This window comes from Musca vetustissima, unplaced genomic scaffold, assembly GCF_032173495.1.
Source record: "Musca vetustissima isolate MV318-11 ecotype Yass unplaced genomic scaffold, APGP_CSIRO_Mvet_v1 utg18455, whole genome shotgun sequence".
NCBI lineage: Eukaryota > Metazoa > Arthropoda > Insecta > Diptera > Muscidae > Musca > Musca vetustissima.
In genome coordinates, this window is record NW_026880200.1 from 1 (window position 1) to 139,596 (window position 139,596).

At 33.8% G+C, this 139,596-nt stretch overlaps 4 protein-coding genes across 4 annotated transcripts; 2 read left to right on the forward strand and 2 right to left on the reverse strand.

The window, feature by feature from the left end:
* Positions 1–10,711: 10,711 nt before the first annotated feature.
* Positions 10,712–11,002, forward strand: LOC133325646 (cytochrome c oxidase subunit NDUFA4-like). Its single transcript, XM_061534368.1, has one exon. It carries the CDS (start codon positions 10,747–10,749, stop codon positions 10,999–11,001), a length of 255 nt encoding a protein of 84 aa, XP_061390352.1. The 5' UTR covers positions 10,712–10,746; the 3' UTR covers position 11,002.
* Positions 11,003–13,497: 2,495 nt separating this feature from the next.
* Positions 13,498–14,749, forward strand: LOC133325644 (histone H3-like centromeric protein cid). The gene is made up of 3 exons (XM_061534366.1): positions 13,498–13,897; positions 13,960–14,175; positions 14,271–14,749. The coding sequence occupies exons 1-3, from the start codon at positions 13,498–13,500 to the stop codon at positions 14,735–14,737; spliced, it is 1,083 nt and encodes a 360-aa protein (XP_061390350.1). The 3' UTR covers positions 14,738–14,749.
* Positions 14,750–16,718: 1,969 nt separating this feature from the next.
* LOC133325648 (cholinephosphotransferase 1) lies at positions 16,719–37,823 on the reverse strand. The gene is made up of 8 exons (XM_061534369.1): positions 37,616–37,823; positions 26,076–26,316; positions 25,762–25,920; positions 22,384–22,515; positions 20,697–20,828; positions 17,437–17,595; positions 17,041–17,205; positions 16,719–16,973 (listed from the first exon to the last, which is right to left on the reverse strand). The coding sequence occupies exons 1-8, from the start codon at positions 37,738–37,740 to the stop codon at positions 16,719–16,721; spliced, it is 1,368 nt and encodes a 455-aa protein (XP_061390353.1). The 5' UTR covers positions 37,741–37,823.
* Positions 37,824–44,544: 6,721 nt separating this feature from the next.
* On the reverse strand, positions 44,545–68,557 carry LOC133325645 (growth factor receptor-bound protein 2). Its single transcript, XM_061534367.1, has 5 exons — positions 68,439–68,557; positions 47,370–47,467; positions 47,164–47,283; positions 46,928–47,093; positions 44,545–44,771 (listed from the first exon to the last, which is right to left on the reverse strand). The coding sequence occupies exons 1-5, from the start codon at positions 68,514–68,516 to the stop codon at positions 44,595–44,597; spliced, it is 639 nt and encodes a 212-aa protein (XP_061390351.1). The 5' UTR covers positions 68,517–68,557; the 3' UTR covers positions 44,545–44,594.
* Positions 68,558–139,596: the final 71,039 nt, after the last annotated feature.

Here is a 139,596-nt window from a genome sequence, read left to right on the forward strand (position 1 = left end):
AAAATTTTCCTCAGCTATTGAGAATTTTTTTCTTATAGGAAAAAGGTCATCCTCACCTTCTGAGCATCTTCTTCAGGCACTAAGGATTTTTTCTTATAAGAAAAAGTCTTCCACAAACAACTGATGAATCTATGTTCCAATAGAAAAAAGTCATCGCCAGCTACTGAGGAATATTTTCCATTAGTAGGAGGTCTTATACAGTATTTTTTCCGATAGGAAAAAGTCATCCCCAGTTACTGAGGATGAGGATTTTTCCTATAGGAAATAATCACCCTCTTCTACTGAAGATTTTTTCAATAGGAAAAAGTCATTATTTGTAGGTGAGAAATTTGTCCAATAGGAATCATCCGCAGTGACTGAAGAATTTTTTCTTACAAGAAATAGCCTTCTTTAATACTATAGGAAAAAGCTACTCAGAATTTTTTCTTATAGGAAAAAGTTTTCCTCAAACATTGAGAATTTGTTTTCCTGTATAAATAAGTCTTACAGTAATAAGTATTTTTCCAATAAGAAGAATTTTTTATATTGAAAAAATCTTGACTTTCAAATAAGGTTTTTTTTTTCAATTAGAATTTATTTTATTAATTGTGAATTTTTTATGGAAAAGTTTGTTCGAATCATCTGATGAAATTTTCCAATACGAAAAAGTCTTCCACAGTGTCTCAGGATATTTTTTTTTAACAATAGGTAAAATCTTCTCTGTAACTAAGAACATTTTTCATAAAGGATAATCATTTTCTTCTCTTGTTTCGAATAGGAAAAGACTAATTTTGCAACTGAAGAATTTTTTCCAATAGGAAAATATGTCCACTGGAAATTTTTTCCAATAGGAAAGAGTCAGCAATGACAGTTTTTTTAAGTAGGAAAAAATCTTCCACAATAACTAGAGATTTTTTTCTAATTGGAAAAAATGATCCACAATGACCCAGAGTTGTTTTTCTGTTACAGAGGATTTTTAATATAGGAATTTTTATTTTTTCCTATTTTCCAAAGAAACAATTCAAAATTCCAATTTGTAAAAATCCAAAAAAATCACTGCAAAATTTGTATCCGCCCTATGTTCGACTTCCTCATCATCATTATGACTTCCACACAATTTCGATCATCAATTATTTTATGGATTTATTACAAATTCTATTATCGATTTTATTATTATACTGCAATTTGCTGACTGCTAGGTAGGTAGTTAGTTGGTAGTCATCGAACATTCTAAATAATAGTTCAAATAGCAGTAGCAAAACAGAAAAATAAATTCTTTTACTCGAAAAAAACCTACACAACAGTATCAAACTTTAGTATAAATATTGGCCCAATGAGGCAATCGGCAATACTTCAAAGGAAACCAATTCTCGTATTGTGTGTGTGGCTACATTATATATAAAGAGCTAATATTTATTATTATGTGAACTTTTTTTATACTCTACACTACACACTAGGCCATGGCATGGCATTCCACCGGTGTATTTGTGATAAGCATATTTAATAATTGATAAAGAGAACCAAGAGTAGCCGAACAACCGAGCAACCCACAATCCAACCAAATACCGAACCAATTGTTGCAACAACATTTTATGGGGCAAAAATCTCCAACAAAAATAAATAAAAATACCAAAAAAAAAAAAACGAATTAATATTGAAATTTAAAATTAATTAATGGATTTGGCAAATTTAAATGAGATCAAGAAGTAAGACTGGTTAAAAGTATATCCACAGAGGAAACCCTCAATGCTAAATTATTATCCACGGAAAATGTGGCAATATAGGAAAAAATCCCCATTATATGAGAAAGACTTTTTCTTATAGGAAAAAATACCCCCCGTCACTAAGAAATAATTTTTCCTATATGAAAATTCCTCAGTACTTGAGACAATTTTCTATCGGAAAAAATCTTTAGCAACTGAGGATGTTTTTTTTTCTTATTGGAAAAATGCTCAGTCTGAGGAAAACTTTTTCCTATACGAAAAAAAATCCTCAGCTGACCCTTTCTTATTGGAAACAATTCTTAGTAACTGAAGGATCTTAAAATTTTCAGTAGATAAGAATGCCGATTTCCTATAGGAACAATTTCCTCAGTGACTAAAGACGACGCTTTCCCACAAGAAAAATTCTAAGTAGCTGAAGAGGACTTCTTTATTAGCTGGCCCTTTCTTATTGGAAACAATTCTTAAAATTTTCAGTAGCTAAGAATGATTTTTTTTCTATAGGAACAAATTCCTCAGTGACTAAAGAAGACGCTTTCCGGCAGGAAAAATTCTAATTATTTTTCCTATAGTAATGTTTTTCTCTTATTGGAAAAAAATTACCTAAAAATTAATTTTTCCTATAGAAAAATTCCACAGTAGCTGAGCATGAATTTTCCCTATAGGAAAAAATTCTCGTTGTCTGAGGATATTCAGAACTTTCACATGTAGAAAAAATTGAAGATGACTTATTCCTATAAAATAAGAATCATCAGTAGCTGAAGTAGAATGTTTCTTATAAGAAAAATTCCTCAGTGTCTGAGAATGACCTTTTCCTATTTGGAAAAATATTTTTAACATAAGGGAAAATTCCTCAGCAGCTGAGAATGACTTTATCAAATTGGAAAATATTCCTCAGTAGCTGAAGATAACTTTTTCAAAGTGGGAAAAAAATTCCTCAGCAGCTGAGGATGACTTTATCCTATAAGAAATCAACCCTTAGTGGCTGAGCAAGATTTTTCCTAAAGGAAAAAAAGCTACTATGTAGCTGATTACCCTTATCTTTTCTGATAAGAAAAAGATACTGTATCAGAGGAAATGTTTTTTCTGGGTATGACATTTTCTTATAGGAAAAAATTCTTCAGTTACTGAGGAATACTTTTTCTTATAGGAAACAATTCTCAGTGAATTTTTTCCGATCGGAAAAATTTACTCAGCTACTGAAGTAGACTTTTTCTTATTGGAAAACAGGTCGCAGTGGCAGAAGTTCCGCAACTACTGAAGAATGCATTTAACTATTGGAAATATCGTTTTTCATATTGGAAAAATTTACTCAAAAACAGAAGAAGACTTTATCCTATAAGAAATAATGCTTTACAGCAGCTGAGTATGACATTTTCTTATAGGAAAAAAAAAACTCAGCTGTCATCCGCAGTTGTTGAGGAAAAATTAGTTTCATATAGCAAAAAAATACTCATTCAATTAGTATGACTTTTTTTTATCGGAAAAAAAATCTTGAGTTACTGAGGAAAACTTTTTCCTATAGGAAACAATTCTCTTTCCGATCGGAAAAATTTACTCAGCTGCTGAAGTAGACTTTTTCTTATTGGGAAAAAAACATGCATTCCCTAATCTGCAATTCCTAGTGGAAAAATTATTTTCTTATAGCAAAAAATTCCTCTATCAATAAGTGTGACTTTTTCTTATTGAAAAAAATCCTTCAGTTACTGAGGAATACTTTTTCCTATAGCAAATAATTCTCAGTGAAAGAGAAAGACTTTTTTCCGACCGCAAAATTGGAAAAAATCTTATTGGAAAAAAATCCCCAGTAACAGAAGATTATTTTTTTCTATTGCAAAAAGTTCCGCAACTACTGAAGAAGAGTTTTTTCCTATTGGAAAAAATCCTCAATAACTGATGCTGAGTTTTTCCTATTGGAAAAAATATTCTGTCACTACGGAAGACTTTTTTTAGTTTTGAAAAATTTCTCAGAAGCTGAGGATGATTTTTTTTTTAAAGAAAAAAAGTTATTCAAGAAAAAATTCCTCCGCCACCGGGTACGAAGTTTTTAAAGATGAAAACATCTCTCAATAGCTGAGAATGATATTTTTTGCGGTTAGGACCACGAAAATCCCCGACCTGTATACTGAAAAAATTTTGTATAACACTAAGAACCTGGAATGCAAAAATGCAGCAAGTCAGCTTGAAAGATTCGGCTAGGGTCTTGAAAATACTTAAAATGTTGTGGGACATTTCCAAGGACCTGAAATCTCAAAATAGAGGCAATTCGAAAATCTTATCGAATCCTTAAAAATCCCGAACTGCCTAGAAAATAATCTGAATGAAATCTATTAGTCACTTCGATTGGAAAATTCAGCTAGGACTTGGTAAAAAATTGTACGTTAGCGGTTTATGGAGAATATGTCAAAATATGGATCCATATTGAAAAATTTCTCCAAGAATTGTTTCACCCTCCAAAAAACGGAAATGGTCAATTACAACCAATTCGATTGGAAAATACTTTTCAAATCTTCACAATAGAACTGGAAATTGTCTACAAATACACTCTTCAACCTGCAATATTCGAATTTCACCAGTACCTCATTTATCACCAGAAGCCATGGATAAGAATTTTCGACTACAAGCAACCTGCTTAATCGAAAGTACATTAATATACCCTCTATTGCTATCGGTTGTGTTGGTTACCAGGACAATGTGACATCTTGGGTAATGAAAGAGCGGAGGAACTAGCTAGACGAGGATCTCAATCCACCGATCCAGAAACTGATAACTCAATCAAACCACCCATATGTCTTTTTTATCGGAACTTTGAGGCATTCTTTGACAAAAGAGCCTGTGAACTTTGGCACAACGAACCTAGGTGCAACGTGTCAAGATCCATTTGGCCGACTCTGTCTATCAAAAGAACGCACTCAATGTTGAACGTGAGCAAAGCTGAAATTAGAGTGATGACGAGAATCATCACTGGTCACTGCAACATCAGAGCTTTTACTGGTAAATGGGATCTTGAGGCAATTGTTTACTGTAGACTCTGTGTTGACGAGGAGGAGACGGAGACAATTGAGCACCTCCTGTGTCATTGCCCAGCCCTGGCTTACAGGCGGCACACACTAGTGGGTGCTCATTTTCTACCGAGTCTCAGCTTCTTCTCAATAACCGAACCTGCTCTAATCTACAGCATAATTAGAAACATAAAGTGGTTAGGAACATACAACCTTGACACGTAACACATCTTCTGTCTGACTCCAAGAGCCATCGACCTTCATTCCTCCTTCATTATTTATGTAAGATTCTCAATTCTCCTTTAATTCCCTAATCTTCTCTCCCCTACAGAACTGTCTTTGTCTCTTCACCGTATCTCTTCGGACCTAACCGGTCTCAGAGTGCTGCAGCCACATAAGTGACTGCACATCCCCAAACCTAACCTACCCTCTATTTGATGGTGCATGGGAAAAAAAGCCAAGTACATCTCAATTTCCACCACAAATCTTTTCCAAACTAACTCAGTCTGCTTAGTTCCACGATCTCTAATATACACTGTGTCTTATGTTTCAGGGTATAAAAGGTTCCCCATGGCCCAGTAAATCTCAATTTCCACTACGAAAAATATTCCGAAGTTCAAATTTCCTCCACTCCAAAATTTCATTTCAAATTCTTCTATTGCAATTTGCATTACATTAATGCTTATTGTTCCTTCATCGCTAATTTTTCGAGAAGTACTAGAAAAATTCTCCATGTAGCCTAGTCAACATATTCTTTGCGACACACACACCCACACACTTAATTACACTTCCTGTCTAATAAGAAGGCCTTCTTCTAAGCATTTTAATTTTCATAGAAAATTTTCGCATTTTCTCCAATGAAAAAAAAAACTCACATCCACACTACCTACCCGCCCGAAGTACTGACTGTGTGTCTTAACAAATTGTTGACCTTACACATGAAGTCATAATAATGAGCAAATACACTCGGTGTTCACAGCATTCCAACACACCAACCATCCTCCATTCGTTCATTCCGTCGTTTGCCAATGTGGCCCGGGTAGTGGCTAAGTGGCACAAAACTGTCTGGAATAATATATTTCATCATCGTCATCATCATATCTATTACAACAACACACTCACACAAACAGCGAATATTCCATTTCATTGTCTTTTCATATGGAAAAACTAGACCTCATTTATGTGTGTTGTGGCCACAAAGTGAGCGGGGCGAAAGGAACAAAAATTGTCTGGCATCTAGATGAAAGCATTCCACAGATGACACAATTCTTTCAGTTTTTTTTCTTTTTTTTTTTTTGTGGGTCCTTTAGTAACACAGCAACACCACCATCCAATGATGAACACCTCTTCCCCTTGCTGCCGGTCTGTCTGTCTGCCGCTTCTTTGTTGCCACTTTTTGTAACAAACTCAAAGCAAGCATTTTGGAGTAAGTGCGTCTGGTGATGCTGCCACTTGTACAATCATCATCATAATAATAATAATAATAGTATGACAAGCAACAACGACGTAACATTCATTCCATGTGACCCAAATTTACTGTCTGGCTGAGTTAGTAAAGCATGGCCAGACACATACATGCATAAATATCGCACCCACAACCCATAGCAAAACAAAAAAGGAACGGGCTAGTGGTACCCACAAACAGAAAGTACCCAGCCAGCCATCCCTTATGCACTTACTCCACTCCCAGCCGCCGGCCCGCCACAGTAGTGGCTGACTGGCTTTGTGCATTCCGAGGTACTTTTTTTGCATTTCATTTCAAATAAAAACCCGCCGCAGACATCCGCAGACGGGTCTACTTTGCAGAGAAATCACACACAGAAGAAGAAGAAGCAAAAAAAATATACACTACTAAATCCTCTTTGGACCTGTTAAACACGACCCACCAACCAACATTGGTGTCGGGCGGAAAAAATCGATGCCAAAGGATGAGAAGGCGGCACAACATTAACGTAATAGTCATCGTGGTAGTTATGGGCCCAGAGAGTTACGGCACAGCTGACTGAGTGACTGACTGGCTGGTTGGCATGTTGGATGGACGGCTGTTTAGACTATTTAGTGGATGATTATTTTCTGAGGGGGTTGCTTGGGATAGATGAACGACTGGCTGGCTGGTCGGCTGACTGGCTGGCTGATTGTTTGTTTGCTAGGTTGGGAGGAGGAGGAGGAAAAGTCCGCCAGCCAACATGTGACTGTGACATGAACTCTGAAGAAGAATATTACAACAGTAATAACAACAACCAGGCAGAACCAGGCAGTCAGCCAGCCACCTAGGACGTCTCATGGCTAAGACAAATCAGGACAAATTGAAACCCCCAATAATAAGCATTAAAGCTGCAGGGCAGCATAAAAGGGGGAATACAAGGGGAGAACCCAAATAACAATAATCGGGGATTCCATTTAAATTCATGATAATCCCATAAGAACAAAACTTATTCCCAATTTAAAACCAACAACAACAACAAAAAATCCCTAAGCGGATTTGGAACAACATTTTCACGACAAGTGATTTCTCAGAATACAAAAACAGCAAAAAACAAAAATTTCTTACAAAAAAAAAAGAAAAAACAAAAAAGGAAAATATCAATAACACACAAGAATGGAAAGAAGAGAAAAATAAGACCGACGAAAATACAAACTAAAAGGGACAGACAAAATAAAAACAAATGTCAAGATAAAAATAAACAAAAAGTAATGCAACAACAACAGCAACAACAGGAAAATAACGACTGAGAATGCATGGCAGCCAGACAGAGATAGACAAAATCAAAACAAAACACAGAGAGCAGACACCAGACAAGAACACATTGCACCGACATAACATACAATAAGAAAATTAAAAAAACAACAACAATACCTTTTTTTCTAATAAATATTCATTAAATTCCACGCGCACACACTCACACAAAATTTAACTCCTTAAAATTTTTTAATTTTTATTAAAAACACACAATTTTTTTATTATTTTTCACAATTAAAAAATCAACAATTCATGCACAGGCATAACAAGAAATCTCTTAACACTCGTCGTTGTTGTTTTTCACGTTCACGCTCTCTCTATCTAGTCTTCTCATTTCAAATGTGACTGACTTTTGTTGATTTTGTTTTGTCCAGACATTCTTGGTTATTTGTCTTCTTCAATGGCTGAATATTATAATGGCTGTTGCGGCATTTCTGTTTTGTTAGTTTGCACTTTACTTAATTGCTTTAATAATTTTTAAATTTATTTATACTTTAAATTGCTTTTAATTTATTTTATTTATATTTGAGCAAATTCCGTATTGCTTTATTTTGTTTTGAACAAAACACTCTCTCAACACAAAACAAACCGCGTTTTGATTTTATAGCTCATTCTCTTTTAGAAGAACTTCATACACAAAATTAAGTTTGACAATTTTGTTTACTCTGTGTTATCCACCGTATTGTTATTTAATTAATCACGTTTAATGTATTATTTATTTCTCGCTTTATACGTAAATAAATCTATGAAAAAACACAAGCATTCGATCGATCCTAAAGCAAAGTATTTCTATTCGCGCAACCGTCCGTCACAGAATCTCCAACCGTTCGAAATCGTGTGTTGTCTATTTACGAATGAGCCACTCACTCTCTGTGTGTGAGAAATGCTTCTTGTTGTTATACAATGGCATTCACGGGGGGAGTGATAGCCGTAAGAATGATTAAACGGGGAAATCGATAATAAAGCATTATCGATATGATAAGTAGGAATGAATTGTTAACATTTTTGAGTGATTTGAAGTGCAGAAATTGGTATTATTTGAAAATAAATAAGTTTTAACGTCATCCAGAGTATTATTTTAAAGTTAACCTCAAAAAAAAAAAACAAAGAAAAAAATTAATACAATAATAAATGTATGCAAAATAAAGACAGAATATCGTCACAACAGCTGGAAAATTCTTTAAATTTTATAGAGTAAATAAAATGACACAAATGGTTTGTTCCCGAAATGTAAGAATTTTCCAATTTTTACTACGATAACTAATGTTCATTTATGATATAAAAAGCCGTAAAAACAAACCAAAAATTAAAAAAAAATAGATTTTTAAATAGTACATTACATTACGCCCCGCAGTAAGGCGGTATAAAAACCTGAATGAAGAGCTATATAAAAATGATATTCCTAGTAACGAAGTAATTTAAATCAGAACTTTATAACATTAATATTAAGCCCTGTATTCATCAAAAACAACTTCAGGTCAAGGTCGACATAAAGCGAATTCAGCAGAAGATCATGTAGATCTTCCAGGTACAATGAAAGCAATTTTCTCTCTCCTACATTGATCCAAATACTGATCAGTGATCAATATAAGTCCCTTGCTTTACAAAATATCCGATCACAACCGATTCATTTCATTTGGTATATTACCGGACATTAAAAATAAAGGTCGGAATATATCTTAAATCATGGACCTACACTGTTAATTATCTGCCAATACGATATTTTATTACTTTCACATACCGAAAACGGACGTTTATTTGGGCGCCATTCAAAACTATATTAAACATTTGCGCCAACAAGTCTAGATCGAAAAAATACCCTAAAAAATACCTAAAATACCCTACCTAGTACCAATCAATAGGCAAACATACGGACATGATTAAATTGACATAGATGTACGATTTCTAAGTGTGGGAATCGGAATAAGAAAGTGTATATCTGATGATATGATCCTCATTAGCTCTAAGGAAGATTTTTTTTATAAGAAACAATATCCCAAAAAATTCGTAAGAAGACCTTTCCTATAAAAAACTTTAGTCGTTGTGAAATTTTTTTTAAAGGAACGAAGATTTATTTGACGTATATGCAAAGGAATTGACAATTGAAAACAACTGGGTTAACGAAATCCGGTTAAATGTAAACGTACTATTAGTTCCTGATGAAGAAATTTTCTTATAAGAAAAAATGCCTCAGTTACTAAGGAAACCATTTTTCTTTAATAAAAAATTTTCCAACTGAAACATGTCTTCAGAATCTGAAAGGCTTTTTCCAATAACAAAAAATTCCCAAGGAGAATTTTAAAAGATTTTTTCGCAATTTTCTAAACCCTCAGAGGAAGACTTTTACCCCTATAGGAAAAAGTTCCTCAGTCGGAGAAGAAGAATTTTTTTTTCAAATAGAATAGGCTGAAATCATTTAGTCTTATCATTCGATATTTTTGGATATTCCCGTGCTGTAAGAATCTACAAATTTATAATTTTCTTTATGATATCGAAAAAAATTACAAATATTAGTACTGCAAGGGAACAGACCACATAATTGGTCTAAAGGAAAAATGTTCCCGTACTACAAGAATCTACTATTTTTTACTCCGATAACACTTTTTTCCTTTATGATATCGAAGAAAATAGTAAAATTGAGTAGATTCTTGCAGTACGGGAACAGACCAATTGTTATCGTTGTAAAAAGTTTTACAATTGGTCTGTTCCCGTACTGCAAGAATCTACAAGTTTTTACTATTTTTTCGATATCATAAAGTAACAAATGGTCTGTTCCCGTAATGCAAGAATCTATTACTTTTTACCACGATAACGAATTTTTCTTTGTGATATCGAAGAAAATAGTAAAATCGAGTAGATTCTTGATGTACGGGAACATACCAAAAATGTTATTGTAGTAAAAAATAGTAGATTCTTGCAGTACGGGAACAGACCAATTATTGCAGGCAGAAAATTTTATTTGGTTGACTTTTTATTAATTTATACATTTTATTAATATTAAAAATTTTATTTTTACTATTATTTAATATTAATTAGTTACAAAATAGATAATAATCGTAATAGTAGTTTAAACGCTTTCTCCAGCCACTTTTGATTGTGTTTGTTACACGCCGCCGGCCACAACAATTCTCTGCCTGGAAAAACAAAACCATTATCGATAGTCACTATCGATTAACTCCACACAACATGCCAATCAGAAAAAAATACAACCCTGCACTGTCATTTTTGCTCATCTCCAATTTTTCCATAATTTTTAGTATTATTCTCGAGTCAACCAAGTCTGCTGTCGTCACAGAGCATAATCATGCAAGGTCTCAGTTTGAAATCGATCAAGAAAAATCCAGCCCTCATCCCACTTTATGTGTGTGTCGGTGCTGGTGCCTTGGCTTCTGCCTTGTACACTCTCCGTTTGGCCACCAGAAATCCCGATGTAACATGGAATCGTTCGGCCAATCCTGAACCATGGGAAGAATACAAAGAAAAGCAATACAAATTCTATTCGCCCATCAGAGATTACAGCAAAGTTAAGTCTCCAGCTCCCAACTATGATGAGGAATAGATTAAATGTTGGTTTATTTAATTAAATGTTTAAACAAAACAAAATGTTTGTGATTAATTAATGAAGAGTAATAAACGAATGTAAATTAATATTTACTAACGAAAAAAAGAAAAATCTATATTATGTTGTGTGTTTCATGTGAGTGTATTGGTTAGCTGTCACACGTCTCTGGCGAACAGCTAATGTTTATATAATCTTTCGATGATTCCAGACAAATACGTAATTGGAAAAAATGGAAAAAAGTTTGCAAATTTTTAGAAAATAATATCAATGTGGTAATATGTCCGATAGAAAGTGCTGTAAAGGCAACGGGATAACAAGTGGAATATTGGAACTAAAAAAGAAATTTGTTACATAACCCCAAAATTTTTTGTTTGTTGAAAATGTTTGTGTGTGTTTGTCGCCGTTAATTTTGGCAAGAAAAATTAGCAGATTAAAAAAAGCGACAAAATGTTTCCAAATTGTTGAATTTGCCAAAATTTTGAAGCCTATTTTGTTGACCTACCCCTGAATATATAAGGGGAGAAATCTCTTTCAGACCCAGGTGTTTTCGCATATATACATATATGTTCCAAATTATAGCAGCAATATAAAATTCACATGACGAACATATGAAATTTAATACTTTATAGGCAGAAAAAATCAGCAATAGTTCTTCCGGTATTAACCTGGGACGTAATGCCGGTTACAGCTTCCAATATTTCATGATACAGATCCAAAATTTTCATAAAACAACGAGCCGATTATGACAATCTCAGGCCAAGTAGTATTCGGACCAATGCGATAATGGTTAGAATCGCCAGTCGATTATTATTCGGAGTTCAAATTATAAGGGTTTTTAGAGAAGGAGATTTCCGAACAGGTCAAGTTTAGGTTGCGATAGTAGATCATTTTAAAATGGAATAGTATTCGAACCAATCCCAATGGTAGTTTCAATTTACGAGTCGGAGTAAGGACCTCAATGTATTATTATGTATTTGCAAAATAATCCTCGATGATTATTTTGCAATATTTACTACATGCAGTGCGAAGGGCATTGATTACAAATAAATATGTTCCCCTTTGGGAAATGTAGAAATATGGTCCTCCAAAGTTCCGTTGGGACCAATGAATTTTTTCAAACCTAAAAAAATATTCCAGAGAATTAGGCCTTCAAACATTTAAAATTGTAACAAACATCCCAATATTGGTATAATATTGCAGTTTATTGGGATAAATTCATTAAAATTCAAATTTATTATAGCTCAAGATTCAAAAATTAAACAAAATATGTAATTTTTATCAATTAATTCTATAAACATCAATTAATTTGAGGATTACCATACGTTGCGTTACGTAGCAACACTAATTAAAGTCAAATGGTCCTTTACCAACACTATATCAATAATTGATAACTAATGTTACTAGTTCTTGCGTTTCTTCGCTCTCGGCTTTAGATATAATGACAAAAATATATAACATAGAGAGTCCTTTTGATAACATAACAAATTTATGAAATAATTTCATAAACATCAATATATTTGCGCAATTGCCATGCGTTTACGTGAGTATTACCCTTCGTTACATTACGTAGCAGCACTAATTAAGGCAAATAGAGACAATTTGGCGTTTACCAAAACTACATCAAGAATTGATAACTGTGTTATCGAATGTGTATATCTTTTGCGGTTTTTCTCTCTCAGTCAAGGATTTTGTATTGCAAACCCAGTAGTATAAAAAATAATAAACTATTTTTGTGCTCTTATAATTGCGAATTATTAATAAATAATTATTATTTTGCGCTATTTCTGACAAATTAAGACTATAACTTTAATCGATTATTCTACCAAGTGATTAGAGAGTGAGAGAGCAGAAATCGATCTGTGTAACCCTAGTTTGTTTTTGGATGCTGTAGCACACAATGGAAGTTTCTCAGTGATTTCTTTGTTATTTTTTTAATTAATTTGGTTTATAAACAAGTCAAAAGTGTTTTCATATCGTAATTAAAAGTTATAATAAAAAATATTGTTTTATTTTTGATGTTGGGAGAAAAAGAAGATATAAACCTTCGATTATTCTAAACAGTTACAAGAGAGAGTGAGAGCAAAAGTCGATCAACATCACCCTTGTTTGTTTTTGCTTGCTTTGGCGCGCATTGTTGGTTATTTTGGGTTGCAGTGGATTTTTATTAAAATTTTTGATTAAATACTGGTTTCTATACGTTAAATACAATAATATTTATATTAAATATTAGTGTTTGTTGTAATTTTTGCAATATTTTTGTGTTCAAAAGTGTTTTTTATGATATATTTCCATTTTTGCCAAATTCGTTTTGTGGAGTAAATTTTTTAATTTTATGGGAAAAAGAAGCGATAAACCCCACCCTATTAACACCTAAAGTTAACCCTCCTGCATAAAAGGTTGTATTTTTTTGTTTAAAAACTAAACCAAAACCATTAAAATATATATTTTTAAATAATAGATTCTTCAGTGAACATATTCCTAAATCGTTAAACAATGCCCCGTGCTGGTCCACGATCAAAAGTTAAAGAAAGTGTCATTGTTCAGCGACGAGGCGGTAGTTTGGGTGAAAGTAGTACAACTGAGGATGATACACATGCCGATCAGACCACTTCCGATGGCAATGCTACACAAACTCCCCGTCGTAGTCCACGAGGACGACAAAATGCATCAATACCTGTTAAACCCAGTGAGGGTTTCCGTACACCCGAAAGTGATGTAAATGCTACAGATTATGGTCTAGAATTTACCACCAGTCATATACAAAATCCATCGCCAAGACGTTGTTCAACTCTGCGGACGGGTAGTTCGCAAGAGGAATCGGCTACAAGACCAAAAGCTGAGGTGGAGAATAAAGAGAATGCAGGAGATGGTGGTGGTGGCGGTGATGCAGATGGTAAGTTAGAGATTTAATAAATTTTACAATGTTTATCGTTTTATAACTATTTTTCTAAGTAGATGCAACTCCCAAAACAACGTTAACCTCCAAGGCAAAACCAAAATCAACCAAAGCTAAAGGAAAACCCTTGGCCGAAAATCGAAATGTTCAAAATGCCTCCAGTAGTAATGCATCTATCTCACAAAGGGACGAGGCTAGTAGACGGGATCAAGATGAGTCAAGAGATCATCAGGATGAAACGGAAAGTAGAAGAGAAGAAGCCAGTTTACAGAAAAGTAAGTAACTTAATCGATTACCTAAGAAAAATCTAACTATAGATCTATCTTTCCGTTCAATTCTAATTTATTTCCCAATCATTATTTTATTACAGAACCCACTAAAAAATCTGTCGCACGAAAACCAGCTGCTAAAGGCAAAAAAGAAAAACCACCACCAACCAAACAGAATGCTCCTCAATCCCCTACGTCCGCTGCCCAAGAAAAACAAGCACAAGCATCACCCCCAGCACCCCCTGTTCCCGTTAAGAAAAAACGTAAACAAAAAAATCCTATACAACGGGATATGATGTTCTTACGTGATGTGCAAAAATTACAAAATCGTACCGATTATTTAATACCACGTCTACCATTTGCCCGATTAATACGTGAAATTATGCTCGATTCATCTAGGTATGTCGAACGAATTACACCGCCGGCATTGGAAGCCTTACAGGCGGCATCGGAAATGTATGTAACCCAACGATTGCAGGATGCCTATATGTTGACACTGCATAGGGGTCGTGTGACACTGGATGTACGCGATATGGAATTGATTAATTTTTTGAAAATGCATATTTGAAAAAAAGGAAACTATACAAAATTCAAAATCAAGAATTCTTTGAAAAAGTTTAAATTTTACATATACTTGTAAAGAGTTTTTTTTTTCAATTTAATGTATAGAATTTTTTGGTTTTTTACCTTGTTTCCGCAATTTTGTTTTTAATATTCCTAACGAATTAATTTTTTCAAAGTTTCATTTTTACAAATATTCTTGTTTATGTTGATGTTAAAGATATATTTTAAAGTTATTTATTTTAAATGTGAAATAAAAAAATCGATAAACCCAATATTATTTAAAAATTATGTGAAGAAAAAATGGAGAATTATATATTTAAATATAATACCAATATAAATTATATAATGAAAGCATATAATGAAAAAATATCACAATTCAGTAGTACTTGAAGAAATATTCTATAAAAAAAAAAAAACAATTCAATAATAGTCCTCTTTTAGTACTTGAATTTTTTAAATCTGTTTCAAATTCAGTTATCCTCCTAATATTTGTTGTTTAATAAAAAATCAAATTCGAACATTGTTTCTTGTATTTTGTATTTATGTGTTTCATCATAGAAACTACAATATTTCACCAATCCAATAGTGAAACTTCCATTCAAATATCCCAATTCATCACCGAGTTATGGCCATTTGAAATTGACCATGTTTTCTGCATTTGTGTAACGCCTAAAAGTATGCTCACAATTTTTCCTCAACTAACATAGAAACACAATGCAAACAATCTGGCAACGCAGTTGCATTTTTCTGTTTTCGGGCAATTGCAATTTCTTCAGTTTTTCCATTTGCCATACCAGGCAAACAGAATCGCGTAGCAGCTATATTTTGACTCATGGTCAATTTCAAATTGCCATAACTCGGCAACGAATGGAGATATTTGAATGAAAGTTTCACTATTGGGTAGGGGGAGAAATGTAGTTTTTTTCCTTAAACTAAAAATGCTAGAATAACTGAATATAATAGCAGATTTTTAAATATTTCTTTCAAGTACTAATATAAGACTATTAAAAGATATCATGGAAACTTCGATACACAGTAGCTGCCAAGATAATGTACCGGAGAGCAGTTAACTACTGTAACCCATACGTCGGACGGGACAGCGACTCCATCAAATTTATCCGGAAGTTCTCCAGGAACTATCCAGATGATATTGAGAGGGACTTTTTCATGATGATATTGAGAGGGACTTGGGATCTATCCACAGGTGTGGATTTTTTACAAAATATTTTTTAAGGGTCTATCAACAAGGCGTGGATTTTTTTAAAAATTATATTTTAAGGGTCTAGAGAGCAACCTCTTCTAGTACCTCTCCACATTAAAAACCCTTCTCGATATATACCAATAAAAGATTATCAAATTGGGAATATAAATTCTTCTTCACTGGAATCAGAGGCCTTTAATCTTGAAGGAGGAGATTTTCTATTTATAAAATAAGAATAATTAAAACCCCATTTTTTAAACACCAATAAAACAAATTTTGTTTACAATGAATTGATTTTTATTTTGTTGTTGTTGTTTTGCTTTTCATTCTTATAATTTGTTTTTGTTTTTAATTTTTTTCCATTGTCTAAACTAAAAAATATTATTTCATCATTTCAATTTGTTTGTTGTTATATTTTATAAATTTTTTTTTATTTATTTGGTTGTTGTTTTTGTTTTTTTAAATATTCTGTTTTCATCTGTGAATTATTCCGTTTGTTGTTTTATTTATTTATAATAATAATATATTCTATTCCTTGACACACATATATCGTACATACAACAGAAAAAGAAAATGAAAAATTGGAAACTCAAAAAATCGAGAGAAATATAATAAGAAATTTCTAATAATAAATTCTATTTAAAATTAAAAAAAAAAATAGAAAACTTGAAAATATAAAAAATTAGCAATTTAATAATTATAAAAGAAACAATAAAGAATAGTGGTAGTAGCAGTAGTAATAGTAATAGTTATAGAAGGAACCATCTAACATAAATAATAATTCTCAGAGTCCATTTAGATCATCTTTGGCCTCCCACAGATGATTGGTGGTGCTGTTGTTGTTCGATTTCTTTTTGTGTTTGACCGGAGGATTAGTACCTTGATTGACAGTTTGTACGTTTTTGTTTTTACCCCCCGCCGCGGCTGATTGGCCTCCCTTGGACGATGATGATGATGAGGTTTGAGCTTTAACACCCTTGGGTGGATAGGGTATGGTGAATAGTTGGATATTCAAATGGGCACAGATTTCAAGGCAAACCTGAAAACAAAATATGGAACAATTAATATTTTTATTTCAAAAAAATTAAAAAGATTTTCATTCTCACCTGTGAACAATATCTCACAAGATCCTGTGTACCCCAAATCAGTGTAAACCATAGCAACCAAATTTCTGGCACCACACAATTGAAATATTGATTCAGGAACAATAAACCGGGTCCCAAGAGAGACCAATCCAAATATTCCATTTCAGCTTTGGTCATGTGGGCAATCTGAGGGCAAAAAATAAATCATAATTAAAATATTTTTCGAAATTAAAAAAATAAAAAACAACAAAAATTCATGTATATAAAAAAACTTCACGATATTTAAAAAAGGATTAAAAAAACTAAAATATCAAAGTAAGAATTAAAAAAATCCTTGAAATTTTTATTTTTGTTTTTTGCATTTTTATTATTTTTTTGAATATTTAATTTTTGAATTATTCCTGGTGTGTTACTTACCACCAATTTATTGGTCACTTTTGCCGCCACCATGCCAAATGCAATAATATAGAGCGCCGAATGTTCGGTGAAAATATTTTCTGGAGATTTTTGAGCAATTATAAATGCGGGTAGCACTACCAAGGTCAATGGTATGCTGGGTGACAAAACACTGGTGCCCTGCATTTTGTAATGGTATTTGAAGCGGTAGAATACCCGATGGTCGTTTTGGAGAAAATAAATTTAAAAAAGAAAATATTAGTAAAGGATGGGATAAAAAAATAGTAAAATATATTTGAGATTTGAATGAAAACAAAATGAGAAAAATTGGAAACTTGAATATTAATTATTCAATTTTTCAAATTTTGAAATATTTTTTGTTTCAAAATTTTAGTTAATAAAATTGGATATTTTTTTATTATTTTAAAATATATTTTTTTTAAATAACTTTTAACATTTTTTATATATTATAAATTATAAAATAAAAAAAATAAAAATTTAAAAAAGAAAATAAAAATTATTAAAAAATAATGTATTTAGAAAATTTAATGCTTTGACAAATTAAGAAATTTTTTTCAAACAATTTGTTATATTATTTTGTAAACCCATATTCAAATTTATATAAACTTGTAATCAAAATTATACATTTTTTACAATTCCAATACTTTGGTATTTGTTCCTTTCATTTTGTTTCCATCAATATAATAAAATATATACCCAAAAATAAAATATTTAATTTTTTATATAAATATTTTATTTTAAGGATATTTAGACGCAATAGGTACACAAGCAATTAAAAAAATACATCTTTTGGCTTTAAAATTATAGTTTATAATAGAGGTGAACATTTTGGTATGCAACAAGGGGGGATAGGTAGAAAGAAAGATTGGTAGATAGGAAGAAACACAAGATTTTTTATGGGACTATAATACAAAATAACGTACACAACAATGAGGTTATGGATTAGTTAAAATCAAGGGACACAACACAACCTAACCCAGAGTTTAGTAAAGAAGACATTATTACACAGAGACATTTTCTAGTGTTAGTAGTTAGTATTCTAATGGTATAGACAAGGGAACAATGTTCGGATGTTAGTATAACATGGTGATTATGTTTGATGTGAGACAACCTTAATTGTTTTTTCAGGACAAGTGAAGACTTTGAATGAATATGTTTTTAAATCAAAATATGCTATGTGATTATCTTAAATTAAAAAGAAACTCAAAAATAACACCAAGATTTCCAAATAAATAAAAAAAAAAAAAGATTTTGATCTAATTCAATATTTACACGAAATCATGATAGTTTCTATGAGTTTATTTGATTTGTGATAGCCAGACAGACAGCATTTTGAATTTCGAAACCCTGCCACCACATTTCTATAATCTATGGTTTTGAGGTTTTGTTTGTATTTAAAACCTTTGTGTGTGCAGTATTGTATTGCAATGTTGTTTTTGTTATAGTAATATGAGACAGAGATATTCTACTTGTTTAAATAAACTATGCTACAATACAACTACAATTAATAGCTAATTTATAAATAAATATATGAAAATATATACAAATAATGATATATACAAATACAATACTTTGCAATGTGAACGGTGTGAGCTGCAGTGTAGTAAACTATTTGAGGTGTAATTGTGCAAAAAAAAAGAACAAAAAAAAAATACAAATAAAATTAAAAATCCATATTAAAACACAAAGTGCAATTTTTTAATTTAAAAAATAAATCAAACATGTATAATTTCAAATTAACTGAGGAAATGGCTGTGATTCAAAAGAGAAAACATTAGAAGAGCAACAAAACAGTTCAAATGTGATGTTTATGGGTATTTGCTTTGATCTCTTTAATCGATAACAGTGCTATCTCCATCTTCTTATTGGAGTTGCTATGAAAGCGAGCGAGAGAGAGAGTGGGATTTACACAGAGACAAATTGTCACATTATTGCTTTGATTAATGAGCGCCCTATTGATATTGCTCTTTGATTTTGCAAAACAAGAAAAATAACATATAAGCAAAAGAAGAAGAGTAGAAATAAAATGAATTAAAATTCATTACAAAACACAAGATGTAATGCTTTATTTAAAAGAAAAATAACAAAACATTTTAAGTGTCTTGTAAATGACATCTCTTTATTCAATAACAGTGCTATCGCCATCTTCTTATTGTGGTGGATGTCAAAGGAGAGAAAGAGACAGAGTGGGATTCACACAGAGACAACTTGTCACATTATTGCTTTGATTAATGAGAACCCTATTAATTAATATAATATACACAGAAAAGGATTAAAAGAAATTAAAAACACATCAAAATACCCAAAAGAATAATAATCAAATGTTAATATATTAATAAGCACTGTAACAATACAGTTTAAATGACATGATGTCTTTAATCAATAACAGCGCTATCGCCGCCATCTTCTTATTGTGGTGGATGTCAAAAGGAGAGAGAGAGTGGGATCACACAGAGACAACTGCTTTGCTTTGATTAATGAGTTTTGAGCGCCCTATTATAATTGACACATTGTTTCCACAACAAAAAAAATAATATGCAAGGAATGAACGAATTAAAATTCATGTTAAAACATAAAGTGCAATGTTTTTATTAAAAAAATCAAATGTGTGTATAATGTACTGGGGAATGACTGTGAACAGGGGAATTAATAAGAACAGTTACAATACAGGTGAAGGTTGTGACATGATCTACTCTGTACGGATCTATGCATGTGTCCAACACAATCATAGCAGTTTGCATATGAATTGTTGGCTAACCCTGCTCAAAAGAGATTAATAAAAAACATTAACTGTTAGTTGATATGAATGAGACAGAGAGAGATTGAATAGAAAGGTAGAAGGAAGAGATATTGACAAATCATTCGTTTGATTGATGAGCGTCCTATGGCAATTGCTGTATTGTTTTAAATATGAAAAAACTATGATTGATTGCTATAAAATTAAAATTTAAATAAAATTTATTAACAAAACATAAAAAAGTGTTTGTGTAAGAAAATAAAAAAAAAAAACAATGTTTAAATATCTTTGGCAGTGAGTTGTTACAATGATTGTTGTAGGTGGGTGCTCTACATAAACAAAATGCACAACAAATGTTTCTCTAATTATTTTCAAACATACAATTCTAATTGAAAAAAAAAACAAATAAAATAAAAATTATTTAAATGCTTTACTTTATCAATGTAAAGATATGAAATGCAAAACAAAAATATTAAAATAATTTAGATTTTAATTTAAAAAAGAAAAGTAAACTCGTTCTTACAGCCACTGAAGATCCATTTTTGCCACATCCTTCAGTCATTATTACTTTGGCATAACGTAACGCTAACAAAAGATCAATGCCAAAGGCAAAATATAAAGGCAGTATGCGCAACTCACAGCCAATAAACGACAGCTATTATATCATAAATCATTAACATTTTCAGAAAAAGACGAAAAAATAAAACAAAGTGTTTTTTGTTGTGTGACGATTTGAGTTTTTTTTAAAGGATATGTGAGAGAGAAAGATAAGGAAAAAATATAAAAATAAGTTTTTTATATATTAAAATATGAATTATATGTGTATTATTAATAATAATACAAATAAATATATAAATAATAAATAACAATAATTGAAATTAAAATATAAATAAAATCAAAATAATTTCCAGAAGACTTAAAACCAAATTAAAAAAGGTTAACTGTTTTAGGTTTATTTCTTATAATGGTTACTAAATATTTTTTAATATTTAAAAAATCAGAGGGTTTATATTTGAAAAAGACAAAGCAGAAAATATAACAATATAATGGGGAGGATGGATATTGACATCTATGATGAAAAGTCCATGGCATGGTAAAAATGGCAATTAAAATATGAATGGGATTTCAATATAGACGGATTGTCGATTTATATTTTTAATGGGGTCTCCGAAGACTACTTCGAGGTGTTGCAAAGAGCATGACAACTTTTATATACCCTCCATCTTATGGCGAAGGATGTAAAAATAAATAATTGTAATAAAATCAAGCATTCAGCACTAATTGAAACAATTGTGGGTGCCTATATTTATGAAAACTGTTGCATACTTTCAGGCGTTATATTATTTATGTATATGCAATGGATTTTTTCAAAATTGTAATTTACTCTACTACTAAATTTTTTTTAAATATAAAACTATGATAAATAAATCTTTTAATATAATTAATAATTAAAACTTATATAAAACATTGTAATATTATACTTAATAATAACACAGGGTGTCTTAAAATAAAGGATTTTTTTGTTTAAAAAAATTCTTATAAATTATACATGAATTAAAAAAAGCTTCCCATTAATGTTACGCAGGATGTGATACCATATGACAGGGGCCATCTTAGTCCCAATGAATATCGAAATTAATAAAAAATAAGCCTTAATTATAAAAAAATAGATATATAAATCAACCCATTGGCAAATTGAAAAACATAATATGGAACCATGAATAACAAAACGATATGAGTAGGGAGCCAGCCATAAAACCAAAATAATGGTGCTTAAATGTTGGGAATCTTATTGATATATATTAAGAAAATACGGGGATTCTTGCCACAATTTTTTCAAACATGGGGCAGCAGTGTGAATGGCCATATCCGACTTATCATAAAAAACCTTTATGAACACCAAATGTTATTTTGAAACCACGTCATCATTAATAAGAAAAACAAAGGGAATAAACCAAATATGTTGCTGCAAAAATGTTAGAAAACATAAAAAATAAACCCAACCAGTAGTCGATTTACAGGAAATGGGAGGTTGGGAGGGTGGTGGTGGTCGCCCAGTGGAGGTTAGGTGGTTAAAATTTATTGTTTTTGTTGGTTATTGTTGTTAATATTATTTTTTTTTCGAAACACATTAACTGCTATTATGAAAATTTATTAAAAGCCAAAATTTGTTGTAGTGATAATGATGAAATAAGGTTATAAATGCTTACAGCAACTGACGAGCCATTTTTGCCACTGCCTCCTTCAAGGAACATTTTGCAAAAATTCACAAAATTAACGAAATAACAAATGGTAATACCACACAATATGATATAATTTTTATTGTAGCCAATAATGGGTAGCTATAAAAAAATCAAAAAAATAATGGGTACAATTTTTTGAAAGGGGAAGAAGGTAGAAATGATAGAAATTGAATTGTAAATAATAAACAAAATATTTTTAAATTTTTAGTATAATATAACGTTTAAAGCTAATAATTTAAATGAATATATATTATAATAGTTCCAGGGTTTTGTTGTATTAAAAATTAATGTTATTACATAAATATGTATGAATTTAGTATTCTAAAAACAAATATATGACATATATGTATGTATTTAGTATTATAAAAACACATAGACAATTTCCAGTATTTTAATAACAGAAATATAAAACGAGGTCATTTTTGACCTCAGATAAAATAAAATTAAGTATTAAATATTCCACACAATAACATATTTTGAATAATTTCCTAAAATAATGAGTCACAATAATATATATTTTGAATATTTAATATTTTTCTTGTAATACTGGAAATTTTTTTTTTTAATTAATTAATTAATGAAACAAAAGGTTAATAACACAGTTATTTTATATTTAGGGTAGGTAGGTTTATAAACTTTATATGAATTATAAAAAAAACAAAAAACTTTAGAGAGTAATAGATATTTTTTTCAAATCTTACATTTATAAAACAAAAAAAAACTGTTGAGAAAACATGTCCAAATTTTGAAAATATCGGATAAGAAATCGAAAAAAATACTAAAAAAATTGATTTTAATATAAAAAATTTATAAAAAAAAAAATTTTGTATAAATAAAATTTAAAAAAAATTATTTTTTTATAAAAAATATATGAAGACCATCCTAAAAAGTGGATAAATATCAACAATTTATGGTAGGAAGATTTGTTGCCTAAATGAGAATCCAAAATATCGAATTAGAGACAATTAGGTTGAAAAACGTGCCCAAAAAAATTTCAAAATATCGAAATTTGGGCGGTACCTTTATATGGGGACTATACGTAAACATGGGTCCATATTGATAATTTTTGGAGGGACGACTTGTCACCCAATGAGAAACCAAAATATCGAATTAGGACCAATTCGGTTGAAAAACGTGCTCAAATCCTCAAAATATCGAATATTAGGGGGTAACGTTGTATGGGGACAACACCCAAACGTGGATAAATATTTATAATTTTTGCTAGTCAGATTTGAAACCAAAATATAAAATTACAGCCAATTCGGTTGAAAAAAGGTGCCCAAATCCTCAATATATCGAAATTTAGGCGGTAGCGTTATATGGGGACTACACCCAAACGTGGATCAATATTTATATTTTTTGGTAGTTAGCTTTGACACCCAATGAGAATACAAAATATATAATAAGAGCAAATTTGGGTGAAAAACCTGCCCAATTTCTCAAAATATCGAAATTTGGACGGTACCGTCATATGGAGGCTAATCCTAAACATGATAATTTTTCGAAGGAAGATTTTATACCTAATGAGAATCCAAAATATTACAATTACAAAAAAGTATTTGAAATCCTTAAAATTCTGAAAATCTGGAGGTACTGTTATATGGGGGCTACCTTAAAAAATGGACCAATATTGTCAATTTTTGAAGGGAAGATTTTCTATACAAGGAGAACCCAAAATACCTAATTACAGCTTCTACGGTTGAAATTACGTGTCAGAAGGATACAAAATACCGAAAATTGGGTGGTACTAAGATATGGACGGTTACCCTATAAAAGGGCCAATATTGATTATTTTGGTAGGAAATTATTCTATTCAATAAGTGTTAAAAATACCAAATTAAAAGTTCGATCTTAAATATTGTAAGCCTGACTTGGATAAGGCTTGGATAGGGAATGACACAGAATGACTTGAAAAAATTAAGATTTTGAAATAAATATTTTCAATAACAAAAAATATCCGTTTAATATTTTCCGTAGGATTTTTTTTATTTGTTTAGTTAGACATTAGGAAAATTATACTTTTGTTCATTTGTAAAGAATTCTTCTCTAACAGTTTTTTGTCATTTTTTGTTGTTGTTTCTTTTCGGAAAATGTATGTAAATTTCAATGAACCATAAGCCCAAGTTTTAGTATATAAATTAATATAAATCACTACTACAATTACAACTATATTCAAACAAAAAACTATTATATTAAATATATGTATGGTATGTATGTACGTAGAGGGGTAGGGTAGTTGATAAACCATGTAGAAAGATTATTTAATATACAATATGAGAAGAAGAAGAACTTTCAAAAACTATAATCATTTAGTTTTTAATTGGTTGGGTTTTGCAGCAAAAGGACTTCATGTTAGATCTGTTTTTTTTTTGTTTCTTTCTCAAAACGAATTAAAAAAAGTAACTGCTACAATTTGGAAACCTTAATGAGGAGCCAAGCCAACCAAAAAACAACTGGCAATAAAATCAAAGGAATCTAAGGGAACAAAGGGAGGGAGGTGGAGAGGGGAGGTGGGAAGTAGAAGTAGGAATTCAATATCTTCTGTTTTGAAAGGAAGGAAAGGATTTATGTATGTACCATCAACAAAGCCAAACTAATAGAATAGGAGTTTTTTTTATATTAATGTAGTAATCGACAACTAAAAGGAAATTGAAGGAGTAAAAAAGGAAGTATTTGATTTTCTTTTTTCAAAGGGAAATGTTACAAAGAATTTTATTGAAAAAAATATAATGGGGAGAAAAACAAATCTAGCCAAAAGAGGATATAACCAAACATTGATGATAAGTTCAAAGCTCGGCAAAATTTTTTTGTATGTTTGGTGTTTGTTGTTTTTTATTTTATTTTTTGTTTGTTGTTGTATATAACTTACGGCAACTGTTGAGCCATTTTTGCCCACACCTCCGGCCAATATAACAGTGAATATATATCGCAGTGACCATAAACCACAAACTAATGTCATTAGGCATAAGGTGGACCATAATTCTAAATTACCGAATATCTAAAGGAGAATATATAATATATATGGGAGGGTAGTAGTAGTAATAGGAGATTTTATATATATGTTGTGTAGATATATTATAAGGGAATATTAATATAAATATAACATAAATAACAACCCATTATTTTTTGGATAGGTTTTAGCAACAATTTTTTTTCAAAAGGTACTTTTAAGGGTAAGTGTATACATTTTTTCCAAAATCAACCAAAAATCATTATAGGAAACACAAACAATAAAAAAAATATAGTTATCAATCTCCTGGAAATATTATTTCTTAAAAATAAAACAAAATTAACAACAAATTTTGAAAAATAAAAATAAAAAAATCAATTTCAATGCCAACTTACCTTGGTCATCCAGATTTCGGGGCCAAAGAAAAACGATATCATGTGTATACCGATAATGGTAAATTGAGCTTCAGTAACATCGATTTTGCCAAAACGCAATGTGCCCGACACATAGGTCTGCCAGTGGGCACAATAAAATAAACCTATAGCACAGAAACACTGTGACGGAACGAGAGAAAGAAAAAACCGCAACATTAGAGAGATCGTGACAAACAATTGTAAATTAAATTAACCTTAATGTCATTGAGTTGTTTTGTGCCTCAAACCCCTTACTCTGTTGAGAACAACTCAGTTGTTGTTGTTGCCACACATACCTGAAAGAATAACCAATTGGGATAGTGACCCAACTGACATGATATACATGCTGATAATGCCACAAATACTGTTGATATCGAATCACAGCCATGATCGAACAGCTCTCCCAATGGTGATGATGTATTTGTACGTCTTGCCTGTTTGCCATCGATGGAATCTAAACTTTGATAAATGAATAGGCCAACGGCACAGAGTAGACAGGTCCATCGTGGCGGTGGGGCTGTGCCTTCTGGTGCATAACTGGAAATGAAAAAAGAATAAAAAAAATAAAAATTAATTTGAAATTCGAAAAAAAGGAGATATAAAAATAATTTGTTTTTTAATAAGTTCATTTTTTTCCTAAAGAAATTTTTCTACCCAGATAATTTTTTTTATTCGCAAACTTTTTTCCTGAAAAAAATGGCACAGAGAATTATTATATCAAAAATTGTGGGTATTTCCTCCATATGACGGGGCTATACCTAAACATGGGCCGATATTGATAACTTTTGGAGGGAAGATTTGATACCCAATGAGAATCCAAAATATCGAATTAGAGCCAAATCGGTTGAAAAACCTGCCCAGATACTCAAAATATCGTTATATGGCGGCTATACCTAAAAATGGACCAATATTGATAATTTTTGGTAGGAAGAGTTGTCGCCCAATGAAAATCCAAAATATCGAATTAGAGCCAATTCGGTGGAAAAACGTGCTCAAATCCTCAAAATATCGAAATTTGGGCGGTGGCGTTATATGGGGACTATACAGTATAAACTTGATAATCCGGACCTCGACAATCCGGATTATTCGGTAATCCGGACTGCATTTCACAACCCATTGCGTATCCTATAATCCGGATTGATTGACCTATTTGACTCAAAAATCCGGATTGTAAAGATACGTTACTTTTTATTTTAATAAAAAATCGTTGCAAATTTAATTGAAAATGGTACCTATTATATTCAACGTTCATATTTATATCCTACACAACTATGTTGTCAGGGTATTATAGCTTTGTGCAGCCCCAAATGTTTGTAACGCCGCGAAATATTGGTCCTAGACATACCTTTAAGTATACCGATCGTCATATCTCGACTAGCTGAATCGATCTAGACATGTGTGTCCGTCCGTCCGTCTGTCCATTATAATTTGTAAACACGATACAGGCCACAGTTATGGACCAATCTTCACGAAATTTTGCATGTAGGATGGGTTCTGGCCAATGAAGACCCCTATTGTTTTTGGGAAAGATCTGTTAAGATTTAGGGGATGAAATGGACCAAAAACATTATTTTTGTCGGTTTTTCTGGTCGCTCCTGAGGCCGCAATTATGGCCCAAACATTGCGAATTTTTACATGGAGAAGGGGATCGGGCCAGAGAATAAGCATGCATGTTTTGATAAAGATCGGTCAATATTTAGCGGGTCAAATGGACCCTGACTTTTGTGTGAAAAATGACAAAATTTGTATTCTATGGCATATATATTTACTCCTGGAGGATGTAGACCTGAGGAGTTGATAGCATATTCAAGAGGAGTGGTTGGCCTTTAAATTGATACCAAATATAGTGATGTATCTACTCAGATGTGGGAGTTACAGTCAAATATTTACAGGTGCTTACGTATTCAAAAATTATTTAGTAACCCATTACCACATTAGAGGGGGAAATATCGCGCTGATGGCTTTGAAATTTTTCATGAAGTTCCAGTTATGGTCAAGAAAAACGCCTACAAGTTTCGGTGATGATCAGATTAAAATTTTGGGATGAAATGGACCGAAAACTTAATTTTTTGTGTGTTTTATAGTCGATTTTAATCCGAAAATCACAGCACAACCCACCGTGAAGGTAATCTGGACAAGTAATTAGAAGGACTGTACTGAATATTCGAAAAAAGTAAGGAAGAGGTGTTGTTGACCTCTAATCGGACAAGAGGGGTCAAATATCACGAAATATTACTCAGACTCGGAATAAACATCCTCAGAAAGTTGGAGTTCGTGGTAGTTGTGTAGGGTATCGTATGGTCGGCCCCGTCCGACTATACTGCTCCGCTCACTGGTTTTGAAATGAATAATTTTCATTTTTAATAAAAACATAAAAATAATTAAATTATCACCAAATTAATATAAATTTAAACCGATTAATAAAACTCGATAATCCGGAAATCTCGGTAATCCGGATTGGGGTCTGCAATCAATTATCCGGATTAGCGAGTTTTTACTGTACTTAAACATGGACCGATATTGATAATTTTTGGTAGGAAGAGTTGTCACCCAATGAGAATCCAAAATATCGAATTAGAGCCAAATTGGTTGAAAAAATGTGCCAAATCCTCAAAATATCGAAATTTGGGAGGTACCGTTATATGACGGCTATACCTAAACATGGACCGATATTGACACTTTTTGGTAGTAAGCTTTAATACGCAATGATCATCCAAAATATCGAATTAGAGCCAAATCGGTTGAAAAATGTGCCCAAATTTTCAAAATATCGAAATTTGGGCGATACTGTTATATGGGGGCTATACCTTAACATGGGCCGTTATTGACCATTTTTGCAGGGAAGATTTGATACCTAATGAGAAACCCAAAGATCCAATTAAAGCCAATTCGGTGGAAAAACATGCCCGAAAATTGCCAAAATACCAAAAATTGAGGGTACCTTTAATGAGGGCTATACATGTACCGATATTGATAATTTCTGGAGTGAAGGTTTGCCACCCAATGAAAAGCCAAAATATCGAATTAGAGCAAATTCGGTTGAAAAACGTGCCAAAATCCGTAAAATAGCGAAATTTGGGCGGTACAGTTATATGGGGGCTATACCTTAACATGGGCCGTTAATGATCATTTTTGCAGGGAAGATTTGATACCTAATGAGACACCAAAAAATCAAATTAGAGGCAATTCGGTTGAAAACCGTGCTCAAAATTTCCAAAATACCAAAAATTTAGGCTATACCTAAACATGGGCCAATATTGATAGTTTTCGGTTTGGAAGATTTTATACCTAATGAGAAAAAAAATAATAATACAAATATTTAAAAAAAAATCCACGCCTTGGTTAAACGTTGAAAAAATATTTTTAAAAAAATCCATGTCTTGGTTAAATTAAAAACCTATTTTATAATCGACAAAGACCCCCCGCAACAAACAAAAAAAAAAAGCGTCAACAAGTCTGAAAGCAAAGCCAAATATAGTAAAAAAAAATACATTTATTTAAACGAGAGAGAGTGAAAGAGCAATAATAAAACAATTCAATGAGAAAAAAATTCAAATCACCTTCAAAAAAAGTGATTCATTGCACTTGATTTTCAAACACAACTTGGTTCGCAAATCATTTCGTTTTATAATAAATATAACAACGAGACAAAGAGACTACACAGCAGCAGAAAATGTTTTTTTTATTTCAAAAACAAATATTATTTTGAATAGATTTTTTCTATTGCCGTTTAACTCATTTCTCATTTTTTGATTACTATTAAAATAAATCAGCTGCTGCTGCTATTATGGCGTGTCTCTTGTTAAATGGACAGACACTCTGCTATACATTTCAGTCACTTTGTCAGTCTATTAGCCAATAAGAGTTCATCATGTATGTGACCGAGTGACTGGACTAACTATTTGATTTGTTGCTTTCTTCTCATTCATAATTTATTTAATAGCTGAAAAAAAAAATAAATTGTTGCTCGCCCCACACCACCAGACCATTCCCATAGAAAGAAAATCGTCATTGACTTTTAGTTGCCCTCTTCGCTTTTTTTTGCACTAGCAACTATTTTGATTTGTACTTCTCCTCTTCGTCGTCATTGTTATTCCAATTAGAATTTTTTCTTGTTGTCTCATTAAATCTAAATTTCTTATTTAAAGCAAAACAGTAAATGAAGAAAAATCGATTCTTACTATTTAGTGGCAAAAACGAATTGGGCCAAAGGTGAAAAGAGTTGAATGTACATTATTAGCAAGTGGCATTTATTTTCAAATCATATGGGAATTATCAAAAGCGGGGCAATAAATTCTCACGAGACTGTAGACACAAAAATCTAGGGGGATAAAAAAATTTTAATTTGTTTTATTAGTCCATATTCAAATTTAGAACCGAACAATGAACCCTCATCATCTTTATGACGATAATGAAACGGAATACCTTTTCAATTGGCTTTTGTTTTTGCTTTCCAGCAGATGTCGAATTGATAATCGCGAATTGGCCGATAAGAACTTTGCTACCACCAAGGAATGGACCATAAAATAAAGAAAACATTGTTGAGTACGAACTTTTTGTACCCTCCGCCAAAGGATGACAAATTTAAAAAGTTTATTTTTTAAATCCACGGCCTCGACTACACCTTGAAAAAATCTTTTTAAAAACCCACGTTGAAAAAAATATTTTAAAACCAGTGAGCGGAGCAGTATAGTCGGACGGGGCCGACCCTACGATACCCTACACACGGATCTCTAACTTTCTGAGGATATTTATTCCTGGGTGATATTTTGTTATATTTGCACCCTTTGGCCGGATTAGAGGTCAACAGCACCTCTAGTTAGTATAGTATTTAGTGTAGCCCTTCTAATTACTTGTCCAGATCCCCTTCACCGTGAGTACTGTGGTAATGTTCGGCTTATAATTGTGGCCTATAGATCGACTCGAAAAAACACAAATTAAGTTTTTGGTCATCCTAAAATTATCTGATCATCACGGAAAATTGTAGGTGTTGTCCTTGAGCATAACTGGAACCTCATGGAAAATTTCGAAGCGATTGGTATCAATTTAAATTCAAGATGTTTGGGTCATAATTGCGGCCTCAAGTGCGACCAGAAAGTAAGACAAAAATAAGGTTTTTGGTCCATTTCATCCCCTAAATATTATCCGATCTTTACCAAAAACAATAGGGGTCTTCATTGGCCAGAACCCATCCTACATGCAAAATTTTCGTTTACAAATTATAATGGACAGACGGACGGACACACATGACTAGATCGACTCAGCTAGTCGAGATAAGACTATCGGTATACTTAAAGGTGGGCCTAGGACCAATATTTCGCGGTGTTACAAACTCTAGGTGCTGCATAAAGCTATACCCTGACAACATAGTTGTGTAGGGTATAAAAATTCCCTCTTTTTATAAAACTCATAAAATATTTTTAAAAATTCTACATTGCGTGGAGACATAAAAAAAAATGGATTCCAAGAGGTCTTATTTTAAATTACCCGGTATTTTGATAGCTGTATTTTTTCCCGATCTGAAACAAAAAAAATCGTTAGTCAGGATCCCCCCGTCAAAGTGCACATAAAATGCCGGTGGCGTTTGAATCTTACGTATGTAAAAATATTGCTCTTTTTTTTTGATAATAACAGAAAAAACCACTGTGGACTTTGAACATAATCTGGCGATTCCTCTTTTTTCTGCTAACATGAATTTCATTAAAGCTAGCTAGCGGAGCCGCAAACAATAATAACAAATTCCAAACAACATTGAAATGTGAGAATAGCAACAACAACAAAAAAACTCGGAATTGTTATCACAGTTATGTGCTAATGTATTAGAGGAGGAACAACAAAAAAATGTCTGGGCCATACAAAGCATTAAAACAAATTAGGAGAGATTTGCTTTGGACCTTCTATTAACCACAAGATGAATGAGCTGAGGGGGAATTCCAATATTTTTTGATATGCTAGAAAATTCTTTATCATAATTTACATATTATACACATGGCTTGTAAGTTACTTCATAAAAAACTAAATCAATATTTTTTTATAAAAATAAAGAAAAAATGAAAATCTTCAAGTACCTCAAATCACAATCTTATCTTTTTAGTTTTTACCAACCACGTATTTTTTTATAATCTTATACGCATGCTATATATATATATATGTATGCAGTAGGCCCCCAAAATACAGTAGTTGTCATGTCCATCATATATTTCATATCATGATCGGTATTATGGCGCATAATCCTTATCTACAAAGGGTTTTTTATGAACACATTTCTGTTCGTCTCTACGTAATTTAAATACGAAACGAAATGATGATAAGTATCTCCGAGTAATATAATGTTTAATGATAAGATTTGTATAAAATAACTTTAGTGGACTTCGAGAATATGATGTTTTTTTTTTCATTATATTGACGTATTTTTATGAATTGAAGATTAACAAAAACCGGCAACAATTTTGTATCTATAAATTACAATCATCTATGAAATATTTCCTATATGAAATATTATATGGGATCTGTTCCAGAACATACAAGAATAATAATTGAAATTGGTATTCAAATGAAAATTTTTTGTCAGTAACAATTGTTGTGGGCCAACCTTGCACAAATATTTTGATCGAATTTGCATTCTCCCAATGTGCCCTACATTATATTATTTAAAACAATATCTGTTTATTTACCATCAATTAAACAATTTTGAAACATTTGTATTTACTATTAAATGATATAAATAAATATTAAACGCTTGAACCGCATTGGAATTTGAACTATTTTCATATACTGACTGGCTTGCTTAGCAAGCAAATGTAAATGAGCAAATATCTCTGAAAATCTTAAAATTAACTTTCTCTAGCATGACGATGACCTCATTTTCTATCCCAACATTTTTTTAAATACGTTACGCATGGGTATTAACTATTTTAAGCCTCAAATTATAGTAATTATGTGGTTAAATCTATATATACACAAAAATGTTGCTTTGGTGCTTTTAATTTTAGTACAATTAGGTTTTAAGTAAAATTTAAGGTTTCTAAAATTGGGATTGAATTGCTGGGAAGGGGTGTAAAATTAATTAGGGGGTTGAAACTACCATTTAGTTATTATTGGAAATATCTGAGACGGAGTACTTTGTATTTTTAAAATATTGTCATATGGTCATCTTTTTGTTTTAAGAGTTCAAGTGGATGTAATCAATATTGAAGGGAGTATTTGTGGTTGCAGGTGTTGGGTTTTCAAAATTTCCTAAGGGGTGGTAGCGAACTTCAAATTTTCAAAAAGGGGGAAGTTGGGAGGAGTTTATAGCTTCTAAAATTGATATTCTAGAGGTTTATAATTTCAATTGACGCTGACCGCTGTACGCTACTCATTTTGGCAAGCAGTTTACGCTTGTTGACCCCCTGCCACCACGCAAGTACGAATTCGGAGTTTAGTCCCCCAAGTTCTTGCAAGAGTTAGGAGCTTTTAAACCTTTCTTAATGCGCTCCACAACAGTTCTTTTCCACTTTAGCTTTTGATCAAGGACTGTGCCAAGGTATTTTGCAACTAAGGAAGGGTTTATGATTGCTGCATCCAAATATGGCAGATTAAATTTTGCGATTTTACGTTTCTTAGCGAAGAGTTCCATTTCTGTATACGTGGAGTTTAGCCCAAGACAATTGTCCTGGGCCAAGTAAGACAGATTTGATAAGGCATACTGCATTATATCGGAGATAGTCGGCAGACATGTCCAACTGACTAACAGGACTACATCATCTGCATATGCTACAACCCTCATCTTAAGAGATGGTCGAATTTTATCACCAGAAGGCATAGTAGAGGAGACAGAAACGACCACATCATGTAGGCAGTATACACAGATTTGCCTTTAATGTAGGCATGTTGGGATTTCCTAATCATTTTCAAATTGATGTTATTCCAAATTTCGAAGTCTAGTAACCTTTCTAGTGTCTTGAGTAGAAAGGAAGAAAGCCTAATCCGTCTATAGTCCTTAGGTAGCATGTAACTCGGCATTCGGGATGAAAGTTGCAAACCATACTTATATGCCGTTCCGTTGTGGAATCTTTCGATATGTAAATGTTTGACATTTTCATTCGAGAAACCGTTTAAAATGTTACTGTTTGAAAGTTGATTTATTCACGTAGATTTATCGCAACTTGTCTACGCACAGAATATCTTTGAACACCTATTTCTAGGAAATCGTTTTGAAATTAAAAAACAGCAAGTATGTAAATTGTTTAAATCTGGGCTCGTTGGGCTGATAGTTTCAATTTCAATCAATGACTTTAAACATGACTTGTTCCTATGTGGAATTTCATTAGACCTTTGGAAACACTCTGTAAAATTTATAAACAATTATTAGATTTTTAGGGCTTAACTCTAGTTTAGTAAAAACGATCAGATTTTTCTGAAAAATTTTCCAGAGGTAGGTATTTTTACCCTAATTATGGGGATATCTTTTTTTCTTGGGGGACGTGCCCGGTTACCCGGTTATTTTACCCGGAAGTTCGGGTACGGGTACCCGGTTATATCCGGTTCTACGGATCCGGTTAATATAATATGGGTATCATTTTAAAGGTTATAAAAATACCTTTCCATTGAGTGGTAATATGATGGGGTTATCTCAAACCATTTTGGAGATATAGTAAAAAAACTGGGTTTTGGTCCCCGATTTTTTTGAAAAACTCCCTAAAAGTCGAACTTGGGCCCATTATAGTACCTCTCTAACCCAAAATCAAATGATAGACCACAATTTGCCCTTTCCAAAATGGTGCGATATGTGGCTGTATCTGTTGTGGATCAAAAGATATGGGCCTTAGAACCCTACAAAAACAAGAAAATTCTGTCGCGTAGCCGGTGTTGGTATCTGTCCATAGGAGAAAGTCTTAAATCCCCGGCCGAAGGCCGGCTACACAAAAAATATTCTATTTAGAAGGATTTTCTGCCGCGTTAGCCGGTGTTGGCATCTGTCCATAGGAGAAAGTCTTAAATCCCCGGCCGAAGGCCGGTCACCCAAAAAATATTCCATTTAACAAGAGATTCTGTCGCGTAGCCGGTGTTGGTAGCTGTCCATAGGAGAAAGTCTTAAATCCCCGGCCGAAGGCCGGCTACACAAAAAAATATTCTATTTAGAAGGATTTTCTGCGCGTTAGCCGGTGTTGGCATCTGTCCATAGGAGAAAGTCTTAAATCCCCGGCCGAAGGCCGGTCACCCAAAAAAGTATTCCATTTAACAAGAGATTCTGTCGCGTTAGCCGGTGTTGGTATCTGTCCATAGGAGAAAGTCTTAAATACCCGGCCGAAGGCCGGCTACACAAAAAAATATTCTATTTAGAAGGAGTTTCTGCCGCGTTAGCCGGTGTTGGCATCTGTCCATAGGAGAAAGTCTTAAATCCCCGGCCGAAGGCCGGTCAACCAAAAAACACCATGCTATTTAAAAGGAGATTCTGTCATGTAGAAAGATTTTCCTTGTTTTATAGGGTTCTAAGGCCCATATCTTTTGATCCACAACAGATACAGTCACATATCGCACCATTTTGGAAAGGGCAAATTGTGGTTTATCATTTGGGTCCTGTTTGGAGAGGGACTATAATGGACCCAAGTTCGACTTTTAGGGAGTTTTTCAAAAAAATCGGGGACCAAAACCCAGTTTTTTGACTATATCCCCAAAATGGTTTGAGATAACCCCATCATATTACCACTCAATGGAAAGGTATTTTTATAACCTTTAAAATGATACCCATATTATATTAACCGGATCCGTAGAACCGGATATAACCGGGTACCCGTACCCGAACTTCCGGGTCAAATAACCGGGTAACCGGGTACGTCCCCCAAGAAAAAAAGATATCCCCATAATTAGGGTAAAAATACCTACCTCTGGAAAAAATTTCAGAAAAATTTGATCGTTTTTACTAAACTAGAATTGTTCCATTTTTAGTAAGAATAATTATCAACACATACCCACAAACATTAACAAAAACCTAATCTCATGTCAAGTCCAAGCATTTTGGAATGCGTTTTTGTTAATTTAATTAAAAAAAATGTCACTATTCCTGCAAAGTTCCCCCTTATGTTGGAGTGTATAAATTACTTTCCATTTCCCTAAAATAAAAACGTTTTTATTTTATAATTTAATTTAAAAATATCCATACATAGAATTATTTCTTACCTACTTCCCCAATAAACATTACCTCAACGAAGTCTCAAGTCTTGTTTGACAGATTTTTTCCCCCTCTTTTTTCTATATAAATTGCTTAGTCATTCTCTCATCAATTTCCTTAATTTTTTTTTCACAATTATTCACAACTAGTGTAATAATTATAAATGATTCTCTAATATTGTCGATTTTTTTTTCATTTTACTTTTTGTTTGACATTATTTATTACGTATTAACCGGCCGGCGGCGCACATGTATATTTTGTTCATGATATGAATATCAAACAGCCGTCAGCCGTCTAATCTCTTTGCAATTGTCAAGTGAAACATGAAAGATCAGGAGCAGCAGCAGAGCAGCGAAGAGAAACGGACAGTCATTGTCGTTGTCTAGAATGGAAATAACTCAAGAACAGCTGATTAGCCAGAAAGCAGGCAAAGTCAAGTCAACGTCAGCAAAGAAGAGCGATACAACAACACAATCTTGCAGAGTAAAACAAGATAAGTGGGTCATTCATACATATTAGGAGAAGAAACTAGTATTTAACGGGTCTTTAATATGTGTGCTAAATGCCACAGCAACAACAACAAGAATAAAACGAATGCCTTACATTGTATGTTTCTTGTTACAAAAATGTTTTCCTCATCTAAATTTATAACAGGAAATAGACGTTATGACAAGTGTTTGCAAAGAGAGTAAGATAGAGAGAGGGAACGAGGCAAGATACGACAGGCGGCAGACATGCATGTAGACCGCAGAGATGTGAATTCATGTTGATATAAATAAAAAGATTACAAGCAGCCTATTCCACTCACACAAAATCTACTGCAATGACATTTAAAATAAAAAATGATGACGTTTTAGAATTCTTCCTCTTCCTGCCAAAAACCCATGGTATAATAATAAAAGGTAACAGCAAGTGTTGTTGTACAAAAAACGATACAACACCCACATGGAAATTTGTTGTTGTAAGTTCTACTAGTGTCAACTCATTTGACAGAAAAATGTAAACAAACAAAAAAATTATCATCAAATAATTTTTATTTTAAAAAAGGGAATATTTTCGAATCCTCAAAATAAAAATTGAAAAACATGAATGAAAATCTATCAAATTTATATTTCTATCGCTTCCACATCTTTCCTTTAATTGAGCCATTGCCATATATATGTGTAACACATATGACAATGCTGGGAAAAGCGAGTAATTCCTTCAAGAAAGATTTGCTTCCTCAAACTTTCCCAGCAGGCAGATTGAGTAAATTGAATACGGGACCACATTAATAAAGAACAATTTCAAATTGTATGCGTTCCCAATTTTCCTGTTGGGTGATTTTTAAAAACACAATTTGTCAAATTTATATTGACACTAGTATTACGTTGGAATCAAATCAGCTGGGATTTGCTGTTACCTTTTATAATTGTACCATGCCAAAAACCAAAGACAATAAATAAGAGGGGGTGAGTTTGGGCGGTGCGGTTTGTGGAGGAAAATCTAGCGCAATTGTGTTTAGTGTTCGTTTGCCAAATAAAAATGAAATGATTTTCAGGGTCAAGTAGCGACAGAGAGAGAAATTAAACACACTTGCAGCAAATCAATCGAACAAATGTATAATGTAAATTTCTTTGAACAATACTTATTTCTATTCATTATTTTTTTTCTTTAATTTCTTGTTCTTTTTCTCATACTTACGCGACCAATATCAAAGTTGTAATTATATTTACAGCCAAACCCACAATTGTAATTAGATTTGGTGCCAACCACAGTGGAGTTTTTGATACCAGCCAATTCCACCAGGGCTGTAGCCATGGATCCATTAAACTTGAATTCGTACATGAGTATTTATGTTCGGACAATTTCTTTAATTGTTGCGGTGATAGAATGCGATCTTTGTAGGCCATATTTTTGTTGTATTTGGTATGGGGGTGTTTTTATTAAAACTAAACTTTTTTTGTAAAAAAACAGCAATCGGAGGGAGTTTTCTTCTTCTACTATTTAATAAGAACCATTTAATTCCGTTTTCTTTGCTTTGCAGGGCACCACACGACCAGCAACTACAAAACAATGTGCTATTATTTGCACTTTTCCAATAAAAAAATAAGAAAAAATGCACTACTTTTCTTGCTATGGCAAGCACAAACCACACACATGCACGCACACACGTAGAGCAACGTATACACGCATTAACTTTCTGCACAACCCTCCCCTTTTCGTTTGACACACAACACACTCACTGAGCGACCGACCGCCAACGAATGTTCGTCTTTTTCTTAATTTCTTTTTGGTTTGCAATTTCACGTGCTTGACTTTTGTACTTTGCTTGCGATTTTTTCTTAATTATTTAAATTCTTATTCTTATGTTATTTTATTAAGCCATTTGTTAGATATTATTGGTGGTATATTTTTTGTATATTATTTTCTTTATTTTATACGAAATGATTGCGTGTATTTTCTTCTTATTTCCACACGTTTCCACTGCCGTGTATTAACGTTGTATCAAGTGTTTTTTTTTTTCCACCTCTTACTCAACCAACATCAAAGCAAGAACTGCCACTAACTTCGCTCGAATTCACACAAATGGCATGGAGAAAGAAGAAGAAGAAAACTAAACGATAAGGAAAAGGAACACAAAGTGGAAAATGGGGAAAACGTATTGTTGAGAATCAGGAGGCATGGAAAGAATTGACGATTAGGGATAGGGGAAAAATCCAATAATCGAGTACTCAAGTGAATCGATAACAAAGGCAAGAGAGAGAGAACAAATCGATTAACTGCTATTGCAGTTGGTTGGTTTAACGATAACAGCTGTTCATTTGTTTTACACTGTGTTTACATGAGGCAGAATAGTTGAATTGAAGAACTAACTATATAAATAATTAAGAATATTATTTAATATTTCAATAAAGGCCTAAAGACAATTTAATTGAATTATAAAATAGGGAATTCTTATATGATAAATTATATACTTACATTGTAAAAATTCAAATCAAAATTTCCCCCAAAAGTGCGTTTACATTTACGAAATCCACTTGATTTCAAATGTCAATTCCATAGCGTATACGTCAAATATAATCCACTGGATTTGTAAATATGATTAAGGTTAAGTATACGCTTTGGAATTGACATTTGAAATCGAGTGAATTTAGTAGTTTAAACGCGCTTTATAACATAGAATACTGAAATTAATTACAAAACTTCTTTTAAATTAATATTTTTTGTTATTCTTGTATACATAATTTTTATTTGTATTATTTTAATTTTATTATTACCACTAGACACTGTTTTTGGAATTTCGACGATGTGACATATTTTTATACCTTGTATATCATTTAAATTTATTTTATATTTACTTATGCATAACATAATAATTATGTTTTATTTTAGTTTTTTGTTAGTGTGGATCAATACTAAAAAGTGCTTTATTGTATCATATTATATTTATTAATCCGTTTATATATAAATTACGTTTTTTTTTAAATATTCTATATGTATATATAAAAAAAAATTATCCGTATTTTTTGTAGATGGCAACCTTTACTTTATTATACAGATAAATCTGTGTTATGTATATATTTTTTATTTTAATGTATATGTATATATGTGCACTGATGATAAAATGGCGTTGAGAAAAAAATATTGCAATGATACATTACCTTTTTTCTTGTGTGGTTTATATGGCTATTTTTTATGGGTGATGGGAAGACATTGGGTATGTTATTAAGGGAGGAGAGGGGTATCAAACTGAAGGATGTAGAATTAAAAAAAAAAATGTTTTATGAAATCAATCAGTCTCCATAGAATGCAATATGACTATGGAAAATTCATAAATTAAAAATGGAGAGATTTTTGGGGATAATTGTTCGTTTCCGTACTGCAAGAATCTATTGTAAATTCTGGAATATACATAAAAAGTGATCAAAAATGAAAAAAAAACGTTAATGCAATTTAATTTAATGTGAATATATTTTTGAGGTTATGATAAAAAAAATTAATTGAACTGTCATTTGCAACTGATAGTGTGTACTCCATTTTAATGAAAATGAATTTCATGGAAATATATTTTTGAGGTTATGTGCTTAAAACTTGTTGTTTAAAATAAATTCTTCTAAATGCTGACAATTTTCCTTTAAGTATTAGCTGTCTTCGTTACAAAGTAGTAGTTTTTATAAACAATCCCTATATTTAGTTCCTTGTTTTAAAATTTTTTTTTTAATTTAAATTAAAAAAATAATACTAATTAATTTGCAACAGAAAATAAACTTCAATCCAATAGCCAATAAAACAACACAATTCGATAATAATAACCAATTAAAAATAAGAATATATTTTAAAGTTTTTTTTTTATTTTTTAATTACTTTTAATTTATTTTTAATGTTTTTTAATATTATTTTTTTAAAATATTATATCGAAGGCATATAACGTATAATTTCTAAGCAAACTGTTTTTTGTTGTTTATAATTATTACAAAAAAAATAAGTTTAATTATTAAATTTTTTTGTTTATTAAATAGGACATATGTAATTTAATTTTTGTTTTATTAATTTATATTTTTTTTTATTAAAGCATTATAGAAAAAAAACTGAATAAATTTATTTCCAAAAAAATTGGCATATTATGTATATTATTATATATGTAGTATTATTATAAAATTGTTTATAATATAGGTATATTTGTATTAAAAAAAATAGGAGCGATTTTTTATTACAAAAAAAGGGGCGAGGAAGAAAAAATTGAAAAAAAAAAAATAATTTTAATATGCACACAAAAAATTACTAGGTTTTTTTCCTTAAAAAAAATAAAATAAATATAAATATTTCTTATACAAAAGTAAACCCAAAAAAAAAAGTAAATCTTAAGAGCAGTATTATAAAAATTTCTGTTTCAGAACTGAAAGAATTTACAAATTTTTCGATATCACAAAAAGGAAATATTGTTATCGTAGTAAAAACTTGTACATTCTTGCAGGTTCTGGAGTAGTCATTATAAAAGCGAAATAAAAAATAGAAAACCTTTGTTGTTTATTATCATAATTGTTTTGTTTTTCTACAATATTTTATGATTGGTTTTATTAATTATTCGGTACGGTTGGTTTTTTTGTTTTATTTGTTCATTTTTTGTAAAATGGATACGAAGAATATTTTTTATTATTACATGATTTTATATCCTTTATTCTGCATTTTTTACCTAATTTATTTTTTTTTTTCATATAGGAAATTATTTAAAAAGAAAATTATGAAAAATATTTTGTAGATTTTTTAAGGTAATAGAAATATTGTTTGGAATATTAAAAAATTTAAATATGAAAATTGGTGGGCAAAAATTCGAAAATTTGGCTCAAAGTGTTTGCAAAAAACCAATGTCCTTTCTTGAAATCCTTGAAATGTATAAAGAAAATTATGAGTGACTACGTATCCCGACCATTCCATATCATGATGCAATAATAAGGTGATGTATCAAAACAAAAACCTTTGTTTTTGTCTCGATCATCTGTCAACATTTTCTTTATAATATTTCTCATGGTTGGCAACATTGCTCTTAGAATTCAAATAGAAATTAACCACTTTGACAGTTAATGAGACTACTGCGCTAAATGGACTACCTATTTATTGTGCCATGGTATTTAATAAGAGCTTTAGAGGTCTATAAGTGGACTATTTGGTCGACCATTTGAACTGTCATTTGCAACTGATAGTGTGTACTCCACTTTAATGAAAATTAATTTAATGGAAATAAATTTTTGAGGTTATGTGTTTAAAACTGGTTTTCACTTGCTTTTTGCTTAATTGTTTAATCATATATGGTATGCTCACGTACTGCAGGAATCTACAATTTTTTACTATTTTTTTTCGATAACATATTATGTAAAAATTAGTAGGTTCTTGCAGAACGGAACCATGCCAAATATGATCGACGCAATGATGCAATAATAAGGTGGAGTATCAAAACAAAAACCTTTGTTTTTGTCTGGACCATCTGTCAAATTTTTCTTCATAATAATTTAACATGGTTGGCAACACTGTACATCGAATTCAAGCAGAAATTACCCACTTTGACAGTTAATCGAGACATCAGCTGCGCTAAATGGAATTCGTATTTATTGTGCCATAATCGACGTTAAAAAAAATAATAGAACTGTTATTTGATATTGACGGTGAAGACAAAAAGGTCGATTTCTATATGATGACCTTCTTCTGTAAGATCACCTTTTGGTCTTCTGAATGATTCAAGCTCTTTAAGTCTTCTAAAAGTCCATCATTTGATCTTCCAAAAGATGACCATTAGGTCGACCATTTTGTCTTATAGAAGTCGATGTTTTTGTCTTCTATAAGATTACCATTAGGTCTTCTATAAGAACACCTTTTGGTCTTCTGAATGATTCCTATTCTGTAAGTCTTCTATAATACCATTATTTGGTCTTCAATAATATGACCATTAGCTCGACCATTTCGTCTTATAAAAGTCGACATTTTTGTCTTCTATAAGATGACCATTGGTCTTCTGCATGATCACTTTATGGTCTTCTGAATGAATCCAGCTCTTTAAGTCTTCTATAAGTCCATAATTTTGTCTTCATTAAGATGGCAATTAGGTCCTCTGTAAGTGGACCATTTCCAGTATAATTCTCTTTTTGGCCTTTTATGAGAAAGCCTTTTTAATCTTCTCTTGGAAGACCTTTTTAGAATTCTATAAGATAATTTCGTCTTCAATAGGACGAGCATTAGAGGTCTATATAGCGGACTTTTTGGTCGACCATTTGTTCTTATAGAAGTCAACCTTTTTGTCTTCTATAAGATTACCATTTGGTGGTCTATAAGATCACCTTTTGGTCTTCTGAATGATTCCAAATCTATAAGTCCATCACTCGGTCTTCAATAAGATGGCAATTAGATCCTCTATAAGTAGACCATTTGGGCCTTCTATTATAATACTTTTCGGCCTTCTGGCAAGCCTTTTAATCTTCTTTTGGATGACTTATTTGGTATTCTAAAAGAATATCTTTTGGGCTTCCAAACGTAAACAAAGAATATCTTTCGGTGTTCTAAATAAATATTTTTATAGAAAATAATATATTTTTATAGAAGACCGAAAGGGCTTCTTTTCGAAGAGTTCTACCAATAGGGGGACTAAAGGGTCTTCTAATTTTATTTTTAGTTAAGAAGAAAAAATATAAAATTTTTTGCGTTTTATAATAATTAAAAGGAAACTTTTGTATTAAAATTTACAAATATTCCATAACAATATTTTCATTACATTCCAAAAAAAAGAAAAGTACTATACTTAAATACAAACAATATTTATATATATATATAGAAAATATAAAAAAATACAAATAAAAAATATTTAATAAAAGAAAAGTACACGATTTAAATACAAACAATATTTATATATAGAACCTATAAGAATATATAAAAAAAAAATTCAATTTACAAAAACAAAAGAATAAAAAAAAAATTAATCCTGAAAATAGAAGGCCGTCCTAACACATGGCAAAGAAAAATCTTTGGGATTTCCATTTGCCAATGTGAAAGAGGACGTATTCCTAATTAAAGAAAAAGAAAACAAAAATTTATTTTCTAAATAATTATTTATCATCATTTTATTTAACATAAAATACTTTTTGTTTTATTTAATTTAAATTTTATTTGTTTATTTTATTATTTATAGTTTTATGCAGTAGCTTGTTGTTGTTTTCATGGTATTTTTTTGTTTTGTTTTTCTAAAAAATATGGCAATTTGTTGTTGTTGTTGTGTATTAAACAGCATATTTCACATAGTTTAATTTGTTTAATAATTTTTAATTTTTTAATTTATTAAAAAATAAAAATGGAAGCAAACAAATAATAAATTTCTTAAAAAAAGAAACAATGGTTTTTCAATTTTTTTTTCATACATAATGTTTGTTGTATTTTATTATAACTATTAATTTTTTATTTTTTTGAAAAAATCTTGATCTCTTAGCAAATGATTTTAAATCGTTATAAAATAATGTATATAATAGGGTTTTTGTTTTTTATTTTTTATATTATATATTTATAGTTTAAGATTTGTTTTTAATAATTATTATAAATTATTATGGTTGTTTTTTGTTGTATATTTTTTCGTTTTAGGTAAAAAAATTATTTTTTTTACTAAAAAATATTGTGTGTTTTTCTTCATTATTACATGGTTTTTGTTTTTCCCTTTAAAAGTAAAAAAATCGGTTATCGGTTTCTAAAAAACAAATGCATTGATTACGGATTTATTTTCCACTTTTAGGTTGGTTGTTTTTCTTCTTGTTGTTGTGTATTGTATCTTTTGTTTATTTATATATTTATAAAAAACATAAAAAAACCATATGGTATGTGTTGTGTGTAAAAAAATGTGGCGTTTATTTAAATAAATTGCGTTTGTTTTTCTTGTTGTTGTGGCTGTTGTGTTTCAATATGACGGTGTTTACAATGTTGTTGTTGTGGGGTTGGTTTGTTGTGTGCAAAGTTTGGACGAGATGGGTTTGGTTTTTTTTTTGTTTTGACTTTTTAAAAAAGTTCCCATTTTCTTCTTTATTCGATAATTTTCTTTTAATTTTTTTGTTATAATTTAATAGGATATTTTGTTGGGATATTTGTTGTTGTTTGTGTGGGGATGTTGTTGCGGTTGTTGTTGTTGGTGATTGTTATATTTAAGCAATAATTATGAGTGATGATATGGCGTTACATAGGTAGCTGGGAAAATGCCCTTACGATTGCCAATCTCACCATTCCACCAATTCTCATCGGAACGATCTGTTACGGTGATGACATCACCACGTCTGAATTCCAATTCCCCAGATTCTTGTGGCACAAAATCGTACAGGGCTTGTACAAGCATCTGGAATAAAAATAGGGAAAACAATTAATTGAGGAGATCAAAAATTAAAAAAAAAAAAACGGAATCTTTTGAGGCCATGGGGAAACTTTTTATCTTTTGGACGACCAAATGGAAGATCAAAAGGTCTTTTTGAAGAAGACCAAATTGTCATTTTATAGCGGACCAACAAGAAGACAAAAATATTTTCTTATAGAAGATTAAAAGGTCTTCTTGAAGAGGACCAAAAATATATTTCTATGGATGGCCGAAATGTCTTCTTGAAGAACATCAAATTGTCATCTTATAGAGGACCAAATAAGAAGACCAAATGAAGATCAAAAAGTCTTATTAAAGAGGACCAAGAGGTCTTATTTTAGAAGACCGAAAGGACTTTTATAGAGAACCAAAAATATTTTTTTTATAGAAGACCAAAAGGTCTTCCATTGGAAAACAAAAGGGTTTTCTTTGGAAAAACAAAAGGGTCTTCTTTGGGAAAACCAAAAGGTCTTCATTTGGAAGACCAAAGTGTCATCTAATAGAGTACCAAAAAGAAGACCAAAAGATTTTCTTATAGAAGACCAAAAGGTCTTCTTTTAGATGACCAAAAATTCTTCTTATAGAAGACCAAAAGGTCTTCTTGAAGAAAATCACATTGTCTTCATGAAGAAGACTAATTTGTCATCTTATAGATAACTAAAAAAGAAGACCAAAGGATCTTATAGTAGTAGTAGGTCTTCTTATAGAGTACCAAAAATATATTTTTATAGATGACCAAAAGATCGTCTTTTGGAAGAATAAAAGTTCTTCTTTTGGAACACTAAAAGGTCTTCTGGAAGAAGGCCAAAAGATCTTCTTCAAGAAGACCAAATTGTCATCTTATAGAGAATCAAAAATATAATTTTATAGAAGGTCTAAAGGTCTTCTTTTGGAAGACCAAAAGGTCTTCTTCAAGAAGATTGAAAGGCCGTCTTCAAGAAGACCAAATTGTCATCTTAAAGAAGGCAAAAAAGTCTTCTTTTGGAAGACCAAAAGGTGTTTCTCTGTAACGCCAGATCAAAAGGTCTTCCTATAGAGAACCAAAAATATATTTTTATAGATGACCGAAAGGTCTTCTTTTGGAAGACTATAAGGTCTTCTGGAAGAAGGCCAAAAGGTCTTCTTCAAAAAGACCAAATTGTCATCTTGTAGGAGATCAAAGGTCTTGTTATAGAGGATCAATAATATATTTTTATAGAAGGCCTGAAGGTCTTCTTTTGGAAGACCAAAAGGTCCTCTTGAAAAAGACCAAATTGTCATCTTGTAGAGAATCAAAAAGAAGGTCAAACGATTATCTTATTGAAGACCGAAAGGTCTTCTTTTGGAAGACAAAAAGGTCTTTTTGAAGAAGACCAAAAGGTATTTTTGAAGAAGACCAAATTGTCATCTTATAGAGGACCAAAAAAGAAGACCAAAAGGTTTTCTAGAAGAAGAACAAAAGGTCTTCTAGAAGATGACCAAAAGATCTTCTTGAAGAAGAGCAAAAGCAAAAATGGTCATCTTATAGTAGACCAAATAAGTCTTCTTTTGGAAGACCAAAAGGTCTTCTTTTGGAAGACCAACAGTTCTTTTTTTTGGAAGACCAAAAGGTCTTCTTGTAGAAGACCAAAAAATCTTATTTTGGAAGACCAACAGACCTTTTTCTGGAAGGCCAAAAGGACATCTTGTACAAGACTAACAGGTCTTCTTAAGAAGACCAAGAAGGTCTTCTTTTGGGCTACCAACAGGACTTCTTATAGATGACCAAATATATCTCTTTATAGAGGACCAAAAACCTTCTTGTAGAAGACCAAAATGTCTCCATTTAAAATTCCAAATTGTCTTATGAAGACAAAAGGATCCTCTATATAGAAAACTAAAAGGTCTTCTTTTACAATAGTCCAAATAGTTTTCTAAAATAAGAACATTTTGTCTTCAGAAAGATACCACTTAGGTCTTCCCTGACAAGGCTACATAGTCTTCTATAAGAACAGCTTTTGTTTCAACAAATGGTCCTCCTTTAGAAGACCTGAAGATCCTGCTTTAGAAGACTAAATTGTATACTTTTTACAACTCTTTTTTTTACCATTTCAACTGATCTTCAATTAGAAGAAGTTTTCCTCCTCAACTCTATAAGTAATTCTCATGCTCCAAACACTCACCTCTTCAGGTATCATATCTCTTAATTTGACATCTTGTGAACGGGATACGCTAGCGGTTCGATGATATTCCACCAATTCATTTAATGAATTAAATTTAACCACCCAAAGGAAGAATTTACCTTGTGCGTCACGTAATACTTTAAAATGTTGAACACCATCGGGGCATCTAAGGAAAAAAACAAAAATAATTTATTAACAATAATAATTAAAAAAAGAAAAAAAAACCATCAACTTACTTAACCGATAATGAAAAATCACCCGGACTTGATTCACTAATACGTATTAAAAAAGCGCCTTCATGTTTGTTCGATAATAGTTTTTCAGCATCAGCGCGGGTAATGCGGCCATAGTACCAACTAAATGGAATGGTTGAGAAATTAAAAATAAATGTTGGAATAAATAAATAAATAACAAAAAATGATTGTGGGTGTAAAAGACTTACTCATGATTTTTCATTTCTATGTAATTGCTGGGTATGAGACCTTCTTTGCCATCTAATTCAGCACGATACCAATTTGAATCATCTTCCATATTTAAAATCTGGAAATAAAGAAAACGAAAAGGATTTTTAATGTCTATTTTAAAAGAAATAAACAAAAGTATGGAAAATATGGTATGCTATAAATTTTATTTTGAAATTTTGTAAAAAGATATATATTTTTAAAAAATTCTGATGAATACACAAAAGAATAAAAAAATGTATACGCATGATAATAATAAAGAAAAAAATTGCATGCTATAATTTTTATTTTGAAATAATGTAGCATGATATATTAAAAAAAAAAAAACAAGAATAAAAATGCTCAATATATAGAAGAATAAAAAATGCCAGTAGACGGAAACCACGACCTTAATGGACCTTGAAAATAATAGAACCAAGTCTATAGATGGACGGAAAAATAAATTATAAAAAATCCAGGCGCCCTTTAATGGACCTTAAAAACATTTAAAATAAATCCAAGCAAGTAGTCCTTAAAAATTCAAAAAATTAAAAAATAAATCCAATAGAAAATTCTCCATCAATTTTTTCAATTCTTTCCATTATTTTTGTAGGTTTATTTTGAATAGCAACACCATCAAATATCCATTGTTTATTGAATAGTGACCAGAAACATAAATATTTATTTTGGCATTGTTGTTGCTGCTGTTATTTGGTCATTTCATATCGTTGTGATGGCCACCACCAACTGAATAGCAGAATTCAGTCATCTGGAACATTTGACGGCGACCCAGAGACCAGAGGCTGGCAATTGTCTGTCTTGTTTTCATTTTTTTCAATTTGGTATTATTTATTTTAAATTAATTTATGCCAAAATGTGTTGTTGTTGTTTAATTACCTTTTTTTGTAGTGTAGGTTGTAGATTATTTTTTTTTAATGTTAATTAAATTGAATGGTGGGGGCGTAGTATGGGCAGGTTATGGCATAATTGAAAATATTTGGCAATTGGAGGGTATTTATGAAAAATATATAAATGATGCTTCTTGTTTTTGTGGTCCTCATAATTATGCTACGGATATAGAAAATCAATAGCTTTGAAAATATGCCCTCAGAAACCTAATCTGCTACCTTAAAACCCCCTTCAAACTCATCAGTCATTGCCCTTGTTAAACAAAAAATCCATCCATTTAGATTTCAAATATTTAATTAATTTAAATTTCTAATTAATAATTTGAGATAAATATTGACATACGGAGCTGATATATTTTCTTCTCTCTCCCATTGTCTCTTTGATGTAGAGAAAACAGGTCAAAGAATAAATACAAAAAATCATATGTTTCTTTCCTTTTGTTTGTTGTCTTTATTTCATATTTCTCTGCTTTATAGCATGTGTCGGCTATAATCGTTGAACATAAAAGGTATAAATATTCGTTTCGTTTTTTTATGGCCAAAAATAGTTCGGATTTGAAAGACAAAGGCTAAGAGATTTGATACAGGTTTATGATTCATGTATCAGTTAGATTTTTTCTTCTTCTCAATGAAATAATTTTATACGCACCCTTCACCTTCGGAAAAAAATGATATCGATCATATATTGAAGTGATTGATGGAATTTTGAGGAGACATAGAATAAGAAGAGGGAAAGGTAATTTTAGAAACTTTGGTTTCAGAATTTTTTTTAAAGGTCCAATTATTCGCAGGGTATTATAGCTTATTGTCAGGGTATTATAGTTTTGTGTAGCCACACTTAGCTGGCTTGTTACAGAACGGTTGCTCCATAAGCCGAGCTTAAAAAAGATTTCCAAGCGCGTCGTTCTTGTGCGCAAATTCACCAATTTGGAAGACCACGTTCCAAGATGTTGTTTTCTACTTGGTTTTTACATCTAATTCGTGGCCTTCCCCCTCTACGGGAACCATCAGTAGGCTCCTTTTATATGAATTTTGGCATTCTCATTCATTCGCACAACATGGCCTAGCCACCGTAGTCGCTGCAGCTCAATACGACTGACTATGTCGATGTCCGCGTATAAATTGTAAATCTCGTGGTTCATTCGACGCCGATATTCACCGTCGACGCAGATCGGCCCAAGAGTTGCCTCATCTGCTTGCGCAAGTACCTATGCTTCAGATCCTTATAATAGCACGGGTAGTATCAGCGTCTTGTAAAGTGTGAGTTTGGTCTGGCGGGAGGTGGCCTTGTTTCTTAACTTACTTACTTAGACCATAGTAGCATCTGTTGGCCATCACAATCCTTCTCCGAATTTCAAAACTGATGTCATTCGTTTTATTTATGGCGCTACCAAGGTATATAAAATCTTTGACTACCTCGAAGCTGTAGTTCTCAAATTCCAAAGTTGGTCCACTGGACGTCTTGCGCGTTGATACCATCAACTTGGTCTTCTCGCCGTTTACTGTCAGACACACTTTGGCAGACTCCTTTTCATTTTGTTCAAAGGTGGTTCCTTTTCAATTTGTTCAAAGGTGACCGCTCGCAATGTACGACCCATTATATCGATGTCATCGGGGTAGGCGAGTAACATGTGTTGTTTGGTGTACAGAGTGACATTTCTGTTCACCTTTGCGTCTCGTATGACCTTTTCCAGAAGGATGTTAAAAAGATCACACGACAAACTGTCACCTTGTCTGAATCGTCGTTCGGCATTGAAGGGCTCCGATAGGTCCTTTCCTACTTTAACTGCTGACCTTGTGCCACTTAAAGTTATGCTGCATAGCCGTATAAATTTTGCAGGAATGCCGAACGTAGACATGGCTTTAAACACCTCTGAACGGATAGGGCTGTCGACTGCGGTTTTATAGTCGACAAATAGGTGGAATGTGTCGATGTGTTTTTCGTGGGTCTTTTCCAGGATTTGGTCAATGGTGGATTTGCCAGGTCTGAAGCCGCATTGGTATGGTCCAATGATGTCATTGACCATTGGCTTCAGTCGTTCACACAGCACACTGGATAGCACTTTATATGCGATGAGAAGGAAACTTATTCTTCTCCGATGAGTTTGTAACGCCGGGAAATATTGGTCCTAGACTCACCTTTAAGTGTACCGATCGTTATATCTCGACTAGCTGAGTCGATCTAGACATGTGTGTCCGTCCGTCAGTCCGTCTGTCCATTATATTTTGTAAACACGATAAGGGCTACAGTCATGGACCAATTTTCACGAAATGTTGCATGTAGAACCGGTTATGGTCAATGAAGACCCCTATCGACCAATCTTCACGAAATTTTGCATGTAGGAGGGGGGTTCTGGCCAATAAAGACACCTATTGTTTTTGGTAAAGATCGGTTAATATTTAGAGGATGAAATGGACCAAATACTTAAATTTTTTCGGTTTTTCTGATCGCTCCAGGGACCGCATGATGGACCGGTTATGGCCAATGAAGACCCCTATTGACCAATCTTCACGAAATTTTGCATGTAGAATGGGTTCTGGCCAATGAAGAACCCTATTGTTTTTGGTAAAGATCGGTTAATATTTAGGAGATGAAATGGTTTTTCTGGTTGCTCTAGAGACCGCAATTATGGTCCGAACATCGTGAATTTTTACATGGAGAAGGGAATCGGTCCAAAGAATAAGTATGCATGTTTTGATAAACATCGGTCAATATTTAATGGGTCAAATGGACCCTGACTTTTGTGTGAAAAATTACAAAATTTGAATTCTATGGCGTATATATTTACTCCAGAAGGATATAGACCCGATAAGTTCATAGTGTATCTAAGAGGAGTGGTTGACCTTTAAATTGATACCGTTTTTATTGTCGTATGTACTCGGATGTGGGAGTTCAACGTAAATATTTACAGGTGCTTACGTATTCAGATATTATTTAGTAACCCATTACCACATTAGAGGGCGAAAATATAGCCCGGATCGCTTTGAAATTTTCCATGAGGATCTAGGTATGGCAAGGTCAACGCCTATAATTTCCGGTGATGATCAGATAATAATATTGGGATGAATTGAACTGAAAACCTAAAACCTAATTTTTTGTGTTTTTTTTTTTTTTTTTGTCGATCTATAGGCCACAATTGAAAGCCGAACATTGCAATACAACCCACGGTGTAGGGAATCTAGACAAGAATTTAGATGGACTGCACTGAATATTAGCAATAATATTTGTTGACCTCTAGTCGGTCAAAAGGGTACAAATATCGCGAAGTATTGCCCATGCTCAGAATGTAGTACCACAGAAAGTTAGATTTTCGTGGTAGTTGTGTAGGGTATCATATGGTCGGCCCCATCCGACTATACTGCTCCGCTCACTGGTTTAAAAATATTTCTTCAAGGTCTACAGACAGTCGTGAATTTTTGATTCTTGTCCATAGTCTTCAAAATAAATATTAAAATAAAAACCTGGATATTTAAAATATCCATAAAATCCCTTTCTCCCTCGCATTCCTTTCCGGTCTGGTGACAATGTTTTAAAAGGGAAAGTTCAAAAGTCCTGTGTTAAATATCCTTATCAACCACAAAAAGCAAAATCAAAACCTCAATTATCCAAAAAGAAAATAAAGGAAAGGGGAGGGGAGGAAGTAAAAAACGGCAGACGAAAATATCATTAAGGACCTGTTTAGGAAACAATAAAGCATAATAAATGACCAAAAAATGGAACAAAACGCCCAAAATGGAAGGACAAACCAGGATCAAGAGAAGGCTATTATTATTAAATCAGCAAAAACAACAATAAAAAAGCAGGTTGTATTACAAAGCCAAAGCGCAAGGGAAGCAACAACAAAAGACGAAAAAAAAAATAAAAAAAACGACCATTAACACTTGGCCTGGCAACCGGTAAAGAGGAATGAAAAATAAAAATCCCCCAAAAAATGAATGCAAAATAAAGGAAGAGTCTCAACAAAAAAATCTATGGATCTGCCATTCAGAGGAGCAGACAAAAAACCGGCAATTCCAAAATTCTGCTGCTACCACAATCTGGTTTATTTGGGTTGCCACCATTGCAGCTTCTGCCACACGACAATGGTCACAAAAATGAGGCCCACACCACCACCACCAGATGATGATGATGTTGGTAATGGCAGTGATGTTCTTTTGAGGGGCAAGGATATCAGCAGCTTCTTCCTCTCTTTTTTTGGCTTTGAGACGACACATGCTAGTCAAACAAGTTTTGTTGTTGGTCTGCCTGCTACTCTCTTTTAAACATTTCATGCAATTACAGGTCTTTAACTTTGCGTTCTCCCTTTTTCAAAAATTTCTGAAGCTCCCTCCCTCGCTCACCCTCCAAAACTCCCCATTGCCAGGTCTGCCTGACATAACCACTGCGCCTTAGTCTGTCTGTCTGCAGAGTTTCTGTTGTTGGCAAAATATTTCAGTTCTGTGGCTGCTGTTGCAGATCTTGACCAATATTATTGTTGTTGTAGTTGCCGTTGTTGTTATTGTTGTTGTGGCTGCTGGTGCCGCTGCTTAGCATTGTTAACATGATAATGATGCCGAGTTTTGTTGAATGATAATAGCCGTAATATGACCATGTCAGACACAAGGCTAAGCTGATAGCCGATGCCAATGCACTTTTTTGTTGTTGTTGCAGTTGTTGCTGCTGTTCTCTTGGCAAAAAAGCCGCGACTGAATGCCAGAATAGAAGGCAGACAGTCATGCTGACTGGTCTGCTGCCTGGGTCACACGCTCACACATTGTCGTAGTGGAGAAACAACGGCATTACAAAGCTGCAACACCGTATAGCAGAAGAAGAAGCAGAAGGCAGACAGATGACTTAGTGGTTATTAAAGTAAATGATAGTTTTGTTGTTGTTGCTGTGGGATATGAGTTTCATTATTTTCTTAATTTTTTGTTGTTGTTGTAAGCTAATATTTTTGCTATGGTTGATTGGTTTTTAGGTTTTTTTGTAACATCATAGATTGGGGTCCATAAAAAATCGTGGATTTTTTGAAAACAAATATTTTTTCAAGATCTTCAAACAGATATGGACATCTATTTTTTTACAACATTTTTCAAAGCCTATAGACAGGCGAAGATTTTTATACCCTACACAACTATGTTGTCAGGGTATTATAGTTTTGTGCAATCCCAAGAGTTTGTAACGCCGCGAAATATTGGTCCTAGAGCCACCTTTAAGTATACCGATCATCATATCTCGAGTAGCTGAGTCGATCTAGACATGTGAGTCCGTCCGTACGCCCGTCTGTCCATTATAATTTGTTAACACGATACAGGCCACAGTTATGGACCAATCTCCATGGCAGGTTTTAGCCAATGAAGACCCCTATTGTTTTTGGTAAGGATTGGTTAATATTTAGGGGATGAAATGGACCAAATACTTTATTTTTGTCTGATTTTCTGCACCGCAAGTATGGCCCAATAAGAATTTTTACATGGAGAAGGAGATTGGGTCAAAGAATAAGCATGTCTGTTTTGATAAAGATCGGTCAATATTTAACGGGTCAAATCGACTCTGACTTTTGTGTGAAAAATTACAACATTTATATTCTTTGGAGTATATATTCGCCCCTGAAGGACATAGACCCGATAAGTTGATAGAATATCCAAGAGGAGTGCTTGACCTTTAAATTGATACCAATTATATGGTCGTATGTACTCAGATATGGGAGTTGCACTTAAATATTTACAGGTGCTTACTATACAGTATATATTATTTAGTAAGCCATTACCATACTAGAGGGCGGAAATATAGCGCTGATCGCTTTGAAATTTTCCATGAGATTATGCAGGTTAACTTTAACAGGCACAAGATCAGCAGTTAAAGTCGGAAGGGATCTCTCGGAGCCCTTTAATGCCGAACGAGGATTCAGACAAGGTGACAGTTTGTCGTGTGACCTTTTTAACATATTCCTGGAAAAGGTCATACGAGGAGCAAAAGTGAACAGAAATGGCACTCTGTACACCAAACAACATTAGTTACTCGCCTACGCCGATGACATCGACATAATGGGTCGAACATTAAGAGCGGTAACAGCCACCTTTGAACAAATTGAGGAGTCTGCCAAAGTGGGTTTGGCAGTAAACGGCGAGAAGACCAAGATGATGGTATCAACGCGCAAGACGTCCAGTAGACTCGGACCAACTGTGGAACTTGAGAACTACAGCTTCGAGGTAGTTAAAAATTTTATATACCTTGGTACCGCCATAAATAAAACGAATGACATCAGTTTTGAAATTCGAAGAGGGATTGTGATGGCCAACAGATGCTACTATGGTCTGAGTAGGCAACTTAAAAGCAAGGCCACCTCCCGTCAGACCAAACTCACACTCTACAAGACGCTGATACTACTCGTGCTGTTATGTGGATCTGAAGCATGGTTAATTCCGCATGCAGATGAGGCAGCTCTTGGAGTGTTTGAGAGAAAATTTCTCCGAAAGATTTTTTTGTTTTTTGGATTGGATTTGGATTTTTTTGTTTTTGTTTTCGTTTTTCATTTTCTTTAACCACTGTACAACAATTATTTAGCAACGTATTTAAAAGTAGTGATAAATTTACATATATTACAATATCATAAAGTAGTAGCAGACAATAATTTTAACAAGATTGAAAATTTCAATAGAATCACGTACGTATCGCAATTGTTGGATATTCGAAAAAAATGCCCAGTTAAAGTGAAATCGAAAAAAAAATTCAATAACAAAGTGGAAAAATGTTAAAACAACACGAAGCTCGTTTTTTCATTTTTTTACAATTAAAAACATGATAAATGTGTATTAAGTTGGAATTTAAATAGCCTCTACAGTGGGTAATAAGTAATAAATGGAAAAGAGATAAAAAAGATAACAAGATCTTAAAAAAATTGAAGTTCTTCTAAAAAAAGCATCCAGCTCTCCCACAAAAAGAATTATCTCTATATCTTTTATAAAGAAAAATCCTAAAGAAATAATAAAAAAAAAAATACTTAAATTACTCTATAAAAGTAGGGCCCAGGGAATTCCATAAGAAGACCTAAAAACATTTTCTTTGATTAATATCCGAAGTTCTTCTATGAAGAAGACTTACAGCACTTTTCTGAAGAATACATGCAGATCTTTTATGCAGAAGAGCTCAAGCTATGAAGAAAATCAAAAGTTCTTCTATGGAGAAGTCCTCAAACCGTTCTATAAGGGAGACCCATTGATCTTCTATGAAAAAAATCTAAAGCTTTTTATGAAGACAGACCTCTAGCTTTTCTATGAAGAAGACATACCTCCAGTTTTTCTATGAAAAAAAATCTCAATTTTTTCTATAAAGAAGGCCCAAAACTCTTCTGCAAAGAAGACTTCAATTCAAACTTCAATCAAGGAGGATACAATAAGGAGGATACATAAAGGATGATCTCAAACAATTTTCGCCTATATTTGATTTCAGAATATATTCATATCAATAAATTTCCCCATGAGATATTGTCCATAGATTGGCCCCTATTTGTCACCCTACCAATAAAGTTCCCAACCCGTTTATTTTACACTTCCTTCCTAGATATAATTTTACTTAAAATTAATACGAAGTGACATCTGTTAATTTATAGTGCACCACTGCACCCACTCAGTCAATCAAACACACAGACACACATTTACATACCTATTCTAAATACTATTATTACATCATTAGCTATATTTTGTTAACAAACTAATAATACTTTACAACTAGCAAAAAATCACGAAACGAAAATATCTCTGACGGCAAATAATTTTCAAATCTAAACGCCATCTCGGCTAAAAACAAAAAAATTACAAAAACAAAAACAACAACCATAACGCACGCAACACATCATCACATGGTCGAAAAGTGAAAAGCAAAAAAAAAAAAATATTCCGACAGCAAATCAACATTCGTGGGGGCCTGAGAACACCAGGGCCGGTAATCACCAGAAAAAACATTTGGTCTCAAACAAAAAATTAAAATAAAAAACTATGCGGTAATAAAAATAGTCCCAAAAAAATATCGGCTAGCTAGCGGGTCTGGCCTACCTACCCTGGTATGTTCGGATTTATGCCATACATAAAAATGATATATGTACGTAGGTATGGAAGAGTGACTAAACTTTCTTGTATGTGAATGTATGTCGGTGCGTGTGTTTGTATGCGAGTGCGTCTTGGTGAATAATATTTATGTCAAAATCTAAACAAGTGGAAATAAAAACAAACCAACAACAACAAAATTTTTTTCTGTTGCGCGAATTCCATTGAAAATGAATTGCTTACTTGACTGGCGACGGAGGCTACGTTTTGGGTATTGGCGTCGTTTGGATACAATTTTGTTGGTTGTGTGTTTTTGGCCAGCCAATAAAGTTGGCGCACATGAACTATTATCGATATTATTTGCATATTTAGAAAATCGAAACAAAAAAAATATTTTTCGCATTTTGTTTATGCCAAGCCAAAAATTCGAAAATGAAACGAAAAATAAATAAAAGTAATGGCAAAAATATGCCATGGCAGAGGTTGGTAATAATTTTTAGTAAAGATAATTCTGGAAAATATATATATAGACCAGAAGGTAGGTCTAATAGTATATGCCAAATGTTTGCAGAGATTTCTCAAATATTTTTAAGGTTTAAAAACTTTGGCATAGGATTTCTTCAGCCAAACTGGAGGAGTTCTTCTTCTATAGAAGAGCTGGAGGAGTTCTTCTTCTATAGAAGAGCTGGAGGAGGTCTTCTTCTATAGAAGAGCTGGAGGAGGTCTTCTTCTATAGAAGAGCTGGAGGAGGTCTTCTTCTATAGAAGAGCTGGAGGAGGTCTTCTTCTATAGAAGAGCTGGAGGAGGTCTTCTTCTATAGAAGAGCTGGAGGAGGTCTTCTTCTATAGAAGAGCTGGAGGAGGTCTTCTTCTATAGAAGAGCTGGAGGTCGGTCTTCTTTAATAGAAGAGCTGGAGGAGGTCTTCTTCTATAGAAGAGCTGGAGGAGGTCTTCTTCTATAGAAGAGCTGGAGGAGGTCTTCTTCTATAGAAGAGCTGGAGGAGGTCTTCTTCTATAGAAGAGCTGGAGGAGGTCTTCTTCTATAGAAGAGCTGGAGGAGGTCTTCTTCTATAGAAGAGCTGGAGGAGGTCTTCTTCTATAGAAGAGCTGGAGGAGGTCTTCTTCTATAGAAGAGCTGGAGGAGGTCTTCTTCTATAGAAGAGCTGGAGGAAGTCTTCTTCTATAGAAGAGCTGGAGGAGGACTTCTTCTATAGAAGAGCTGGGGGAGGTCTTCTTCTATAGAAGAGCTGGAGGTCGGTCATCTTCCATAGAAGAGCTGGAGGAGGTCTTCTTCTATAGAAGAGCTGGAGGAGGTCTTCTTCTATAGAAGAGCTGGAGGAGGTCTTCTTCTATAGAAGAGCTGGAGGAGGTCTTCTTCTATAGAAGAGCTGGAGGAGGTCTTCTTCTATAGAAGAGCTGGAGGAGGTCTTCTTCTATAGAAGAGCTGGAGGAGGTCTTCTTCTATAGAAGAGCTGGAGGAGGTCTTCTTCTATAGAAGAGCTGGAGGAGGTCTTCTTCTATAGAAGAGCTGGAGGAGGTCTTCTTCTATAGAAGAGCTGGAGGAGGTCTTCTTCCATAGAAGAGCTGGATGAGGTCTTCTTCTTTAGAAGAGCTGGAGGAGGTCTTCTTCTATAGATGAGCTGGAGGAGGTCTTCTTCTATAGAAGAGCAGGAGGAGGTCTTCTTCTATAGAAGAGCTGGAGGAGGTATTCTTCTATAGAAGAGCAGGAGGAGGTCTTCATCTATAGAAGAGCTAGAGGAGGTCTTCTTTTCTTTAGAAAAACTGAAGGAAGTCTTCTTTTCTTTAGAAAACTGGAGGAAGTCTTCTTCTATAGAAAAACTGGAGGAAGTCTTCTTCTATAGAATAACTGGAAGAGGTCTCCTTCTATAGAAGAGCTGGAGGTCTTCTATAGAAGAGTTGGAGGTTTTCTGGAGCTGGAGCTCTTCTTCTATAGAAGAGCTTGAGATCTTCATAGAAAAGCTGAATGTCTTATTTATAGAAGGGCTTGAGGTATTCTTCATAGAATAGCTAGAGATCTCTTGCAAAGAAGAGAGTCAGGTCTTCTTAAAAACTGAGCTTAAGGAACTCTTCATAGAAGGGAGCTGGAGGTCTTCTTTATTGACTTCTTCTTAGAGGATCTTGGAGACTTCATCATCGAACAACTTGAGGTCTTCTTTATAGAAGACCTCGAGGTCCACATTTAATTGATGTAAAAATCAACATTTTATTGATGTCTTTGTGAAAAATATTTTATTAAATGGTAAAGGAATTTCATTAGAAAAAATCATAATTTAGGGAAATCCTTGAAGGATACTTTTTTTTGGAGATCGACGCTAAAGGTAAACCCTTCCAAAAATATTAGAAACAAATCACGCTTAACGGAGGTCCTTTGAAGAATATTTTTTGATAATTTACACTAAATGGGTAGATCTTCAGAAAATTATTTTTTTATGATCGATGCTAAGTTGAGATCCTTAAAAAATATATATTTTTTGAAATTTATGTTGAAAAGAGCTCTTTTTGAAGGTATTTTTTATGGTCCGTGAGGTCCTTCAAAATATAAAAAGGCACCACTTCTGAGCCTTTTCTATGGAAAAATACTTTTTATAATCAACGCAAATACTTTTCAAATCCATCCTTAGGGAGGTCCCTTAAATGAAGCATCATGGAGGCCCTGGAAAATCAATGCATAAAGGAAGTATTTAAAAAATATTTTTTTTTAATCCATGAGAGGTCCTTGAAAAAAAAAAACACTTTAAAAACCCTCCACGTAAGGAAATCCTTTTTAAAAATTCAGGCATTTGGGAGGTCCTTAAAAAAATAAATTATTTTTATGTTTTTCCAAGGATTTTTTTCAAAAAACCATGTTTGAGGCCTCTGAAAACTGCTTTAAAAATATGTTAATCAATCTAAGCCGATGGCTTTATTGGTCTTTAAAAAGTTCTCCTTCCAAATTAATTGAATCTTCATTTGCCGAATATATAATTACAATTTTGTCTGCCAGTGTTTAGTAATTTATAGTTTACTGAACTTTTCTTTACATACATAAAAAACCGACATACATATATTCGATGTATGTACGTTAAGAAAAATTATTTGTCATCTCTTTGAAAATAACTGTTGATGCTGGGTCGGTTGGACTGGTTGGTTGGATAGCTAGCCGACCGGCTGGTTGTCTGACAATTGCCGTCGTGATATGAGCCATTCATAGACTGAGTAATCTGTTGGTTGATTGGCCATTTGTCGGTTATTTTTCTTGTTGTTGTTGTTGCTGTTGTACTTGGCCCATTCTATTGTCTATGGATGTGAGCGAGTGAGTCATGGGAAAAACTTTCAGCAGATTATAAAATTTGTGTGTTTGTGGTGTAGTGTTGTAATGTCGGCAATAAACAATTATCTTTACCAAATGATTATAGCCATTATAGAGACATTGAGAGGCAGACAGGCAGAGAGATGGAGATTCTAAATACCTTGAAGATTATTCAAGCACACAAACATGCACAGATTTTTTTGCTAGTTGCAAAAAGATAAATAAATTTTGCTACTTATTCCGTAGCAACAACAATTTAATCCCATGACAGTATTTATACAATAGAAAGTATTTTTTTCTGAGGAGCTAAAAGGGGGTATTCAGCCATTCATAACAAAATTGCAAATTGGATTTTTTTTCTATATTTACTTTAATAATTATTATGTGTATTTAAGTGTTATAAAGATATTGCTGTTGTTGTGTAGTAAAAAATAGAAGTTGAAATAGAGATTCGGATTATAAAAATAATTATAATAAGTCAAATTAATTGCTAACATGAAGGTATAGAAGTGGAAGTAAATTTACAAAAAAAAAGTTTTAAATATTTACCAAGTGAGTAACTGTAGCTGAGGATTTAAAAAAAAAATTATAAAAATAAAATTATATTTTTCACTGCCTATCTGTAGGGGTCGATTATAAAAAAAATGAGTAAGGAAAGTTCAAAAGTCGGACGGGGCCGACTATATGATACCCTTCTTCACCACTTTGGGTACATGCAATGCATGTTAATATCTATAATATCCTGTAGATAGAACGGTCATAGAATCTTTGGAGGGCCATTGAGAAGGAATCGGGCGAAATTAAATGTGCTATCTAGATAAATATTTGACCCAATTGTAAAACCCCATACACATACCATTCTGAAATCAATGAAAAATTGCATGTCAAACGGACAGACTTGGATTCTTTGGTGTACCACTTATATGAAATAGAGTAAAATTATGTATGGGAGCTATATATAAACACATGGACCTAATTGAGCAACCGTTGCATACACCATTTGTTTTTTTTATCACACTATATATTCAATTTAATTCCGCCTACCAAATTTGGAGTAAATCGAACAAACATAGGCCCTTCGGTGCAATATTTACATAAAATCGAATCTGAACCGACTTCAACAAACCTTTTCACACATCAATCGGACAAACATTGGGAGTTTGGTGTATCATTTAAATGATATATATGGGAGCTATATCTAAATCTGAACCGATTTAACCAAACTTCGTAGACATCAGCCTGGACCTAATACAATACTCTGTGCAAAATTTTTAACCAATCGGACAAATATTGGCAGTTTGGTGCATCATTTACATATAATCGGACGAAACTATATATGGGAGCTATATCGAAATTTGAACCAATTTTAACAAAACTTTGCAGAAATCAGACTGGACCAAATTCAGTACACTATGCTAAATTTTGTCCCAATCGGAAAAATATTGGGAGTTTGGTGCATCATTTACATAAAATGGGATGAAACTATAAATGGGAGCTATATCGAAATCTTAACCGATTTTAACAAAACTTTGCAGACATCAGTTTGGACCTAATTCAGTATACAACGCTAAATTTTGTCCCAATCGCACAAATATTGGGGGTTTGGTGCATTATCCACATAAGATCGGACGAAACTATATAAGGGAGCTATATCTAAATCTGAACCGATTCCAACAAAACTTCGCAGACATCAGTCTGGACCTAATGTAGTACTCTATGTAAAATGTTGTCCTAATCGGACAAATATTGGGAGTGTGGGAGCTATATCTAAATCTGATCCGATTTTTAAAAAAATTCGCAGACATCAGTCTGGACCTAATACAGTAGTCTGTGCAGAATTTTGTCCCAATCGAACAAATACTGGGAGTTTGGTGCGTCATTTACATCAAATCGGACGAAACTATATCGAAATCTGAACCGATTTTCTCCAATTTCAATAGGGTTCGTCCTTGGGCCAAATAAGTGAACTATGCCAAATTTCATCCAAATCGGATCATAAATGCGACCTGTACTTTGTTCACAAAAATACATGGACGGACGGACGGACAGACGGACATGCGTAAATCGACTCATTGTATGCATATTCTCAAAAGGAACCATGTGCCTATCTCGATTCCTTTTGCCTGTTACAAACATATGCACAAAGACATAATACCCTGTACCACAGTGTGGTGAAGGGTAAAAATATGTTTTATTGCCTGTGTAGGCGTGAATATTTTAAAAATAGTTTACAATGCCTATTTTTCGGCGGAGATGTTTAAAAGTATTTTCTAACGAATATTTAAAGGCGGGGATTTTTTCAAATATATGCAAATGCCAACTTTTTGAGACATTTTAAAAATATTTTCAAGGCATATCAAAATATGTTCTATTGTAATTTATGGGATTTGTATTTTTAATATTTTTGAATGCCTATTTTGAGGCGTACACTTTCAAAGTATTGTCTATAGCCTATTTATAGGCTTCGACTTTAAAAAATCTAATCTTTATTTATAGACGTGGATTTTTTTAAAAAAAAATGTTTTCTTGGAGCCCATCTATAGGCGTAGATTTAAAAAAATATATATGTTCAAAACCTATATACGTGGAATTTTTTAAAATATTTTCTGAATGAAAATAATTTTTTCATTGCATATTTGTATGCCTGGATTTAAAAAAAATGTCAGTGCCAATTTATTGGCGGAGATTTTTAATATTTTTTTGCTAGAGTGAACCTCTAATGGAACACCAGAATTTTTAATATTTTTTTAAGATTTTTTCAGCATTGATTTCAAAGACAAGATCATATATTTTGTGGTTGCATAAAGCAACCCCGTACTGTAGTTTGCAATGAATAGTATTGTGACAAAAACCGCAAATATTTATTTTCAAAGGTAAATATTTATAACCTTTTGTGGTGACAGAATATGAGACGAGAAAGCAGAATATAAATATTTATTACTTTTTATAGATTTTTTCTATAAGTTAATGTTGAATCGGATACAAATCTTCTAAGGCAGTGACATTTCAAATTCAAAGTGTTATTGACATTTTTTATTTATATGTTTTATGTGATTATTCAGAATATTGGAAAAAAGGGAGATAATAGAGATCAATATTGGTTCATTTATAATTGCCTATTTTCTGAAATGGTTTGAATTTTTGATACCGATATTTATTTTAATTTTCAAAATCTTTTTTTTACATCTTTTCAGAAAATAAGGATATTTTATGGGAAGATTCGAATTAAAAAGTTTCCTTTCCGTTAATTTGTAAAACAAATTGACAGTTTTTGTCTGGTCCCATAGACAAATGAATCACTCAATTTCTAGTCATAATTTGTTTAAAAAAAAGTCTTAAGAAAAATTAACATAAACATAAAGCAAGGGAGCTTAGTGATTTTCAAAAGAAAGATAAGTTGTCTTTTTTGCCCCACACCACCTCTCCTCATTCCTTATCACCATATGATGATGATGGCTTATTTTCATAGATCCCTCGCCATTCACACAGAAAAGCCAGGCGGCATTCATAAATCGTTTCATGGACAGACAGACAGAAAAAATATTGAAATGAAAACAAAACTCCAAAGTCTTTGCTGCTGCTGCTGTTGATTGAATGCTGTCTTGTGCCTTCATGGTTCGGTCGTTCGTTCGCACACAGAAAGAGAATTCAAAATAGGAAGGAAAATAAAGAGTTATGGCAAATATCTGTCAGTCTATGCCGGACTGTTCGAGAAGAAATATTGATAAGACACGTGTAATTGACTTGAATTGACCCATTTTTTATGAGTCAATAGAAAGAATAGAGTCAGTAAGAAAAACAAAAACAAAAAATATGGAAACAAAACAAACGAAGTAAAAAGAGAAGTAGAGATTGGAAAACTAAGATAGGGAAATTAATTATTAATAAAAATAATATACAAAGTTTAAATAGTGTATTAATGAAGATTTCGTAAAGATAGATATGGAAATCTTAAATTCAGCTTAGCTGAATTAGGTTTCCCGTAGGAAATCTTCAATTCAGCCTAGCTTAATTAAGGTTTCCCGTAGGAAATCTTCAATTCAGCCTGGCTGAATTAAGGCTTCCATAGGAAATCTTCAATTCAGCCTGGCTGAATTAAGGTTTCCATAGGAAATCTTCAATTCATCCTGGCTGAATTAAGGTTTCCATAGGAAATCTTCAATTCAGCCCAGCTGAATTAAGTTTTTCATATGAAATCTTCAATTCAGCCTAGCTGAATTAAGGTTTTCATAGGAAATCTTCAATTCAGCCTAGCTGAATTAAGGTTTCCATAGGTAAGCTTCAATTCAGCCCGGCTGAATTAAGGTTTCCATAGGTAAGCTTCAATTCAGCCCGGCTGAATTAAGGTTTCCATAGGTAAGTTTCAATTCAGCCCGGCTGAATTAAGGTTTCCATAGGAAATCTTCAATTCAGCCTAGCTGAATTAAGGTTTCCATAGGAAATCTTCAATTCAGCCTGGCTGAATTAAGGTTTCCATAGGAAATCTTCAATTCTGGCTTGGCTGAATTAAGGTTTCCATAGGTAAGCTTCAATTCAGCCCGGCTGAATTAAGGTTTCCATAGGTAAGCTTCAATTCAGCCCGGCTGAATTAAGGTTTCCATAGGAAATCTTCAATTCAGTCTGGCTGAATTAAGTTTTCCATAGGAAATCTTCAATTCAGTCTGGCTGAATTAAGGTTTCCTTAGGAAATCTTCAATTCAGCCTGGCTGAATTAAGGTTTCCTTAGGAAATCTTCAATTCAGCCTGGCTGAATTAAGGTTTCCATAGGTAAGCTTCAATTCAGCCCGGCTGAATTAAGGTTTCCATAGGTAAGCTTCAATTCAGCCCGGCTGAATTAAGGTTTCCATAGGTAAGCTTCAATTCAGCCCGGCTGAATTAAGGTTTCCATAGGTAAGCTTCAATTCAGCCCGGCTGAATTAAGGTTTCCATAGGTATGTTTCAATTCAGCCTGGCTGAATTAAGGTTTTCATAGGAAATCTTCAATTCAGCCTGGCTGAATTAAGGTTTCCATAGGAAATCTTCAATTCAGCCTGAAGGTTTCCATAGGAAATCTTCAATTCAGCCTGGCTGAATTAAGGTTTCCCTTAGGAAATCTTTAATTCAGTTTAGCTGAATTAGGCTTTTCAGCAGAATTTCTTTAAAAAATAATAAAAAAAACCTTTTTATTGCCTAACATTTTATTTCTGATCTTTCTGACCCACAATCACAAATTGACCTAAATTATTTCCGGCTCACCAATTGAACTATCAACAATTGCCGAGTGTATGAAGCAATAATAACAACGGCAACAACAAAAACAAAAAACGAGTGCGTGTGAATATGCCCCTTTTTGAGTATGACAAAAAAATGGAAACAAGACCAAACAGAAACAGAAATAATTCCGTAAAGACTTTCTTAATTGAAATTGAAAGCTTTTCAACATTGTTTCTTGATAATGGAGCCGAAGAAGAGTTACAAAATAATACAGAAAAACCAAAGCAGAGCAGAGTAGAGAAAGAAAAACCCCAAACCAGTTAAGCAATTTAATGAAAGCGAAAATGCCACAATTACTACACACATCAGCTGGATGGATGACAAGCTGTGGCCGGCGAACTGGTCAGAGATGGTCATTCATTAGCTCTATATGCCGCTGCTGCTGCTAATTTTTTGCACATTGTCTTGGCCAAGAAACTAATAATAATTACTTGTGGAACATGTCTCATGTTTTTTTTCGTTTTCAAGATTGTAAATTACAGTTAGGCAATTTGAAAAGAAAAAATAAAAAACTCGTAGAAGGTTAAGAGAACAACAAAACAAATTGTGAGATTTCATTTCGAAATCCGCACCTATAAACACATGTCAAAAAAGTATCATTGTTTATTTATTTTTATTTTCAATATTATTTGTTGGGGTGTCAAACATTATGCAAACTTAAGTAAATCGAACACAAAAAAAAAAACAGTTTTCAAAAATTCGTAGTCCAAACACGTTTAATGGACTAAACACAAAAACTGAATATTAAAACTCTGGGTCAGAAAAAAAAACAGCACACACACCCAACAAATTGATGGCCAATAAGTCACAAAACGTGTGTAGGTCATGCAATTAAAAAAACAACAACATTATGTTGTTGCTTTTGGCCATTATTGTTTGTGGTTAATTTCTTAAGGGAACAAAGAATTACAACCGTAATATGGGGCTGAATTGAAGCAATTCAGCTGGGCTGAATTGAAGATTTCATATGGAAACCTTAATTCAGCCAAGATGAATTGATGATTTCCTGCGGAAACCTTAATTCAGCCAGGCTGAATTGAAGATTTCCTATGGAAACCTTAATTCAGCCAGGCTGAATTGAAGATTTCCTATGGAAACCTTAATTCAGCCAGGCTGAATTGAAGATTTCCTATGGAAACCTTAATTCAGCCAGGCTGAATTGAAGATTTCCTATGGAAACCTTAATTCAGCCAGGCTGAATTGAAGATTTCCTATGGAAACCTTAATTCAGCCATGCTGAATTGAAGATTTCCTATGGAAACCTTAATTCAGCCAGGCTGAATTGAAGATTTCCTATGGAAACCTTAATTCAGCCAGGCTGAATTGAAGATTTCCTATGGAAACCTTAATTCAGCGAGGCTGAATTGAAGATTTCCTATGGAAACCTTAATTCAGCCAGGCTGAATTGAAGATTTCCTATGGAAACCTTAATTCAGCCAGGCTGAATTGAAGATTGCCTATGGAAACCTTAATTCAGCCAGGCTGAATTGAAGATTGCCTATGGAAACCTTAATTCAGCCAGGCTGAATTGAAGATTTCCTATGGAAACCTTAATTCAGCCAGGCTGAATTAAAGATTTCCTATGGAAACCTTAATTCAGCCAGGCTGAATTGAAGATTTCCTATGGAAACCTTAATTCAGCCAGGCTGAATTGAAGATTTCCTATGGAAACCTTAATTCAGCCAGGCTGAATTGAAGATTTCCTATGGAAACCTTAATTCAGCCAGGATGAATTGAAGATTTCCTATGGAAACCTTAATTCAGCCAGGCTGAATTGAAGATTTCCTATGGAAACCTTAATTCAGCCAGGCTGAATTGAAGATTTCCTATGGAAACCTTAATTCAGCCAGGCTGAATTGAAGATTTCCTATGGAAACCTTAATTCAGCCAGGCTGAATTGAAGATTTCCTATGGAAACCTTAATTCAGCCAGGCTGAATTGAAGATTTCCTATGGAAACCTTTATTCAGCCAGGCTGAATTGAAGATTTCCTATGGAAACCTTAATTCAGCCAGGCTGAATTGAAGATTTCCTATGGAAACCTTAATTCAGCCAGGCTGAATTGAAGATTTCCTTTGGAAACCTTAATTCAGCCAGGCTGAATTGAAGATTTCCAATGGAAACCTTAATTCAGCCAGGCTGAATTGAAGATTTCCTATGGAAACCTTAATTTAGCCAGGCTGAATTGAAGATTTCCTATGGAAACCTTAATTCAGCCAAGCTGAATTGATGGTTTGAAGATTTCCTATGGAAACCTTAATTCAGCCAGGCTGAATTGAAGATTTCCTATGGAAACCTTAATTCAGCCAGGCTGAATTGAAGATTTCCTATGGAAACCTTAATTCAGCCAGGCTGAATTGAAGATTTCCTATGGAAACCTTAATTCAGCCAGGCTGAATTGAAGATTTCCTATGGAAACCTTAATTCAGCCAGGCTGAATTGAAGATTTCCTATGGAAACCTTAATTCAGCCAGGCTGAATTGAAGATTTCCTATGGAAACCTTAATTCAGCCAGGCTGAATTGAAGATTTCCTATGGAAACCTTAATGCAGCCAGGCTGAATTGAAGATTTCCTATGGAAACCTTAATGCAGCCAGGCTGAATTGAAGATTTCCTATGGAAACCTTAATTCAGCCAGGCTGAATTGAAGATTTCCTATGGAAACCTTAATTCAGCCAGGCTGAATTGAAGATTTCCTATGGAAACCTTAATTCAGCCAGGCTGAATTGAAGATTTCCTATGGAAACCTTAATTCAGCCAGGCTGAATTGAAGATTTCCTATGGAAACCTTAATTCAGCCAGGCTGAATTGAAGATTTCCTATGGAAACCTTAATTCAGCCAGGCTGAATTGAAGATTTCCTATGGAAACCTTAATTCAGCCAGGCTGAATTGAAGATTTCCTATGGAAACCTTAATTCAGCCAGGCTGAATTGAAGATTTCCTATGGAAACCTTAATTCAGCCAGGCTGAATTGAAGATTTCCTATGGAAACCTTAATTCAGCCAGGCTGAATTGAAGATTTCCTATGGAAACCTTAATTCAGCCAGGCTGAATTGAAGATTTCCTATGGAAACCTTAATTCAGCCGGGCTGAATTGAAGATTTCCTATGGAAACCTTAATTCAGCCAGGCTGAATTGAAGATTTCCTATGGAAACCTTAATTCAGCCGGGCTGAATTGAAGATTTCCTATGGAAACCTTAATTCAGCCAGGCTGAATTGAAGATTTCCTATGGAAACCTTAATTCAGCCAGGCTGAATTGAAGATTTCCTATGGAAACCTTAATTCAGCCAGGCTGAATTGAAGATTTCCCATGGAAACTTTAATCCGATTGTGCTAGATTGAAGATTTCTTAAAGGAATCCCAATTCAGCTGGGCTGAATTCAAGATTTCCCATCGGAAACCTTTTTCTTTAGTGCTGAATTGAAGATTTCCCAAGGGAAATCCAATTCAGCTAAGCTGAATTAAGGTTTTCCCATTGGAAATTATTTTTTAATATCATTAAGGAATGGGTATCCTGTCTGCTACCTGTTAATTGTTGTTTTTGGTTTCCTATTTAGAGGTTAATCGGTCTTACCTTTAAGATTTGATTTTTACGAAAACACAGCTCATCATCAGCCGTTGCTGTAAAATCATGTTTGGCAACTGCTTCCATTGTTGTTGTTGTGTGTTTGTTGTGGCGGTATTGGCGTGTTGGTTTTTTGTTTGTTTTTCTTTTCGAGCTCTGTGATTCCTGATGCTGTGGTCAAATGTTGTGGAGTCTTGTTGTTGTTGTGCTTTAATCCTTTGTTTATGCTGGCTGACTGACTGATGAATATTCTTCTACCTCTTCTTCTTCTTGTTCTGATTCTTGGTAAACCCCTGGACTGTAGGGTTTTTTGTTGGTGGCTCTGGTTACTTGGCTGCTGAATATATAAATATGTTGGTATATGTATGCATGTACTTTTGTGTGTATGTATATAAATGAGAGCGGGAGTTGCTTTTCTTAATAAATAAATGAACACCAGAGAATATTAGAGCTGGAACTTCGGCTGCTGCTGTTCCTTGGTTTCTGTTGCTGTTGTTGTAATTTTTTAAAGCCTATATTGAAGAACCTTTTGTTTCTTTGTTGTGATATTTTTTTGTTTGTTTTGTTGTTATTATTCTTTTTTTCTTTTGCCTTATTTGTTATCAACTTTCGTTGTTGTTGTTATTGTTTTAAAAAATATATATTTTTAGCACTATCATAAATTATAAATTAATTTGCTTCTTCTTCCTTTAAACGAAAGAAAAAAATTATTACAATTAATTATTTTTTTATGAAACACTTTTTTAATTGCACAATTAATTTATTTTCGTATTTATTTGCCTCTGTTTTATTTTTAATTTTTTTATTTTTATACAAAAAATCCGATGATTTATTTTTATCCAAATTATGTGTGTCGCGCGCTCTGTGTGTTCCACTTTAAAAACCAAAAAAATGTTGCCGGCGACCCGACCGACGACCGTGATAGCTTTGCTTTCGAGTTTCAATTTCCTAAAAGGCAGGCTGGGCGAATTACGCGGGCGAGTGAGCGAACTACTCTGGGTTGTCTACTTTCAGTGCAAAAAACTATTGCCGGACGTTTCGTTATTTTTTCGGATGGGTTTGGTGCGCTGACGGTGCTGATGATGAAATGACACCAATCACATTACTACTTGTCGCACACATTCAGAGTCAGTCAATGGGAGCAAATACACACAATTATAAGTTTATTTATTTTTTCGTTTTTGCTGTTGTTTTTGTGGATTTTATTTAAACAAATAAACCAAAAAAATTATTCGAGAAATTTACAAAAAACCAAACTAAATGAACAAAAATCCACCGACGACGACATCTATACCACCAACAGCGACTCAGAGTTACGTGGTGTGGTTGTGCTGCTGCTCATATGAATGTATGTTTTTTGTTTGCCTTCTTGTTGTTGTTATTGTTAAGTTCACTTGTGTTTTGTGCGAGTATATGAAATTGTCGGCATCTGTTTGTCTGTCTTGTTTTGTACTGAGAAGTAATGTTGCTGTTTTGTGGATGGATGATGGTTGGTTGGCCTGTAGTCTTTTTGTTTATTCAATTCTCGCACTCTCACAGTGAGCAGGCAGGCACTGTCTCTTGCCTCTCACTGTGTGTCTGTTGTATGTTGCTGCTTAGCCCCCCATAAAGAGCCACTGTGAGAGAGAATAAACATAACACAGCAGTAGCAGTCAGCACACGACAGAAAGGAAACATTCTTGTGTGACATTGCCAGATGAGAAAAAAGCGTTGTCAAATGTATGAGAATAACAGCCAGAGGTGGAAAGTTGTTATTATTGATATTTACTTAGTGAAGGCTATAGAATTTATGAGATGAACAATTGAATATAAAGATTGGTTTAAAAATGCAAATGCAAAAATGGAGTTGGTATTAAAATCTCTTGGAATTAGTGCAAAACACTTCAAAAACATGAAACTATAAAAATAGTAAATTTTCCATCTATTGTTTTTCTTAAATCTTTCAAATTATTTTAATTATATGATTTCACATAATATTAAAAAAAACAAATAGTCTATTAAATCGTAAGAAAAACTGCTAAAAATGTTCAATATAATTATTAAAAATTTCTACAAAAAAAAAAAAAAAAAAACAAAAAAAAATTTTGTAAAAAAAACAAATTTTAAATAAAAGTCTAAGAGAAAGAAATTAAAATTTTCTTATCTTTCCAAAAATTATTTCAAATATTTTGGAAATAGGGTCTGAGAACTACCAACAACTTTTTAGGAAAATATGATAATAAAAAATTATAATACAAATTAAAAAAAAAAAAAGAATTTGAATCAAAAATCTCTTGATGTGCCTTACATCGAATATGTGTTGCTATAGTTTTTAAACTTTAATCTAAATTCAGACTCGATTATATTTTCATGGCAAAATTAACCACTGTGTATTCCGATGGAAGAATTTTTAAGCTAGAGATGTCAACAGGAACATTTTCGCTAAGGTATGTGGCGAGCTAGAAAAAAAATATTCTACCAATAAAGACGCAATACGAACAAGATATAAATGCTGGTGTTACATATCCATCACATTATGGAACGGCACCCACCACCTAAGTATGTCAGGAAGGATCTTCATGATCTGGATAGAGATGTCCAGATGTACAAAAGAGATGTCCAGAGTTGGATCAATAGGCCTATCAAGCAGGTTTGAACCGTAAGCACCAATCCTTTGAGACCACCCGTCTATCATAGCTTCATCTACCACGACAAACCTGAAATCTGAAGGGTGTAATTGCCTCTATTTGTATTGGACATTAATTGATGGCACGGTGGACAATATCTACCCGGTATGTGGTAATGGTCCACATGACACGCTACACCTCTTCAAATGCCCAGCCAAACCCACTCAGCTAATCCCAATTTCACTTTGGGCAGGACACAGCCTTTTTGAAAGCCTTTTTTAAACTTTAATCTAAATTCAGACTCGATTATATTTTCATGGCAAAATTAACCACTGTGTATTCCGATGGAAGAATTTTTAAGCTAGAGATGTCAACAGGAACATTTTCGCTAAGGTATGTGGCGAGCTAGAAAAAAAATATTCTACCAATAAAGACGCAATACGAACAAGATATAAATGCTGGTGTTACATATCCATCACATTATGGAACGGCACCCACCACCTAAGTATGTCAGGAAGGATCTTCATGATCTGGATAGAGATGTCCAGAGGTACAAAAGAGATGTCCAGAGTTGGATCAATAGGCCTATCAAGCAGGTTTGAACCGTAAGCACCAATCCTTTGAGACCACCCGTCTATCATAGCTTCATCTACCACGACAAACCTGAAATCTGAAGGGTGTAATTGCCTCTATTTGTATTGGACATTAATTGATGGCACGGTGGACAATATCTACCCGGTATGTGGTAATGGTCCACATGACACGCTACACCTCTTCAAATGCCCAGCCAAACCCACTCAGCTAATCCCAATTTCACTTTGGGCAGGACACAGCCTTTTTGAAACTGGAGTTAAAAGCAGAACCAGATTAGAGCTAAATACACATCAGTACAAGACATCTATTTTGTCAAAAAAGACACCCGATAATTTTACGAATTTCATATGAAACACCCATAAAATGTTCCGAATTCAAATCAAATGACAGTTTTTTTTCCGAATTTGTGTAAATTCCTCAAAATTGTCCTTTTTATTTTAGAGATTGTGCAAAGGCCTCAAAATGCGCGTTTTTTGATCGTAAATTAATTCCGATTTTTTCTCCGACAATGCATTCTAAATTTTTTAGCACCTTTACAGAATTTAGTTTCGACTTTGTTATGAAATCCGTACAAGAAGCAGGAAAATTTACAGTTTTGTACCGAATTCGAAAAAAATCGTAAGAAATTGGTAACATTAATAAGCCTCTATAACTATTTTATTTTAATAATCCCAAAAATATATTTTATTTGTATATGAAGTGAACCTAAATGGGACCCACAAATATGAATAAATTTGATTTGATTTTCACTTTCTCTGCATATCGGCGATTATAGGAAATATATTCTCACTTTTCACATCTTTTAATATATTCGCTGTTTTAGAAAATATATTCTTACATTTTAAAATTTGTAATATATCTCCTCTGTTCCAGAAACATGCAAAAAATTTATATTTATCCAAATTATTTTCATCCAATTGTTCTACTATGAAGATACGAGAGTGTAGAACATTTTAATATAATAAAATCAGGAATTACGGAAATGCCTGTTTATAACATTTGTTTCCAAACAGTACTGCTGATATTTTTGGGTTTTCTGAGTAGAAGTAATTTTCTCGACAATTTACTGTTTGAAAGAATTGTGGTATTAGTCCGAAGAACATTAATTATAATTTTCCATCCCTGACCACTTAAAAATGATATTTTATTAATCCTCAATTTCCCCTATATCAAGAATAATGCCATACAAAATTCTCCATCTGGCAATGCTGTGCTATTCCATATGACGTCGTTATTCTCTTGCTCTTTCACATTACAAAATGACAACATTCGCGCCCTGTGTTTCTCGCTCTCTCAATGTTCTCCTCCGTTGTTTATGTATGCCCCCCACAACAAACGAATTGTTGAATTCTTGTGTTGGGGTTTTTGTGTGTTTTTGGGAAATGTCGGCGGCATTCTCCGAAATTGTTGTGATGATGACGTCGTTTTTTTGTTGTTGTTGTCGTTCTTCTACCTCAGCCGTTGTGTGTGTTGTTCTTATTGCTGTGTGTTAATGGCTTGTTTTTGTGCTCTGTACCAACAACAATGTCTCTTTTATTGGGTGTGTTGCGTTGTTGTTGTTCTGCTGTTGCTCTAACTCAATTGCATAGTGCTGTTGTTGTTGATGTGAAGTTCTTTTTGATGCTGGCTGTTTTTGTGTGTGTATTGTTTGTTTTTGGTTGTGGATATTGTGTTGTTGTAATGTTCACAACACACCAGTGGAGGAAAAATGTCTTGTCTGGCCATCCTCCAATTCCAATTGAAGTAGAAGAAAATGAAAGAGATAATCAATGACAATGTCGATGATAATGACGTTTTTAAGAAACCAGATGATAGGGAGATGCTGCCCCGGCTGCTGTTGTTATCAGTGATGATAACAAAACTATGTGAGAAACTATTTGAATGGGTATTTTGTGTATTTGACATATGGGAGATTTTGTTGGGGGATGTAGAGCCAACCCAACTGATTGACAGATGAATTTATATTTCGAGAGCAAACCCGACTGCGACGACGACAACTATGCGTGCGTTGCATGGAGAAAAAAAGGCAAGGCAAGGCGGTGTCACTGAAAACTGTTTTGAATGGTGGTTGCTTGGTTGGACTTGATTAAAAGCGGGAGGAGGGGGTGAGGGCATTAATAAACAACAAACAAAGCCGAAGTTAATAAAACAAAAATATTAAATTGGAAAAATTATATGAATTTAATTATTATAAATGGAATGGATGGATGGATGATGCTTAGGGGACATGGGAGAAGAAGAGAAAAAAAGATGTAGCCCAAAAAAGAAGATGCCTAGATTCTGTCCATGATATGGGAGGAGAGGTTAGCAATTTCGGAAAACTTGTTTTCAAAGGGAAATTCTACTTTAATTTTTTTTTTGGTGTGTGTTAGTGTGTCCGAACGAAGTAGAGTCAGGCTGGCAGTAGTTAGCCAGCAAGAACTTCGTTGCTGGGTGCAACTTGCTTGCTCATTTTTGTCTTCTCCCCAACATTTTTTGTGTTGCACTTTTTTTGCTGCGAAAAGGGCTGGTTGGTTGGCATGCAGGCATAGTCAGGCTGTATGAACAGCTTCAGCCTGATTGCCAACAACAGCAGCAACAACAATAACGAACCACAGCAACACTAACCAACCAATTTATTACATTGCCAGAATAAATAAGAGAACAAGCAACAACAAAAAGAACGGGAGCAATGAACTAGAATTTAATTCTTGTTGTTGTTGCTAATTTTTTTATTTAAATTAAATGCAAGGTGGAATTTCTAGTAATTCGCAGAAAAAATCACAAAAAATATGTATTTTTAATATCAAAAAAATTTCCCGAAATTAAAAAAAAAACTCGAAACGGAAAAAAGCAGTCAGGCACACAGCGCTCACATAATTTGATAAAAATAACTTTGGGAAAAACGCAATCTGATTGTCGACAACGGCAGTGGCAGTAGCGGTGGTGGTGGCGGCGGCATTTGCCAATTCTTTAAATGCGGGTGGGGGAACACACACGAAAAAAGCAGAGCACACATAAAGTAGTCTCTAGAATGTTTTCTTGCGGCAAAAAATTTCACTTTTTATTTGCTCATTTTTCCTCAACACTTTTTCGGTAATTTCTTTTCACAATTTTCACATAATTTCTTTGATTAATTCTTTTAATTTTATTCTACACTTTATTCTTAATATTTTAATTATTTATTTCACTTCTTTTTTTGGTATTTTAATAGCGAAATTTATACCGTGTTTCTTTCTTTTTTTGTGGGGAATACAGACAGACGCAGCAAAAGTAAGAACTTGACTTGTGTCAGACCTTCTGTTTCGTCGTGATGTGATGTGAATGATGCCTGCCAAAATGAAAAACGTTCCGACTGGCAGAAATGGGGGAGAATGAGAAAAATAGCCGATAACCAAGAAAATCAAAGTGGAAATAGAAGTAAAATTTACGAAAGAGATGGGCACAAAGTGTATTGTTGAGAAACAGAGGCATGGGGAGAATTGACGATTAGGGATTACGCATGTCGCCGATAATTGACAGCATTATCGATAACAAATGTTTTTAGTTATTTCAACAATATTCAAAACGAAGAATTATGTACATGAATTACCCCGTTTATAAGATAATATTTTTTGTGGGCAAATATACTATAAGTTAATTAATGGACTAATCGTTGGGAAAAACGGTGTAACATTGCATAATTGATTAACGCAATGATTAGGGAGTCATAGATCGACTTTTGCATATGACAGATAATATAAAATGGAAATTTAATTGTTTGATTTAAATCATTATTACGAAATAATATTTTTAATTTATTTAATCGCCACTCTCTCCTTGAACGCTCTCTTTATTTTGTAAAGAATGTAAAAGGATCGATTATTCCTTGTTTGTCATTTAGTTCATTGTGTGTAAATTAAAAAATAAATAGATTTTACCGTTAGTTGTATTTTGGATAAATCAGGAGAAAAAGAGCGGGAAATAGATTACAATAATATATAAATAAAGATAATAATTTAAATTAGATTATAAATAATCAAAAGCGAATAAATTATATAGTAGAAATGGCGTCATAAAGGAAATCAATTAAAAACTGCGTATGTCATAGAAAGCAAATTATATTTTATTTACTGGGTGTGTACAATAAAATTATTGTATATGACATGTTCAGTCAGAGATGTATTAGTTTATTTATTTAGGAATTAATACACCAATAAACCTATTAAAAATATTTAAAATAAAGTTGAAGTAATATGCGAATTATATCTTTATGAGTTTTATTTTCAAATACAAATATAATTTGTGTCGTGACACCATGTGACACAGCAGAAGGAAAGCAAACTATAACAGACTGTGTCGCGTTTTACATAACGCAAAACAACAACTCGGTGTTTTGTGCACGGAGTAAAAACTGGGTGTGTACAATAAAACCTAATTATTTTATATATATTAATTAAAACTAATATTTCGAATTTTGATAAGTTAAATTTCATATAAATTAATAATAATAATATTTTTTAATGTATTTATTTGTTCACTTATGAAAATAACAATATCTGACATACGACGACTCGACAGAACGAAATCAACTAACTACAGGGTGTGTCACGTCACAGAGAAAATAATGGTAGAGCAATAAATGCGTGTATACAATAAACCTTTTTCCATTACATGCATACTCAAAGACGAATTATTTTATTTTTTTAAAGAGAATATTTGAAATAAACTTTCAGAACAATATATGACATATGTCATTGTAATGTTATACGTTTTATACAATTAAGACTATGCAATAGGGTGTGCTGCCAAAATTTTGTCTTTACGATTTTTTATAAAAAAGTTATAATTACTTTTTTATAGTTCAATATCTCGGAATCCTTTGGTGGTTGGCGTAAATAAGTAGGGTTGTTGGCGTTGATATTGATGCTGAGTATTAATTCAAAGACATGCAATTCTAGCTATGACACTGTAGATGTCATCTGAGTGACAGTAGTTTGTAATACTTAGTGTTGTATTTTCTTATTGTTTTGTTTTTTTGTTGTTTTAGCTTTAAAGCAGAGACAAACACTTTTACACAGTTCTAAGGAATTTTAATATTACACCGCTAGGAAGCGCTCATAGAAACAATATTAAAATGCTTAAACATCCAATAGGACATATAAAATAATAATAAATAAAAAATATAAAATAAAATTTCCAAAATAATAATTAATATTAAAAAAAAATAATTAAAAAATATACAATTTTTTCGGATATAAATTATAAATATTTTTTATAAACTGAATACTTTCTTTAACTGAAATAAAAAAAAAATAACTGAAATAAAAAAAATTAATTAAAAAATATAAAATTTTTTCGGATATAAATTATAAATATTTTTTTTATAAACTGAATACTTTCTTTACTGAAATAAAAAAATAATTAAAAATCAAACAAGTAAATTTTAAAAATATATACTAAAAATTCAATAGTCATTTTTTCACAATTTATAAGTAAATTGAAAATGTTTGAAAAAAAGAGAAATTTTACACAGCCTACCGAATTGACTCGAGAATATTGTGTGTTATGTTTTATTGAAATCGCTTCAGATTTTGATTTTTGCTTCCATATATATTTTCCTTCAATTTCCTGAAAATGGCGCCTAACATTTGCTCGATTAGGACGAAAATTTGCACAGCGTACCGAATTGAGTCTAGAATATTGTGTGTTAAGTTTTATTGAAATCGCTTCAGATTTTGATATATCTTCCATATATATTTTCTTCGAATTTCATGAAAATGGCGCCCAACGCTTGTCCGACTGACACCAAATTTTGTACATGAGGCTCGAATGACGTATTGAATAGAATTGTATTGGAATCGCTTTAGATTTACATATATCTACATATGGAAGATATATGTAAATCTAAAGCGATTTTCCACCAAATTCAGGAAAATGGCGCCCAACGTTTTCTTGAGATTGAGTCGAAATTTTCCATACATTGCCAACTGGGTTGATTGAAGTCGTTTTATTTATCTGTATATCGATTCATATCAAGAGTCCACAAAAGGTGCTACATCTGTCCGAACGACAGGATTTTGTCCACATACAACCAAAATCATTTAAGAGTAACAATTTTTTTAATATTGGTTTAAATCGATATTCTATTTCAACAAAACTTATCAAGTGTCGTGCAAAATTCAATTTGGTACTCTTCACAACAATTCATGGCCCAACGTGCCACAACAACGGTAAAAACTTTATATGATAGCTATATTGAAATTTGAATCGATTTCAATACAATTTAACACACATCAAATTAAAACTTAATTCGAAAGGCTGTGCATAGTTTCTTCGCCATAAGACAAACTTCGGGTAAATGGCGCCCAATTTGCGTACCATTTTTTTTAATATTGTTTTAAATCGATATATTACTCTGGGAACTATATCGAAATCTGAATCGATTTCATTTAATTGGCGCACAATTTAAATACATTTTTTTAATATTGTTTTAAATCGATATATTACCCTATGAAATTTATATGGGAACTATATAGAAATCTGTATCGATTTTAATAAAATTCAATATAAGTCACATTAAAACTTATTTCGAAAGGCTGTGCATAATATTTTTTTATACCCTCCACCATAGTATGGAGGGTATATTAATTTTGTCATTCCGTTTGTAACACATCGAAATATTCATTTCCGACCCTATAAAGTATATATATTCTTGATCAGGGTAAAATTCTAAGACGATCTAGCCATGTCCGTCCGTCTGTCCGTCTGTCCGTCTGTTGTAATCACGCTATCTTCTGAAGGAATTGAGATAGGGTGCTGAAATTTTGCACAAAGTTGTCTTTTGTCTGCAGGCAGGTCAAGTTCGAAGATGGGATATATCGGTCCACGTTTAGGCATAGCTCCCATATAAGGTTACCCCCCAATTTTCGGTATTTTGAGGTTCCTGAGCGTGTTTTTCAAACCGAATATAGGTCAATTTTTTCTGGTACCCCCCATATAACGGTACCCCCAATTTTCGGTATTTTAAGGTTCTTGAGCGCGGTTTTCAACCAAATTCGCTGAAATTTGGTACTTTGAGCTCTTGTTGAGAAGCAAATCTCCCTACTAAAAATTATAAATATAGGTCAATTTTTTCTGGTACCCCCCATATAAGGGTACCCCCAATTTTTTTGAGGTAGTCCTCATATAACCCCCTTTTTTATATTAAAATGGTTATCTGATTTGTTCCGCGTTGTGAGTTTGGTTTTAAGTCTCTGATGTAATCATTTCACCTGTGGAGGATATCGAGATAAACAAGTAGAACGTAAGGTTCGATAATGAACTATAACCCTCATTTAGACCTAGCCCCTGTATGGAGGTTCCAGATGAAGTAGACCGATATTCCCCATTTTCGAATTTGAATTAAGATTGGAAGAAATAATAAGATGGACAAAGTTTGGATGAAATCTAAATTTTTTGAAACGGATTTGGTCCAAAAAACATGGGGTCTAGAACACCCTCAATAGCGATAAATCTGAGGGTATATTTATCCATTAAAAATTTCTGAATTTTTTATTTTTGTTTACATAATCCCTTTTTTAGAAATGTCGGTATAGGTCTACCTTTTGGTATGTTCCCTGTATTTTCATTTCTAGTACCTGTCAGTATATATATGGTGGAGGGTATCCAAAGTTCGGCCCGGCCGAACTTAACGCTTTTTCACTTGTTTAATATTGTTTAAGCCGATATATTACTATAGTCGACTCGGTCCGACTTAGGATTTTTCCTTACATTTTGTTTAAATATTGACTGGTCTTTTTCCTGAAGTCAGACCAAGCCAAATAGCAACTTTCCTCCTTAAAATAAAGAACAGCTTTTTAAAGACTTTATTTTTCAATATTATTCCAAAAAAATATTGCTCAGTACCAAACTGCAAGAAGTATCGATTACAGTGATCCTAAATAATGGCCATTAAATTTCCACAATTTTTCGCCAAACAAAAGAATTGTTTCGGCAAAAAAAGATGTCTTTATTAAAAGAAAAGTCAAAATAGAATTCTTTTAATGCTCTTTCCCAAAGAAAAAAGATGTCTTTATTAAAGAAATTTCAAAATCTAAAGGTTCTCATTTATTATTATGAATGAAAACAAGTCAAAATGAAAATCCATTTTTCCCAATTTTCTTTTAATGGATTTTTCATTCAAAAAAAGATGTCTTTATTTGAGGAAATTTTGAAATTAACACCTTTTTAATTATTTGCCAAAATCGGTAGGAAGAGAAACGAGTGGCAGAAACGGAAGTTATTGAAATATCATTAAAGAAGGGAAAAGTAAATAAAAAAGGCTCGTGTGTTTTCGTTTTTCTGAAAAGGACAATTACTTAGCAAACAATTAAAGGATCCTTTTTAATGGTCATGGTCATGTAGCCTGTGGTTTTTAAGGAACTTCTGTTAAGGAAAAAGAAAAGAAAAACAAATGGCACGAGATTAAATATAATCAAGAGAGTGAATGAGTGAGAGCGAGGGAGAGTGGTTAAGAGAGTTTAGGAAGAAAAAAAGCAAAAGTGGAGCGGAAGTTGCCAAAAAAAAAAAAACAACAAAGAGTCCCAAAAATAGGCACACAAACACATGCACCGTTTTTACAGAGAGCACGAGCTGTTAGTTTTTTCCTAGAATTTCAGAGTTCATTATCCTTTTTGTGAACAAAATATTTGGGATATTTTTAGTTGTGTTTTGTTTTCCTTTCAAGCATTAAAATGCGTAATTTATAAGGAAAACTAACAGACATTAGGAATAGAAAATAAAAATAACCCCCTCTCTAGGGAAATTGAGGGAGGAAGTTAGGAAAGGCCAGGGATCTATTTCAGAATGCCCAAAAAAGGATAATGGAAAGGCATGGTGTTAAAGTGTTCGTTTAGAGGGAGTTGGTGGTGGTGGTGGAGGAGCCTAATAATAATTTTCAAAACCCACCAGCTGTCACTTGAAATGGAAATTGGAACTCAATACCAGCTAATAAACTAATAAAGTGACGAGTGGCCATGAAAAATTTTGAAAATGTTCAAAACACACGAAACAAATTAAAAAAAAAAAAAACCAACAACAGAAAAAGGATCAAGCAACCCATTACGAGGCCATTTCATTAAACCCGGCCATATGAGGCATATGTATGCATATTTAATTTTTTACTCCCCCTCCTCCAACACCACCACCGAACTTGTAATGCATAGAATGTGTTATGCAAAAGCCTCGTGTCCTGATCCTTGATAAAAAAGATAAACAGGCGGTGGGCCATTCTGTTTTTTTATTGCTGTTGTTTTTGTTATCATTATTGTGGTATGTTTTTTTTCGTTTGGTGGCAGGACTCTTTAGTACGTGTCCTGGCTAGCAGATGAATTGAATTCTAGCAAATGTCATTGGTATGGCATGTCACGGCATGCAAGCTGGTTTTTCGATTCATTCAATTGTTGAAAATTAGCATAACAACCCCGTGCCAAAATTTCGACTAGAAACCGGGTTAGGAATTTCGAGAAAAAAAAACCAGCTGAATTTTGAAAATATCAAACCACCTTCATTTTCTATTCAAAACAAGTCCTTTGAAACAAGAAAAACACCTTTCAAGGACACTATACAAAACATAGATATGCTCCTTTCAAAATATACGGGTTAACATATGCAACTGCTTTTCACAAATATTGAACATTTAATAATGGCGCCCAATGTATTGATTTTGGAAATACATTTTTGATAATAAAAATTTTCAAATCCTTTTTGATCCTTTCCAAACATGATTTTTTTGTTTTGTTTGCATTATCATTAACTCTCCAGAGAGTCTGGTTTTCATCTTCATATCACACACACCACAATGCAGTAGGGGAGGTTTATTTTGCGCACTTAATTTCCAAAACCATTCCATTCATCCTCCTCCCTCTCTCTCTATGATCTGCTGCTGCTTCGGAGCGTGTGTGTTTGTCACTGGCTTCACAGTTTCCCTTTTGTTGCAGCCAAAAAGGGGCCTAACTGAAAATCGGTTTGGAACATCTGTTATTGCGGTTAACAAATTTGTCTGTCTGTCCGCCCGGCCTGTCTATTTTTAGTATTTATTACATTTCTATCCTGAACAGCAAATTTTTTTTTTGCTTTCATTTTCGTATCCTCCTCGGAAGATCGCAGCTCGTGCCATGTGTGCCATATTGCGCATGTTTTCCGCACACAACAACACCACCAACGCAATGGCCCTTCGCTAATGAAATTAGTGATGACTGTCTGATGTCTGTCCATCGTTGGAGTGGAGTGGGAAGGAACAGTTGGTCTCTGTTTTTGTTTTCCCAATTCAGGATAATTGATGACTAACGTCTGCATAATCCACTGAAATGTAGGGCCGGCAAAACATATGATTTTTCTTTGTTTCCTTCTGCTATTTCGATTGCATGGCAGGATGCAACTACACATTTCGGAAAATCTTAATTTTAAAGTGCTCTGCATTAAAAATTTAGAGTGGATGTCACAGATGTTAAATAATAAATCTTCGAGAGTCGACAAGAAAGATTAAAGGATTGAGTAAGGAAATCCGAACTCAAAAATCAAGGAAAAGATAATAGTCCTAAATTAAACTCGAAAAAATTGTAAAATTTAAATAAAACTAAAAAAAATCTGAAAAAATCGGACAACCTTGGGGTAAATGGCGCCCAATTTTCATAGAATTGAAGGAAAATATATATGTGAGTTATATCTAAATCTTATGCGAATTCAACAAAACTTAAGACACACGATTCTAGATCCAATTCAATACCTTATGTAAAATTATGTGGAAATTCGGAGAAACGTTGGGCGCCATTTACATGAAATTGGAGGAAAATATATATGGCAGCTATATCTAAATATGAAACGATTTCAACCAAACCTAACATACACCATTCTAGCCTCAATTAAATGGGCTATGAAAAATTTCATCCCAATTGGACATACGTTGGGCGCCAATTACATAAAATTGAAGAAAAATATACATGGCAGCTATATTTTCGAGTGATAAAATATATGGCACCTATATCCAAATTTGATGCAATTTCACCGAAACCTAAAATACGCTTAATTTCAATTTAATACGTTGTGCCAAATTCCCTCTTAAGGTTGGGCGCCATCTTCATGAAATCGGACGAAAATATATATGACAGCTATATCAAAATCAAGGACGATTTCAATAAACCTTAATTGCGCTTAATTTTTTAAAACATTTTGTCTCAATCGGACAAACGTTGGGCGCCATTTACATAAAATCGGATGAAACTATATGTGACAGCTATAGCTAAATTTGAACCGATTTCAATAAAACTTAAGACACATCATTCTAGACTCAATTCAGTGTGCTGTGCTAAATTTCATCGCAATCGAACAAACCCGGGGTACTTGGCAACCAATTTGAATGAAATCGGAGAAAATAAATATGGTAGCCATATCGAAATCTGAAGCGATTCCAAAAAAAAAAACTTCAGAGACATAATTCTAAATCAAATACAGTACGCTATGTAAAATTTCGTGTCATTTGATAAAACGTTGGGTGCCATTTAGCAAAATAAATCTTAACACACGGCTTTCTAGACTCAAATTGATGCGCTGTACAAAATTTCAATGCAATCGAACAAACGATGGCTACTTGGCGCCCAAAGTACATAAAATCGGAGGACATTTTATATGGGAGGTATATCTAAATCTGAACCGATTTCAACAAAACTTAATACTCATCATTCGAGCCACGATTTGGTACGCTCCACAAAATTTCGTCGGAATCAGATAAACTTCGAGTAAATGGCGCCCAATTTATATAATAATCGACAGCGATTTCAGCAAAACCCACGACATTGTAACCTCAATAAAGTTCACTATACAAAATTTTGTGTCAATCGGACAAACGTTGGGCGCCATTTAAATGAAACTAGAAGAAAATATATAAAATCTGAACCAATTTCAACAAAAATTAGCACACGCTATTCCAGGCATATATAATAGGCATAAGTGTAAGCTGTGCAGAATTTTTTCTCGATCGGTCAAAAGTTAGGTCCTTGGTTCAACATTTACATAAAATCGGCTAAAATGTATATGAGAGCTATATCAAAGCTAAAATAAATCGATATTTTTAATTTCCGGAAAGAAGGGTTGCCATCCAATGACACCCAAAAATATCATCCAATGATGTTAAAAAAAGTTCAGTTTGTCTATAAAATCCCACTAAGCGACTTCCGGAGCTTCACATATAAAAAATCTTTTCAATTCGTTTGCAAAGACTACCAGAGTTACAGTTCCTCTATAGATCCAGATATTTAGCTCGTTTAGAATGGATTCCTGTGTTCCAGTTTAAAGGCTTCCTTATCATCAGCAAACCTATAAAGTCTCCCTGGAACTCAATCCATTTACAATAACTCCTTGGCCTTTAGCTCGTGTATAAAAATTTTCTGAACTCCAGCTCATCTATAAAAACTATCTGAGTTTCAGACCGTCTGCAATGACTCCCTGATCTCATGTTTCTATTTCAAGATTCCCGGAGTATCTGCTCGCATATAAAGACTCTCTGAGATACAATTCTTCTATAAATACTCCCTGGCCCTCAGCTCATGTAGAAAACGCCCTGAGATTCAGCTCGTCTATAAATACTCCCTGTGGTCCAGCTCATCTATAAAGACTTCCTGAGCTCCAGTTCGTCTACAACGACTGAATGTTCTTCTGCTCATCTTTAAGGACTGCCATAGCTTTTGCAGCTGTTCTATAAAAACTCTCTGACAAATCCGGCTTGAGACTCCTTTACAAATACCTCCTGAGCTTATGCTCGTCTATAAAGATCCGTGGGGCTTCAACTCTGCTATAAAGATACCCTAAGCTTCTGCTCGCCTATAGGGACTCCATGAGAGCTTCTGGCTATATTCTCTGGCTCTTCTCTCTCCTGTTCTGACATCTGCTTCAATGATGCTTCAAATTCCCATATTCTATATTTAGTCCTATGTCGGGGCAACGATCTATCCATCTTTTGTAATATTTTTTTGAAATATGAAGAAGATAGTCTCTCATTTATCAAACCCAATATCTAAAATATAACGGACAACTGGCATAACTTGCCAAATTATAATCGAATTTTTTAAAATTCCTTCAAAAAAAAAAACAAAAATATCGAATGACAAATTTCAAAGGATTACAAGAAAATCCTAGAACTCACGGATCCTCATTTTTCAAATTCATCAAACTTGCATGTCCACCGAAGATGAAGACGATGACGACCAACCGCTGATGGTTTTCCCTTCATAAATTTCCATGAATTATGACAAGTGTGAGACTTGAATTAAAGGAATATGTAATCCTGTAATGAACGATTATGGACAGCAAACAAACCACCCCTTTTTTCCATTGTTTTTGCCTTTAGGAGTCATTCATTAGTCCTCACCAAACTGGTTTTCTTGCCCAACGGTCTCCGAGACCTTTAAGGAACAAAATTTAACTTTTTGGTCAACATGTCCAACATTAATTGAATCATTACATCCATCACCTTTGCAACCGATTTTTTCGAAGTGTTTACTTTCAGGCTGTAAGTCTTTGTAATCCTTGCCTTGATACATCGCAAAGGATATGATAACGATTATGATTGTTTGTTTTTCTTTTGGGAAAAACACCCCTTCGACGTTGACCATTATCTTTGGTGTGATTTTTGTTGGTTACCAAAAAGGGTTAATTTTGACACCGTTTTTTCCTTATGCCAAGGTAGGCATCCTTTTTTCTTCGTGTCTTGTCTCCTGTTTTCTGTTTGATGAAAAGCTGAGATGTAAATACCACCAGCTGGCAGTTTACTCAGTTTACCATTGTCCTTTTTTACAGCTCCACGTTGTCCTTTTTACAGCCCCTATGTTTGGTCATTTATTACAAAAGGAGTATTTCTTGACTTTTGATGTATGCGAAGGGTTTTGATGGCAGGAATCCTTCCTGCAGTAATTTTGTCTTTAAAAATTTAAGTCTCCTTTAAGATGATTAAGTGGTATGTCAACCCACCGTTTTCTGTGTAAAGTCCAATGTAATCCTTTCAGAAAACACCAAGATTTTAATTTTCCTTACGTAATTTTTCAAAATTAATAATCATTAATAATTAGTAGAAGGTTCTTAGAATCGGCTTAGGGGTAAATTTTAGAGGTTTGGTTAACTATTTTTTGTTATTGGATAATTTTTAAAATTTAATCCTGCAATTTGAGAAAGGATTACAAATGTCTGGTATATGTTTTCGTAATGAATATTAAAAAAAAATCGGGTATGACCACCATTCCATTACGAAGAGTTTTTTGCTATTTAAGTATGTTTTAGACATATTTTAGAGGGTTTTATACATATTTTACAAGTTTACGACATTTGCGACATTCACAATTTAAGAAAATAAAAACAAATTTCACGAGTTTTGGATACTCTAAGGGGCTTTAGACGCTTTAAATATGTTTTAGACAGTTTATTACAAGTTTGCGACATTTGTGACATCCGTATTTTTTAATGAAATTCAAGCAAAATAATTTGTTTTTTTTTTTTTTAATTTTAGACATTTGAAGATGTTTTAGACACAATAATGAGGTATTAGACAATTTTTTACAAGTTTACTACATTTGTGACATTTACCAATTTCTACCAAAAAATCGCAAAAATCAAATTTTTATGAGTTCGAGCATTTGAAGAGAGTATAGGCACAAAAAAGGTGTTTTGGACAGTTTCTTACAAGTTTACGACATTTGTGACGTGAATAATTTTGCCTGGAAATTACACCAAAAACATTCTTGTATAAATTTGATTATAATGATATGATTACAATAGTTTCAAACATATTAAGAACGTTTTAGACGTTCTCTACAAATTTACGACATTTGTGACATTAAAAATTTCACATTGAAATGGTGCAAAATTGCAGTTTTTTTCAGTCTTAGTAGTTTAAAGAAGAATTTGAGCACTCCAAAGTGGTTTTAGACAGTTTCATACAAGTTTGCCACATTTTATACAGTTAAAATTTTGCATGAAATGCAAGCAAACATCAATTTTCTTGAGTTTTAGCGAACATAAAGAGGTTGTTGGCAGTGTTTTACAAGTTTGCGACATTTGTGACATTTACAATTTTGTACCAAAAAATTGTAAAAGTAAATTTTTTTAAGTCTTTGCCATTAGAAGTGGTTTTAGACACATTACATTTTAAAAGTTAATGACATTTGCGACATGAACAATTTTGCCTGAAAATTAAGCAAAAATATTATTTTATTAATTTTAATGATTTAATGATTACACACATTAAAAAGGTTTTTGACGTTTTCTACAAATTTACGACATTTGTGACATTGCACATTTTATATGGAAATCGTGCAAAATTTCAGATTTTGTTCGTCTTAGGAGTTTACGAAGTTTTTAGACACGCCAAAGAGTTTTTAGACAGTTTTTTACAAGATTACGACATTTGCGACATGAATTTTACACGGAATTTATGGAAAAATCATGATTCCATGAATTTTAGCCATTTGAAGAAATTTTAGACACATTATAAGGGTTTCATACAGATTTTTACAAGTTTACGACATTAGTGACATTAACAATATTACACAAAAATTATGAAGAAATAAAGTATCCATGAGTTTGATCGATTTTAAGAGGTTTTCGACACATTATAAGGGTTTTATACAGTTTTTTACAAGTTTACGACTTTTGCGACGTTTTCAATTTTGTATAGAAATTAAAGAAAAATTACTATTTTATTGAGTTTTAGTAATCTTAAGGAGCAATAAACTTAAGAAAGAGGTTTTAGACAGTTTTTTACAAGTTAACGAAATTTGTGACAAATAAAATTTTGTGTGAAATTTAATCAAAGTCAATTTTTTCTTGAATTTAAGCCATATTTGAGATGTTTTAGGTAGAGGAAAGAGGTTTTAGACAGCATTATACAAGCTTACGACATTTTAGACAATTAAAATTTGACATACAAATTATGCAAAATGTAAATTTTCATGAGTTTTTAATAAAGTTAAGGGGCTTTGGACGCTAGAAATAGGTTTTATACAGTTTTTTACAAGTTTGCGACATTGGCGACATGAATAATTTTGCATGGAAATTACGAAAAAAAATTTCCTTTTATGAATTTTTAATGATTGTAATAGATTTACATATATTAAGAAGGTTGTAGACGTTTTCTACAAGTTTACAACATATGTGACATTAAACATGTTGTATGGAAATTGTGCCTAATTTCAGATTTCGTCAGTCTTCGAGGTTTTAAGAAGTTTTTAGGCTCGCCAAAGAGGTTTTAGACAGTTTTATACAAGTTTACGACAATTCAAATTTGACATACAAATTATGCAAAATGTCCATTTTTCTTGAGTTTTAGTTAAGAAAAATTTAGTTTAGGGGCTTTGGACACTCGAAATAGGTTTTAGACAGTTTTTTACAAGTTTACGACATTTGTGACATTTTCAATTTTTCAGGTTGTAAACCTCAAAAACACTTCAAGGCTTAATTTAAACTCCTAATATTCATATTCCCACACTTAGGTGACCTTAAGGCTCACCTTTAAAGGACCTAACCTTAAATATGTGGGTATGTTTATGATGATGGATCTAATCTCCTTTTTGATGAAAATCGTTACATTTTCCTCCCCTAAAGAGGACGATTTAAAAGTACACTTGTTTTCAAAACCTATTATAAATATTTTTTTTTCGTTTTCTCCCATTTTTAATAAGAGGGTAATAAAAACTTCCTTGAACACCATTATCTTTAAGGCAGAAGAAGAAAAAATAACGCAGGACATTAAAATTATAATTACTTAGTTTCCTTTAAGGAAATCTTCTTCTTCAAACGACACCTTCAAATGTAACTTTTTTTTATTATTTCCATTTTTGTTGTTGTAAAAGTAACGTATTTTTTACATTTTTTCTCAAGCAATTATGTTTTTTTGTTGCCATTGAAGAGAGACGAGAAAAGATTTCTGATCTTGATAAGAGACAAAAAACACACACACACAAACACCATAGAAAGGTAGTTACCAAACAAGAAGAAGCCAACATTATCATGCTGGTGGTAATAATAATAACAATGTCCAAGATGGTTGGTGGTGGTGGATTTTGCTCTTAACGCCAGTCAGTTGAACAAAAGAAGCCTTAGAAGAAAGTTATGCAGAAGACTTTGTGTGTGAAACGAACATCCACCCCGTCTTCGTCATCGTCTTACGAAAATTATGATGGTCATCAAGTGTCATTGTTTGCTGAGTAAGTAAATTATTATTTTTGCCGATTGTTGTTTTTGCCTGGTGACAAAAACAATTTTAATATTGTCATTGCCGGTGTCTCTGCTTTCACACACTCTCTCTCTCTCTCTCCTTCTCTTTGCCGACTGACCCTCTTTAAGGAAGCCTCATTTATTTGCCGTCTTTCAATTGTCAGTTATTTTTCCATTGCATTGTAATACCGTTGTTTATTTTTGTAATTTTGTTGTTGTTGTGCTTGTTGCACAACGTGTGAAGAACGGAAGTCCCTCCATGTTCCATATCTGCAGTAATTATTGTTATTGTTGTTGCAGTTATTGTGTCGGCATGGTTTTGAGATTCATTTGCAGTCATTAAGTCTTTAAATTGTTGTCAGTTTTGTTGTTGTTACTACTCTTGACCACCATCATCATGAGACTAACTAAACAGGTGAATAAACCGTTGAGAGTGCGAGAGCAAGGCAGCAACAAGTCTGTGCCCGTTGTTTTTCACTTTTGTTTTGTAGGGGCCCTTGTTTTTGTTGTTTTTTTGCATTTAGTATAATTGTTTTTGTTTGACCCAAGGTGTTCGTTCTCATGAGATTGTCGTGTAGTTGTAATTTCATGATGATTTTTGCAGTTATTTAGGGGAGACTAACTTTGTTGTTGCTGTAGCAGCCCGGTTGCTTTTGTTGTGTTGGTATATCCACTACTATAGGCGTGAGAAAATTTCTGTTTCTTTGTTGTGGGATGATGTCATGCAAATAATAACTAGGGATATAATTAGTTTTCACTAAATTGGTTTAAATTTAAATTTTGGGGAGCAATTTAATTTTTGTGGTTGGTGAATCAGAAATAAGAATGAGAACAATGCTGATGTTATTAAGATAATAACTAAAGGTCTTGTTCTGTTTTGAGAGAAGAGAGAACAACGGTTCAATTAAAAACATTGTTGCATGAATTGTGTGGGTGAGATTTATAGGAGATTCAACAATTACTGAGAGTAAGAGAGTGGGTATAGCCATTATTTGAAGGGGAGACCTATTTGATTGCTCACAATAGGCATTTGAAAGTGTTTTTAAAACGTTTTTAAATAAATTTATTGAGTTATTTTTTATAAAAAAAATTGTACAAAAAATCTACATTGCTCTGAAAACAAATTATTAACAAAAATGAAAACTTCTGAATTACAAAATACGAAAGATAATTGAACGTATGAATTTTAAAGTCGGCCAGTAAGGAAACTCGGACGGGTTGTCCCTATCCTACAGCAATGTGTTTATCTACAAGAGGCACTGTAAAACAATGACTTATAGAAACTAATTATGGTCTTAATCCCCCGGGAAGGTTCGAAGTAGAATTATAAAGTCTTTGCCGTCTATAGTATTAGCGAAATAACGAAATGAATACTAAAATAGATGACCTAAAATATGTCTTAAGGGGATTCCCCCCATTCTCAGTGTCAACTTTTTTTGATTTAATTCGAATCTACTCTAATTCTAGAATGTCCCTACAAAATGAAAATCTCAAGAACTCTTGGAGATATAGCCGATTTATTGTGTCAGCATCAAGTGACGGCAAGAGTGATTTTCAAACTTTAAACGCATTTTTCTCGAAGCAGTGTTTTACGAATGGCGGGCACGATAACTCAAAAACTAAGTGATTATTTATACTCTTTCGAGTCGAGCTTAATGATCTAAGTTTTGCAATGAAAAAGGAAAGCCTGGAGAAGAATCTACGTACCCACCATTATGCGACGCGTTTCGCCGTTGGTTAAGCGGCTTATCAGGCATATTTGTCTATGTGGCTTTACAAAGGTCGTATGTTGATAACTAAGAGTATAAATAATCACTTAAAAATTACTTATATATTCTGGAAAAGATCTTCTTATAGATGATATAAAGAAAGTATTAAAAAAAAAAAAACTTCGGAGAAGGTATTCTTCATGCCGAAAGTAGCACGCATTTTTTTAATAATTAGAAGGCCTTTCCCTTCATAGAAAAATATTTGCTCTTTTTCCCACAGAAATCCTTCTCGCATTTCCAGGAAAGTAGATTTCCCTTTTTTTATATTGACCTCAAGAAGGTTTCCTTTTCTTCCTATTTAGGCTACATTTTGTACGGGGCTTCAATTATGTCTCTGACCTGGTAAAGGCCACTTTTTCGTAAAAATCGGAAAATTAAGATTTTTAGAAGAATAGTTGATCTTCTTCCAATATAAGTCCCGGAGAAGGCCACCCTTCCTTAATCCTGATTTACATGAAGCAATTTTAATTGCATCAAATCTGTGTATGTGAGAGAGTGGAGGGGAATGACAACCCTTCTCTTCTCTCGACCAGACAAATTTCCTAATTCAATTTTCGTATTATAATTCTAAGGAAATTATAGACCTTGAAAAATATTTTTAAATAATCCATATTTGGGGCTGGACCCCGAAAAAATATTTTTAAAAAACCACGCCTATATTTAGGGCTGAACCCTGAAAAAAAATATTTGAAAAAAGCCACGCCTGTATTTAGGGCTAGACCATGAACAAAATATTAAAAAAAAAAATCCACGACTATATTTAGGGCTGGACCCTGAAAAATATTTAAAAAAAACCATGCCTATATTTAGGGCTGGACCCTAAACAAATATTTTTAAAAAATCCACGCCTATATTTAGCACTGGACCCTTTTTTTAGGGCTGAAACAAATATTTTTGAAAAATCCAAGCCTATATTTAGCGCTGGACCCTTTTTTTGGCTGAAAAAATATTTTTAACAAATACACGTGTCTATTATTTAAAAATATTTCTTAAAATTTCCAATCCTCTAGCAATGTCTTGAAATAATATTTTTTATATATCGACGTCAATTGTATAAATATTTTTTTCTAAAAAATATTTTTTTGCATACCTTAATTATGCAAATTAATTTTGAGTTTTTTTTTTTTTAATTTTCCTAATGACATTTCTCAGTTTATGAAAAAAATAATTACGAACTCATTAATCTTGTAGCCAGGTTTTCATATGCAAATTGTAGAGCCTTCCATTTGCCTTTGGGAAATTTCAAAATAAAAAAAAACTAAATTGTTCAAATTATTTATCAACGGAAAATGATAAATCGATGTCATATGCAAATTTCCAAAGACATTTTTCTGAATTGTTTTCCGTTTCAATTCTCTTCTTTTTCAAATTTTAAATGAAAAACTATTACCTTGAATTGGGTAATTTTTCTTAGCAGCCAGCCAACCAGGAAAAAAAAACAGGAGACACAAGACAAAGTGGAACATGAAAAGCGTCTGAATGATCATTAATAATAAACGCAATATTTACAAAACAAATGTGTCGTTTTGTAACAAAAACGAAAAATGACACTGCAAGGACATTGTTACAGGAAATCGTTAAAGGTGTGACAATCCTTTGACTTTATTGTCGTTTGTCTATCTGTCCGTCCGTCTGTCCCCCAAGGGTGTCATTTTAATGAAATAAAAGTACTTGAAAAAAGAACTGCATACTGGTGTCCTAAAGAAAGGACATATGAGTTTTATATTTTTACATATCAAATAATAAATGAAAACATTAAAGGATAACATCGACAACAACAACACGAAACTACTTCCTAATGATTACAACTTCATTGTAGTTACAAAGGAGAAGAAGAAAAAGTCCTTTGCATAAAATATCGGTGAGTGCAGGGCGTACAAAAGGTAACACTGCTACCCCTAAATGGGTTAAAGGAAAAAGGGGTGGTGGAAAACAAGATGTTTTCCTTAAATGGGACAGATAGCAGACAAATGAAAACAAAGACAACAATGAAGAAGTATTGCATGAAACACCCAGAGTGTATGCAAACAAATTATCATTTTTCGGACATTAATCTTCGGGATTTGTCTTGCAGCACAAACACGCACACACGCTCTCAACATCCTTAAGGATATAACAACACCCTTTTTTGGTCACCACCACTCAAGAGGAAAATCCTTTTAAATGACATAACACAAATCTATTTTAACTCTTTAAAGATCTCCCTTCCCAACCCAATATTACTGTTATTAAAATCTCCATTGCATTGCTCTTTTCGTTTTTATTTTCCTTCATCCTGCAAATCCTTTGAGAACATTTGCATTTCGTTTCTTTTTCTTTTGTGAGTCCCTTTGTTCATGTTTTGTATTACAGTTTTCTTGTTCTGCTTGCATTCAACAACAACAACAAAAATATCCTTTGATTTCGGGCAGTGCTTTTCAAAGTGCTAGTTTTGTAAATTGTAGCTTAAGGTCCTGTAACAGGATTCATTCTTCAATATCTTCATTTTCTTCGCCTTCATTCCTAACATTCTATTCCTTCGGAAGTCCCCAGCCACTGGCTTTGTTTATTATTATTATTTCTCTCTTTTCAGTACATTTTGTTTTCCTTCAGATGATTGTAAAGGATTTTTTTTGTCGATGTTGTTGTTTTTCTTTATGTTTTGCATACAATTGTCAAGGAAGTTTTGAGTGAGTCCTTTTCGGGTTCACACCTTTTTTTCTTTTTTTTATTTACGTAGACACACTTTTCCTCTTCAAATATTTTTCAAGTCAAAAAAGGTGTGTTTTCGAAAATTACCCAAAGGATAAAAGGAGGTGTAAGCCGGCAATTAAGTCTCTTAGCATGATCAGGAAGTCAAAAAGTTGGCAATTGGGCATTAATAAATATTAAAAGTTCCAATAGAAACCTTAATTCCGTCCTGCTGAATTGAAGATTTCCCATAGAAACTCGAATTCAGGTGGGCTGAATTGAAGATTTCCTATGGAAACCTTAATTCAGCTGGGCTAAATTGAAGATTTCCTATGGAAACCTTAATTCAGCTGGGCTAAATTGAAGATTTCCTATGGAAACCTTAATTCAGCTGGGCTGAATTGAAGATTTCCTATAGAAACCTTAATTCAGCTAGGCTGAATTGAAGATTTCCTATAGAAACCTTAATTCAGCTGGGCTGAATTGAAGATTTCCTATGGAAACCTTAATTCAGCCAGGCTGAATTGAAGATTTCCTATGGATACCTTAATTCAGCCAGGCTGAATTGAAGATTTCCTATGGATACCTTAATTCAGCCAGGCTGAATTGAAGATTTCCTATGGAAACCTTAATTCAGCTGGGCTGAATTGAAGATTTCCTATGGAAACCTTAATTCAGCTGGGCTGAATTGAAGATTTCCTATGGAAACCTTAATTCAGCTGGGCTGAATTGAAGATTTCCTATGGAAACCTTAATTCAGCTGGGCTGAATTGAAGATTTCCTATGGAAACCTTAATTCAGCTGGGCTGAATTGAAGATTTCCTATGGAAACCTTAATTCAGCTGGGCTGAATTGAAGATTTCCTATGGAAACCTTAATTCAGCTGGGCTGAATTGAAGATTTCCTATAGAAACCTTAATTCAGCTGAGCTGAATTGAAGATTTCCTATGGAAACCTTAATTCAGCTGGGCTGAATTGAAGATTTCCTATGTAAACCTTAATTCAGCTGGGCTGAATTGAAGATTTCCTATGTAAACCTTAATTCAGCTGGGCTGAATTGAAGATTTCCTATGTAAACCTTAATTCAGCTGGGCTTTATTGAAGATTTCCTATAGAAACCATAATTCAGCTGGGCTGAATTGAAGATTTCCTATGGAAACCTTTATTCAGCTGGGCTGAATTAAAGATTTCCTTTAGCAACCATAATTCAGCTGAATTGAAGATTTCCTATGGAAAACTTAATTCAGCTGGGTTGAATTGAAGATTTCCTATAGAAAAAAGAGTCCTCAGAGTACTAAGGATTTTTTTTCTATAGAAAACAGAGTCCTCAGATTACTTTTTTCTATAGAAAAATAATTCCATAGTGCAATGAAGACTATTTTTTCTAAAATTGGAAACATATTTTTAAAATTTGCTGGCCTGGTTCCCAGTTTTCCAGAATTCGGACTTTATTAAGGATTTTTTTTATTCAGCTCATCTAAATTCTAATATCCTTTTAGATAACTGCCCATCTCCCCTACCTCCTCTCTAGTCCTTTTATTTTGTATCTCCTTTAATACAAACATTAAATCTCTTTTTTACTATCTCTAATTCTATAAAAAAAATCAAGTGATAAAAACTATTTCTTCAAATCCTGTCATGTTTATAGCGAAAATATTCAAACAGGATGTTGGGAAATGAACCGAAAGGATTTATTTGGTAATAAAACGAAGTAAGTCTATTAAAGCGTTGACAAGAGGATTTAAATGAAAATCGTTTGTTTCTCTTATCGGAAGAGGAAAAAAAGAAAAACGAAAAACGCATTTTAACAAAACATCAAGGAGGATGATGGCGATCATCATCATCGGCAGCAGCAACATTGTCGAATGCCTCATAACTGATGTCAAGCGGTGTTTAGGGGTAACATCATCTACACGAAAGGCCATTAAAAGGATTAGCTATGGGCCATAAATGTGGCAGTAAACTACAACTGTAAGCCAGCTAAAAGAACCTTTCCTATTTTTCGTGCCCTGCACAATGGAAAATGGCCATTGTAAGCTGCAGTATTGAGGGGATTTGAAAAATGGATATGCAAAAAGGGTTACATTCGTCCTTCGCATGTAAATCTGCATGCAAATCTTATTTAAACGCTTCTGACAGTTTAGCAGAGATGTCAGCATCAAATGATGATCATTGCCAAAAAAAAAAAAAAAAAAAAAAAAAAATACTTTGACATGTGAGCCGATGGGTTTACATGTACACAAAGAGACAGGGTTGTGGAGAAAAATATTTAAGGGAAGGTCCTTTTTATTCTTAGGTAATATCTGCCAAACAATTGGCATATTTGATAATTTTTTTGCAAACAACAAATATCCTTCTTCAAGATCGCAGGGAAAAACATTGCAATAAAAGGTGTTTTGTTGATGTGTTAGTCCTTCCCTAAGTGTTATCCTTTCTGTTGTCCTTCAGCCATTTGTTTACACATTTGTTGGTATAAAAAAGTGTCAGGAGAAGGGGAAGATTTACATGATTTTGATCGACACATTTGCAAATTATTTGAAGACTTTATTGGCAGGCGAACAAGGATATTTACATCCTTTTTTTCGTTGTTGTTGTTGGCAAATTTGTTATGGGTCTTCTTGGCAAGGAAAAGGGTTTTTTTGGCGAAGTATTTTCTTCTGTATTTTGGGAAAATGTAATTTTAGATAATTTATTCGGGCAAACAGGACATTAAATGCAAGGACGAAAATTTATTAATGATACTTTTTGCAGTTGGGAACATTTCATATTTCATTATCGGAAATGTGAGATGAATATTAAATTTAATTTAAATATGGGAATACTTTTTCTCATGTTTGAAAAAAAACCATGCCTTTGCATTGAAAAAACGTACTTAGCTGGCTTGTGACAGAACTTTCGTTCCATAAGCCGAGCTTAGGAAACATTTCCAGGCGCGTCGGACTTTTGCGCAGTTTTTCCAATTTGAAAGTCCATTTTCGGCGATATTATCTTCGACTTGATCTTTCTTGGCCTTCCCCTTCTGTGTGAACCATCAGCTGGTTCGCTTTTATATGCCTTCTGGACTGGGCATCTTCATCATCCATTCTCACAACATGACCTAGCCAATGTAGTCGCGGCAGCTCAATACGTCTAACAATGTCGATGTCCGAGAATAGCTGGTACAACTCATGGTTCATTCGACAGGAATATTCACCGTCAACGCAAATCGGCCCATAGATCTTTCGGAGAATTTTTCTCTCAAACACTCCAAGAGCTGCCTCATCAGCTTGCGTAAGTACCTATGCTTCAGATCCGTATAACAGCATGGGTAGTATCAGCGTCTTGTAGAGTGTGAGTTTGGTCTGGTGGGAGGTGGCCTTGCTTTTGAGTTGTTTGCTCAGACCATAGTAGCATCTCTTGGCTAGCACTATCCTTCTCCGAATTTTAAAACTGATGTCATTCATATTGTTTATGGCGGTACCAAGGTATATAAAATCTTTGACTACCTCGAATCTCTAGTTCTCAAGTTCCACAGTTGGTCCGAGTCTACTGGACGTCTTGCGCGTTGATAGCATCAGCTTGGTCTTCTCGCCGTTTACTGCCAGATCTACTTTGGCAGACTCCTTCGCAATTTGTTCAAAGGTTGCTGTTACCGATCTCAGTGTTTGACCCATTATGTCGATGTCATCGGCGTAGGCAAGTAACATGTATTGTTTGGTGTACAGAGTGCCATTTCTGTTCACTTTTGCCTCTCGTATGACCTTTTCCAGCAGGATATTAAAAAGGTCACACGACAAACTATCACCTTGTCTGAATCCTCGTTCGGTATTAAAGGGCTCCGAGAGGTTCTTTCCGACTTTAACTGCTGATCTTGTGCCTGTTAAAGTTATCCTGCATAGCCGCATTAATTTTGCAGGAATGCCAAACGCAGACATGGCTTTATACAGATCTGAACGGATAGGGCTGTCGAATGCGGCTTTATAGTCGACGAATAGGTGGAAAGTGTCAGAGTGAAAATCTGGTCAATGGTGGATTTGCCAGGTCTGAAGCCACATTGGAATAATGTCCAATAATGTCATTGACCATTGGCTTCAGTTGTTCACACAGTATGCTGGATAGCACTTTATATGCGATGGGAAGGAGACTTATTCCTCTATAGTTGGCACATATCGTCTTGTCTCCTTTATTGTGCACGGGACGCAGGATGCTGAGGTTCCAATCATTGGGCATGTATTCTTCTAGCCAAATTGTACTAACCAGCTGGTGCATGCTGCTTATCAGCATCTGAAAAAATATTCTCTAAAAATCCAAGCCTATAAGTAGGCCCCAAACATATTTTAAAAAAATCCTCTCCTATTTATAGGCTTTGAAAAATATAATTTTTAAAAACTCCTTGTCCTTCCGGCTTCCACCTCTCCCAAATTCCAATAGGAAAAAACATTTGAGATGTTTATGGCTTCTCAAAGTTTAAAGCCATTTCCTTGGTCGCTACGCTTCACTCATTTCATTACCTTTCTCTCTGCATCACTCCCTCTTTCTGCCTCTCTGCTCATAGCAGCTTTTTTTCTTCATAGTTCAATGTTTAAAGGACATTAAATGCAGTTTTGTGGTTTAATCCTTTTCAATAAAAATATCAAATTTCCAAATGCATTTGCTTGGCTGTTCATTTCACTCCATGTGTGTGTGTGTTCAGGACACATTATCCTGTGAGTCATTTAAGTCCTATCAACCGTTAACACTCTGGCACATATGGGCTGTTAAAACCTGATGGCAAAAACACAAAAAAAAAGAAATCAAATACGGCCAAGGAAACAAAGCTGTGGCAGATGTCGAAGGAGCGAAGGAAGCGGTGAAGAGAAGCAAAGGGAATTACTCCTTTTTTATGGAGTGTGTAATGGGTTTAGAATTCCAACATTTAAGCGCCATATTTGATTAAAACGGAAACAATAAAAAAGTAAAGATTTGCAATAAAGTTGGGATTATTACAGGGCTGAGAGGCATGCTAAATTAAAACGCTACAACTGGACTAAATTGAAATCTGTCATAAGAAGTAAAATTTTTTATTTCAGCTCAGCTGAATTAAGGTTTCCATAAGAAATCTTCAATTCAGCCCAGCTGAATTAAGGTTTCCATAGGAAATCTTCAATTCAGCTCAGCTGAATTAAGGTTTCCATAGGAAATCTTCAATTCAGCCCAGCTGAATTAAGGTTTCCATAGGAAATCTTCAATTCAGCTGAATTAAGGTTTCCATAGAAAATCTTCAATTCAGCCCAGCTGATTTAAGGTTTCCATAGGAAATCTTCATTTCAACCCAGCTGAATTAAGGTTTCCATAAGAAATTTGCAATTCCGCCCAGCTGAATTAAGGTTTCCATAGGAAATCTTCAATTCAGCCTGGCTGAATTAAGGTTTCCATGGGAAATCTTCAATTCAGCCCAGCTGAATTAAGGTTTCCATAGGAAATCTACAATTCAGCCTAGCTGAATTAAGGTTTCCATAGGAAATCTACAATTCAGCCCAGCTGAATTAAGCCCAGCTGAATAAAAGATTCCATAGGAAATCTTCAATTCAGCCTGGCTGAATTAAGGTTTCCATAGGAAATCTTCAATTCAGCCCAGCTGAATTAAGGTTTCCATAGGAAATCTTCAATTCAGCCCAGCTGAATTAAGGTTTCCATAGGAAATCTTCAATTCAGCCCAGCTGAATTAAGGTTTCCATAGGAAATCTTCAATTCAGCCCAGCTGTATTAAGGTTTCCATAGGAAATCTTCAATTCAGCCCAGCTGAATTAAGGTTTCCATAGGAAATCTTCAATTCAGCCCAGCTGAATTAAGGTTTCCATAGGAAATCTGCAATTCAGGCCAGCTGAATTATGGTTTCCATAGGAAATCTTCAATTCAGCTTAGCTGAATTATGGTTTCCATAGGAAATCTTCAATTCAGCTTAGCTGAATTATGGTTTCCATAGGAATCTTCAATTCAGCTTAGCTGAATTATGGTTTCCATAAGAAAATCTTCAATTCAGCCCAGCTGAATTAAGGTTTCCATAAGAAATCTTCAATTCAGCCCAGCTGAATTAAGGTTTCCATAGGAAATCTTCAATTCAGCCCAGCTGAATTAAGGTTTCCATAAGAAATCTTCAATTCAGCCCAGCTGAATTAAGGTTTCCATAGGAAATCTTCAATTCAGCCCAGTTGAATTAAGGTTTCCATAGGAAATCTTCAATTCAGCCCAGTTGAATTAAGGTTTCCATAGGAAATCTTCAATTTAGCCCAGTTGAATTAAGGTTTCAATAGGAAATCTTTAATTCAGCCCAGTTGAATTAAGGTTTCCATAGGGAATCTACAATTCCGCCCAGTTGAATTAAGGTTTCCATAGGAAATCTTAAATTCAGCCCAGCTGAATTAAGGTTTCCATAGGAAATCTTAAATTCAGCCCAGCTGAATTAAGGTTTCCATAGGAAATTCAGCCCAGCTGAATTAAGGTTTTCATAAGAATACTTCAGTTCAACTGGTCGAACATGACAATTTTGACATTCAATATTCATTTTAATCCAATTTCCTTATAGAGCTACTAATTTAAATACCAGCTAATTAAAAAACTACAACCTAATGCCATTGACTACAATCTAATTAAAACTAAAACCTTCTAAGAAGGAAACCCTGGTAATTAATACGAATTTATTCTCACGTAACAACCGGAAGGACAAAAACATAACGTTAAGGAAACGGAAATTAAAAATAAAAAAACAAATACGGAGAACTAAAACAATAACAACAACTACGTAAAAGACTTCGTTCATTCGCCTTTTCCGCGACCAAGAAATGCGACAAGACAAACAAAAAATTAGCAACATTTTAATTCTAAACGGAGACAATTTTGAAGAGAAGCAGAATTGTCTCCTCCTTTGAATATGAGGGCACATTTTCTAATGCCAATTTAGAAACTTTCCTCCACAGACAACGACAAGCCGGTTAACACAAAGAGATGACAGTTACATTAACTTCCATCATCAGATGTAGGCAGCCAGCCATTCATAGAGACTCCTTAGAGTTCAAAATAATTAGGCACCCCTATACAAAAACAAATACCTAGGCCAAAGGACGTATTTTAGTTAGACTTCATTGTTGTTGTTTCCTTCTTGGCAGGACATTTTCTTAAGCAGGCAAATACTTAGCAAATTTGACTAAATGCGTTCGTTGCCAAGGTCCTGACTACATGACTAATTGATTTTTGGTGCGGACCGTAACCCAATGAGATCATCATTATTTGTTTACAAGGACCTTCTGTTCTCAAAAAGACAAGGAGATGGCAAACGAGAGGGAGAGTGGTCAACCAACCGTTTTGTTATTCTTAATTAAAGGTGAACTATTTTTAATGAAGATTTCCATAAGGAATATTTTTGGTGAGGAACTAAAATTAGTTCGGGATTATTTATTAAGGACAAGCTATTATCCTTAAGTTGTATTTAAATCGATTTTAAATGGTTTATGGCTATCAACAGAAAACAGGACACATGAAGATGTTAAGTGGGGTGGAGGAATTTTATAGAAAAAATAATAATAAAGTGGTCAAATGAATAAAGCTTTATGCCGGAAAAATTTTATTTTCATAAAGAAAATCGCGGCTGAATTGAAGATTTTCCATAGAAACCTTAATTCAGCTGGGCTGAATTTTAGATTTCCTATGGAAACCTTAATTCAGCTGGGCTGAATTGAAGATTTCCTATGGACACCTTAATTCAGCTGGGCTGAATTGAAGATTTCCTATGGAAACCTTAATTCAGCTGGGCTGAATTGAAGCTTAACTATGGAAACCTTAATTCAGCTGGGCTGAATTGAAGATTTGCCATGGAAACCTTAATTCAGCTGGCCTGAATTGAAGATTTCCTACAGAAAACTTAATTCAGCTGGGCTGAATTGAAGATTTCCTATGGAAACCTTAATTAAGCTGGGCTGAATTGAAGATTTCCTATAGAAACCTTAATTCAGCTGGGCTGAATTGAAGATTTCCTATAAAAACTTTAATTCAGCCTATAAAAACCTTAATTCAGCTGGGCTGAATTGAAGATTTCCTATAGAAACCTTAATTCAGCTGGGCTGAATTGAAGATTTCCTATAGAAACCTTAATTCAGCTGGGCTGAATTGAAGATTTCCTATGGAAACCTTAATTCAGCTGGGCTGAATTGAAGATTTCCTATGGAAACCTTAATTCAGCTGGGCTGAATTGAAGATTTTCTATGGAAACCTTAATTCAGCTGGGCTGAATTGAAGCTTACCTATGGAAACCTTAATTCAGCTGGGCTGAATTGAAGATTTCCTAAACAAACCTTAATTCAGCTGGGCTGAATTGACGATTTCCTATAAAAACCTTAATTCAGCTGGGCTGAATTGACGATTTCCTATGGAAACCTTAATTCAGCTGGCCTGAATTGAAGATTTCCTATGGAAACCTTAATTAAGCTGGGCTGAATTGAAGATTTCCTATGGAAACCTTAATTCAGCTGGGCTGAATTGAAGATTTCCTTTGGAAACCTTAATTCAGCCGGGCTGAATTGAAGATTTCCTATGGAAACCTTAATTCAGCCGGGCTGAATTGAAGATTTCCTATGGAAACCTTAATTCAGCCGGGCTGAATTGAAGATTTCCTATGGAAACCTTAATTCAGCCGGGCTTAATTGAAGATTTCCTTTGGAAACCTTAATTCAGCCGGGCTGAATTGAAGATTTCCTTTGGAAACCTTAATTCAGCCGGGCTGAATTGAAGATTTCCTATGGAAACCTTAATTCAGCCGGGCTAAACTGAAGATTTCCTATGGAAACCTTAATTCAGCCGGGCTGAATTGAAGATTTCCTATGGAAACCTTAATTCAGCTGGGCTGAATTGAATATTTCCTAAAGAAACCTGGGCAGTGTTGCAAATTTCTTATCAAAACCTTAATTCAGCTGGGCTGAATTAATGCTAAATTAAGTCTTCTTGGTGAAGAGCTGCTAATTAAATCGTAAAGTTTTATAAGGACTCTAAGTATCCGTTTTCACACATCTTAATCAAAAAATTCCCTCTAAACAAAACGTGGACCAAATAATCCCTCGAATGTATATCAAACTTAAATTTATAACCGAACACAAATCGATGCAGAAGAATATGAAGAGTGGGGGAAAGCTATTCGCATTCTATTGTCAGTTTAATGATGGGTAATAACAGACATTAAAGTCTCATCACAACGACGACCAATGGGAATTAAAATGACTGACTGGCGGATTGACGGACTAAAGAACAATGCTGCTGAATTCTTTCCGTCTACAAACTAATCATCATTGTGGGTAGTAAATCAATCATCTGTCGAAGGTTGGACATTATGGGGATTGTATGCAGTAGTAGTTCCTATGAGAATTGTGGCAATTTTTTGTGGGGCGGAAGGGAAAGGGAAGCTATGCTGCGGAATAAAGTCATGGTTATGAAAACAATAACAAAGGCCGCAATGATGCCAACGCATTCATCCGTCAGTCGGACAGCCAGCCAATCTGTCGGTCATAAACATTGAAGGATTTGCTCAAAGCAATTTGATACACTTCTGGGTTTTTGTGTGTTCGTCGAACTAACAGACGCATAGGCTGCCAACGAAGCCAAGCCAGATCTGAGCCGAATCATACCTTGGCCAACATATGTCCATCAGTTTTAATCAAAAAACATTTCATTCGAAATTGAATAAAAATCATAAAAAAATTATTAACACTCACACACACAGAAGGATACATTACCTGGGCGAAGGATATGTGTGTTAGCTCCTTCTGTTGTCCTTGTTGTTGTTTCTTCAATTTTTTTGCAGGATGTGTGAAATGTAAGACCCTTGTTTATGACCATAAGAAATTGTAAGTAGCCATTGGCGGCGGCGAAGGCACTGTGTGGTGGTGGCGATGTTCATTTAAGGATTACATCAAGGATAACAGATGTCCTGTGTCATCAGCCAAAAATTGCCTTGAATTTGCAGTAGGCCATATTTTTGATCTTTAAACTAAGTTATGAGCTGTAACTAAATTCGAAAATAATTGAAATGCAATTGACGGGGCAGAAGGTGATGAAAATTTAGTTTGATATGCCGGAAGATGTGATTGGAAAATGTCAATTCCGACAATCCAGATATAAAAAGGAAATCTTCAATTTAGCCCAGCTGAATTATGGTTTCTGTAGGCAATCTTCAATTCAGCCCAGCTGAATTAAGGTTTCTATAGGAAATCTTCAAATCAGCCCAGCTGAATTAAGGTTTCTATAGGAAATCTTCAATTCAGCCCAGCTGAATTAAGGTTTCTATATGAAATCTTCAATTCAGCCCAGCTGAATTAAGGTTTCCATAGGTAAGCTTCAATTCAGCCCAGCTGAATTAAGGTTTCTGTAGGCAATCTTCAATTCAGCCCAGCTGAATAAAGGTTTCTATAGGAAATCTTCAATTCAGCCCAGCTGAATTAAGGTTTCTATAGGAAATCTTCAAATCAGCCCAGCTGAATTAAGGTTTCCATAGGAAATCTTCAACTCAGCCCAGCTGAATTAAGGTTTCCATAGGAAATCTTCAATTCAGCCCAGCTGAATTAAGGTTTCCATAGGAAATCTTCAATTCAGCCCAGCTGAATTAAGGTTTCCATAGGAAATCTTCAATTCAGCCCAGCTGAATTAAGGTTTCCATAGGAAATCTTCAATTCAGCCCAGCTAAATTAAGGTTTCCATAGGAAATCTTCAATTCAGCCCAGCTGAATTAAGGTTTCCATAGGAAATCTTCAATTCAGCCCAGCTGAATTAAGGTTTCCATAGGAAATCTTCAATTGAGCCCAGCTGAATTAAGGTTTCTATAGGAAATCTTCAATTCAGCCTGGCTGAATTAGGGTTTCTATAGGAAATCTTCAATTCAGCCCAGCTGAATTAAGGTTTCTATAGGAAATCTTCAATTCAGCCTGGCTGAATTAAGGTTTCTATAGGAAATCTTCAATTCAGTGCAGCTGAATTAAGCTTTCCATAGGAAATCTTCAATTCAGCCCAGCTGAATTAAAGTTTCTATAGGAAATCTTCAATTCAGCCCAGCTGAATTAAGGTTTCTATAGGAAATCTTCAATTCAGAACAGCCGAATTAGGGTTTCTATGGGAAATTTTCAATTCTTCTCAGCTGAATAGGTGTTTCGTTGGGAAATTTTCAATTCTGCACAGCTGAATTAATGAAATTTTAATTTTTCTTGCATAATTAAAATTCAACGGATTTTTTCGAAAAATATTACATTTTTGGGTTTATTTTTGTAATTGACCTTAGTTTTTTGTTACTTTTCCAAATTTGTGTAATTATTTTTAATATTTTATTAAAAAAAAAAACTATTTAATTAAAATGGTCACATGATACTCGGCATTCTCAGCCGTATCCTTTCATCCTTAATCCTTTCGTTTTACCGTGTAATAAAAATCTGAAATTTGAGATGATCTTTTGTTTGGTTTTGACACTCCTTTCGTTATGCTCTCAACGTATCTGACAGTCAGTCACAGACATGCGGACGGACAGACACATCACATCAAATTGTGAAAGCTGTACATCAACCGTTTACATCTTTTTAACGGCATTGTAACGTAAAATGTTTTCCATTGGCGGCATTGTCTGCCGAACCTCATAAAAGGATAACGTTTTATTGGAGGCAGGCAGGAGGAGAGCGAGAACGAACCAACAGAGATCAGTGTAAAGTTACAGCAATTGCGTGATCTTATCGTTGAATTGTCTAATGAAAATATTTCCACTAAAGGCGATCCTGTTTGCCATCCTTTTATGAGGTATGTGTTCATGTGAGTGTGTGTATTTGTGTGCGTGTGAGAGACTAGATGCGGTTGCCTTATCTGTGGCCTGATAAGAAGACGTCGAATAAAAAAGTAATCCGTCATTAAAAAATAAAAAAAAGAAAATCGGAACGGAAAAAGGCTAAAGATGCTGTGAGTGTGTGAACAATGGCCAGGACTTTTTTTATTGTTGGCAAGTCCTGTCAGCCGTTTTATTGTTGCGGGAGAATCAGTTTACACGATACACGAAGCATGCAACGTTATTATTATTTTGTTACATTCCAGTCGCCAGCGCCTTTGACTTCATCCTTTTCATTCCCAGACATTTGATGAAGATTAACGACCTTTTAAAATTCTTTGTTACAGATTTGAGATTTTCAAAACAATTAAAATGGTTTGTTTAAACCACTCGCTCGCTCCCTCAAACAACAATTTTGAAACATTTTTTTATTTTCAAAATTTTTTAATTTTTATGGTGGCTTAGCCCTATGGCCCTATTGTTGAGCAAGGCTCCATAAAAAAAGGATTTGATGCTCAACTCTTTGATAACTTCGTAGTGACTTCGTTTCATTTAACACATGATAAGATTTTCTTTTATGACCTATAGCAGTTTCGTTGTGGTCATAAATGTTCCCAACTGATTGATTTCTTATTATTGGAAATTCAGATTTATTTTAATAATCAGAAATTATTTTCTTAGAGATTAAAATCACATAAATTATAAACTGGGTTAAATATAATTAAAAATATTTCAATAAAAACCTTAATTCAGCCAGGCTGAATTGAAGCCTACCTAAAGAAACGTCCATTCAGCAAGGCTGAATTGAAGATTTCCTAAAGAAACGTCCATTCAGCAAGGCTGAATTGAAGATTTCCTATAGAAACCTTAATTCAGCTGGGCTGAATTGAAGATTTCCTATAGAAACCTTAATTCAGCTGGGCTGAATTGAAGATTTCCTATAGAAACCTTAATTCAGCTGGGCTGAATTGAAGATTTCCTATAGAAACCTTAATTCAGCTGGGCTGAATTGAAGATTTCCTATGGAAACCTTAATTCAGCAGGGCTGAATTGAAGATTTCCTATAGAAACCTTAATTCAGCTGGACCGAATTGAAGATTTCCTATGGAAACCTTAATTCAGTCAGGCTGACTTGAAGATTTCCTATGGAAACCTTAATTCGGCTGGGTTGAATTGAAGATTTCCTATGGAAACCTTAATTCAGCTAGGCTGAATTGAAGATTTCCTATAGAAACCTTTATTCAGCAAAGCTGAATTGAAGATTTCCTATGGAAACCTTTATTCAGCAAAGCTGAATTGAAGATTTCTTATGGAAACCTTTATTCAGCAAAGCTGAATTGAAGATTTCCTATGGAAACCTTTATTCAGCAAAGCTGAATTGAAGATTTCCTATGGAAACCTTTATTCAGCAAAGCTGAATTGAAGATTTCCTATGGAAACCTTAATTCAGCCGGGCTGAATTGAAGTCTTCCTATGGAAACCTTAATTCAGCCGGGCTGAATTGAAGATTTCCAATGGAAACCTTAATTCAGCCGGGCTGAATTGAAGATTTCCAATGGAAACCTTAATTCAGCCGGGCTGAATTGAAGATTTCCAATGGAAACCTTAATTCAGCTGGGTTGAATTGGAGATTTCCAATGGAAACCTTAATTCAGCTGGACTGAATTGAAAATTTCCTATAGAAACCTTAATTCAACTGGACTAAATTGAAGATTTCCTATGGAAACCTTAATTCAGCTGAGCTGAATTGAAGATTTCCTATGGAAACCTTAATTCAGCTAAGCTGAATTGAAGATTTCCTATAGAAACCTTAATTCAGCTAGGATGAATTGAAGATTTCCTATGGAAACCTTAATTCAGCTAAGCTGAATTGAAGATTTCCTATAGAAACCTTAATTTAGCTGGGCTGAATCGAAGATTACCTATGGAAACCTTAATTCAGCTGGGCTGAATTGAATTTTTTGTTCAGAAAAAAAAAATGACAACTAAAATTTCGAATCAATCATCAAAAAAACCGTTGCATAAATTTGTGTAATTTTACAACAAAAAAACTGTCACCATTAAAAACATAAAAAAATTCCCAACAAATTCCACACAATGAAATCCATCATAAAAATGAGTTCGTAACTGACAGCCGCCGATCTATACCAAAAGTGACAAAAACGAAAGCACGATATAACATGTCCCAAATGTGTAAATGAGAACAGCAGCAACAACAACAATGACGACAAAAAAATAGAATAAAGCCCTAAAAATATTTTTACAACTATTACATAATTTACCATAACAGAGCAGTAACAGCAACAACAAGCAATAGGCAACAGTAGTAACAACGACAACAACAATAGACAACTAGTTTTCCATCGACCGAACCGAAGTAATCAATCCTGGCAAAAACTATATTTTTGTGACATTTACAACATCCAGTTTTTCATGTTAATGGGACGAGAGAGGCTGAGTGCCAGGATAACACACATGCTTAACTACGCTTCGTGTTTGGGATTCCTTTCCAAAATTGAAATCCTTGAATTTTCCTTGCCTGTCTGTCCCATACAGCACATATATGAAATGAAATCAATCAAAATTCGTCATGCTGTCAGGAATTATGTCACTGAAGTGTCTCAAATTGCAATGTTACAACAACAGCAGCAGCAAAAACCCCGAACTGCCAACCGAATAGCGAAGTACGGAGATTATTTTTTTTATTATTTCTCAACTGTCAAATTGCTGTCTGATTTGCATAATATTTTTCTCACTTCGGAATTTTTATGTTTTTGGTGAGCGTTCTAATGTGGGAAAACGGGAAAGGTGTGAAAAATAACTGCAATGAAAATTTTTTGGGAATACTGGCAACAACAATCAAATATAACGGATTTTTAAAAATATTTTTTTTAAGCATCAACACAAGGCGTGGATTTTTATACCCTACACAACTATGTTGTCAGGGTATTATGGCTTTATGCAGGCCCAAGAGTTTGTAACGCCGCGAAATATTGGTCCTAGACCCACCTTTAAGTATACCGATCGTCATATCTCGACTAGCTGAGTCGATCTAGACATGTGTGTCCATCCCTCCGGCCGTCTGTCCATTATTATTTGTAAATACGATGCAGGCCACAGTTATGGAGCAATCTTCACGAAATTTTGCATTTAGGACCGATTGTGGCCAATGAAGACCCCTATTGTTTTTGGTAGAGATCGGTTAATATTTAGGGGATGATATGGACCAAAAACTTTATTTATGTCCGATTTTCTGGTCCCTCCAGAGGCCGCAATTATGGTCCAAACATCTCGAATTTTTATATCGAGAATGGAATCGGGCCTAAGTCTAAGCATGCTTGTTTTGATAAAGACCGATCAACATTTAGCGGGTCAAATGGACCCGCGAGGTCACTTATTTGACCCAAGGACGAACCCTATTGAAATTGGGAAAATCGGTTCAGATTTAGATATAGCTCCCATATATATCGTCCGATTTAATGTAATTGATGTAGCAAAGTCTCTATATATCTTTCGATTTGCAGAAATTTGGCACAGCGTAATGAATTACGCCTAGAATGATGTGTGTTAAGTTTCCTGAAAATCGGTTCAGATTTAGATATAGCTTCTATATCGGACAAAATGAAAAATTTAGTATCGGTTGCAGAATGACATGCTTACGGATCCAATTTCATTTTACTGGTCATTTAAAATGCGACGTCTGTTGAATATACCCAAAGTGGTGAAGGGTGTCATATAGTCGGCCCCGTCCGACTTTACTACTTTCCTTACTGGTTTTTTAGTCCATCTATAGGCCACAATTATAAGCCGAACATCACAATCTGACAAAATATGTCAATGTAAGTAAGATGTACTGTTGACCTCTAATCGGGCAAGAGGGTGCAACTATCACGAAATATTGCCTAGGCTCGGAATAAAAATCCGCAATAAGTTAGAATTTCCTGGTAGTTGTGTAGGGTATCGTATGGTCGGCCGCGTCCGACTATACTGCTCCGCTCACTTGTTATCTTGTAGCCTACTTAGGTGTACATTTTCATATCCTCTTACCATACATATATTTCCAAAACCCTTAAAAATTTGTTTACGCTCCTTTAATAACCAATCCCCATAATTGTCACCTACGACGTTTATCCCCATGGAGTACCTGCAGGCCTTTGACCCCATCTTTGCTAAATAATATATCAACAAAAAAATATTTGAGAAATTACATAATAAAGTTGTCAACCACATGGCGTGTAACCCAATACCTGTTCGCACATCATCTTCATTTCGGGCCTTAAGCTGTCTGTCAACACAAGCAAACAGCTCTGCTGCTTAAGCACCATACAATTATCCTGCCTTAGTAAGGTTTTGTTTGCGGTTTTTTCAATTTTCTTGATGTGGTGCTGAACGAGTCATAGCCGAAAACACATGTCTTCTTCGTCGTCATCATTGGCGTATAGCCTGTAATCCTGTACAAAGTCCTTTATTACAGGTATTACCGTTTATTTTGTTTGTTTGTCTGTCTGTTGGTGCTACTCTACTATTTGGCACATCCTCTTCATCTTCGTCAGGACGCGTGCTGTTTTTTTCCTTTCTGGTTTATCTGACAACATATTTGGGCCAAAGAAGGGATTTCGGATTCCAAGGTGCTGTGTTTTCGTTTGTCGTTATTGCAATTGGGCTACTGTTTTGACAACAAATCGCAGTTGCTTGTGGGTTCCATTCGCTCACCGACTCTCCGATGACAATGAAGACGAACAACATGGCACCTTTATCATTAGTTGGTCCTGTTCTTGTTGTTTTTGCAGAGTTGAGGTTTCCATCTAATTTCTTAGAGTCCTGTTACAGGTAGTAGGTGATGAGCGAGGGGTGTTCCATGAAGTAGTTCGATTTTTTTTATCAGAAGTGTTGCAGTCACGTAAAAGGATTTCATGTTTTTTTGTTCTGCCTCTCAAGGAAAATGGGAAAATATTTCCTTGGAAGTCTTAATTTAATTAGAAAGGAGGGGCGATATGGTTTACATTTAAGTGGAAGCGCTGAAGTGTGCCTGAGCAAACAATAAGCCAAAGACAATGTCTCAATCCTATAAGGATTTAACTAAAAAAAAAAAATATTTTAAAAAAATTCAAGCCACGGGACGATCCTTGAAAGGGGTTCCTTTAAAAATTATTTAAAAAAGAAATGCCTCAAGAGATTTCTTAAATTCAGTGATTTTTTATAAATTTAAATTTACGACGTATTTTACTTAAAACTAGTAAGGAAAGTAGTAAAGTCGGACTGGGCCGACTATATGATACCCTTCACCATTTTGGGTATATTGTGCATATGTATCCTTACAATTGCATGCAACCTTTGCTAAATTTAATTTCAAAATTGATACACGCTATTCGGTACGCCGCACTGTTAAAAATTTAATCTCAATCAGACATCCGTTCGAAATACATATGTAAGCTATGGCCGCATCTGCACCAATTTCAACAAAACCCAATAACGTCATTCAAGTCTCAATATGATACGTTGTGCAAAATTTCGTCTTAATCGGACAAACATTAGGAGTTTGGTGCACCATTTATGTAACATTGGACGAATATATGTAGGTATATGTGGGAGGTATATCGAAATCTGAACCGATTTTAATTTAGTACGATATGTCCAATTTCTTGCAAATCGAAGTATATAGAGGGAATTTGGTGCAATATTTACCTAAAATCAGACGAAAATATATATGGAAGCTATATCTAAATCTAAACCGATTTCCACAAAACTTAACACACACCATTCTAGACCTTATTCAGTACGCTATGCCAAATTTCGTGCAAATCGAAGGATATATACGGACTTTGGTGCACTATTTACCTAAAATCGGACGAAAATATATATGGAAGCTATATCTAAATCTAGATCGATTTTCAGGAAACTTAACACACATCATTCTAGACCTAATTCATTACGATTTGCCAAATTTCGTGCAAATCGAAAGATATATAGGGACTTTGGTGCACTATTTACATAAAATCGGAAGAAAAAATATCGAAGGAGCTATATCTAAATCTGAACCGATTTTTACGAAACTTCACACACATCATTCTAGACCTTTTTCAGTAAGCTATGCCAAATTTTTTGCAAATCGGAAGATATATAGGGACTTTGGTACACCATTTACCTTAAATCGGACGAAAATGTATATGGGAGCTATATCTAAATCTGAACCGATTTTCACAAAACTTAGCACACATAATTCTGGACCTATTTCAGTACGCTGTGCCAAATTTCGTGCAAATCGGAAGATATATAGGGGCTTTGGTAAATCATTTACATTAAATCGGGCGAAAATATATATGGGAGCTATATCTAAATCTGAACCGATTTTCACAAAACTTAACACACATCATTCTAGACCTAATTCAGTACGCTGTGCCAAATTGCTATCGTATTACCTCATTTTTATGAATTTATAAATCGTAGTTCCACTTTTCGGCCACCCTTGATTTTATTCGAATTTTCAGAGGCGTGAATAGAGCCGTGATTTTTAAAGTCGGCTCAATTTAATTACCACTTTTATTGATTATCGATTGTTTTGGGCTACGAAACTCCCTACTTTTTTTTGTTCTTCTTTCATTTAAATGGCAATAAAAAAAATTTAAATAAAATCCCATTGTGGTGTCGTTTGAAGAAAAAACAAAATAGAAGAATGGTAGAGGGGAGATCGGTTACAAACAGATGTTGAACAAATGTTTTCCCCCTCAAACTCTATGCAAGAATAATAGAAGAGGGTGGGGGAGAGGAAATTTTCAAGTTGGGATTGGAGCATATCTAAATCAAAATGACAGCCAGTTGTTGCTGCTGCCGTTTGTAGGCCGCCACCCCGACAAAGCCGAACCAATTTCAAAGCGCAGCTCTTGAAATTATCGAAGTGCCACCAACAGCTGTTTTCTGTTAAGAAGTTGTGAAATAAACGCTTCAAATTCCCCCCTCCCCATTCCAATTCGAGTTTGAATATGTTCCGTTTCTTTTACTTGGAACCGAAAAGCCGGAAAACTTTTCAGCTTCTGATTACAAACTAAACAAGATTTTCAGTTATTCGTCTGCTTTTTTTTTGTTTTTGTGGAGATTCCACCCTAATTTTGCTTGACTGGAGTTCGAAAACTAAAACTGACGAAACTAGTTTTAAATGCGAACTGCGAACATTTTATTTTTGGTGTCGTTTCAAAACAATGTTCTACAACAAATTTCGAATAAAATGAGTTACAACAACCTTCCACAGCCGAGCAGCAAATGATGACAACAGAACAGCAACAGCTTTGAAATTCCCACGCATGGCTGGTAGAACGCTTCAGTTCGTTGGAAGCGTTAGTGCGCAGTTGATGAAGTAAACTTGTAATTCGTTTTTCATTCTGCCCCTCTCCCCTCTTCCCCTTTTTTCGGAAACCAAAATTCTTATTACAATTCACTTAGAACTCAATCCATGCCAGCGATGAACCCTTGTTCTAATGTGAGGAAATATCCACATTTTATTGGATTTCGTTACACTTCGGGTAATTAGGCTAACTAACTAATGACCATCCGATTTCAAAACAGTAGCCGGTGCAATAGATTGAAAATTCAATTTTTTATTTGTTTTTGTGTTTTAATTACATGCGATAATTACACGAGGAACTTCCGATTTGTTGTTGAATCGGATTCTGATTTTCAGGCGCAGGGAGTGTCAGGGATTCATTCCACTTGGCTTTTATAACAAACAGGCAGGTTTAGTTGGCAGGAAATGCAAGCATGATTAACTCTGGCGGCTGTTACATAAAAAAGGGTTCAAATGTTTGAGGGGTTCGGCACAAAAAAAAAAAAAAAACGATTTTTATTTCCCGTAACGGACAACAAGTGTTTATTGGCTGTGTCTCAGGAAGAGGGGTACAGTTGCTCAGGGTTTGTTGCCATGTGATAATTTGAATAATTTGAACAAATTAGGAACACAAATTTTCATTTAAAACCCTAATTTTCTAAAATCTACGTCTAGAGAGGCTACTTGAAAAAATAATTGGATAATACCTAGAAAAAATAATTTTAAAAAATCCACGCTTTGGAAAAACCTTAAAAAAAGAATTTTAAAAAATCCGCGTCGATGAAGAATTCACGCCTTGAATAAACCTTGAAAAAATATATAATTTTAAAAATCCAAGCCTTGGATAAACCTTGAAAAAATAATTTAAAACCAGAAAAGAAGGTAGTAAAGTCGGACCGACTATATGATACCCTTCAACACTTTAGGTATATTGTACATATGTATCCTAACAATTTCATGTCATTGTTCCCTCGAAGGGACATACACCTTTCTGCTATGCTGAATTTAGTTTCAATCGGGCAGATTTAGAATCGTTTGTGTACAATGGGACAAATTTATAGAAATCGATTTATAGCAAACTTGATACACGCTACTGAGTATACCGCACAGTTAAAAATATAGCCTGAATCAGACACCCGGTCGAAGTATACATGGTACGTTGTGCAAAATTTCCTGTCAAACATTAGGAGTTTAGTGCACCATTTACCTAAAATCGGACGAAAATATATACGTCGGACCTATATCTAAATTTGAACCCATATTCTCGAAACTAAACACACCTCATTCAAGACTCAATTCAGTACGAAATGTCAAATATAGGAATTTTGGTGCAACATTTACATTAAATCGGACGAAAATATACATGTGAGCTATATCAAAATCTGAACCGATTTTCCGGTTCATCATCATTCTAGACATAATTTAGTGCGCCATGCCAAATTTCGTGAAAATCGAAGAATATATAGGGACTCTGGAGAACTATTTACATAAAATCGAACGAAAATATATATGGGAAAAATCTGAACCGATTTTCATGAAAATTAACACACATCACACTAGACTTCATTCAGTACGCTATGCCAAGTTCCGCGCAAATCGGAAGATATATAGGGACTTTGGTGCTCTATTTACCTAAAATCGTACGAAAATATATATGGGAGCTATATCGAAATCTGAACCGATTTTCAGGAAACTTAACACACATCATTCTACACTCAATCCAGTACGCTATACCAAATTTCCTGCAAATCCAAGGATATAATGGGACTTTGGTGTACTATTTACCTAAAATCGGGCGAAAATATATATGGGAGCTATATCTAAATCGGAACCGATTTTCACGAAACTTACCACACATCACTCTTGACTTTATTTAGTACGCAATGCCAAATTTCATGCAAATCGAAGGATATATAGGGACTTTGGTGCACTATTTACCTTAAATCAGACAAAAAAATATATATGGGAGCTATATCTAAATCTGAACCGATTTTCACGAAACTTAACACACATCACACTAGTCTTCATTCGGTACGCTATGCCAAATTTCGTACAAATCAAAGGATATAAAGGGACTTTGGTGATATATTTACCTAAAATCGGACGAAAATATATATATATATATATATATATATATGAGAGCTATATCTAAATCTGAACGGATCTTCGCGAAACTTAGAACACATCATTCCAGACTCAATTCAGTACGCTATGCCAAATTTCATGCAAATCAAACAAATATATTCGGACTTTTGTGCACCATTTGCATTAAATCGGACGAAAATATATATGGAAGCTATATCTAAATCTGAACCGATTTTTCCCAATTTCAATAGAGTTCGTCCTTGGTCCAAATAAGTGAACTATGTCAAATTTCATTCAATTCGTGTCATAAATGCGACCTGTACTTTGTTTACAATTTAACATGGACAGACAGACGGACGGACGGACATGCATAAATCGACTTAGAAAGTGATTCTATGCATATTCTGAAAAGGAACCATGTGCCGATCTCGTTTCCTTTTGCCTGTTACAAACATACGCACAGAGACATAATACCCTGTACCATAGAGTGGTGAATTAATTTTTGAAAAATCCAAGAATTTGGATTTTCCTTCAATATTTATTATTAAAGTATTCACGTCTGTGTTGATGACGAAAAATATCTGCAGAAATTGAAAATTATTTTTAATTTTTTTTTCTCATGGAAACCTGGAAAAAAAACCTTTATTCCATTTCAATATAAAACCATTGACCTCTTTTTAAATGTCTTATGTTGTAATGCCAATTTTAAATGTTTGTCAAACATAACCCTGAAAAAAAAACAATTATTGTTTTGACATTTCTTTTGTGTCCTTTTTATTGCTTACAACAAATAATCCTTTCTTTTGCAACAAAGTCAAGAAAATTGTTTTCAATAAAAAGTTTTACAAATCTTTAAGAAAATTAAAAAAGGGGAAAACTACCTAAAATTCTCATAAAAAATGTCATCTTCCCTCTCTCTCTCTCTCACTCGTATTCTGCTCACCCATCACTCAAATGTCAAGAATGGTAACATCTTGACCCATCTGGTTTAAAGATCATTCACAAAATACCCCACTTTTGAAGGGATTAACACCAAAACATTGATGATCTTTGCCTGAGAAAAATATTTGCTGAGCACTTTAGCGGCGCGGAGAGGGGACAAATATGAAAACCAATGACGCATGTCATCTCAAAGAAAACGATGAGTAGCTAAATATTACAAAGGATTAGGTAAATGTTCTCAAAACAAATGCTGATGAAGAAAAAAAAAGTGCCAAAAAAATAAGGACCTTTTTTGCAAAAGGAGATCACCCTTAGCAAAAAAATATGAGATCATCTGGAGCAAAGAAAATTAAAAGGAATGACATAAACAATTTGATTGTCACATTGCCTGCCGGAGACAGTCACGCCAGCATAAAGAGAGAGCGAGCGAGCACAAGATGTGTATCAGTTAACACAATTGTCTCGGGATGACAACAAAAGGACAGGGCAACAAATTTGACAGATCGGTATCAGTGGTGAATGCCGGCGCTCTACCGCTCAAATTGCACCTAGATGGCAATAAAATTGAATGTTTATTGATTTGTCTTGTCAGAAAATTTGACAGCCACCCTATTGTGTGCTCAGCATACTCTCAAGGGAGTTCGGAGAGCGGGATGCATTTTTGCAAATTATGAATGGGTGTGGATGAAATCATTTTTTATCACACCAACACCCCCCGAAGAAACCAAAAAAACTGCTTTACACCACCAGGTAAGGAAGAGCAGAGACAAAAGAAGACGAAAAAATGGAAATGGAGTGTTTAGATTACAATTGTTAATTGTTATGGCAAAAAATTAGCGTTTAACTTGGGAAAGGGAAATTAAAATTACAAAAAAATCAATGCAAAGGAACCCCCATGGCCTTTTGTTCGAATTTTAAGAAAAGTAATAAAAATTAAGAATTTATGATTTTTTGCAATTTAAAAAAAATCGAAAGAAGAAAAAGGAAAAGTGTTAAGACAACCCTGTCACTAAATGCAATAAAATTTTCAAATTTATTTGTGAAAATATTTTGATTGCCTCGAAATAATTTTTGGCGAAATATTTTCCTAAAGATTTTCCCATTTTATTGGCCATAGCTAAATAGTCAAAGATTTTTTTTTGGAAATTTTCTTTTCATCTTTTACAAAATTGGAAATTCTGCGGGATGGTAAAAATTGTGTTGCGGAATTTCGTTTGAATAAATATACCTCTATTTTTGGGTGTGTAAACTCTTCAAAATGAAAGACATATTTCAATCACAGTTTTTATGAGCGGAATAGACAGCCAGCCAGCATATTTTCGTCATCTCTGACGGAATGTTGCATTGGAATGCTATTAGTTTTCAAATCATCAGCATCCTGCTGGTAATCATGATTAATGGCCGCTGTGAAAAGCGGAAAGGTGAAACTGCAACGACAACTGCTCTAATTGTGGTTTTATTTGCAAAACATTTTATAATCACCAGCATTTTTGGGGAGATTTAAATCAGATGTTAGAAATGTAACGGACAATTTGGACTAGAACATGTGGCAGGCAATGCAAACTGGAATGATATTCGGAAAATCTTTGATTCTTAGGAGTAATTTTTTTGTTAAATTTTTGGAAAATATTTTTCAAGCAAAGGCATGAATTTTTTACAAGATTTTAAAGATCTTTCCAAATCCGTGAACTTTTTACAGATATTTTTTCGGGTTCCATCAAAGGCTTTGGTTTTTTTATATATTTTTTCAGGTTCTACCAAAGTCGGGATTTATCTAAAAATATATTTTTCAGGTTCTACCAAAGGTGGAGATTTTTTTTTCAGTTTCTATCAAAGGTATGGGCCGACCATACTTCTTGCGGATTTTTATACCCTTCTTGCGGATTTTTATACCCTTCACCACACTGTGGTTCAGGGTATAATGTCTTTGTGCATATGTTTGTAACAGGCAAAAGGACTCGAAATAGACCCACGGTTCCTTTGGAGAATATGCATAGAATCACATTCTAAGTCGATTTATGCATGTCCGTCCGTCTGTCCATGTTAAATTGTAAACAAAGTACAGGTCGCATTTATGATCCGAATCGAATGAAATTTGACATAGGTCACTTATTTGGACCAAGGACGGACTCTATTGAAATTGGGAAAAATCGGTTCAGATTTAGATATAGCTCCCATATATATTTTCGTCCGATTTAAGGTAAATAGTGTACCAAAGTTCCTATATATCTTTCGATTCGCATGAAATTTGGCACAGCGTACTGAATTATGAGTAGAATGATGTGTGTTAAGTTTCGTGAAAATCGGTTCAGATTTAGTTATAGCTCCCATATATATTTTCGTCCGATTTAAGGTAATTGGTGCAACAAAGTCCCTTTATATCCTTCGATTTGCACGAAATTTGGCATATCGTACTGGATTAAGTATAGAATGATGAGTGGTAAGTTTTGGAAAAATCGGTTCAAATTTAGATATAGCTCCCATATATATTTTCGTCCGATCTAATGCAAATGTTGCACCAAAGACCCTAAATATTTTCGAAATTTGGCACAGCGTACTGAATTAAGCCTAAAATTATGTGTGCTAAGTTTTGTGAAAATCGGTTCAGATTTAGATATAGCTCCCATATATATTTTCGTAAAATTTAAGGTAATTGGTGTACCAAAGTCCCTATATATCTTCCGATTTGCACGAAATTTAGCATAGCGTACTAAATTAAGTCAATAGTGATGTGTGTTATGTTTCGGAAAAATCGGTTCAGATTTAGATATAGCTCCCATATATATTTTCGTCCGATTTAAGGTAAATGGTGTACCAAAGTCCCCATATATCTTTCGATTTTCACGAAATTTGGCATAGCTTAATGAATTAAGCTTAGAATGATGTATGTTAAGTTTCGTGAAAATCGGTTCAGATTTACATATAGCTCTCATATATATTTTCGTCCGATTTAAGGTAAAAGGTGTACCAAAGTCTCTAAATATATTTCGATTTGCACGAAATTTGGCATAGCGTACTGAATGAAGACTAGACTAGTGTGAAGTTTCGGAAAAATCGGTTCAGATTTAGATATAGCTCCCATACATATTTTTGTCCGATTTAATGTAAATGATGCACCAAAGTCCTTAAAAAATATCCTGGCCTCTTTTCAGACCTTAAAAAATGTTTGAAAAAAATTCACGCCATTAGAATGTTTTTTTGTTGAAAATCCAAAAAAAATGCGGCTATTCGAAATATATTTTTTAAAATTTTAAATTTGATGGATATTTTCCAAAATAAAAATTAAATACACAATTGTCGTTTATGACCTTTCTTTCTCTATGAAAAGCAGGCCTGACTAAAGAATTCCTGGCATTCAGTCTTCTTGTGATTATAAAGATGCATAAAGAACACTTCCAATTTGTTCATCCTCCTATCTTTCATAGAACTTGCAACCACTTCCAAAAACTCATTTCAACATCCATGTCCTTCAAGGGAAAACCTGATGAAAAACTCTTGGGAAAATGATCTCATCTTAACACGGAAACTAGAATAGAGTCGTAAATGTATCAGTCGATTAAAACCACGACAGAATAATTAATTCTCTACAGCGATGCTACGATGCATACTTTTTTTCCTGACTCCTTTCTTTGGGCAATTTGGTCAAACAGGATATGTGCCAGATCACATTTCCTGTGCCCTGGTCACGTTTGCTCACTATCGAAGTGAGAAAACATGATTTGATTAAATTGATTTGTAAAACAACAAAAAAAACATATCCTTAAGGATGGCATCAGTGACTAAAGATAATCGGGTGTGTGTGGGTTCGTGTGAAAACTGTGGTCAAATGATAAAATATCCTTTGGGAAGGAAGAGAAAGAGAGAAGTTGAGCAGAACGATAGTTAAGATGGAAGGCTATTAAATTGGAAAACCTACACATAAACTCACGGCAGGAAGTAAATAATGATGGTACCACACAGGATAACAAAATTTAGGAGGAATAAAAGAGGATTTGGAAAATCGATGTATCAGCATAAAGGCAGGAAAGAGTTGAAATAAATTCAATATGGAGAAAGTATTTTGGGAGGGGGTATAAGGCACCTTAAAAATTATTATTTCTCAAATTTGAAATTTGTTTTTTTAATAAATTTGCCCCACTGTGCCCTTATTTGTCTATGCAACAATTAATCTCATTAAAACCATCAACCGCTAGACATCATCTCTCATAAGGATGATAAATTTCATTATTTTTTTTTTATTTTTCTTTATTGTCGGAAATGTCGCCGCTCGTCAAGACATTATTTATTTCCAGGAAACATCCTGTCGCGGTTGATAAGCAATGTAATTTAAATATGGACTTACATTATCAGAACTTCCTTCTTTACGAAATAAAATTTCACATGTCTGTATGTGTGTGTGTGTTCTAATTTTTTTAATAGACAGCAAAGAAAACACCCCAGAATTCCTGTAATAACACTCACCCTCGCCACCTATCCTACCGAAGATATCTGCACACCAGAACTACAACAACAAGAAGAACACAGTCCTGTGGAACACCAGAAGCCGTCTAATTGTTTAAACAAACACAAATATACGGATCTGAACAAAGAGCCAAACTAAAAAACACAAAATCCACGTGTTTTCCTGGAAGGATTTTTTTGGTATTGTGATTTCAGTTCATTTTTTGTTGTTTGTTTGTCCTACTTCAGGGACAATGAGAAGATTTTTTTGTTATTTTTCTTTCCAACTAATCCTGCACCAGCCAGGCACCAGGTTGCCTAACGTCCCTAAGCCACCATGTAATTAAAGTGTTAAAAGGCTTCTGTCGAAAGGATAATCCTGAAAAGTCATGTTTGTTTACATGTCTCGGCGGGTCGGCCGACAGTCCTGACTTCTTTTGCTCCTCCTGAGAATTCCATATATTTACCCAAGTAATTTTCATAGTCGTGAGATCGAAGGATTTTTTCTGTCATTTGACGTCTGTCTATAAGACTGGGGACTGACGGGTGACGACTGACTGGTCATTGCACCAAAAACCAAAATCCAAATGATTGATGGGAGAGAAAGGACATAATCCTCAATGACTTTTTTTGGGAATTGATGGTTACAAGTGCAGCACTCCAGAGTGTGGGAACCTGAAGTGCTGGAGGATCATCAGCAATTAAATCCTTAAAAAAATCTAAAAAAAATTGATTTCAATGAAAATTGAGGTTATGTTTCACGGAAATTATTTTGATTTGGGGGTTCTAATGAGATTATTTTTTTTAAGTTTCAAAGAAAATTTGGGGGATAGGAATCCTTAATAGTTCCTGGGAATATAGTTTATTGGCAAAGGAAAACAATTGAATAAGAAGTGATTTGAATTTAAAGATTAAAAAAATAAAAGGTGTGGATTTTCTTAAAATATTTTTTTATCAACACAAGCCATCGATTTTTTAGAAATATTTTTCAAGGCCTAAACAAAAGCGTAGATTTTTTTAAACTATTTTTTCCAACATCAACACAAGATGTGGATTTTTATACCGTACACAACTATGTTGTCAGGGTATTATAGCTTTGTGCAGCCCCATGAGTTTATAACGACGCGAAATATTGGTCCTAGACCCACCTTTAGGGATAGCGATCGTCATTTCTCGACTAGCTACATCGATCTAGACATGTGTGTCCGTCCGTCCGTCCGTCCGTCTGTCCATTATAAATTGTAAACACGATGCAGGACCAATCTTCATAAAATTTTGCATGTAGGATGGGTTCTGGCCAATGAATAGGGGAGACTGGGGCACCTTCGGCATCGGGGCACCTTCGGCAATCGCGTTTTTGATATGAAGCTCTCACCGCACATCTCTAGTTTCGATACATAGGTATCGAATATCGAAATAAATAACTGTCACAAAGTTTGAAATTTCTAGCTAATAAGCTTATTTAGATACATGGGTTTTTGTATTTTTATAGATGTTTCTGTAATATTTCAATTCCATTTCGTAAGTATTTCGTGTATAAAACTTTTTAAATTTTTAAGACAATATTATTAAAAAGTGGTTAATTACGATGTGTATTATTATAGAAATATTTAAAAATATAATGTTTTTACAAAACTGATCAAAAAAAATGATAAAAACTATAAAAAGTACATTCGGGGTACATTCGGCATTTAAAAGTGGGGCACATTCGGCCATATACAGATTGTGCAATATTATTTCCTTAAAATGATTTTGAGTTTGTCTTTAAAACTAATCCTTTAATATGGTTCAAAATTGCATATATAAGATCAAACGTGCTTGTATTGACGAAAATGCGATAGAAAACCTTTATTTCTGATGGTGTGTGCGAGCTTGAGATGTAAACGTCCGCCGCTAGAAAATAAAGTCCTATAATTCAAACATTATGTGGCGTATTAAAACCACATAGTGCCCTTAGAGGATCAGAATTTCAACCAGACTGATAGCGATGACAATTACCCGGCTATGACTATGGTGCCGAATGTGCCCCATCAAATGCCGAAGCTACCCCGGGTTGGGGCACATTCGGCGAATTTGACTTTTTTTACAAAACTGTAAAATTTTTTAACTAATATTATTTTTTTATATCTTTTGGGTACTATTTTTTATAATTAAGTGTCAGAGGACAATAATCAGCCATAAAGTTGTTATATATGTTGAATAAGTACTGAGATATAGAGCTCTAAAAAAAAAGTGCCGAAGGTGCCCCAGTCTCCCCTACCCCTATTGTTTTTTTGGCAAAGATCGGTTAATATTTAGGGGAAGAAATGGACCAAATGCTACATTTTTGTCGGTTTTTCTGGTCGCTCCAGAGGCCGCAATTATAATCCAAGCATCGCGAATTTTTACATGGAGAAGGAGATTGGGCCAAAGAATAAGCATGCCTGTTTTGATTAAGATCGGTCAATATTTAGCGATTCAAATGGACCCTGACTTTTGTTTGAAAAATTACAAAATTTATATTCTGTAGCGTATATATTTACTGCTGAAGGACATAGACCCGAAAAGTTAATAGTATATCCAAGAGGAGTGGTTGACCTTTAAATTACTAATTATATTGTCGTATGTACGTGGGAGTTATGATGTGGGAGTTACTCTTAAATATTTACAGATACTTATGTATTCAGATATTATTTAGTAACCCATTACCACACTAGAGACGAAAATATAGCGCCGATCGCTTTGAAATTTTCCATGAGGATCCAGGTATGATCAAGGACAACGCCTATGATTTTCGGTGGTGATCAGATCATGATATTCGGATGAATATCAACATCATCTTAATTTTTTCTGCTTCTTTTTGCAGTTGATCTATAGGCCATAATTAGAAGCCGTGATGTTCGGCACACAACTCACGGTATATGGAATGGAGTAATATTCGGAAAATATGTCAGTGTAAGGAAGATATGCTGTTGACCTCTAATCGGGCAAGAGTGTGCAACTATCACGAAATATTGCCCAGGCTCGGAATAAAAATCCGCAGAATGTTAGAGTTCCGTGGTAGTTGTGTAGGGTCGGCCCCGTCCGACTATACTGCTCCGCTCACTGGTTCAAAATTAATTTGTCAATGCCTATCCAAGGCGTGGTTCAATAACCTTTCAAGTTTATTCCTATTTTTATACCCTCCACCGTAGTATGGAGGGTATATTAATTTTGTCATTCCGTTTGTAACTCATCGAAATATTCATTTCCGACCCTATAAAGTATATATATTCTTGATCAGGGTAAAATTCTGAGACGATCTGTTCGTCCGTCTGTTGTAATCACGCTATCTTCTGAAGGAATTGAGATAGAGTGCTGAACTTTTGCATAGGATTGTTTTTTGTCTTCAGGCAGGTCAAGTTCGAAGATGGGATATATCGGTCCACTTTTAGGCATAGCTCCCATATGAGGGTACCCCCAAATTTTGGGGTTCTTGACCGTGTTTTTCAACCGAATTCGCTGAAATTTGGTACGTTGGGTTCTTATTGGGTACTAAATGTCTCCACAAAAAATGAGTATAGGTCCACTTTTTCTGGTAGCCCCCATATAACGGTACCTCTTAATTTTCAGTATTTTGGGGGTTTTGATCGTATTTTTCCACCGAATTGGCTGTAATTTAGTATTTTGACTTCTTAATAGGTACTAAATCTTTCCACAAAAAATTATAAATATAGGTCAATTTTTTCGGATATCCCCCATATAAGGGTACCCCCCAATTTTCGGTATTTTGGGGTTCTTGAGCGCGTTTTTCAACCGAATTCGCTGCAACTTGGTATTTTGCAGTCGTAATAAATCTCCCTAACAAAAAGTATTAATATTCGCCCCCTTTTTGGGGTAGTCCCCATATAACCCTCTTTTTATATTGTTATATTTATCTGATTTGTTCCGCGTTTTGGGTTTGGTTCTAAGTCTCTGTTGTAATCATTTCATCTACGGAGGATATCGAGATAAAAAAAAAAACTAGAACGTAAGGTTCGATAATGAACTATATACGAACTATAGCCCGCATTTTGGGAGGTACCAGAAGGAGTGGACTAATATTCCCCATCTTCGAACATGAACTAAGTTTGTAAGAAATAATAAGACGGACAAAGTTAGTATGAAATCAATATTTTCTGAAACGGATTTAATCCAAAGAAACATGGGGTCTAGAACCATTATTTCGATGAGGCACATTTTCATCCTGAAACGTAGTTCAATAACCTTTTAAATTAATTCCTATTTTTTAATTTTTCTTAATTTAGTTCATTACTTACATTTACATTTGAATATTTAAGTAGAAATAAAAAAAATCGAACTGTTGGAGGTCTCTAAAACCCCCGAACAGTTCGGAGTTGAAATATTCGTTGAGTTAAAAAAATCGAAGAAGAAACCTAAAACAAATAATCCCTCGCCTAAGAAGCTAAACAGTAACAAGGAATCCATTAGCATATAACCTAGTCCCGACAACCAAAACAAAAACAACATTAACATATTGAAAATGTCAATTTTGTGTTGTGTTGTTTTAAAAGAAAATTACAACAACAACTACACAGAAAATAAGAACAACACGAAAACTGACTTTAAACATCTTAAGAAGGAATTTAATTTCGAAATTACTTAACTACAACAACTTCATAGTGAGGGTGAATGTGAATTATGGAAAGTGAAAATGGGTATTTTTGTTGTTGTTGTTATTGTTTATTTAATTTTGTAACTGAAATTTAATTTGACATTTTTAAATGCAATGCCGATGACGACGATTTGATGAATGTGTTTTTTTTTTGAGTTGTTGTTGTGTTTGTTTGTCTGTTTGTGTTGGAGTCTCGCCGTTGAGGGTTGTTGGTCTTTTTTGTTGTTGTTTTTGTTTATCCTGCCGACTTCCTTGGAACGGCACCTTAAAATTTAAATAATTATCTTTAAGAATAAATAATAAAAATACAAAAAGAGACAAACATTTATTTACATCCTACTTTGATGGGTATCGAAGTAAGGATCATTTGGTGTGGCACAATGGGGTAGTTGGAAAAAAATTGAATAAAAAACGCAAACCGAAAAATATATTTATATTAATAATTATTGAATTATTTTGAAAATCATGCATAAATAAAAATATTTAATCCTAAAAATTTAAAAACGTTTTCGAATTTTTTTGAAATTTTTGATTCATTTTTTTTAATTTTATTCTAATCGCCCAGCCAATCGAATATTCAATCAGAAAATTAATTTCAATTTTTTTCTGTGGCTACAAGGATAAGGCTTGAAATTAACCTGTTTCAAAAACTCAAACGTGATATCCGTCAGGTGTGAAAATAATTTTCAGTTGGGATTTTCATTTTCTCATCCTTCATAAATGATAAATGATTTGATGATGAAGAAGACAAAAGAAATACATGTACAATTATATTCAAAACTTGTTCCTAGGTGTTGGCATTGTCCCTTTTGTTTTGTATATTTTTTTATGAAAAAAAGAAACACACACACACAAGTGCTCCTTTGACAGGATGAAAGGCTAAATATGTGTTCATGATGATAATTTTATTAATGAAAGGAAAATATACATTGACGGGGAGTTCTTTGTCTGGTGTTTTTTTTTCTTTCTGTGAAGGGAGACTCCTGCCTGGAATCATGATGAGAGAATTTTTTCTCCTAAAAAAAAAAAAAAAAAACTAAAAAATCCATATTTCATAATCCTGAAATATTAAGTGAGTGTATCTGTGTTTTGGCCTGTGGACCGTGTAGGAGTGCCTGTGTGTCATATTTAGCCACAGGATAACCATTATCCTTAATGAGTATGTCATGAACACTCTTGAGGCCTTAATTTGCTTAGATGCAATAAAACGCTCAACGGGAGATAATATTGGAAATATGATCGGAAAATTTTACGTTATTAAATGAAAATGTTTTTAATGAAAAATGTTCTCTAAAAAACATCCTGAGGTCCCCTATAGAAAAAAATCCACAGGTCTCCTGAGGATTACTTTTTCTATATAAAAAAATTCCTCAGGTCCCTGAGGTGACTTTTTTCTATAGAAAAAAAATCCTAAGGTTGCTTTTTTATAGAAAAAAATTCCTCAGGTCCCCTGAGGACACTTTTTCCTATAGAAAAAAAAATCCTCAGGTCCCTGAGGACACTTTTTCCTAATTCCTCAGGTCCCTGAGGACACTTTTTTTTATTGGAAAAAAAATTCCTCAGGTCCCTGAGGACACTTTTTTTATTGGAAAAAAAATTCCTCAGGTCCCTGAGGACACTTTTTTTCTATAGAAAAAAAAATTCCTCAGGTCCCTGAGGACACTTTTTTCTATAGAAAAAAATTCCTCAGGTCCCTGAGGGCACTTTTTTTCTATAGAAAAAAAATTCCTCAGGTCCCTGAGGACACTTTTTTTCTATAGAAAAAAATTCCTCAGGTCCCTGAGGACACTTTTTTTCTATAGAAAAAAATTCCTCAGGTCCCTGAGGACACTTTTTTTCTATAGAAAAAAATTCCTCAGGTCCCTGAGGACACTTTTTTTCTATAGAAAAAAATTCCTCAGGTCCCTGAGGTGACTTTTTTCTACAGAAAAAAATTTCTCAGGTCACTGAGGTGACTTTTTTCTAAAGAAAAAAAAAATTCCTCAGGTTCCTGAGGACACTTTTTTTCTAAAGAAAAAAAATTCCTCAGGTCCCTGAGGACACTTTTTTTCTATAGAAAAAATTCCTCAGGTCCCTGAGGACACTTTTTTCTAAAGAAAACAATTCCTCAGGTCCCTGAGAACACTTTTTTTCTGTGGAAAAAAATTCCTCAGGTCACTGAGGACACTTTTTTCTACTGAAAAAAACTCCTCAGGTCCCTGAGGACACTTTTTTCTATAGAAAAAAATTCCTCAGGTCCCTGAGGACACTTTTTTCTATAGAAAAAAATTCCTCAGGTCCCTGAGGACACTTTTTTCTATAGAAAAAAATTCCTCAGGTCCCTGAGGACACTTTTTTCTATAGAAAAAAATTCCTCAGGTCCCTGAGGACACTTTTTCTATAGAAAAAAATTACTCAGGTCCCTGAGGTGACTTTTCCTCAGGTTCCCTGAGGACACTTTTTTCTATAGAAAAAAATTCCTCAGGTTCCCTGAGGTGACTTTTTTCTGTAGAAAAAAAAAATCCTCAGTTCCCCTGAGGTGAATATAGAAAAAAATTCCTCAGGTCCTTGAGGAGACTTTTTCCTATAGAAAAAAATTCTCAGTTCTCTGAGGAGACTGTTTCCTATAGAAAAAAAATCCTCAGGTCTGTTAGGAGACTTTTTCCTTTAGAAAAAAATCCTCAGGTCTCTGAGGAGACTTTTTCCTATAGAAAAAAATCCTCAGGTCCCTGAGGTGACTTTTTTCTATTGAAAAAAATCCTCAGTCCCTGAGGTGACTTTTTTCTATTGAAAAAAATCCTCAGTCCCTGAGGTGACTTTTTTCTATAGAAAATAAAAAACTATTAGGTCCCTGAGATGACTTTTTTCTATAGAAAAAAAATCCTCAGTCCCTGAGGTGACTTTTTTCTATAGAAAAAAATCCGCAGTTCCCTGAAGTGACTTTTTTCTATACATAAACATATATTAAAAAAGGTTGGTATGATGATTTGACTCGCCATGAGAATCTGAAAAATCAAATTTGATACAATTTGGTTGAAAAAGGAATCGAAGCTCCCTTAAAATATCGAAATGCTGGATGAAGCGTTATGTAGAGGCTACCTTAGATTGGGGACCAATATCAATCCTTTTTGGTACACAGATTTTCTACCTAGTAAAATCCCAAATCTCAGCTGTTTAGGTTGAAAAACTTGGCCAAATGTTTCAAAATATCGGGCCACTGTCCTATGGGGTCTACCGGACAACTTGAACTAATATTGACAATTTTTGGCTCGGAACATTTTCTACTTAATGACAATTCAAAATACCAAATTACAGCTTATTAGATTGAAAACAATTGTCCTGCTTTAAAATACCGAATATTTGGGGGTACTGCTCTATGGGAACTACTCGGAAAACTTGGACCAATATTGATAATTTTTGGTACAAACATTTTCTGCCCAATGAGAATACCTAATATATAAAATTTGAATCAATTCTGGTTGACTAAAACCGAATAACCGGTTATAAAAACCCGAATAACCGGTTACAAAAAACCGAATAACCGGTTCCAAAAAAACCGAACAACTGATTTCAGAAATTCAATATTATTTTTTTCTTATTTTAAAAATTAAAATTTTTTGGATAAAACTATATTTTAAGCATCCATATTAATATCAATATGCTCCTTTCACAGAAGAACAATTAGATCTCATTCAAAATCGAATCCAATTGATATCTAATTATGATCTAGTCATTTAAATAACTTTCAATTTTTCATTTTTACTTTCTGAACTAAAATATTTTTACAATTTCAAAATATGTACAGTCAACCCAACAAACAAAAAACCCAAAAATTGTCTAACAAACCAACCCTCCCGCCGCTAAATGGTAATAATTTTAATATGAAAGTCCGCCTTATCTTATCTCAGGTTTAGTTACATTAAAATCAACTCAATTACTCGAATTATTAAATAAATATTATAAATTGAACGAGAAACAAAAACAACAACAACAAATATTACACAGCTCCGAATACCCTTTATTTGTTCAAACAAAATGATTATCGAAACGAATTATGGGCACAGTACAAACTACGCAGCAACGATTACGAAGTGTTTGGAAGAAAAAAAACAATGGGAAAAATTAAGGAAAATAAAACTGAAAATTGTCCTCAAAAAGTCCTGAGAAAAAAATCGAAAAAAACGTTGGGGACAAATACTCCCTTGTAAATAAATATTTGATCAAACACTGAGGGACGGAATGAGCATTCAAGGCTTCTCAAAGGAATCAAATTTACGAGTTGTTGTTATTAAAACAACAATACGCAACAAAACCGAAAATGTTATTGCGTGTGACTGCCCAATTGGAGTCGAAAAATAAAATAAAAATCGACAAAAAATATCCTTTTAAATAAAAGTCTGTATTTGGCTTTTTATTATTACGGCAGTGAAAGGCCCAGCAGGATAGAATTAGGAAAAATATCCTGCCACAGCTACTACTCTAATGATGTAAAGAAGAGCTAATCATGTTAAACCCCTAAAGCGTAGCTTCGAACAAATAAAAATCCCAACAATAAAATCAGCTCTCTAAGACAGATAAATGGATGGTAGGAATCACCATCAACAAATTCGAACAGGTTTTTTTCTGTCTTTCAATTCCTTTGTCTTTTTTCCAAAAAATTTGTGAAGACAATTGAATCCTTAATGGTTGCCTTCTCTAAGCCACATATAATCTAAACATTTTACATTGATTTTTGTTTTTTTCAAATAGAATGACGTCTTTGTTGTTGTTGGGTATCCCACCAACCCTTAGACCTGTCAGAGGATTTCTAAGGCTCGATATGACTTATTGCTGTGTGAAAGGATGGGATTTCTTTAAAAAAAAAAACGGTTACATCATTTGTCAGTTTAAACACTTGTTTTGTAATGGAAAAACAACAACAATTACTACAACAAAAGAACTCCTACTAGTGCAATGACCTCATGCAAGGATATTTCGAAGAGTGTGTGGGAAGAAAAAACAACAATTGGTGCATGGAGCTACAATAAAAAAATATAAGAAAAACAAATCCTCTGTTTTCAAGGATTTTGTTCTATAAAGAACTGTCCTCAGAGGGTCCTGCCGATTTTTTTATAGAAAAAAACCTCTATATAGAAAGCAATCCTGAGGGCCTGAGGAATTTTTTATAGAATTGTTTTCTATATATAAAGGCCACATCATCAATTTTTTTTTGTAGAAAAAAGTGTCTTCAGGGACCTGAGGATTTTTTTCTGTAGAAAAAGTGTCCTCAGGTCCCTGAGGAATTTTTTTCTATAGAAAAAAGTCACCTCAGGGACCTGAGGAATTTTTTTCTATAGAAAAAAGTCACCTCAGGGACCTGAGGAATTTTTTTCTATAGAAAAAAGTCACCTCAGGGACCTGAGGCATTTTTTTCTATATCAGGGACCTGAGGAATTTTTTCTATAGAAAAAAGTCACCCAGGGACCTGAGGAATTTTTTTCTATAGAAAAAAGTCACCTCAGGGACCTGAGGAATTTTTTTCTATAGAAAAAAGTCACCTCAGGGACCTGAGGAATTTTTTTCTATAGAAAAAAGTCACCTCAGGGACCTGAGGAATTTTTTTCTATAGAAAAAAGTCACCTCAGGGACCTGAGGAATTTTTTTCTATAGAAAAAAGTCACCTCAGGGACCTGGAGAAATTTTTTTCTATAGAAATAAGTGTCCTCAGTGACTGGAGGAATTTTTTTCTATAGAAAAAAAGTGTCCTCAGGGACCTGAGGAATTTTTTTCTATAGAAAAAAAGTGTCCTCAGGGACCTGAGGAATTTTTTCTATAGAAAAAAGTGTCCTCAGGGACCTGAGGAATTTTTTTCTATAGAAAAAAGTGTCCTCAGGGACCTGAGGAATTTTTTTCTATAGAAAAAAGTGTCCTCAGGGACCTGAGGAATTTTTTTTCTATAGAAAAAAGTGTCCTCAGGGACCTGAGGAATTTTTTTCTATAGAAAAAAGTGTCCTCAGGGACCTGAGGAATTTTTTTCTATAGAAAAAAGTGTCCTCAGGGAACTGAGGAATTTTTTTCTATAGAAAAAAGTGTTCTAGTGACCTGAGGATTTTTTTTTCTATAGAAAAAAGTGTTCTAGTGACCTGAGGATTTTTTTTATAGAAAAAAGTCACCTGAGGGACCTGAGGAATTTTGTTCTATAGAAAAAAGTGTCCTCAGGGACCTGAGGAATTGTTTTCCTATTGAAAAAAGTGTCCTCAGGGACCTGAAGAAATTTTTTTTTATAGAAAAAATTTAAAAAAAATATATTTTTTAAAATAGCTCCCATGTTTGGGCACCATTTTTTCACACTTGTCTATTGTTTATCGGTAACCGCTCTTAGCCTCCATTAAGTCATTAACGCAATTGAAAATAAACATTCTGAGAATCCTAGGGAATTTCCAAAATTTAACACTTTGCTGTGAAATTTTGATTGTAAGGAGAGTGTGTAGGGGTTAATATTTGTATTTTTGGGGAAATGCCAGCCTTAAGGATTGAAAATAAAAAAAAAATCATAATACAAGAGAGACAGATAAATGGAGAGGGGTAGAGCGTATTGCGTTTTAAATAATAAAAAAATAAAACCTCTAAATCAGTTGATCTAGGTATTATTGTTGTTGTATACGAAAAAATGGAAAGAAGTTCTGCTACCCCCAACCATTAAGGGTTATTTCTAAAGGAGCCAACCTAATCCTCGATTTTTTGGAGACACCACAATTGAGACAAAGACGGTAATGCTGGATGGTTGGCTGACGAGCTAAGTATTCAGCCAGTCCCATTTTTGTAGACCATAAATACAAGGCTTAGAGTCGGGACAGACAGACAGACAACGGACGGCATATAATTTTGATTAAGGACATTTTAATGTGACTGCAGCGATTTGAATCCCTTTTTTTTCTTTTTCATTGTTATAATGATTCTCCTTTTTTTTCTGTGTTCACTTAATGATCGTTTGTTTGGTATCATAAAATCCTAAAACAACCCACACATACATCTACACACACACATTCACACACAGGTCCTATACAAATGATTTAACAAGTGCGCTGGGCATGCGCAAAGCCATGCGCCGCTGCCCAGCTATTGTATTGATTATGACGGCAGAGGGAGAGAGGAGCAAGCAGCGAGGACGACGAGTTCTTAAATCAAAATTGAAATTAAACAACCATCCAAAACCAAACAACCTGTACCTCAGCACCAAGGAACGCGATATTGTCTCCTCGTCGACTTCGTTTTTGTTGTTGTTCTTCTTCTTCCTTTGTTGACTGTGAAGATTTAATTTGGCTGCGATCCCTTTTTCTTCACGTCGTTTTTTTCTTCGGTTCGCGTTTCTTCGTATTCGATCGTGGGTTTGTTCGAGCATGCATCAAGGAATATTTACTCTTTATGAGAGATGGCCGTGAGGTTGCTGCTTATCAAGATTGGAAATTAAACAATTTTGTCCAGCGTGGCAGAGGCTATGCGACGACTATGCCCACCACTTTGTCCGATTTATCCGTTTGCCTGACAGGTTATTTGTATGACTCGCTGGATGGCTGTCTGTCTGTACATTTGTCTGTCCCTCTCATTGTTTTCCCTTCGTTATTTGTTGTTGTTATTTTTTATTTGTATTTGTTTTGAGCAATCTCCATCGATTGTTGAGCATTGAGGTTTTTCCTTCTCCCGGCCTCAAGTGAAACGAATTTGGATTCCTTCAAATCTTTGATTTTTTCTGACGCTCAACAAACACACACACACAAGCATACACTTGCGTGTCTATTTGTTTTTTTTGATAGCACTCATATATGTGTGTGTGTGTGCGTTTGTAACGTATTTTTTTTTTTGTTGTTCGGGTGGGGGCAAACTCAACACACGTGCATTTCAAAATGTTTTTTAACGCGTCGTTTTCAGTTAAACAAATTCAAATGATATGCCTTCGGAATGGCTTGGCTTTGCTTGGGCCTTTCTTTTGTTTTTGTTATGCGTAGGGGATAGGAGGTACAGTCGCGAAGGCTCATCAAATAAGGATACCTGTTCTTTGATAAGTCGTTTTATGGATGGATCCCTGTGTGACGAGTTTCAGTGATTTGTAACGTATTTTTTGAAAACGTGGGATTGAATGTTTGTTACTATTTTTCTTGTTCTTCTTCCTTCTGTGTGTGGATACTGATAGTGGGGTTTTTGAGCGTAGGAAAATGTGGAGGATTTTCTAAAGAAATTATTCTGCTTCGTATACATGAATATTAAAATCTGATGCCTTATAAAAAATTCCTCAGGTCCCTGAGGTGACTTTTTTCTATAGAAAAAAATTCCTCAGGTCCACGAGGTGACTTTTTTCTATAGAAAAAAAATCCTCAGGTCCCTGAAGTGTCTTTTTTCTATAGAAAAAAAATTCCTCAGGTCGCCTGAGGTGACTTTTTTCTATAGAAAAAAATTCCTCAGGTCTCTGAGGTGACTTTTTTCTAAAGAAAAAAATTCCTCAGGTCCCTGAGGTGACTTTTTTCTATATATAAAAATTCCTCAGGTTCCTGAGGTGGTTTTTTTCTATAGAAAAAAATTCCTCAGGCCTCACTGAGGGCTTTTTTTCTATAGAAAAAAATCCTCAGAGCTTCACTGAGGTGACTTTTTTCTATAGAAAAAAATTCCTCAGGCCTCACTGAGGTGACTTTTTTCTATAGAAAAAAATTCCTCAGGCCTCACTGAGGTGACTTTTTTCTATAGAAATGTCTCAGGTCCCTGAGGACTCATTTTTTCTATAGAAAAAAAGTCACCTCAGGTCCCTGAGGACACCTTTTTTTCTATAGAAAAAAGGAGGACTCCTTTTTTTCTATAGAAAAAAATTCCTCAGGTCCCCTGAGGACTCCTTTTTTTCTATAGAAAAAAAATCCTCAGGTGCCCTTAGGACTCCTTTTTTCTATAGAAAAAAATTCCTCAGGTCCCCTGAGGACTCCTTTTTTCTATAGAAAAAAATTCCTCAGGTCCCCTGAGGACAATTTTTTCTATAGAAAAAAATTCCTCAGGTCCCCTGAGGACAATTTTTTCTATAGAAAAAAATTCCTCAGGTCCCCTGAGGACTCCTTTTTTCTATGGAAAAAAATTCCTCAGGTCCCTGAGGTGACTTTTTTCTATGGAAAAAAATTCCTCAGGTCCCTGAGGTGACTTTTTTCTATCGGAAAAAATTCCTCAGGTCCCTGAGATGACTTTTTTCTATGGAAAAAAATTCCTCAGGTCCCTGAGGTGACTTTTTTCTTTAGAAAAAAATTCCTCAGGTCCCTGAGGTGACTTTTTTCTTTAGAAAAAAATTCCTCAGGTCCCTGAGGTGACTTTTTTCTTTAGAAAAAAATTCCTCAGGTCCCTGAGGTGACTTTTTTCTTTAGAAAAAAATTCCTCAGGTCCCTGAGGTGACTTTTTTCTATAGAAAAAAAATTCCTCAGGTCCCTGAGGTGACTTTTTTCTATAGAAAAAAAATTCCTCAGGTCCCTGAGGTGACTTTTTTCTATAGAAAAAAATCCTCAAGTCACTGAGGTTACTTTCTTTCTAAAGAAAAAAATTCCTCAGGTCCCTGAGGTGACTTTTTTCTATAGAAAAAAATTCCTCAGGTCCCCAGAGGACTCCTTTTTTCTATAGAAAAAATTCCTCAGGTACCTGAGGACACTTTTTTCTATAGAAAAAATTCCTCAGGTACCTGAGGACACTTTTTTCTATAGAAAAAAATTCCTCAGGTCCCTGATATAGAAAAAAATGCCTCAGGTCCCTGAGGTGACTTTTTTCTTTAGAAAAAAATTCCTCAGGTCCCTGAGGTGACTTTTTTCTATAGAAAAAAAATCCTCAGGCCCTTGAGGTGTATTTTTCTATAAACAAAATTCCTCATGTCCCTAAGGACATATAATATTATCTATTCGTCTTCACACGACAATGTTTAGTGTTTTGAATTCATTAAATAAATTTCTTAATTTTCAAATTCCTCCCATAAGAAAATTATTTTCAATTGAAAAATCCCTGTCCACCTCCTATCTTTGAATCTTCAACAAATTATTCAAATGTCATTCATTTAGACTAAACAAATCGTCGACGAAGAAAAGTGAAATTGATAAATGATTTATTTATAGTTAATTCCGAAATTAGCAATCAAAATAAGGTCCTATCGCCAAAGATCTACCAACAGCTAAGATAAAGGTCACAATATCCTGGTTGGTGAGGAGACCAAAAAGGAATGAAAAAGTGTTTTGAAAAATGACTTTCTCAGCAGGACCTTTAAATTCTCACCATTTTGGTTGATCGCACATCGCCATCGAATCGTTGGACAATTGGTTTTTCTGGATGACTAATGATCTGTTATTATTTGGCATTGCCAAAGATAAGATGATGAGCAAGCAAGTCAGTCAGACAGCCAGCATATTTGTTTTCTCTCTCAGAAGGATCATTAGCCTTGCCATGAAATCCTTAATCGCAGACCTTTTTGTAATTTTGGGTTGTAACCTCTTAGATGGCGATGAAGATGAAGAAAATAAGGATACCATGATTAGGCATTTTGTATCCTCTTCAATGGGTCATTGGTCAGCATTTTTTTTTTTTTGTTTTTTTTTTTCAAATCATTATTAAGAATTCGAAATTGTTCAATATTGTGTTCCAAATTCAATTGATGTTTGTTTTGGTTTAAAGTCCTTGTATTGATCTGAAGAGGTGCTCTCGTTTTTCTCTTTTCTTTTAAATTTTTTATTTGAACAAAAAAAAAAATCGATTTTTGTCAAGTCATTTCTTGAAGTGGAGTTTCTTTATTTTTTCAAGGAGTTCTTTTTGTTTTTTTCTTTTTGTTGTTATTTTTAGGGTGACTATTTGCTTTTAATTACAAATAATTGTTTATTGATTGTAAACAATTTTCGTAAGAGTTTCTTGAGTTGCCAAGGATCTGTACAATGTTTTGATGAAAGAGATGGGTTGGAATTGGCTAACAATATTTGTAAAAAATCCAAGCCTTATTGAGACACTGGAGAATTTTTTTTTTTAAAGTCCAAACCTTGTAGAAAACAAATATATTTAAAAAAAAACCACAAAAAATATTTAAAAAAGGAATTTGGTGCAACATTTGCATTAAATCGGAAGAAATATATATGGGAGCTATATATAAATCTGAAACGATTTTCACAAAACTTAACACACATCGTTCTTGACTTAATTGAGTAGGCTGTGGCAAATTTCGAGCAAATCGAAGGATATATAGGGACTTTGATGCACTATTTCCCTAAAATCGGACGAAAATATATATGGGAGCTATATCTAAATCTGAACCGATTTTTACGAAATTTAACACACATCGTTCTAGACTTAATTCAGTACGCTGTGCCAAATTTCAAGCAAATCGAAAGATATACAGGGACGTTGGTGCACCATTAACCTAAAATCGGGCGAAACTATATATTGGAGCGATATCGTAATCTGAACCGATTTTCAAGAAACTAATCACACATCATTCTAGGCTTAATTCAGTACGCTGTGCCAAATTTCGTGTAAATCAAAAAATACTTAGGAAGTTTGGTGCACCATTTACCAAAATCGGGTGAAACTATATATAGATCTGAGCCTATATCTAAATCTTAACCGATTTTCACAAAACTTTGTACACATTATTCTAGACTTAATTTAGTACGCTATGCCAAAATTCGTGAAAATCACAAGATTTTCCGGGACTTTGGTGCAACATTTACCTAAAATCGGTCGAAACTATATATGAGAGTTATATCTAAATCTGCACCGATTTTCATGAAACTTAGCACACATCATTTTAGACTTAATTCAGTATGCTATACCAAATTTCGTGTAAATCGAAAGATATATAGGTACTTTCGTGCACCATTTTCTTTAAATCGGATTAAAATATATGTGAGAGCTATATCTGAATCTGAACCGATTTTCACGAAATTTAGCACACATCATTCTAGGCTTTATTTAGTACGCTGTGCAGAATTTGGTGCAAATCGAAAGATTTATAGGGACTTTGGTGCACCATTTATCTAAGATCGGGCGAAACTACATATAGGAGCTATATCTAAATCTGAACCGATTTTAACGAAACTTAGCACACATCATTCTAGACTAAATTCAGTACGCTATGCAAAATTTCGTGTAGATCGAAATATATATAGGAACTTTCGTGCACCATTTTCATTAAATCGGACGAAAATATATGTGGGCTGTGCCAAATTTCATCCAATTCGAATCAAAATGCGACCTGTACTTTGTTTACAATTTGACGGCGGACGGACATGCATAAATCGACTCAGAAAGTGATTCTATGCATATTCTCAGAAGGAACCATGTGTCTATCTCGTTTCCTTTTGCCTGTAACAAACATATGCACAATGACATAATACTATGTACCACAGTGCGGTGAAGGGAATAAAAACCTACCCCTTGTTGAGACCCTCAAAAAATATCTTTAAAAAATCCACGCCTTAGATAGAAAAAATATTAAAAAAATCCCCGCTTTGTTTGGGACCCAAAATATTAAAAAAATCCACGCCTTGTTTGAAACTCTCCAAAAATATCTTTAAAAAATCCACGCTGGGAAGAATATCATGAAAAATATGTTGAAAAGGCCATGCCTTGTTTAGATTCTGAAAAAAATATTTTCAAAAAAAATCCAAGATTTTTTAAAAATCTACTCCTTGTTTAGAGCCTAAAAAATATTTTTAAAAAACCCCTGGAAAAATATCTTAAAATTCATTTTAAAAAATTCTCCTATATTATTTCTAGGTAATTTTTTTCCTTACCTACCCGTTAATTTACCCCCTCTACTAAAAAACCCAAAATATCCCCCTATTTTCCTTAAAACTGGTTAACATGATTGCCGAACATTTACACATTTTAAAATGGCCCATTTTAAATTATTAACTCTCGATTTGGACAACATTTTTTTTCCCAATCTGATGAAATTCAACTGACCTTTACCAATGTTCTGTTGTGTTCCATTTTTTTTTTTTTTTTTGTATTTTTTGTTTTGAAATTCAATATTACCCCATTCTTTGGGATTGGGGACTTTTGTTCGCAGGTAAACAAAAATGGATACCATTAACATAAGCATAACAAAACCAAGCATGCTCAGAAAAAGAACAACAGCAGCAAAAGTGATTTCATCCCGATGATAAACTCCAACACATCGGACAACATTGGGGTATCCCAATTTCAATACCAAACAAAAAGAAGGCAAACCAAAATCGAACCACAATCCCCACAACTGTTTTTTTCAGGTAGCCAAACCAATTGAAAGGAGTGTCAGACCAAGAATGAACACACAATATAATCAAGATAATAAGAAGTATCCGAACTTATCAACGCATATTTAAATTAATAAAGTAAAGCTATCCATGCTGGCAGCCAGCCAAACTCATCATCGCGCCAATAAAGTCAGAATCTCGAATATGACAAATAAATAAAGAAAATGTAACAAATTAACGACCCCGACCCCCTTCCCCCAAAAGGGAATTTTTTGGAGGTTATAATTTCATAGAAAAGATCGAGATTGGGTGTAAAGATTTATGAGACTTTACATGGGATTTGCGACTCTAAGCCGAAATTATAAAATACCGCCTTCTTATTAGGAGATCTCATACAGATATTGTGATAATCATGGTGGGATGGGATGAAGTATAGGAAGAGGTATGGCGGAGCTTGGGATCAGTTATGAGGAAATGGATTATTAAGAATGTATAGAAAAAAACATCTTACATGAGCTGACGATGTTCTTATTATGAGCTAATAAAACTAGGTAGGTGGTAGGTCACATTCCAGGAAAAAGAAGAAAACTTCTTGGCTTGAAAAAAATATTAAAAAAATTAAAAATATTTTTAATGTAGCTCTGATAGACGTGGATTTTTGTTAAAATATTTTTCAAGTAGCTTCCTTGAACGGGGATTTTTAAAAACATATTTTTATACTCTTCACCACACTGTGGTACAGGGTATTATGTCTTTGTGCATATGTTTGTAACGGGCAAAAATAATCGAGATAGACCCATGGTTCCTTTAGAGAATATGCATAGAATCACTTTCTAAGTCGATTTATGCATGTCCGTCTGTCTGTCTATCCATGTTAAGTTTTAAACAAAGTACAGGTCGCATTTATGATCCGAATTGGATGAAATTTGGCACAGCTCATTTGTTTGGCCCAAGGACGAGCCCTATTTAAATAGGGAAAAATCGGTTCAAATTTAGATATAACTCCCATATATATTTTCGTCCGATTTAAAGTAAATGGTCCACCAAAGTCCCTATATATATTTCGATTTGCACGAAATTTGGCATAGCGTAATGAATAAGGTCACGAATGATGTGTGCAAAGTTTCCTGAAAATCGGTTCAGATTTAGATATAGCTCCCATATATATTTTCGTCCGATTTAAAGTAAATGGTCCACCAAAGTCCTTAGATATCTTTCGATTTGCACGAAATTTGGCATAGCGTACTGTATTAAGTCTAGAATGATGTGTGCAATATTTCGTGAAAATTGGTTCAGATTTTGATATAGCTCATATATATATTTTCGTCCGATTTTATGTAAATGGTGCACCAAAGTCCCTACATATCATTCGATTTGCATGAAGTTCGCACAGTGTACTGAATTAGGTCTAGAATGATGTGTATTAAGTTTCGTGAAAATCGGTTCAGATATAGATATAGGTCCCATATATATCTTCGTCCGATTTAAGGTAAATGGTGTCTCAAAGGTTTCAGAATGACACGTTTAATTTCATGTTAATGGTCATTACAAAATGCGACGTCTGTTAGGATTCCATCTGTTGAATGTACCCAAAATGGTGAAGGGTATCTTATAGTCGGCCCGTCCGACTTTACTACTTTCCTTACTGGTTTAAAAGTATTTTTTCAAAGTCTACCCAATCCGTAGGTTTTTTTTTTAAATTTTTAAAGTCAACCAAGGCGTAGCTATTTTAAAAATATTTTTTCAAAGTCATCCATAATGTTTATTTTTTGTAGTTTAATTTCAGACTATGATTACCCAAATTAGTTGTTCCTTTTTTTGTTTTAAAAATGTAAAATCATCTACAAATTATATTTAATTAAATCATCTAATTGCTGTACATCATCTTGGTTACTTGTTCTGCACCATGTTTAATTACAAA

Coding starts and splice junctions, on each gene's coding strand:
- LOC133325646 (XM_061534368.1), top strand. CDS start 10,747: ATGCAAGGTCTCAGTTTGAAATCGATCAAGAAAAATCCAGCCCTCATC.
- LOC133325644 (XM_061534366.1), top strand. CDS start 13,498: ATGCCCCGTGCTGGTCCACGATCAAAAGTTAAAGAAAGTGTCATTGTT. Junction 13,898..13,959: donor TGGTGGCGGTGATGCAGATG/GTAAGTTAGAGA, acceptor TTTTCTAAGTAG/ATGCAACTCCCAAAACAACG. Junction 14,176..14,270: donor AGAAGCCAGTTTACAGAAAA/GTAAGTAACTTA, acceptor ATTTTATTACAG/AACCCACTAAAAAATCTGTC.
- LOC133325648 (XM_061534369.1), bottom strand. CDS start 37,740: ATGGATCCATGGCTACAGCCCTGGTGGAATTGGCTGGTATCAAAAACT. Junction 22,516..25,761: donor CCGAAATCTGGATGACCAAG/GTAAGTTGGCAT, acceptor ATTTTTTTATAG/CTACCCATTATTGGCTACAA. Junction 20,829..22,383: donor AAAATGGCTCGTCAGTTGCT/GTAAGCATTTAT, acceptor ATGATATAATAG/CTGTCGTTTATTGGCTGTGA.
- LOC133325645 (XM_061534367.1), bottom strand. CDS start 68,516: ATGGAAGCAGTTGCCAAACATGATTTTACAGCAACGGCTGATGATGAG. Junction 47,468..68,438: donor GTAAAAATCAAATCTTAAAG/GTAAGACCGATT, acceptor CTTTATTTCCAG/ATTTTAAATATGGAAGATGA. Junction 47,094..47,163: donor GATTTTTCATTATCGGTTAA/GTAAGTTGATGG, acceptor TTTTTTCCTTAG/ATGCCCCGATGGTGTTCAAC.